The 139,770-nt window shown below is 53.4% G+C and overlaps 5 protein-coding genes across 5 annotated transcripts in view; 3 read left to right on the forward strand and 2 right to left on the reverse strand.

Annotated features, from left to right (window-relative positions):
* Positions 1–2,993: 2,993 nt before the first annotated feature.
* On the reverse strand, positions 2,994–27,039 carry COTL1 (coactosin like F-actin binding protein 1). Its single transcript, XM_049786803.1, has 4 exons — positions 26,787–27,039; positions 26,526–26,608; positions 10,178–10,335; positions 2,994–3,982 (listed from the first exon to the last, which is right to left on the reverse strand). The coding sequence occupies exons 1-4, from the start codon at positions 26,861–26,863 to the stop codon at positions 3,872–3,874; spliced, it is 429 nt and encodes a 142-aa protein (XP_049642760.1). The 5' UTR covers positions 26,864–27,039; the 3' UTR covers positions 2,994–3,871.
* An 8,403-nt stretch (positions 27,040–35,442) lies between these two features.
* On the forward strand, positions 35,443–41,249 carry KLHL36 (kelch like family member 36). Its single transcript, XM_049786755.1, has 5 exons — positions 35,443–35,615; positions 37,090–37,167; positions 37,666–38,739; positions 40,292–40,449; positions 40,573–41,249. Exons 2-5 carry the CDS (start codon positions 37,108–37,110, stop codon positions 41,117–41,119), a joined length of 1,839 nt encoding a protein of 612 aa, XP_049642712.1. The 5' UTR covers positions 35,443–35,615; positions 37,090–37,107; the 3' UTR covers positions 41,120–41,249.
* A 2,934-nt stretch (positions 41,250–44,183) lies between these two features.
* Positions 44,184–69,816, forward strand: USP10 (ubiquitin specific peptidase 10). The gene is made up of 14 exons (XM_049786730.1): positions 44,184–44,297; positions 55,263–55,331; positions 59,070–59,118; positions 60,766–61,758; positions 65,243–65,334; positions 65,465–65,574; positions 65,773–65,828; positions 65,931–66,034; positions 66,837–66,936; positions 67,257–67,434; positions 67,817–67,982; positions 68,333–68,477; positions 68,932–68,997; positions 69,418–69,816. Exons 1-14 carry the CDS (start codon positions 44,277–44,279, stop codon positions 69,603–69,605), a joined length of 2,337 nt encoding a protein of 778 aa, XP_049642687.1. The 5' UTR covers positions 44,184–44,276; the 3' UTR covers positions 69,606–69,816.
* A 26,746-nt stretch (positions 69,817–96,562) lies between these two features.
* CRISPLD2 (cysteine rich secretory protein LCCL domain containing 2) lies at positions 96,563–118,538 on the forward strand. Its single transcript, XM_049786760.1, has 14 exons — positions 96,563–96,802; positions 97,476–97,594; positions 99,685–99,817; positions 100,122–100,237; positions 100,954–101,054; positions 105,846–105,986; positions 107,728–107,788; positions 110,127–110,193; positions 110,505–110,635; positions 111,366–111,409; positions 112,049–112,121; positions 113,157–113,232; positions 116,937–117,070; positions 118,484–118,538. The coding sequence occupies exons 1-14, from the start codon at positions 96,563–96,565 to the stop codon at positions 118,536–118,538; spliced, it is 1,491 nt and encodes a 496-aa protein (XP_049642717.1).
* Positions 118,539–138,453: 19,915 nt separating this feature from the next.
* ZDHHC7 (zinc finger DHHC-type palmitoyltransferase 7) overlaps positions 138,454–139,770 on the reverse strand; it is an 8,102-nt gene continuing 6,785 nt past the window's right edge. Inside the window, exon 8 of the mRNA XM_049786777.1 lies at positions 138,454–139,770. This exon is cut by the window's right edge and continues 220 nt beyond it. The gene's annotated coding sequence lies outside the window, so the exon portion shown is untranslated.

Raw genomic sequence — 139,770 nt, forward strand, 5'->3', positions numbered from 1 at the left:
AAGTGGAGGTAAGCTGTGAAAGCTCCAGCTCAGGGGAGCATAAACCTGCAGGAAGCACTAGGGGAAGAGGCCCTAACTCCACCCCGACCTAGTGCCCCCATTCTAGGGCTGACCACAGGCCCACAGGCTGTGATTGCACCCAGCCCACCACCAGACCAAGCATGGCCCCAGCAAGGCCCACAAGAAACGAAGAGTGCAAGCATGAGAGGCACAAAACCTTGCTCCTGGGATAATGGTGTGAAGTGGGAGGCGAAGCACCAATAATGTGACCATGGGCCCCCCCCCAAGGTGGCGCTAGAGGTAAGGTGTCTGCCTTGCAAGCACTAGCATAGGACAGACCTCGGCTCGATCCCCCGGCATCCCATATGGTCCCCCCAAGCCAGGAGCAATTTCTGAGCGCATAGCCAGGAGTAACCCCTGAGCGTCAAATGGGTGTGGCCCAAAAACCAAAAAATAAATAAATAAATAAATAAAAAATGTGACCATGGGGCAGAGTAAGGTAAATCCTTGTTGCATCTACCACAGTTGCCCCAAAGATGCTAGAAACAGAGAAGCTGGGTCCAGAGCAAGAGCACAGTGGGTAGGAAGTTTGCCTTGCACACAGCTGACCCAAGTTCAATCATCGGCATCCCATAGGGTCCCCTGAGCCTGTCAGGAGTGATTCCTGAGCGCAGTGCCAGGAGTAACCTGTGAACACCAATAGGTGTGGCCCCAAAAGGGGGGAAAATGGCCAGACCCAAATGGCACATTAATTTTTCTGGTGTTACCTAAGAAATCCTTATGATGTGTAGTAAAATGGCCCCTGGACATCCCATTTTGCCGAGGCAGTGGTGTTGGCCTTACTGGGCTGCTCTGCCCTGGGACCATGGGCCACCCAAGATGCCAGGCCCCTGTCTCAATCTCCCTTGAACCTCAGGATCTTCTTCATGGATTTAGATGTAGGATCCTGACCCTCTTTCTCTGCCCCTTTCCATTGCCAGTTGTTTTACTGCCATTGTTCAAAAGATTCCAATGTTTGGGAGGGAAAGCCTGGAACTCAAGCACCCATTTCATCCTGAAATTTGTAATCACTGATTTACAGACATGTCCAAAGCATCAACCTAAGATGGGGACATACAGCAAGCAGCCTTTCCCAGCAAAGACCCCAGACTCATTTTCAGAGACAAATATAACCTTTCATCACACAATACATCCCTTTCAGAGACAAACATCACCTTTCATCACACAATACATCCCAGTGACCTGAATTGACTCAGGGCCCAAAGTACAAAAGATCTTGGGAGTCAGAGCCAGGAAGGAACCATGGCCTGTTGTCTCCATGCAGGTCTGAGGTGGGGTGTCTACACTGAAAGCCAGAGAAGTCCCAAGAGTGAGTATGTCAGAGCATGGAGGCCCCAGAAGCAGTGCTTTCAGACTAGTTGGTGCTCCCAAAATACCAGGGGTGTCGGCTCCCAGTTCAGCGCAATCAGCGGCACCTTACCCCTGTATACCCAGCTGAACAACACCTTGGAGTAGCTACAATGAGCACCTGTGACAGGTCAAGTCTGAAGGACCATACCAAGTGTCAAGAGTCAGAAGCTGCCTCCAAAGATAGGCTTGGAGGTGCCAGGACTCTGGTCACACCGAAGTGGAGAGGTCAGAATTCACCCTCGGCCTCCTCTATTTAGCTTGTTTTACGGCCACACCCAGCGGCATTCAGGGGTTACGCCTGGCTGCGCTCAGAAATCACTCCTGGCAGATTTGAGGGGCCATATAGGATGCCGGGAATCAACCCCGAGTCTGTCCTGGGTCAGCTGCGTGCAAGGCAAACTCCCTACAACTGTGCTATCACTCCGACCCCTACTGAGCTTTGATTTTCTTTTTATTATTTTGTTTGTTTGGGGGCCATATCTAATGATATGATCAGGTGTTAGTCCTGGTAGGCTCGAGGGACCCTATGGGATGCCAGGAATAAACCTGGGTAGGCCATATACATATAAGACAGGTGGGCTGTCCTTGGCTGTCTCCTGATTCTGTTATTGTTGTTGTTTTTGGGCCACACCTGGTGATGCTCAGGGGTTACTCATGGCTATGTGCTCAGAAATCACTCCTGATTGGGGGACCATATGGGATGCCGGGGGATCAAACCGAGGTCCATCCTAGGCTAGCACAAGCAAGGCAAGACATGCTTGTGCCAATGCTCTGGCCCCTATGTCTCCTGATTTTATTTTTTGTTTTGTTTTTGGGCCACACCCGGTGGTGCTCAGGGGTTACTCCTGGCTGTCTGCTCAGAAATAGCTCCTGGCAGGCACGGGGGACCATATGGGACACCGGGATTTGAACCAACCACCTTTGGTCCTGGATCGGCTGCTTGCAAGGCAAACGCCACTGTGCTATCTCTCTGGGCCCTTATTTTTGTGTTTTGTTTTGTCTTATTGGGGGTCAGAGAGACAACATGATGGTAGGGCATGGAGGTTTGCCTTGCATGCAAAAGGACAGTGGTTTGTTTTGGGGGCCACACCTGGAAGTGCTCAGAAATCACTTCTGTCTTGATTAGGGACCCTTTGGAATGTCAGGGATCAAACCTGGGTCAGCCGCATGCAAGGCAAACACCCTCCCCATTGTGCTATTACTTGGGCCCCACAGACAAGATTTCATCCTGCTCCTGAGTCCCCACAAAGGGCAGCCTGGGGGTCCTCAGGCGACAGTGCTTAGTTCTTCTCAATCAGGGGGAACCCACATCCTAGTTTTGGAACATAGCTCCTTCTGCAACTGAGCAGAGCTCAGATCCCCACCCACCCACCTACCTAGAATGCAGGACCTGGCCTAGCACCAGAAACACCAGTTTATATCACACAGAGAATGTGGGGCCCCTCCCAACCTGCCCCCCGGGACATTTGCTTAGTTTAGGAGCCCCACCTGGCTAGCCCCCAGGGCCTGAGCCCATCCTAACGCTCCTCCCAGAAGTCTTGGAAAAAGATTCTGCCAGAACCTCAGACAGCTGCATTCTTTGAAAAAAACAAATGACCATTTATTTCTGTAAACTGAATGCGAATGTTCTTCCGGGCCTGACACAGCTCAGCAGCCCCCCAAACCCCACAAACAAACCGGGGAAGGAGGGAAAGAAAAGGGCCCTGGAAGCTACACAGGAATGAACCCAGGCGTTCCTTCTGGAGAAGGAAAAATAAACCCAGGAGCTGGGGGCGCTCGGGAGGACCAGGGGGCTCCGGGGCTTGCCAAAGCACAGTCTCTGCCCCCAGCTGCTCAACATGGGCCATGTTCTGCGGGAAACCTCATGACACCCTCACCGACCTGGGGACCCTGAAGTCAAGCCTGAAAGGTCCTTTAACTTTGCCCCCATCCTGGCCTGGCTCACATCTCAGGGGGGCCGTGCACTGCCCAGTGATTTTAAGGCAAATTTCTGAGTCAGGCCTGAGCACTGGCAGCTGATCTTACACTGATCAGACATGCAGCTCAGGAAACCAAGTCAGGTAGGACCTTTCTCAGGGAGTCGGCCTGATGAGGGGGTGCAGGCGTGTGTTTGGAGGCAGCCATGCTGGGCACCAGGTGGACAGCAGGTGAGATAGGCCAGAGGGCGGTGCAGGCCCTGAGGCAGTGAGGTCCAGGATAGAGGCGCCAGGCAGCCTATGGTGTCTCAGGGCAAAGCCAGGAAAAGGGAGGTCACCCCAAGACAGCCCCTAGATCTAATGGAGGAGCAGCAGGCCCTTTTCTTGAGGACAAGGATAGGGATTCAGGGAAGGGCTGAAAGCTGAGACAGGCCTATGGGGAATCCTAGGGAGCAGGAGTTGCCCCCAGGGTCTCCTGTCCCAGGCAGGCTGGGCCGTGGCAGGGGGCACAGGCAGATGGCCATGGGGTCCGAGGATGGGTGGGACTACTCTGTCTGGGCATCGTAGTTGGCGCCTCCCGCCTTCTTGAGCTCGTTCTTGATAGCCGTTTCTTCTAGCTCCTTCCGGTCGCTGATCACAAACTCCTTCGCGAAGTTCTGCGGGGACAGAAGGAGATGAAGGTCCCGTCAGAGGCAGCAGAGTCCCTTGAGCAGAGCTCCAAGGAGACAGAATGGTCTGGGCAGGGAGGCGGATGGGGGTGGGATGGACTGGAGGTAGGAATCGTCAAAGGAGGCTGGAACTATCCGGGTGGTCCTGAGAAGCACTCCCAGAGGCAGGCTTGGCCCACTCCCGTGCCTCAGTTTCCCCCTCTGAGAAAAACCATCTAATCAAGGGAATAAGGGCTTGAGGTGCAGAGTCAAGCAGGGAACGTTTAGCATCAGTCTACCCTCCCCCAAAAAATAAAAAGAAAAAAACAGTAAAGTGGGGGAGGCCCGAGCCCCATCTGCCTTGTTTCCCCAGAGCCACTAGCAGACAGGAGGGCAGCCTGACCCAAGGAAGCCCAGGTCGGGGTCACCAGCTGGCAGGGGCGTCTCACACAGACTCCCTGCCTCAAACATCTGCCATGAGACAGAGAACAATGGCACCGAGAGGCTCCCGGCAAACTCTAGAACCGTGGCAGAGAGGTAACCAGGCAGGCACAGAAGGCCCGATTGTGGAGTGGACAGACAAAAGCCCAGAGGATACTGTCCCCTGCCCACAAGTCCCCCAGGGAGGGGTGGGCTCTGGGGCAGTGAGCCCACAAGGCCTCTCTGTGCCCCTGCCCTCCTCAGCCCTCTAGGACAGGCTGCAACTCTGCTCTGGCCCTCACAGTTCAGCTCAGGGAGCCACCCTGGTGACCAGTGAATTTCCCAGAAACCTCACCTTTCCAACATTCTCTTTAGAATTAGCTTCATTCCTTCAATTATACTATTTTCTTCCTTCTTTCCTTCCTTCCTTCCTTCCTTCCTTCCTTCCTTCCTTCCTTCCTTCCTTCCTTCCTTCTTCCTTCCTTTCTCTCTCTCTCCCTCCCTCCCTCCTTCCTCTTTCTTTCTTTCTTTCTTTCTTTCTTTCTTTCTTTCTTTCTTTCTTTCTTTCTTTCTTTCTTTCTTTCTTTCTTTCTCTCTCTCTCTCTCTCTCTCTCTCTCTCTCTCTCTCTCTCTCTCTCTCTCTCTCTCTCTCTCTCTCTCTCTCTCTCTCTCTCTTTCTCATATGGTGCCACAGAGCAGTGGGGAACAGAGATTAGAAAATGATAGGGATGTTCTCAGAGGTGCCTTAGGGGCAGCACCTCTTTGGGTTCTCTGAGACACCCTGAAAAGCACAACCTGGGTGAATCTGGTGGTCTAGAACTCAGATTTTGGGGACCCATACCTAGTAGTGCTCAGGGGTCACTCCTGATGAAGTTCTAGGGACCCTCTGAAATGTTAGAGATCAAACCCCTGATCGACTGACTGTGTGCAAGACAAATGCCCTCCCCTCTGTGCTATAGCTCTGGCCCCTTGATGTTCTGTTTTTGTTTTGTTTTGGAGCCATACCCAGTGGTTCTGTGCTTTGAAATCACTCTTGGCAGGCTCAGAGGACACTATGATGTGATGCCAGGGATAAAACCTGGGTTGGTTGCATGCAAGGCAAACACTCTCCCTGCTGTGTTATCACTCCAGCTGTGAAATTATTTATTTATTTATTTATTTATTTATTTATTTATTTATTTTTGTGGTTTTTGGATCACACCCGGAAGTGCTCAGGGATTATTCCTGGCTCCAGGCTCAGAAATTGCTCCTGGCAGGCACAGTGGACCATGTGGGACACCGGGATTCTAACCGATGACCTCCTGCATGAAAGGCAAACGCCTTACCTCCATGCTATCTCTCCGGCCCCTATTTATTTATTTTTGGTTTCAAGGCCACACCTGGTGGTGCTCAGGGGTTACTCCTGCTCTGCGCTCAGAAATTGCTCCTGGCAGGCTCAGAAGACCATATGGCATACTGGGAATCAAACCTGGGTCTGTCCCAGGTCAACCATGTGCAAGGCAAATACCTTACTGCTGTGCTATTTCTCTGGCCCTCAAAATTTTATTTTTAATTAAAAAAAAAAAAGCAGAAAGGAGAACTGAAAATTCACCTCTTTCTCAACTCTGAGCAGTGACAGGGGAGGGCAGGAAGCAGCACCCAGACCTCGCCCTCGCGGAAGTCCCAGTCCCCTGTACCCATGGCCATATATGGCCACGCTAAGGACTCCAAGTCTCTACTGTCTGTGGCTGGGGCGGGATCCAGACAAGCTGCATGATAAGGCAGGTGTGGCCACTAGAAACAGTACATCCGTGAGTGGATGGAGCCGCCAGCCATGGCCCCACTTGGAAAGAGGGGGCAGCCGCCATGATTTCACAAGGCTAGAGAAAGGCAGCCATGGGAAGGGATGAGCCGAAAGTCACCATAGGGGTAAAAGAGGCTGGGCCAGAATCCGCCTGGACCATGCTCTAGGTAGACAACAGGCCCATGTAGAGACACTCCAAGAAAAGAGACAGATTGAACGGCAGCAGAGAGATGACCATGACAGGGACAGGATAGGGACAGGGTGGCAACGTGAACCCCAGGCAGAAGTCAGTTGCCCCGGGGGCTAGAGCAATAGCACAGCAGTAGGGTGTTTGCCTTACATTCAAATGACCCGGGATGGACCCAGGTTTAATTCCTGGTATCCCATATGGTTCCCTGAGCCTGCCAGGAGCGATTTCTGAGTACAGAGCCTGAGCACCACCAGGTGTGGCCCCAAACCAAAAATAAATAAAGTCAGTTGCCCGACACCCCTTTACATTTCCTACCCATTCAGCTCACAGGACAGTAGAGGGCAAAGCAAAAAGTAGTTTTGGGAAGCAGGCTACAGGCTCCTGAGAAATCAGCCCCTCAATTCTCTCATTGGGCCTTGGAGAGGGCATCCAGAACTTCAACCAAACTGGCCCCCACCTTGGGTTATCTCATTTCTGCCCAATGGCCCTGGCTATACCCCCTCATCCTGAGGTGCCCCCAAAAGCTATTGGTCCTGCCTGCCCCAAAGCTGGGAGAGGGAGTTTTACTGTGAACTCTCTAGAGACCCAACTTTCCCACATGCTGAACATGGGCTCTACCAGGTGAGGTACAAAAGCCAAAACAAAAAGGCAAAAAAAAAAAACAGGGCTAGAGTGAGAGCACAGTGGGAAGGGCATTGGTCTTGCATGTAGCTGATCTGGGTTTGATCCCCGGCATCCCTTATAGTCTCCAGAGCCTGCCATTAGGGATTCCTGGGCACAGAGCTAGAAGTAACCCTGAGTCCCACTGGCGTGGCCAACATAGTACAACCCATTGGGCGCCCAGGACCTGTGAGAACTCTCCATGCAGACAACACCTATTAACAAATATAGGGGCAGAGGGTGAGAGAGCTGAAAGAAAAGTGCCTTTGAGGCCTGGAACTTCCTCATCTGACACAGAAGCAGCAATAGACCCAGAGAAGGAAAGCTACTCTCCTAGGACACAGCACTTTCAGACAAGAGCCTGGGCCAGGCCCTCAGCGTCCCCTATTCACCTCAAGGCTACCTCAAGCACTTCAAAGCAGAATGTGTTCTCTGTGGGGCAGGACCACTTGCTGTTCTAGAAAGATCTGAGAACACTGGTACCAGCCCCCCACAGGAGTTTCGTTTTCTGAGACAAAGGTGAGTCCAGCTCATCCAGTGAACCCCCTGACACCAAGGTCTAGCTCCTCTCAAAATGACACCAGTAGGGCATGAAGGTGTTGCTAGAGCTGTGACCACCACACTCAGGACTCTGGCTGGTAAATTTTGTTCCCTGGGTTTTGAGGTCACACCAGGCAATGCTCAGGGTTGACTCCTGGTTCTGCACTGGGCAATCCTTCCTAGTGGGCTTGGGAGACTAGGCAGTGCTGGATTGGCCATGTCTCGGGCAAGAGCCCTACCCACTGTACTATCTCTCTGGCCCCCTGGGAATCCTGGGTTAACCTTCATGTTCAAGCTTGTCAGGGGAAGTCTCAGGCCTACAGCCACTTCCTGAAACACTCAGGGAAGGTGCAGGAAGTGGATGGTTCTTCTCAAACACCCACCCACACATTCCCTTCTCCACCCCCCCTTTCCTTTTTGTCCTTTAGCGTTTTATTTTTTATTTCAGGACCACACCCAGCAGAGCTCAAGGACTACTCCTATCTCTGTGCTCAGGGGTCATTCCCAGCAGCATTCAGGGGACTATCTATGGGGATTCTTACGTCTGTGGCTTGTGCTCCAACTACCTGCCTACCTGGTAGGTCTTTTCGTGTTTGTTTTTTTGGGCCACACCCAGCGATAATCAGGGGTTACTCCTGGTTCTGTGCTCAGGGATCATTCCTAGTGGTGTTTGGGGGACCGTATGGGATGCCTGGGATCGAACACTGCCCGGAAAGAGCACAGGCCCCCCCATGCTCCTGCACGAGGCACCCAGCAGGCCAGGGTTCGAATGTCAGCTCTTCGCATTTCCAGAGCCTTTAATCCCTCATCCTCTGCCTCAACCCCATCCCTCGCTCCACCATGGGAATCCTCTGGGAGTTCTCTGAGCCCCTAAGAGCAGGAAAGGAGAACCAGGAGGCTCTGAAGGGCCCCTGAGTCCAAGGACGAGGTGTTTGCAGGAAGAAGGCTGCAGGGAAGATGCCTGGGCCTGCCCCTCAGACAGTACCACTACAGAGGCCAGGGGTCAGGGGGACTCAGGGAACTCAACTTTATAATCAGAGCTTCGCTTCCCAAAGGCAGCCTGGCTATGCAGCAACAGCAGGCAGGGCCCCAATCCTTGCCAACAACAGTGCAGGGCATGGTTGTTCATCATTCTGTGTGGGACACAGGGGTGTTGGGAGGCAAGGTTCTTGTGGGCTGCACAATGCAGCCTCCCAAGGAGGCAGGACAGATAATAAAGGCCCAGAAAGCAGAGGAGACCTGGGCAGTCCCAGGCCTGCATTGAGCATCAGGAGGGCCCAACAATGCAGCTAGCAGCCCCCCCACCCGGGACCCCTCACTTGCCCGCCTACACTGTTCCAAAGTGCAGCAAAAAGGCCTTTGAAAAGTCAACTGCCAAAGGTGTCATTTACCCAAAGAAAGCGGTTCTCCTCACTTGCCTGAGTCATGAGAGCAGAGGGGACAGTGGGCAGCGCACGAAGGGGGCGGGCATTGAGGTACAAGGGCAGACGTGGGGGCCCTATGGAATTGTGGAGCTGGTGAGTGGCAAGAAGCTCTAGCCCTAAAGGGCCCAGCATGTGTGTGGCTAGGTTCGACCCCTATACCCCATGGTAGCCCTGATGGTCCCCAACATTGCCTCACCAGGCCTGAGCACTGAACTGTGTGGCCAAGTGGGGGGAGCAGGGTGTTATCCCAGCCCCCAAAACACATTTCTCCAAGGATAGAGATTATCTCTAGAACCAGGAAGATAGCGCAGTAGGGAGAATGCTAGTCTTGCACACAGCTGTCTCGGGTTTGATCCTGGGCACACATTAGGGTCCCCCAAGCATGGGCAAGAATGATTCCTGAGTGCAGAGTCAAAAATAAGCCCTGAGTATTTCTGGGTGCCCCCTAAAAAAACAAAGAGATTATTTCTGTTGTGTATATAAACATTTCCATGGGATTATTATGTTACTGATCCTACCCTGATCTGATTGTGCCCTACCCTAGGGTGGGAGCAGAATGCCAGGTCATACCCTAGGGTAGGGCACTAGAGTGGATATGGCTTGGAATGGGCTCATGTGTGAAGTCCTGAGTTTGATTCCCAGCACTTCAAAAAAAAAATAAATAAATAAAAGATTATGGTCCTTAATTGTGTTGTTTTGGGGTCACACACAGGAGGTGCTCAGGGGTTACTCCTGGCTCTGCTCTCAGGACTCACTCCTGATGAAGCTCAGAAAACCATATGAAATGCTGGGGATCGAACTGGGTTGGCCGTGTGCAAGGCAAATGCCCTGGCTGCTATCCTATTGCTCAGCCCCCTTTGGAATTCCCTGGTTCGGAATTCTTCTTGACCCCAACTTCATTGACTCCAGTGGGGCCCTGCAAATCAATCCGTAAAATCCAGATTTCAGGGCCAGAGAGATAGTACAGTAGATAGGGTTGGTTCCCTGAGCACTGCCAGGAGTGATCCCTGAGTTCAGAGCCAGGAGTAACTCCTGGACAAAATAAAGAATGCTTTTGTCCTTATTTGGGATTATTTCCTTCTAATGCTGGAGAGCAAGAAAACCCTAATTAAAAACCACACACCCAATTAAAAATTATGCACTAATTAAAACCAGGCCTAAATGTTCTTCTCCCTCAGGACTGTTACCTGTACCACTTCCTTCACCAGGCTTTTATCGGTGCCCGTCTTGGCCCGCTGCAGTCCGCTCACGTTCTCGCCAATCCAGGTGATGAGGGCGAACTTGGACCTCTTGCTCATGGCATCCCCCGTGGTGAAGCGTACAAAGGCGTAGAGTCGAATGTCATCTGCGGAAAGAGGGCAGTGCCCAGCACCTTTCTTAGCCACGAGTGCTGAGCCCCTTTGAAAGTTCTCCATCAAAAACAAAATCAGGGTGAGAGGGGGCCTGAGTCACAACATAGTGGGGAGGGTGTTTGCCTTGGACACAACCAAACCAGATTTGATCTCTGGCATCCCATAGGGTCCCTGAGCCCACTGGAAATAATTAATTTCTGAACAGAACCAGGAATAACCCCTGAGTACCTCTGGGTATGGCCCCAAAACAGAAACAAAATAATGAGGGTGAGAGTTGGCCTTACACATGGGCTCTCCTGATTCAGTGGCCTAGGAGTTTCCCCTTTGCTCAGGCTGAGACAGGGGGGCCTCACGCACATGGGGCTGTGCTCTCCCTCTTTGCACTCTCCCAGTCCTTTTCTTTCCTTTTATTGGGGAGAAATCACAGACCACTCCACTTACTCTAGCACAGAAACTCCAGGGCCCTCAGTCAGCACAGGCTGTGTGACACGGCTGTCAAGATTTAGAACTTGGGTCTCCCCACTTCTATTAAAGTCCTGCCCCCCATCAGCTGTGTGGGGTTCTCTAGTCTGGATGATTCCCAGCATGGTCCACAGACCCTGAAGTTCTCATCCATGAGCAGTTTTCAAGACTCAGCCTTGCCGTCATCAGCAACTCCTGCTCCAGGCTGGCTGCTTCACAAGAAGGGAGGGAAGTGCAGTGGGTGGGTCTCTGTGCCCCTCCCTGCACCCCCACACTCCCCACTCACTGCACCCCACTTTGCTGCCCTAAAGGCCAGTTCCAGGGCGGGTGCAACACTGACAGAAAGGGAGGGAGAGGGGTCCGAGTGATAGCACAGCAGTAGGGTATTTGCCTTACATGCAGCCGACCAAGACAGGCCTGGGTCCAATTCCCAGCATCACATATGGTCCCCTAAGTCTGCCAGGAGCAATTTCTGAGGGCAGAGCCAGAATAACCTCTGAGTGCTGCTGGTGTGGCCCAAAAACAAAAACAAGAAAACAGAGGAAAGAGGTTATGTTCTTGGAGGGGGTGTCCAGGAAAATGAAGGAGGAAGCAGCCCACAGACTTTTAAGTTACATTCAGCCTCCACCCTGGGACGGTGCAGCTACCCAGCTCAGCCTGGGGTAGGGACACTGGTCTGTTGCCCTGGCAAAAGAACCACCCTGGTTCCCACCTCCATACTCTGAGCCACAGTGGAATCCCAACCCTCCCTCCCTGACTACTACCAAACCCTCCAGATGGGAGCAGTCCCTGGGGCCCACAAGACTGGGCAGACTCTACTCCATCTGGCCTAATGTTAAGTTCTCCCCTGGCTCAGCTTCCTGGTCACCTCCAAAACCCCTTCACTGCTCCCCTCCTTTGGCCTCCCCACTTTTTTTTTTTTTTTTTTTTTTTTTTTTTTTTTTGTGGGTTTTTATTTTTTATTTTTTATCTTTATTTAAACACCGTGATTACAAACATGATTATAGTTGTATGATTACAGTCATGTAAAGAGCACCCCCCCTTCACCGGTGTAACATTCCCACCACCAATTTCCCAGATCTCCCTCCTCCCCACCCCCCTACACCTGTACTCGAGACAGGCTTTCTACTTCCCTCATTCATTCACATTTTATGATAGTTTTCAGTGTAGTCATCTCTGCAACTGCACTCATCACTCTATGTGATGAGCTGCATGTCCTGAGCTGCACCTACCAGCCCTCATCTCTCTTGTCTCTGAGATATTGTTAAAAATGTCCTTCATTTTTCTTAAAGCCCATAGATGAGTGAAACCATTCTGCGTCTTTCTCTCTCCCTCTGACTTACTTCACTCAGCATAATAGATTCCATGTACATCCATGTATTGGAAAATTTCATGACTTCATCTCTCCTGATGGCTGCATAGTATTCCATTGTGTATATGTACCACAGTTTCTTCAGCCACTCATCTGTTGAAGGGCATCTTGGTTGTTTCCAGAGTCTGGCTATTGTAAATAGCGCTGCAATGAATATAGGAGTAAGGAAGGGTTTTTTGTATTGTATTTTTGTGTTTCTTGGGTATATTCCTAGGAGTGGTATAGCTGGATCGTATGGAAGCTCAATTTCCAGTTTGTGAAGGAATCTCCATATCGCTTTCCATAAAGGTTGTACTAGACGGCATTCCCACCAGCAGTGAAAAAGAGTTCCTTTCTCTCCACATCCCCGCCAGCACTGCTTGTTTTCCTTTCTTGTGATGTGTGCCAATCTCAGTGGCGTGAGGTGGTACCTCATAGTAGTTTTGATTTGCATCTCCCTGACGATTAGTGATGTTGAACATCTTTTCATGTGCCTTTTGGCCATTTGCCTTTCTTCTTTTTCAAAGTGTCTGTTCATTTCTTCTCCCCATTTTTTGATGGGGTTAGTTGTTTTTTTCTTGTATAGTTCTGTCAGTACCTTGTAAATTTTGGATATTAGCCCTTTATCTGATGTGTATTGGGTGAATAATTTCTCCCACTCAGTGGGTGGCCTTTGTATTCTGGGCGCTATTTCCTTTGAGATGCAGAAGCTTTTCAGCTTAATATAGTCCCATCTGTTTATCTCTGCTTCCACTTGCTTGGAAAGTGCTGTCTCCTCCTTAAAGATGCCTTTAGTCTCAATGTCCTGGAGTGTTTCACCTACATGTTGTTCTATATACCTTATAGTTTCAGTTCTGATATCAAGGTCTTTAATCCATTTGGATTTTACCTTTGTAAGCCTCCCCACTTTTAATCTTGGATCCCGCAGCCCCTCTGGCTACTCCTGGGGCCCCACCCAGGATACACACATGGACAGGGCTGGAACCTCAGACCATCAGGGCAGGGCCATGCCTGGGCATCATCTGTTTGGAAGGTGCCATATCTCAGCTCTCCTGCTCACAAACTTCCGCTCGGCACAGGGTGCCCTTGTCTGCACTGCACCAAAATGAGGCCACGTGAGGGGCTGCAGGGGCTATGGGAGCTGTTAGGCTGTGGGGCTGTGGGGCTTGTGAGGTTGTAGGACCTTAGCTTCATCAGCACCTGGGCAGAATGGTCAGGAGCTCAGGCACGGCCAGTTCCGTTGTAGTCATCGTGTCAAGAGTTGTGGTCTGGGGTGCACACACATACGCACGCACGTTGAGTGTCTGTGGATGTTACACTGCACATGTCGACTATACTGTATAGATATATATATATCGCACATGTAAGTGTGGGCTCATGTGTGCATGTATGTAAAGCAACATGTATGAGTTGTGTTGTGCATGTGTTTGGTATGTGTTGCATGTACGTGCTTATTCTGTGTGCATGTGCCACATACGTATATCACATGTTTCATTGTATTGCATGCAATTTGTGTTACATGTGTTGTGTGCATGTCTTGTATGTTGCATCGTGCTGCACACATGTGACTTGTTTCGACACAGCACACACATGTTCACATGTATAGTGGTGCACATGTGTGTTGTGTAGTTGCATTGTATTACATGTGTGTACATGTATTGCCTGTTGTACTTGTGCATGTGTGTCGCTGTGTGTTACATGTATCTGGTAGGTGATGTGCTGCCTCTATTGTTATGCTGCATACCTCGTGTGTGTGGTTGTGTGTGCACAGATGGTACCTGCAGCATGATGACAGAATTACTGGTCACTCCGGCCTTTCTGTGAGCCTCAGGCAAGAGCTGTGGCTGGCCATTGGTTCATCTGCAGGGCAGATGCTATCTCCCTCTCTGGACAGGCAGGATGTAAATTTAAACTGTGGGTGAATCCATTTGTCTTTCAGCCTCCACCTCCGCAGGCACCTTGGCTGTGCTCTGTCAAGTTGGGTTTATGTCAGGCTGGGCTTCCCGTCCCCTCAGCAAGCACTTCCCATGTGGCCACAGTGCTGGGCTCTCACAAAGCTGTGCTTCCTTCACCCTGCTCATCCCAGTGACCAGGGAGAAACTGAGGTTCCAGAGTGAGCCTGGAAGCCAAGTTTTCAAAGGAGGGTCCTGGGGATCCCGGGCTTCTTAAGAAAGTGAATTCAGGGCCCAGAGAGATAGCACAGCGGCGTTTGCCTTGCAAGCAGCCAATCCAGGACCAAAGGTGGTTGGTTCGAATCCCGGTGTCCCATATGGTCCCCCATGCCTGCCAGGAGCGATTTCTGAGCAGACAGCCAGGAGTAACCCCTGAGCACAGCCGGGTGTGACCCAAAAACCAAAAAAAAAAAAAAAAAAAAAAGGTGAATTCAGGGCATCGGAGAGACAGCACAGCGGGCAGGACACTGACTTTGCACATGGTAACTAGGGTTCAATCCCAAACACCCCAAATGTTCTTTTTTTTGAGCACCACCAGGAATGATCCCTGAGTGCAAAGTCAGGAGTAACCCCTGAGTATGGCCAGGAGAGACCCCAAAACAGAAACAGCAGGAGCAATAGTACAGTGGGGAGGGTGCTTGCCTTGCATGTGGCCTAACCAGATTCAATCCCCAGCACCCTAGATTGTTTCCCAAGCCTGTCAGAAAGGAGTAACCCTTGAGCACTACCACGTGGAGCCCCAAAAACATTAAAAAACTTTTTTTACAAGCAAAACGAACCAAATTCTTAGCAATTAGCAGGGCATTGAAGCAGAAAAGAAAGAGGAGCTGTCTGCTGAGCCTGGGGTGGGTGACCCCTGACACTGCTGTGGGGGCAGGGGTGGGGAAGACAGGAGGCAGCTAGTGACTTTCACTTCCTTAAAAGGAAGCAGAGGGACAGCTCTCCCAACCCCCAGGTCAGCAGTTCCTGGGGGGTGGGGGAAAAACTGGGGCAGAGCAAAGCCTGCCCTATTTCTCCATTCCTCAGAGCCCCTGGGTGGGGAACAGACACCACCACCCCTGGTTCCCCTTCCTTATGGCTGCTCTCAGCCCCCAAACTCATCCATGCATGAAATCATTTTACTCTTTTATGGTTGGATCCACACAAACACCCAATGAGGGCTCCCCACTACCAGGATGTTGGGGCCGAAGAGTGAAAGATGTGAGGGAGGGCCCGGAGAGATAGCACAGCGGCGGCGTTTGTCTTGCAAGCAGCCGATCCAGGACCAAAGGTGGTTGGTTCGAATCCCGGTGTCCCATATGGTCCCTCATGCCTGCCAGGAGCTATTTCTGAGCAGACAGCCAGGAGTAACCCCTGAGCAATGCTGGGTGTGGCTCAAAAAACCAAAAAAAAAAAAAAAAAGATGTGAGGGAGGGGCTGGAGAGATAGCACAGCACGATGTTTGCCTTGCAAGCAGCAGATCCAGGACCTAAGGACCTAAGGTGGTTGGTTCGAATCCCAGCATCCCATATGGTCCCTGTTCCTGCCAGGAGCTATTTCTGAGCAGATAGCCAGGAGTAACCCCTGAGCACCGCCGGGTGTGCCCCCCCCCCCAAAAAAAAAAAAAAAAGAAAAAGAAAAGAAAGATGTGAGGGTGTACACTGGAAAAGGTGGGCTAACACCAGTCCCCAGGACTGGAGGAAGACAGGCTGTGGCAGGACTCTGGAGCTGGAAGAGGCTGGGGGAAGGGCTGACGGGGATGGCCAGAAATGCTGACCTAAGAATTAGTCACAGAGGGCTGGAGAGATAGCATGGAGGTAGCGAGGATGCCCTGCATATGCATCCTATATGGTCCCCCGTGCCTGCTGGGAGCGATTTCTGAGTGTAGAGCCAGGAGTAACCCCTGAGCACTCCGGGTATGACCCAAAAATAAAAAAATAAAATAAAAAAAAGAGAATTAGTCACAGAAAGCTCCAGAAGGCCACTCAACAAGAGAATGTTGGCACAGGTCAGGAGACATAGGCAGACAAGAGGATGTTTGTATGTACATTGTACGCAGCTGATCCAGATTCAATCCCCATGCTGGCCCCAGAGCACCACCAGGAGTGATCCCTGAGTTCAGAGCCAATAGGGACCCCGAACATCATCAGGTATAGCCCCCAAAAAGAAAAAATTTAAAAAGAGGGGGCCGGAGGGGCCGTCGAGGTGGCGTTAGAGGTAAGGTGTCTGCCTTGCAAGCGCTAGCCAAGGAAGGACCGAGGTTCGATCCTCCGGTGTCCCATATGGTCCCCCCAAGCCAGGGGCAATTTCTGAGTGCTTAGCCAGGAGTAACCCCTGAGCATCAAACGGGTGTGGCTGAAAAACCAAAAAAAAAAAAAAAGGGAGGGGGCTGGAGAGATAGCATGGAGTTAAGGCATTTGCCTTGTATGCAGAAAGATAGAGCTTTGAATCCCAGCATCCCATATGGTCTCTTGGGCCTGCCAGGAGCGATTTCTGAGCATAGAGCCCGTAGTAACCCTTGAGAACTACCGGGTGTGACCCCAAAACCCAAAAAAAAAATTTTAGAAAGAAAATGTTGGCATAAAGGATCCACTGGGTGAGAAAAATTGGATCCCCCATAGTTCAGCAGAACCCCAGCTCTGAGCTTGCCTATCTCCAATCCTCTCACACCCCTAGAATCCCCCTACTCAAGTCTCACACACACACACACACACCCCATCTCTCCTTCCCACGGGAAAGAGAATCATTCACAGCCCTAACCCAACCCTTATTTCCATTGTACAAGTCACTGATTTCTCAGTACCTTCAGGATGAGCTCCTTTCGTTCCAGAACATTCCCCAGCCTGGAAGAATGCCTGGTGCCCATTAGCTGTCACGCTCTACTCGTCTTACCCCATGGACAGCCTTTAGGGAAGTCCAATCCTGCAGTCAATGCTGGGGCCACCAACTCTGTTCGTCCAGGCCTAAGGTGCAGTCCCCTGCCCCCCCCCCCCACTACTGTTCTGTCCAGTATCTGGCTCTGAGGAGGGAGTGGGGTAAGGGGAAGGTCCCACTCCTGCGCCATTCCTTTCTTCACTGTTGGGACCTGACTTCCTTAGTAATGGCTCCATGTTGGAATCTGGTGACCCAGGGTGGCCAGCAGCCTTTTGAGGTTTCCTGTGCATCTTTGGAGAAACACCTCTTCCCCTCCTGAATGGGGGAGTTTGTCTGTTTGTGGAGGCCACTCCCAGCTCAGATTCTCACCCAGACACCCTGGAGACAAATGGATGAGAGGATGTGATGCTGCTTGTGCCCAGCTCAGGGAGTGAGTGACAAGGGACCTAGCCCTGACCACTGCACCCCTGGCCTCAGAGTCTACCATGAACCAATGACTTTGCCAGGCCCACTCACATACAGGCACACAGAAAAACACATGCACACAGATACAGACAGACACAGAAACACACACAGATACAGACACAGACAGACACAAAAACACACACATTGGGGCCAAAGAGATAGCACAGCGGGAAGGCATTTGCCTTGTATGCGGCTGACCCGGGAGGAACCCGGTTATTTTCCTGGCATTCCATAGGGTCCCCCAGCCTACCAGGGGCAATTTCTGAGTGCAGAGCCAGAAGGACCCCTGAACTCTGCTGGGTGTGGCCCAGAAACCAATCAATTAATGATTCAATCAATCAATAACTAAAGATAAAAAAAAAACACAAGACACACATAAACAGACACAAACACACATATACAAACACACACCCCTCTGTGGAGCCCCTAATTCTTTCATCTATCTCTTCTGCCCTTAGAATCCTATTGCTTTGTGATTGGCTGCTGTCTATCTGTCTGTCTACTGTCCCACTGTACCCCCAACACAGCCACCAGCCCCCATCAGCTCCTACCCTCCGCTTGCCCTGAGCCAGGTCCAGGACCAACTATAAACCTGAGGGGCTCCTTTTCCCACCCTCTATGCCGAGGACTCAGAAGATGCTGCCTCTCACTGGGAGAGACACAGGCCTTCCCTGTGGGCCGGGCCAGGGACACTCCCCAATACCTGCTCAGAGCCCCCACATGGGGGATGGGCAGCTGGCAGAGGCAGCCACTTCCTCTCTGCGAAATGAATAATCCGCCCTTTGCAAGCAGGGGCCCAGTGACAGCCAAAAAAGGGAAAACAGTGCCTTGTAGGTCAGGGGATGATCTTGCAGGCAAGGGGACTGTCCCATCTAGGGTCAGTGTGGCGAGTGGCAGGAGAAATGGCGGGGCACAGGGAATACGAGCAGGTCAGTCACCAGCGGACACTGGGGCACATCTGAGTCTCCCTCTCCTGTCTGTAAGAACAGGCCAGTTGTGGAGGTGCCAGGATCTGTGAGGTGTCAGGGCAGGCCAAGCAGAAACACCCCCAAGGGCATCCTGGTCCTGATCCGTGTAAGGTGCCAGCGGGGCAGAGGGACAACTGTGTCCTTCCAACCTGGTCTTACATTGGGGGTGCAAGTGGATAGAAGGCAAGACATCCCCAAGGTCCCCAAGGTGGGAAAGGGAGGCAGAACCAGAGCCACTGCCATCCTCTGCCCCCTGCAGCTGTAAAGCCAGAAGAAGGCTGACCAGTCAGAGGTGTGGACACTGGGAGGAGTTGGGCTCAGTAAAAGCCCAGGAAACTTCTGCCCCAGAAGCACCTGGCAAAGGCACCAATGAGAAGACAGATTGGGGAGATACCCAGAGGGCTAAGCACAACTCAACTCCCAGGACCACCAGGTATGACCCCAAAACAAAGGTCCCGTTGTGGGTAGGTCAGGGGATGACCCAGAGCAGTGGCTTCACCCCCATGGCACCCAGCCTCAGAATCACTCCTACAGAGCAGAGTGAAAGGCGTGGCCTCCCTGAGTGGCTGGGAAGGGGCCCACACATTTTGGGATCCAGACAATGCCATGGCTTGTGGGGCCACAATGAACCCCACTTAAAGGCTGCTCAGTGAGGGAGGTAGTGACACATACCTAGAAAAAGCTACCAGGACCTGAGGAGGAAATGCCAAGGAAAGAGATACATAATAGCCCCCAATAGGCTCTAATCCCTCCTCAAGGCCCTCCTAAATTCTAGGGCTCAGCCTACACATTGTGGGTCCCCCCAATTTTCCCCATCTGCACCTCATCAGTCTTATGGGGACACTTGCTCTCCAAGTATCCCTGTGTGCATGGGTCTGCCAGAGAGGGACACAGGTGCATTCAGATCACTGGGCAGACAGGGGACCTGAAGAACCATGATTTCAAAAGATTTCAGAGCTGACTCAGAGATTCGCAGCCATTGGGTAGGAAATGAGTATAACATAGGACAGGGCAGGAGGGGTGCAGACACATAACCCAGGTGACTTCACATGCCAATTTCTAGCCAGAGCGTGGCACCCAGGAGCTGTCCCACAAATGTCCCAGAGAAGGTAGAGCCTCGCTCAGGGATGGGGAACACAGCTCCCCATTCCCCAGATACTCACACTACCAGGGCAGAGAAGGGGAATTGAGGAAAGGGGAGGAAAGAAAGTGAGGGTGAGGGGCATAAATGGGGAAGCAGGAGCTGGGGTGAGAGCACAGCAGGGAAGACACTGGCCTTGCACGTTGACCCTAGCTCGGTCGTTGGCATCCCATAGGGCCCCCCAAGCCTGCTAGGAGTCATTTCTGAGCCCTGAGTTCCACTGAGTATTGCCCAAACACAAAAACAAATAAACAAAAAAAGGGGCAATATCCCCCACAGGGAAACAGCAAAGGAAGAGGGCACTGTTCTCAGGCATAGTGCAGGGACTAATGTGGGGTTGTGGCAGGAACAGAGACATGCCTCAGGCCTGGGGAGCGCCAGGGAGCACCAGACTTCGTGGAGGAAAGTGCTAGGGGGGATGCCTGGAGGGATAGGACAGTGGGGAGGGCTCTTGCCTTGCACAGGACCAGCCCCGGGTTCCCTTGGGCTAGCACCATCAGGATTAATCCCTGAGCACAGCTGGCTGTGGGAACAAACAAAACAAAACAAAATCCCATGGGAGTCCCCGTTAATCATTAATCTATACATACACTTCTTTTCCTCAAGAACCACCTACCTCGATCAGTGTCTGGAGGACTGCCCAGAGGGGCTCAACCAGACTCAACTAACCCCTCATCTTTGATCCTGAAGAAACCCACAGGTGAGTATGTGACCAGTGAAAACCCCTCCAGCACCCTCAGTTGTTTTTGTTTGTTTTGGGGGAGCGAGAATTTGAGTCACACCCGGCGGTGTTCAGGGGTTATTCCTGGCTCTGTGCTCAGAAATCACTCCTGGCAGGCATGGGGGACCATATGGGATGCCGGATTCGAATCATCGCCTGTCCTGGATCGTCTGCGTGCAAGGCAAACACCCTACCGCTGTGCTATCTCTCTGGCCCCAGTTGGTTTAGTTTGATTTGGGGGCTACACTCGGCAATGATTAGGAGTTACTGCTGGCTCTGTACTCAGGAATCATGCTCTCTGGGGAACATTTGAAATGCTGGGGATCGAACATGAGTTGGCCACGTGTAAATCAACTGACTTCCCCACTGTCCTATTACTCCAGCCCCACCAACACCCTCGGTTTTGGAAGGGGGAGGTTTCTGGGTTACATCTGGCCATATTCAAGGGTTCCTCCCAGTAGTGCTTAGGGGACTCTGGGGCACTTGCATGGAAAGCATGTGCTCCAGCCCTTTCACCCATCTCCCTAGCCCCTAAAACACCCTTCAGGGACGCCCACCCAGCCGAGCAAAGGGCCTGCTCAGACATGGCTGCTGAAGAGTGGAGTCCCGCAGGGAAGACTCCCACACTTTCCCCAGAGGTTCTATAATCCGGTTCTGTGAGCCGGATCACACCCAGGCAGCTTCTCCTGCCCTGAAGTCCCCACACGAGAGCCCTTAATTCAGCACGATTCTCCGTTCAATAGGTTCCCAGCTGCCAGGGCTGGGCCCGTGGCCAGGTCCCTTTTAGAAGGAAAAGCTGTAGACCTCGCTCAAGCTGCCTGTCAGAACAAGGCACAACGCGAGCATTTGGTCTAGGGAGAAAGAAGGCTGCAGATAGAGCTGGATCCGCATCGTCTGTTCCCTCCCCCAGGCTGGCTCGATCCTTGACTTCTCAGCCGCCAAATTCTCCCTCCACATGGCAGACGAGTCCTGCGCCGTGAGCTCCCGGCTCCACATCCCAGCATCCCAGCCTAAGCTCCAGGGCTCCCAGAACCATTCTGAACAATTTCTCAGACGTGAGTCCGATTGGATCGCCTTGAGTCATGTGGACACAGCATAGATCCAATCGATTCACAGAAAGGCTGGCTTACCCTTGATTGGTCAGGTCTGGGTCATATGCTACCGAGCAAGGCGGGGTCACATCGGCCCCTAAATGAACTCCAAGGTTGAGTCGGATTATGAGAAAGCAAAGAGGTGGACCCTAGGGATGAGGTGCATGGATCCTCCACATCTCTCTGGGGGGGGGGGGGGGTGATGATCCCATGCAACCGTCACATGATCCTCTCTGCACACCCAGAGCATCAACACCCCCACCCAATATCACAGGGGACTACTTCAAACCAAGCCCCATCATGAATGAGCCCACGCAGGTCCCCATCATCTCGAGTACAGGCCAAAATACCCCCAAAATGTGCGCTCTGAACCAGGGACTGCCTGAAGACATGGCTACACCGTTACCAAGAGGGTTATTTGGATCCTTATCATGCCCATCTCAGGAGAAAACAGACAACCCTGGGGGAAGTGCGTGCTCACACAAGGCCCAGACCCCTGGCTCCACCACCTACTCGCTTAAATCAACCCGGCTCAAAAAGCTGCACCAACTGAAAACTGGATTCATTCCAGGGTGCCTGGATTCTTTCCAGAACAATACTCCCAGCAACAACCTCTCTAGGGTGCATCGATAAAGAGGAGGTTAAACAATGTTACAGTTAGGAGAGAGAACACTTTATAGAGTCATTTTATTTAGTTTAATTGATTTGTTCCTATTTCCTCCCCCCCCCCCCCCCCGTCCTTTTTTTTTTTTGGTTGTTGTTGCTGATGTGGTGACTAGGAGTTGCTGCCACAAGCTATGCTTGCAGGGCACCTGCGTCATATGCTTTGATCCCAAAGGACAATGACACCAAGATCATGCTCAGTCCAGATTGATGGAAGGATGATGGATGGAGGGATGCAAGGATGGGAGGATGAAAAGTGGATGGATGGATGGATGGATGGATGGATGGATGGATGGATGGATGGATGGATGGGTGGATGGATGGATGGATGGGTGGATGGATGGATGGATGGATGGATGGATGGATGGATGGATGGATGGATGGATGGATGGATGGATGGATGGATGGATGGATGGATGGATGGGTGGATGGATGGATGGATGGATGGATGGATGGATGGATGGATGGGTGGATGGATGGATGGATGGATGGATGGGTGGGTGGGTGGATGGATGGATGGATGGATGGATGGATGGATGGATGGATGGATGGGTGGATGGATGGATGGATGGATGGATGGATGGATGGATGGATGGATGGATGGATGGATGGATGATGGATGGATGGATGGATGGATGGATGGGTGGGTGGATGGATGGATGGATGGATGGATGGATGGATGGATGGATGGATGGATGGGTGGATGGATGGATGGATGGATGGATGGATGGGAGGATGAATAGTGGATGGATGGATGGATGGATGGATGGATGGATGGGAGGATGAATAGTGGATGGATGGATGGATGGATGGATGGATGGATGGATGGGTGGATGGATGGATGGATGGGTGGATGGATGGATGGATGGATGGGTGGATGGATGGATGGGTGGATGGATGGATGGATGGATGGGTGGATGGATGGATGGATGGATGGATGGATGGATGGATGGATGGATGGATGGATGGGTGGATGGATGGATGGATGGATGGATGGGTGGGTGGATGGATGGATGGATGGATGGATGGATGGATGGATGGATGGATGGATGGATGGATGGGTGGGTGGATGGATGGATGGATGGATGGATGGATGGATGGGAGAATGAATGGATGGATCAAGGAAAAGGAGGATGATGGTGGATATCTGGATGGATGATAACTGGAGGGGTAGTTGAAGGGATGGACAAAAAAATGAATGATGAGCTAACAAATGAATCAAGTCTGATTGGTAAAACTAAATTGATCTCTGATAGGATTTTTTGGAAGGGGTTGTGCAGTTGTTTGGTTTTTGGGCCACACCTGGCAATGCTCAGGGCTTACTCCTGATTCTGCCCTGAGGGATCACTCCTAACAGGGCTTGGATTAAACCCAGACCTGCTACATGCAAAGAATGCGCCCTCCCTGTGCACTATCTCTATGTCCTGTGAACAATGAGTTTATTACCCTCACCTATGGGGACCGAGTCTTGTGATTCGGGGGTCCCAGCTGTAGAGGAAAAGGCAGTACCACTTGTGCAGGGGATGTCGTGCTCCTGGAGGTAGTACCCCAAGGTGCCCAGGATGGGGTGTCCACAGCACCAGGCTGCTTGCATAGATGTGGGGAGCCGTTGGTAGGGCACAGTGACATGCTCTGGAAAAAAAACAGGGGTGCTGAGAAAAAGGCTAAGTGCTAAGAGGAGGAGCCTGGAGGGTGGCCCAGACCCCCACAGGCAAAGCCAGTCCCCTGGAGTCACAGGGCCTTGGACCAGAGAAATAGAACAGCAGGGAGGCACTCGTCTTGCACAAGGCTGACCAGGGCATCCATATGCTGACCCCAGCATCCCATAGGGTCCCGTGATCCCTGAGCACAGGGCCAGGAGTAACACAAACAAAAAACAACAACACAGCAGTCTCCCCTGGCCCTCGCTTGTAAGTGAGGTGCTGGGGGCCCATGTCAACCAGAGTGTGTGTGTGACACAACCTGTTCGGTGAGAAGGGGAAAAGGAGGCAGATAAGGATAAAGAGTGGGGCGAGTTTGGGGGGCGGGGCTTGAGCTCTACTGGGCTGAGACTTTCCACTCAGACTAACCTGCCCTGGGCTTCCCTCAAACCCTTTGCAACTCTCGGGCAAGCCATGAGCCACACACGGGCTGTGGGCAAAGCCAGAGCCGAGGGTGCTGGTACTGCGGGTGCAGAGAGGGCAAAGCTGGGAGAAACAGGAAGAGGCCCCAGTGACCTTCCGGAAAGGACTCTGCAGGACTGGGAGCAAGCAGGAGATAGTACAGACACATGTATCTTTGGGGAAAAAAAAAAAAAAAAGACAAGAGAAGAAGGACTGTGGACAGAGGGGCAAGAGGCAGGAAGGGAAGGAAGGGAAGGAAGGAGAGATGTGAGGTCCCTCCCTGCACCCCGCCTGCACCAGGTCCCAAGTCCGGGCCACACCCCTGGTGAGAGGTTTGGCAAGAAACAAGGTGCCAGGCCAGCTTGGCAACCTTGCAAGGGGGTCCCGGGCCTGTCAGGGAACCCTCACAGCACACTCTGCTCCTTTTCACCCCTAAAACACAGTCTGGCTTCAAAAGAAGAAACCACTTCCTGGAGCATCAGGGGCCAGGGCACTTCCATCCCCACACTTCCTGGCTGTGTGAGCTCCAGCAGGCTGCTAACCCTCTCTGGGCCTCCTTCACTTCCTGGTCCCTGATTTGGGGCAACAAACCAGGAGCAGACTGGGTGTCTGCCAGAGACAGATGGCCAGGAGGGAAGACAGATCTCCAGAGCCTGTTCCCAACCATTCCCAGCTTGTTCCCGCCCCTGAGGAGGGTCAGGGAAGGGAGCACAGCCTGAGTGGAAGGAAGGAAGGAAGGAAACATCTCAGGCAGCATCTGCTGGGGGGCTGAGATCTTTCTCCACGTGGGGGGGAACAATAGCTTCAGAGGCACAGCTGCACTCTGGGCCTGCTGGCAGGAGGAAAGAAAGTTGACCGAGCAGGAAGGAGGGACAGAAGCTGGCCCTAGTTGCAAAGCTTCCCCCAGGGAGCCTACGGGGTGGGGTCAGGGATAAAATCCTGCTGAATCTCCTGGTGGGGTTGGCTAGTTTGCAAGTCTTCCGCTTGCAGGAGTGCAGGCTGCTGGCCAAAAGGCAGAAGTGGGGGTGACATGGATTTCTGGACTCAGTGACCAGGACTGGGGCTGAGCCCACTCCCATCCCCTCCAGGAAGGACTAGGGAGAGGTACTGCCTTGGAGCACTGTCTTTTGAGCACTTTCTGCCTCTGCTCTTTCAAAACCCGAACAAGGACTGAGTGTGCCTAGAGGTCGTTCCGGAAAAGACCTTCTCTCTGGGAGAACGTTTATCACTCAGCACCCCGGAACACACTTAGTAAATATTTTCTGAGCTCAGCTAAGCTCAGCAGGAGCTGAGGAGACAGATCAAAGGGCGAAGGCAACTGCTCTGGAGGTAAAAGGCGCCATTGGATCGTCTTACTACTTCTTATAACCCCTAGCAACCTCCCTGAGTCCTTCCAGCATTGCCATCAGATACAAAAAAAAAAAAAATGTTCTTTTAAAAAGTCACTAAAGGTAATGTTCCCTTTGCTGAAGAAAGCCAGTAGGGAAGGGACCAAGGTCGGCCAGCAGACTTGCTCTGGATTTCACAAATGACCACAAGCTGGTATGGCGGGATCCAGAGCTCCATACAGGGACAGGGAGGAAGTCACAGCCTGAGCACAGAGCCAGGCCTACAGCCGAGGATGTGTGTCTGCCCCCCCACTCCCGGCCTTCTAACCCCCTGGGGCACTGCCTTTGTCTGAATGAATCAAGTTTCCCAGAGAGACCTGGAGGGTCCCAGCTCCAATCTGAGCTTTTCCAAAGGCTGGCTCCAAAGGGCCTCCGAAGAGGGGCTGGTAGTGATCCTCTCTTTTCCCTGTTGTCACCCACCCAGGCCAGTGCCCTCATGTTGAGCATAGCCCCTCCACACCCCATTTACCACATCTGAATCATCAATCATCTCCCAGGTCCTAACAGGGGACTTTTCCACCCTCCCCTCACCAGAAGCCTTCCTAGAGCCATGCCCGGACAGTGCCTACCCATTCACCCACCCTAAGGTCCCGGAGCCGTTGACTTCCCAGTCTGGCCTCTCCTGCAACTTTCTACATACAGGGTTCTCTTTCTGCTCTCCCTTCCAACATAAAATAGAGGAACCAGCATCCTGACCGGTGGGCATAGGGGCAGGGGATGGGGTGGTGGGTTGGAGAGTTGTCCACAGACCCTGATCCATGTCTCCAGCAATAAGCACCAATTTGCTTCCCATTGGCCTCCTGAATCTGGCCACACAGCTCTCTCCACTTGGGAGTTTGGAGCTGCCAGGGCTACTGATTAGAGACCGAAGGAGCCAGGATCAGAGCGGTCACTAGAGATTTCCTCTTAGTCCAAGGACTAAAAGACTTTGCCACTGCTCCAATCTTATTACCCCATGCTCCGCAGTGGATAAGCACCCCAAAGACCAGAAACTGGCCCCCACCAGTCCCTGCAGGCGTCTCCTACCGGTGCACTCTTGGATGAAATCCTGATACTCGGCTCCCTGCGGCCCGGGGACGATGGTGGAACCGTCGTATTTAAAAGTCACCCTTTGGATGGGGGGGAAGAAAAACAAAAACAGAGACATCAGCGTTGCAGGTTGCTGCCTGGACATGCAGAACGAGCGATCGAGATGCTCGGCTGGCCCGGGTTAAGGGCCACACACACGCACGCAGTGAGGACACCGTGGGGGGAGGCCCCCCAAATCCGGGCCCGGGGGTCCCTCACCAGATGACGTCCGAGCCGTCATCGCGCACCAGGTTGTACGCGGTTCTGCAAGCTTCTTTGTCGATCTTGGTGGCCATCGCTGCGAGGCCGCAGCGAGGACAGTGTGTCGAGCAGGGAGCGGAGGCGTCCCGGAGGGTCTCGGGGTTGTCAGGGGGGCTGGAGCGTGACTGAGAGAGATGCGCCCAACCCAACGCGAGCAGCGGCGGCGACTCGGGGACTGAGAGCTCCGGGATGCAGCGCGCGCGGGGACCGACCCCGGCCTGCCGCCACGCCCCCGACACCCTATTGGCTGAGCGTGACTTCGAGCGCCCCGCCCCCGAATCCCATTGATCGGTGGGGCTAGGGGCGGGGCGTTGTCGCTCAGCGGCGGCCAATCCCCTGGCGGGCGGGTTGCGCAATTTGGCCGAAAGGGCTAAAGAAAGGGGCTTTTCTCCTCCTCTCCTCTCGCGTCTCTTTCCTCTTCTCCTTCCTCCTCCTCCTTCTCCTCCAAAGAGCTGCTGCTCTCAGCTTCCTCTCGGCCCCCTAATGGTGCTCCCAGTCTCCTGCCTCCCCCTTCTGCGAGACCTCCTCCTCCTTATTCCCTGCTACCGTTTCTCTCTTCTTCAAGCTCCAAGTTTGGGGCCCAGTGCTATAGCACATCGGGAGGGTGCTTGGCGCTTAGTGCTTTGGCCTAGCACGCAGCCAATTCGGGTTTGATGCCCAACACCCCAGATAGTCTCCTGAGCATCGCCAGAAGCAATTTTCTAGTGCGGAGCCAGGAGTAAGTAACCCCCAGTTTAACCTGTTGTAACCCCCTCGACCCCCCCCCCAAGCAAATTTTTAAAAAAAATCTAAAAACTTTCAAGGCCTGAATGGTGGCGCAAGCGGTAGGGCGTTTGCCTTGCACATGCTGACCTAGAACGGACCGCAATTCGATTCCCCCGTGTCCCATATGGTCCCCCAAGACAGGAGCGATTTCTGAGCGCATAGCCAGAACATCACCGGGTGTGGCCCAAAAACCAAACCAAACCAAAACAAGATTTCTTTCTATTCCCTTCCGCTTTGCTAAATCTTCTTGTTGTGTCTTCCTCTTTCTCTTCTCCCCACCCCATTGCATTACCTACCCCTCTCAGGCAACTCCCTCAGAGCCCCCCAGCTCCTCACAGGGATCCTCCAAGTATGTGTTTTCATGCAATCTTCAATGGGATCATACATACTCACACAGTTCACAAATACCCAGTGTTCTGTCCATGTTCTCTAGGGAGGAGCTTTGGGAAGATGTGAGCATTCTGATGGAGGGCTTTGAAATGGCCCGTTTCCAGTGTGGGTGGTCACTCTTTCTTTTGTATTCTGGTCATTTGCATTCAGGCCTTATCTTCCCCTCTGAGCCCCTGAAAAAGTGAGGCCTATACACAGCTTCCCTCCTTCCCCTTCACCGATCCAAACCCATTCATTTCCTCCTGCTGTCTGTCCACTAAGACATGAGGGAAGGTGAGCAGCTCCGAGCACAGGCTCTTGTGCTTCCTACGCTGCAAGTGTCCAACTACTCTGGCCAACCCTCCCCAAAAACAACTCTCTGAAGTTGTTTTTCTGCATGGAATGATAATAGTACTGACATCCTGGATTTATGGTTCAATAAAAGGTTGTATGTAGGGGTTGGAGTGATAGTACAGTGGGTAGGGTATTTGCCTTGCACATGGCTAAGCTGGGTTCAATCTCCTGCACTTCATATGGTCCCCCATGTTTCTCCAGGAGTGATCCCTCAGCTCAGGAGTAAGCCCTGAGCACCGCTAGGTATGCCCCCCAAACAAAACAAAACAAAAAAGTTAGATGTATAAAAATAACATTAGGGGCCAGAGAGATAGCATGGAGGTAAGGCGTTTGCTTTGCATGCAGAAGGTCATTGGTTCGAATCCCAGCATCCCATATAGTCCCCCGAGCCTGCCAGGAGTGATTTCTGAGCGTGTAGCCAGGAGTAACCCCTGAGCCCTGCCAGGTGTGACCCCCCCAAAAAAAAATTACATTACACAGGCAATAAAGGGTCATCAGATTAAAAAAAAAGTTGATTATTAAAGAATTGAAATCCAGGGCTGAGGGGGCCGGAGAGATAGCATGGAGGTAAGGCCTTTCATGCAGAAAGAAGGTTGGTGGTTCGAATCCCGGCAATCCATATGGTCCCCTGAGCCTGCCAGGAACGATTTCTGAGCATAGAGCCAGGAGTAACCCCTGAGCGCTGCCAGGTGTGACCCAAAAACCAAAAAAAGAAAAAAAAAGAAAAGAAAAGAAATCCAGGGCTGAGGCTGAGCCTCTAGCAGTTTAAACATCTGCCTTGTATACATGAGACCCAGATGCAATTTCTAGCACCACAACGGAAGGATTTATATAAAATCCTAAATAGAAACCCAGACAGAAGGGATTAGTACCCAGTCAATCAGTAATAGTCTCCATGAGAAATTAAAAAAATCAGTTACTGGGTGGGGAGATGGGTGTATGGATGGGACCCAGTTTCCAGAAAAGTAGGAGCCAAAGAAGAAAAAATAAAAAAAAGAAACCTCGGAGACACCCCAGGCCTTCTTCCTTAGAAAGAAAAAAACATGATACCACTGAGGTAGGCAAATTCCTTCAGATCAAAGATCGAAGCGCCCATCTAGGAACCTCCTGGGCATACTAAAGACTTCCTTTCTGCCAAGATACAAAAGGCAGAAGCTAAGCATGGTGGGCAAACACTTGGGCCTGAGAGATTCTATCCCTGGAACCCCATCAGGAGTAAAGCCAAAATGAAGTGGGAGAAAGAGTTGGGGGGAGGATAAATCCCCAAGATAGAGGGGGGAAGAAGAGAATAAATCCCCAAGGTCTCTCATTCGTTGCTGCTGTTGCCCTCTACTGGGCTGGAGAGGTAAAAGGTTGCCTTTAGAAAAAATCTCCAGTAGGAGACCAAAGAGATAGCACAGTGGGGTGTTTACCTTGCATATGGCTGACCGGTTTGATCTTTGACATTCCTATGGTCCCTTAAGCACTGCCAGAAGTGACTCCTGAGTGCAGAGCTAGGACTAAGTCCTATGTACCACCAAGTATGCTCCCCACCCAAAAGAAAGAATCCTGGTCTTGAGCTTGCTCACATATCGTGACCAATTCAGGCAGAAACAAGTACCTGCAAATCAGATATACAAATTATGTCAAAATATGTGCTTGCATCGAGATCAAAATATGGGTATACCAGGGTCAGAGAGAGTACAGTGGGAGGGCACTTGGCTTGTATCTGGCTGACCCAGGTTCAATCTCTGGCATCCCATAAGGTCCCCAAGCCTGTTAGGAGTGATTTCTTTTTTTTTTTTTTTTTTTTTGGTTTTTGGGCCACACCCGGTGACGCTCAGGGGTTATTCCTGGCTATGCGCTCAGAAGTCACTCCTGGCTTGGGGGACCATATGGGACGCCGGGGGATCGAACCGCGGTCCGTCTCCTAGGCTAGCGCAGGTAAGGCAGGCACCTTACCTCGAGCGCCACTGCCCGGCCCCTATGAGTGATTTCTGAGTAGAGAGCCCGGAGTAATCCCTGAGCGTTGCCAAAGACAAACAAAAAGAAATGTGATGCATCAAGATAAAAAAAATATATATATGTATGTATCAGATATTCGGTGATGTCAAAACATTTGCAAAACATTTGCAGATACATTTGTATCTCGAAACATTGAGATACAATGTAAGAATTAAACAGGGGACAGAGTGGTAACACAACAGGTAAGGAATTTGCTTGGCATGCAGTCAACACAGATTCAATCCCCATTATTCCCATACAGTCCCCTAAACTCACCAGGAGTGATTCCTGAGCACAGAGCCAGGAATAACCACACAACCACACACACACACACACACACACACACACACACACACACACGCACGCACGCACGCACTCACGCATGCACACCATCACCACCACCACCACCACCACCCCATACACACATTTCTTTATTTGTTTTTGGTTTTTTTTGGGGGGGGGTTGGGCCACACCCGGCAGTGCTCAGGGGTTACTCCTGGCTGTCTGCTCAGAAATAGCTCCTGGCAGGCTTGGGGGACCATATGGGACACCGGGATTTGAACCAACCACCTTTGGTTCTGGATCGGCTGCTTGCAAGGCAAACGCCGCTGTGCTATCTCTCTGGACCCTCTTTATTTGTTGTTTTTTTTTTTTTAACTACGCCTGGCAATGCTCAGGTCAGAGCTCTGGGACCCCCATGCAGTGCTGGAGATCAAACCAAGGTCACCATGTGCAAGACAAGAAAAAGTGCCTTACCCCAGGATCCATCTCCCTGATCTCAGATACACTTTGTTGGGGTTTGGTGTTGTTGTTGTTGTTTTGGTTTTGGTTTTTGGGTCACCCCCGGCAGGGGTTACTCCTGGCTCTATGCTCAGAAATTGCTCCTGGCAGGCTCAGGGGACCATATGGGATGTCAGGATTCAAACCACCATTGGTCCTGGGTCAGCTGCTTGCAAGGCAAACGCCCTACTGCTGTGCTATCTCTCCGCCCCCCCCCTTTTTTTTGGTTTTTGGGCCACACCCGGCAGCGGTCAGGGGTTACTCCTGGCTATCTGCTCAGAAACAGCTCCTGGCAGGCACAGGGGACCATATGGGACACCGGGATTCGAACCAACCACCTTAGGTCCTGTGTCTGCTGCTTGCAAGGCAAACGCCACTGTGCTATCTCTCCGGCCCCTTTCTCCGGCCCTTTTGTTTTGTTTTGTTTGATTTTTTTTGTTTTGTTTTGTTTTCAGGCCACAGGATCATTGTTGGCAGGCTCGGGGCGGAGGTGGGGGGGAGGGAGAACCATATGGGGTACCAAGGATGGAACCTACCTAGGTCAGTGACATACAAGTTAAGAGCCTTTGTGCTGTAATGTCACCGCCCCCCAGATGCTCTGTTAAACCTGCCAGGCTGCAAACAGAAAAGGATACACGGATGGGGTAAGTAGCCAGACTCCAGGTTGGTTATGCAGTTTTCAAGTCTGGGAAACTCGGGGATGCATCTGGCTGTGGCCAGTTGAGGGCATACCTGGAGCGTGTTTGTCCTGCATCTCCCAACATCCTGACCCGGCCTGGGAAGGACAAGGCAACTGAATCGAATATTCCTGTGACAGGCAAGCGCTACCTTCCTATCCACTCAGCAATCCCACACCAGCTACGCACACAACACCGCACAGGAGTGCAAGAACCCCATCCCAGAGAAGTGAAGCGGGCTTTCCAAGGAGGCACAGCTAGAGCATTGGGATGTCTCACTCTGACCTAGGGTCCCAGGACTTGACCTTGAGCCCAGACCATGGCAGGGTCCCTGCTGTCTGGTTGCAAAATCCATGCAAACCTGGGAAGTCTGTGTCCAGCTTACCATGAACATTGTTGTTCCTGTTTTATTTATTTATTTGTTTGTTTTTTGTTTGTTTATTTTATTTTGGTTTTTGGGTCACACCCGGCAGCACTCAGGGGTTACTCCTGGCTCTATGCTCAGAAATCGCTCCTGACAGGCTTGGGGGAACCATATGGGATGCCGGGATTCGAACCACCAACCTTCTGCGTGCAAGGCAAACGCCTTATCTCCATGCTATCTCTCTGGCCCCTGTTTTATTTTATTTTATATTTTTTTTCTTGAGGCTTCACATTTGGAAGATGAGGAGAAAAATAAATGCACCTCACCTCGTCAGCAGCAAGAGATGAGGATCAACGTCAGCCTGGAATCTGCTATTCTGGCGAGGTGCTCGCTCAGTAAAGCAGGTGCCTTCCAGCGGGTATTTATAGACTCATGCTGCTACACTTACTCCTGGCTGTCACTCACCTGCCTAGACTCCTGGGAATGAGGCTCCCAGGAATGGGAAGGAGAACACGAAGCCCTGTGCTGCAGAGGCACGGGTGAGAGGCTGCTCAGAACTCCACTGAGGGGGTCCAGGAATTGGACAGGAAGATTCCTAGCAGGGAGTAACATGCTGACAAGTTTGCTGCCTGTGAAAAAGAACAAAGAGGACCCACTGTTGTTATTTTAATATAAAAAGACAGTTCACATGTGTTGGTAGGGGGATGGTGAGGCCTTCCTTGGCTCTGCCCGGCTTCTGCAGCCTCTACAGCCTGGAGGGACTGAAGGTTGCAGGGTTAGGGCAGAGAGATTCACAAAGTCAGAGAAAGTTCCAGGAGTCAGCCAGCTTTATTTCACAGTCCTGACTGCCATGTACACCTCCTCACATGGTCTCTAAACTAAGTCTTTTCCTAGCAGCTACTTCTCTGCTCCTTGTCTGGCTCTCTCTGCCTCTGTCTCCCTTTCAGCTGCTCTTCAGGCTTCATTGCTGACTGACTCCCTTTGCTGACTCTAAGTCACCTTCTTACACTATGGGGTTGAAAGGATTCTCTGCTCTGCCCCCTTCCACACACACAGAGCCCCGCCATCACTGTAGGTGCAATTCTGCACTTTTTTTTTTTGGGGGGGGGTTTTGGGTCACACCCGGCAGTACTCAGGGGTTACTCCTGGCTCTGTGCTCAGAAATCGCTCCTGGCAGGCACGGGGGACCATATGGGACACCGGGATTCGAACCAACCACCTTTGGTCCTGGATCGGCTGCTTGCAAGGCAAACGCGGCTGTGCTATCTCTCCAGGCCCAGGGGTTACTCTTGGCTTTGTGCTCAGGGATCACTCCCACCCTACTGAGGGCCAGACTAAAATCCTCTTCTAGGGACTGGAGGGTAGAGCTGACTAGGTGATTTGCAAACACATCTGCATGGGCTTTGAGGACACTGAGACCCAAATGAGGAGGAGTCTGCTGGGACTAGGGAAGAATAGGAGACAGGAAGCATTGAGTGCCTGCTACTTTGAGGCTCTGCCCTGATTTGTACCCAAGATAGTTGCCCCTTAGTCTGACATTTGTGTGTGTGTGTGTGTGTGTGTGTGTGTGTGTGTGTGTGGTTTTTGGGTCACACCCGGCAGTGCTCAGGGGTTTCCTCCTGGCTCCATGCTCAGAAATTGCTCCTGGCAGGCACGGGGGACCATATGGGACACCAGGATTTGAACCGATGACCTTCTGCATAAAAGGCAAACACCTTACCTCCATGCTATCTCTCTGGCCCCTGTCTGACATTTCTTGTCTTGCTCAGCCACACACTCCCACCCAAGAATTCCTTTGTGGACATGCTTGGGGTGGCCCCTGGGACTGTGCAGGGATTTTTGGCTGTTCTAGATTCCTCAGCTGAGGGAGAAGAAGCAGACTAAGAACCAGCCCTGGGTAAGAAGCACTGGGCTCGCTACAGGCCCTCTTCTGAGCACTCAGGCTGGCAGGGCCCTCCTGGGACCTGGGACCATCAGCAGGAGGTTATGAACTGGGCAGCTTCTCCAGGACTGCCCCTCCTCTTGCTTCCCCAGCCACCAGCCATCAGCTGACCCACCAGATTGGTGCAGTGGTAGAGGTTAAGCTCCTTACAAATAGTCACCGAGGGCCTGAGAGATAGCACAGCGGTAAGACATTTGTCTTGCATGCAGAAGGACCGTGGCTCAAATCCCGGCATCCCATATGGTCCCCCAAGCCTGCCAGGGGCGATTTCTGAGCCAGGAGTGGTCCCTGAGCGCTGCCAGGTGTGACCCTCGCCCCCCCCAAAAAAAAACCCAAATAATCACCGAGCCCTTTCTACATGGCAGCCTGGCGCCCAACTAGGAATCAAACCAAGAAACCCTGCCCTGGAAGCCAAATGGAAAGAAAATGTCTTAGAACAGGTACTGGAATAAGAAGCAAGGTGTGGTGGCCAGGCGCTTGAAGGAAAGTGGGGAACGGATTAAAGAAAGAGGCTGTACCCGGGCCCGCTTCCAGTCTTGCAAAAAAAGATAAGCCATGGAGCCAGAGAGGTAGCATGAAGGTAGGGCGTTTGCCTTGCATGCAGAAGGATAGTGGTTCGAATCCCGGCATCCATCCAGGTCAGCCTGCCAGGGGCGATTTCTGAGCGTAGAACCAGGAGGAAACCCTGAGCACTGCCGGGTGTGACCCAAAAACAAACAAACAAAAACAAAAAAAGATGAGCAAGCGTCTCAATGAGTAGCTGATGGCCCGCAGTCAAGTCATCACATAACCCTGTCCACGCAGGCTCAGGCGCCTAGGATGGAGAGAGACAGAGGCAGAGATCGAGGTGCGGTGGCCCATGTGGACTGTCCATGTGGAGAGCGAGTCCAGCTGTCTGGGCACCGAGCACGCCCCTCAACCGTGTCCTCTTCCCTGTGTGCCACTTGCGCCCGCGCTCCCTTAGGCCCAGCCTGGGCTGCTTGCTTGCACGTTTGCCCGGCGAACAGCCCAGGTAAGTGTCTCCTATGGCAGGCCCCGCCCCCGGCACAAGACCACGCCCCCAATTTACAAACCCGCCCCTTAAGACAAGACCACGCCCTATTCCCGAGCAGGACACCGCCTCCCGCGCAAAGCCACGCCCCCTATGCCCAAGAAAGGCCGCACCTCCCGATAAGGCCCGCCTTCCTCCCGAGCACGGCCCCGCTTCCCAGTGTTGCGCCTGCGCTCACTCGCGGTCCCGCCTCCGCGCAGCCTCTATTGGCTGCGCGCCGTCACGCCACACCGCCATTGGCCGAACCCAGCCAAGCCCCGCCCCACTGACACTTCCGGGGCAGTCACGGCCGCTCCCCGCGCGCACCCTGGCGCGCCTGCGCCCCGCCTCCCGGCCCCGCCGCCCAGGGTCTCCCCGCCGCACGCCCGTCACACGCCCTCGCGGGGGTCTCCGGGGCAGCAGGGCGGGGAGGGAGGGAGGGAGGACGGGCCTACCGGGGGACCCTGCGCCGCGGCCCCCTGGCGCGCCCGCAGCTGAGCGGGGCGAGGCCTGCGTTGCCCAGGTAAGAGGCCCCGCTGGCGGGGGCGCGGCGCGAGTGTGCCCGGCGGGGTCCCGGACCTCTCTGCACCCCCTGGGCCGGCGAGTGTGACCCCGGCCCGTCGGCTCGGGCGGAGCCTGCGGGCGCCCGGGAGGGAGGCGACTCCTTGGGGACCCTCTTGCCGACGTGGCCTCGGCTCCGTCGTTGGTTGGCTTCAGACCTTGTACGCAATTGGGGTTCGTCGCGGGCGTGAGTGGCCGCGCCACCTGTCCCCCGAAACCCTCCTTGCAAAAGCGCCGGGGACGAAAGGAGGCGGCGCCCGGGACTCTCGAGCTACGTGGGCCTGGAAGGACACGCACCCGCCCGCCCGCCCGCGTCTGGGTCCAGGCGCTGCCTGTGTGTGACCTTGGGTGGGCCTACGTCGTGGGGATGTCGTGGACATTGGGGAGACGGAGCCATGGGCACCTGCGCTGCAGCCCGCAGACACGGCCAGGCTCCCCCCGCCCCCCGGGCTGCTGCCACCAGTTCCAAAGCCTCCCCCCACACACACACACTTTGTTAGGAGAAACCCGCTCCCTTTCTTCCTCCAAGACCCTGAGAGTTTTGTCCCCACTCTTCCCTTTCCTCTGTTTCTATAGGCTGGTGCCTGGTTCTTGTCGGGGTTCCTGCTCTTAGGGAGCAGTAGGTAACAGTGACCATTCTGAGCATGGATAGCAGGGGGTCCAGTCCTCAAGTCCACACGCAGCCTCTTGGCATTTGGTGGAAGGTGGGAGAAACTTCTATGAGTATTGCGGACAGCAATTTGGATCAGAACCTGAGTTCTGGAGAGGTTCAGTTCCTGAGCACTAGTCCAAGTGTCTCTCTCTCTCTCTCTCTCCCTCCTCCCCAAGCAACCCACCCCTTCGCCCCTCATCTGGGGCTGCATCTAGCTCTGTGCCCCATCTCACTCCCTTCAGTGCCTAGGGAGCCTGCACTCAGCCTCCACAGCTGGGTCTCGGCCCATCCCAGGCCGACCTTATGTGGGGTTGGCATCATGCACCATATGCTTAACTGAAGCTGGCATTTTCTGCCTCTTTGAGGTCCTCCGAAGCAGTGACCTGGATTGGTGGAACTATCAGGAGTACCTAGGCTGGACAGCTCTATTTGGGCTCTAGCTGTTTGGGCTCCACTGCTCCAGAAAGCAGTGCTTAGGCCTGGTCTGTGCCCTCCATTCACCTCCCATGCCCACACCCCATCTGGTTTTCTCTGTGGCAGGACTTGGAGACACTAGGGGGCCTGGGGGGGGGCTCTTCTGAACTGAACTCCTCCTGAACTCTGTTCCTTCCATCCAGCATCAGTAGGTAGATGGCACTGGGCTGGGTAGTAGTGGGATTCAATGGCCCAGACTAGGGTTTGCACGGGAGCTTGTCACAGGTCCTGCTTTGTGACTCCCATCCCCAGGGTTGGTCTGAGGGTGACCCAGGGATCACACTGACTGCCTGTTCTTCATCTGCCCTAGGGTTGGTGCTCGGTGACCATGGAGAAAGACCCACAACCTCGCATTGCTCGGCCCTACAAAATCAGTGAGTCTTCCAAGGTGGGTGAGCCCTGTCCCTATCCAAATCCCCATCCCCTTGTGCCCCCTTTGTACAGGGTACATCAATCCACCTGAGGGGCACAAACCCGAGTCTCATTCCTGTATCTCACTTGGCCCTCGGGAAAAATTCCCTCTTCTCCTTGGAGAGATTGGGAAGGTGGCTTAAAGGCAAATGGGGAGAACAGGAAGGCTGAGAGAAGGAAACAGGAAGGGAAGAGAGGGAGAAAGGAGGGAGACTGAGAGGAAGGGAAAGGGATACGAAGAGGAGAGGGAAGGGGAGAGCTGGGAAGAGAACAACAAGGTCCTTGTCTGCAGGGCAGGGGTTTAGGGGCTGGAAACTGCAGGGGTGTGGGAAACTGAGTGGCATGAGTAAGCATGCCAGACCTTTATGTCTAAAGCAAGAAGGAGGCATCCAGGGACACCCTCAAAGTGATGCCCCCAGTCATTCCCCCCCCACCCCAGTCGCTGCAGTGGTGATGCCCTTCCCTGCTGCCACAGGTGTTCCGTTGGGCTGAGCACTCAAGCACTGTCCTACAGCGGCTCAATGAGCAGCGCCTGCGTGGCCTCCTATGCGATGTGGTGCTGGTGGCAGATGAGCAGCGCGTGCCAGCCCACCGCAGCCTGCTGGCTGTGTGTAGCGACTACTTCCACTCCATGTTCACGCTGGGCATGCGTGAGGCCTCCCAGGAGGAGGTAGAGCTGGTGGGCGCCTCGGCAGTGGGGCTGCAGGCTGTGGTGGACTTCTTGTATGGTGGTGAGCTGGCCCTGGACGGAGCCAACATCGCACTCGTGCTAGAGACAGCACACCTGCTGCAGGTGTGGCCGGCTGTGGACTTCTGTTGTGAGTACTTGGAGCAGGAGGTGAGTGAGGACAACTACCTGTGCCTGCAGCAGCTGGCCTCTCTCTACAGCCTCACAAGGCTGGACGCCTTCATCGATGGCTTCATCCTGGGTCGCTTCGGCACGCTGTCCTTCACGCCTGACTTCCTACAGCGCGTTCCCCTGCAGAAGCTCTGCGCCTACCTGGGCAGCGGCGAGGTGCAGCGTGAGTGCGAGCATGACCTGCTGCAGGCTGCCCTGCAGTGGCTGACACAGCACCCAGAGCGCGAGGCCCATGCCCGCCACGTGCTGGAGCACATTCACTTCCCGCTCATCCCCAAGAATGACCTGCTGCAGCGCGTCAAGCCGGCCGTGAGTGCGCTGCTGCCAAGGGAGGCGGACTGCGAGGACTTTATCGAGGAGGCCCTACGCTACCACAACAGCCTCGCGGCACAGCCTGTGCTGCAGACCCGTCGCACGGCCCTGCGCACCACCCAGGAGCGCCTGCTCTTCGTGGGTGGCGAGGTATCTGAGCGCTGCCTGGAGCTCAGCGACGACACCTGCTACCTGGACACGCAGAGCCAGCAATGGGTGCGGGAAACGCCCATGCCTGCCCGGCGCAGTCACCACTGTGTGGCTGTGCTGGGAGGCTTCATCTTCATTGCTGGGGGCAGTTTCTCACGAGACAATGGTGGCGATGCGGCATCCAACCTTCTCTATAGGTATGACCCCCGCTGTAAACAGTGGATCAAGGTGAGAGTAAAAAGCTGGTTCGTTCTTTTCTTTTCTTTTTTTTTTTTTTTTGTTCTTTTTGGTTTGTTTTTGGGCCATACCTGGCAATGCTCAGGGCTTACTCCTGGCTCTGTGCTCAGGAATCTCTCCTGACCCTTCTGAGATGCTGGGAATCGAACCCAGGTCAGCCTCTTGCAAAGCAAATGCCCTCTAGCTGTGCTATCGCTCTGGCCCCTCTATATTTCTTTTCTGCGTTAACCCCCCTCCTCTGGTGAAGTGATGCCTGTCTTTCCCCTCTAGTCCCCTATGCAGGGCTCATGGGTTTGGGGGGCAGTCACCCAGGGTGCTGTGCTGAGGACTCGCTCGCTCCTCTCTGTCTGTACGTCAGAGCATAGGGCCCCAGTCAGAGCTGGGCCCAGAGTTTTCCCTGAGCTTCTGAGGGTACTCAGGACTGGTGGCTTAAGTTGGCAAGGAAGGTCTGGTCTGGGCACCTGTCCCAGACACTTTCTGCCTATTCCTGTTCGCCCTCTTCAGAGTTCATTTCCCTGTTGACCCTCCCTACCCCCAGCAACACTTAGTCTGGGGGGGAGGTTCTTTTCTTCCTGCCCTCACCCCCAGAACCCCAATATGCATGTTTCAGACCTACATTTGGCCTGGTTAAACCCAGAACTCAGAAGCAATGGACACTAAAGATCTGAAGAGGGCTGTTCAGGTGCTGCCTTTAGGCCCCTGGAATTCATCCCACGGGTGATGGGATTGATGAACTGGGATTGGGCTCTGAGCATTGTGGGGTGCTGGATCTCAGACTAGCTAGGACATGGCTCAGCTGCTGATATGGTGGAGCTGTGGTGTTGGGCCTAAGTCCAGCAGGAGAACCCCAAACTCAAAACCACTGCAGCCTAAATCTGCCTGGTTTGGGGGCCTGGCCCTGCCCAGTACATGCTCCTGTGGGCAGGACCACAGGGGTTAGCTCAGGCCATATCAAAAGGAAGCTGGGTGTGGTGGAGTGCTGTGAGGCAGGGGTGGGGTCAGGGAGAGGACTCTTGCTGGTTTCTCAGGCCTCCCTCACAGTCCCCCTGTACGGCCCTTTGAGCACTGCTTGGGACTGACTCCAAGCTCCAAGGCTGGGTGCAGCTCACAGCCAAGGGTATGACCCCAACACTTGAACATAAGGTGGATAGGGAGGCTCCAGGGCACTGCAGTCCCCTCATGGCCTCCATCTCAATGGGACCAGAGTGGGGGTGCCAAGAGGAAAAGGGCTCATGGATCAGGGAGCCCCTAAAGTTGCACATGTGTCTAAGGCTGAATCTGGAGGATGCTGTTCTCCAACTCCCTTTGGGGGACTTGCTTGTGTCCACGATTCTACTGACAGGGCCATCCTTTCCTTCACATCATCTGCATGGGGTCACGGGCTTAGCCCTGCAGAAAGACACAGCCTCACTCCTGCATGGGGGTTACAGCCTCACCCCTGCACAGAGTCACAGCGTGCTGAGAGGGCCTGCTGGGCAGGGTGGGGGTGTGTGTGCTGCTCATGCCTCCCCATGGGGAAAGTACAGGCCTGTTGCCCCTGCAGGTGGCCTCCATGAACCAGCGCCGTGTGGACTTCTACCTGGCCTCCATTGGGGATGTGCTGGTGGCTGTGGGCGGCCGCAACGAAAATGGGGCGCTGTCTTCCGTCGAAATATACAGCCCCAAAACCGACTCCTGGGCCTACGTGGCGGGCTTGCCCAGGTGACAGGGCCGGTGGGCAGGGTCCGTGGTGATAGGAGGAGAGACGTGGCCCCTGGGTACTAGCTGCTTGGGTATCTGCTATGGCGCCACACTGAGCCCAGACTGCCCCCTTTCTGCCTGCAGGTTCACCTATGGCCACGCAGGCACCATCTACAAGGACTTCGTGTACATCTCAGGGGGCCATGACTACCAGATTGGGCCGTACCGCAAGAACCTACTGTGCTATGATGTGCGCTCAGATGTGTGGGAGGAGCGGCGGCCCATGGGTACGGCCCGTGGCTGGCACAGCATGTGTAGCCTGGATGAGCGCATCTACTGCATCGGTGGCAGCGATGATAGTGTGGAATCCATGGAGCGCTTCGATGTGCTGGGCGTGGAGGCCTATAGCCCACACTGTGACCAGTGGAGCCGTGTGGCGCCCCTGCTGCTAGCCAACAGCGAGTCAGGCGTGGCCGTGTGGCAGGGCCGCATCTACATTTTGGGTGGCTATAGCTGGGAGAACAGTGCCTTTTCCAAGGCAGTGCAGGTCTACGACCATCAGACTGACCGCTGGAGCCGGGGCACCGACCTGCCCAAGGCCATCGCTGGCGTGTCAGCTTGTGTCTGTGCCCTGCGGCCACAGCTAGATGACAAGAAGAAGGGCAAGGGCAGGGGCAAGCGGCACCAGTGATGGCCCCCTACCTTCCTCCTGGGCAGCCCCCGGGACTGTGATGGACCAACAGCTACTTTTTTTTGTACTTTTCTGATTCTTGACATTTCTATGATATTAGTCACTGATTAAAAACTCTTTTATCACTTTACAGATACTGGCCTGAGTGACTCTGAGCCTTGGGACCCCTCCCCTGCACATCCCTGTGAATCATTTCGCCTGTTCCCCCACACCTCCTCAACTGTCCCAGAGTGGTGCAGACACTATTATGGGGGTGCTGATAGTGCATTTAGACAGGTCCAGGTTTCTCCATAGCTGCAAAGCTCAAGCCTCCCTGCCCACGGAAGCTCCCCTGTGCCAGGTTCTGGGCAGGCTAGGACATGCTTCAACTGAGTACATCTGTGATAAAGGGGAGCAGAGTGCAGGCCAGTGAACCAGGACATATCCCAACTGTGGGCCTCCACACTAGGCCACTCCAACATGCCTCTTGCAGGCCCAAACATTGACTTTGTATTGTTCTTTACAGCACAAAGGTAAATGGAGTGTGATTAAAACTTAGGTTGGGGCCGGAGAGACAGCATGGAGACAGCATGGAGGCAAGGCATTTGCCTTACATGCGGAAGGACGGTGGATCGAATCCCAGCATCCCATATGGTCCTCTGAGTCTGCCAGGAGCGATTTCTGAGCGTAGAGCCAGGAGTAAGCCCTGAGCTGAGCGGTGCTGGGTGTGACCCAAAAACCAACAAACAAAAATACTTAGGTCAACAGGAGTCCTTTTGAAATGACTGTTCTCTCCCATGATGGTACTAAAGTCAGTGTCTAAGACTGACTGGTCAACCCAGGTTTGATCTCCAGCATCCTATAGGGTGCCCTGAGTACCACCAGGGGTAAACCTGAGCACCGCCAGGTGCAGCCCAAAATCCAAAAAACAGAAAAGGATTGACGGGGCTGTGGTTGGTGCTACTTGAGCCTCCGTGTTACTATATAGGCTCCCTGAGCTTTGGAGATTCATAGGGAGCATTCCCATTAGGTTTCCTGGGATTCTACTAGACTTACACTAAAATGAAAGTTTGAGGTGTCCTCTTGCAGTTGTGCTATCCAAGATCTATCGATCAGAAACAAATGTGGTTTTGCAGTTTGATAAGGTTAAGGAGCTGGGCTGTTTCTGTAGAAGGTTATCTGTGAGGCACTGGGGTGCTGTGTTTCATGCAAAAAGGGGATTCTGCCTGGGCCCCCTTCTAAGAATGCTGCAGTCTGGTTGACCAAGACCAGACTATCTGGGAAGAGTCGAGGTTTCTGCACCTGAGGGTTGAAGCCTAAATTTATCCATTTCTTTTTTTTTTTTTTTTTTGTGGTTTTTGGGTCACACCCGGCAGTGCTCAGAGATTATTCCTGGCTCCAGGCTCAGAAATTGTTCCTGGCAGGCACGGGGGACCATATGGGACGCCGGGATTCGAACCGATGACCTCCTGCATGAAAGGCAAACGCCTTACCTCCATGCTATCTCTCCGGCCCCAAATTTATCCATTTCTAAGCCGGAGCCATAGCACAGCGGTAAGGTGTTTGCCTTGCATGCAGTCAACACCGGAAGGAACCCGGTTTGATTCCCGGCATCCTATATGGTCCCCTGAGCCTGCCAGGAGCGACTTCTGAGCACAGAGCCAGGAGTAACCCCTGAGTGCCGCCAGGAGTGACCCAAAAATTTAAAAAAAAAAAAAAAAAGTCCATTTCCAAAGAGCTCAGGATTTGCATCTCAAAAGAAAGTAGTCTCAGGGCTGGAGAGGTGGCTAGAGGTAAGGTGTCTGCCTTGCAAGCCCTAGCCAAGGAAGGACCTGCGGTTCAATCCCCTGGCGTCCCATATGGTCCCCCCAAGCCAGAGGCAATTTCTTTTGGTTTTTGGGTCACACCCGGCTGTGCTCAGGGGTTATTCCTGGCTCCATGCTCAGAAATTGCTCCTGGCAGGCACGGGGGACCATATGGGACGCCGGGAGAACTGATGACCTTCTGCATGAAAGGCAAACGCCTTACCTCCATGCTATCTCTCCGGCCCCCAGAGGCAATTTCTGAGCGCTTAGCCAGGAGTAACCCCTGAGCATCAAACGGGTGTGGCCCAAAAAACAAAACAAAACAAAAAGAAAAGGAAGTGGTCTCTAGGTCAGTTGGGATACTTAAGGTGCAAAATTCTTCTCAAGTTTTGTTATTTTTCAAAAAACTCATTAATTACTAGTCCTTTCCCCACCTAGCCTTGTGCAACAGCCCCTACTCCATGACTAGCTTCTGGGAACCCTCCCTTTCTTTAACATCCTTCAGTTAGGGATATAGTACAGCGGGTCAATACAACTGAATTCGGTCCCCATTATCTTCTGTAGGGCCCCCTGAGCTCACCAGGTGTATCCCCTGAGCATCGCCAGATGTGTTCTCCCTTCCCCCAAATCTTGAGCTGCAGGACTGGGGCCTGCAACAGACTTTATGGCTTTATGGGTTCGAAACTCTGGGTTCCAGCCAGCACTGCATGCATTTCCCCACCCCGCCGATGGAGCGGCCCCAGTTCAAGAGCCTAATAACCTCCCCACCATAAAACACTTTAGCATAAAAAATATTCCCCAACTCCTGGCAAAAAAACGTGGCACAAAGACACTCTTGGAGGACGTTTATGGATGGCACAGAGGCGCTGGGGACCCAGCTCTCGAAGATTTCCAGGGCACCATCTCCGAGGACTACTTAGTGGTTGGGGTATCGGGGCTCCCGATGTCTCGAGACTGGCACAGGCCCCAGCCAATGGGAGGCCCGGGTCAGGTCGCCCGGCGTCGGGGCATTAATCCCTCGCCCTGGGCATTGTAGGCAGGGCCCACAGCACAAGAGCGGCCTGGTCATTCCCGCAGCGCGCTCACCTGTCGGCCGTGCAGGCGCAGAGCGCCGGGCCGCCGGCTCCCACTGCACCCGCCCACCTGTCGGTCGCGCAGGCGCGGAACGTGCCGGCCGGCTCCCGCCGCTCACGCCCACCTGTCGGCCGCGCAGGCGCAGAGCGCGCCCGGCCGGCCCGCGCCCCGCGGCGCGCGCTCAGTGCGCAGGCGCGGCGGCCTCGGCGAGCGTGGAGTGCGGGCGGCGAGAAGATGGCGGCAGCGGGGGCAGCAGCGTGAGCAGCCGGGCTGTGCCGGGCTCGCCGCGACGGGCCGCCATGGCCCTCCGCAAGCCGCAGGTAGACGGAGGCTGCCGGGCGGGCAGGGCCAGGGTGGGGGCGCGGGGACACGCCGCCGGGACTAGGCCATGCGCTGCCCGCCCGGCTCCCGCCGCCGCGAGGTCGGCCAGGCGGGGACGGGACGCGGGGAGCCCCTCGGGCCTCTAGGCCGCCATCCAGGCCGGGGGCGCGCCCGCCGGCTCCCGGGTGGGGTCGGTGCTGCTGGGGAGAACCGGGGGGATGGCCTAGAGAGAACTAGGAGACTGGCCTGGAGAGAACTGGGGGGGGGGGCTGCCCTGGAATGAACTAGAGGACTGAGTTGGAGAGATCGAGGGAATCGGCTAGGAGAGAATTGGGGGGACTAGCCTGGGAGAACTGGGGGACTGGCCTAGAGAGAACTGAGGGGGGTACTAAGCTGGAGAGAACTGGGGGGACTGGCCTGGAGAGGACTGAGTTGGAGAGATCGAGGGGATCGGCTAGGAGATAATTGGGGGGACTAGGCTGGAGAGAACTGGGGGAGCTGGCCTGGGAAGATCTAGAGGACTGAGTTGGATAGCATTGGGGGGGGCCTTGCTTAGAGAGAACTGGGGGGGTACTAGGCTGGAGAGAACAAGGGGACTGGCTTGGATAGAATTGGGGGGACTGGCCTGGAGAGAACTGGGGGACTGGTCTAGAGAGAACTGAGGGGGTACTAAGCTGGAGAGAACTGGGGGGACTGGCCTGGAGAGAACTAGAGGACTGGCTTGGTGAGAATGGGAGTGGGGGTGTCTGGCCTGGGAGTAGAGCTGTGCAGGTATTTGGCCTGGGGAGACAAGTTCAGACTCCAGGCACCTTGCTAGGGAGGTAGAGGGCGGAGCCTAGTTGCAGGTTCCTGAGCCCACCCCGGCCTGACACCCTAGCCCAGGTGAGGAGTAAGTACCCCTCCTACCTGCCCCACTGCCGAAATTTGGTGGGAAAAAGTGGAGCTTCTCCTCCCTTCTTGCGCCCGCCCCCAGCCCCACATGAGCTGTTGGTGATCTTTGGAGAATGGGCCTAGTGCTCATCAGGGTGAAGTTGGATTCCCTAACACCTTTTCTTTAATTCTTTCACCTCCTTTCCCTCCCCCCTCATTAGATTTCCCAAGAAGCTGCAGTTCGGTGAAAATCTGTGTCGTATTTGAATTTGCAATAAAAGGTTCCCACTTGAACTTTGGGTTCACTTGTATAACTGCTTTTTCAAGTATTTTGCACGAAAGTGTTCTCCCCTTCTCCCCCTTTAGTATGGTTTACTTGCCGTTTTAGGATATTTTTTCCTTAAGAAATGTGTATTTGCCTTTTTCTCAACTTAAATATTAATGTTTAACAGTCGCTTTGTGCAGGTACAAGGTTCATTGTGAACTAATGTGTAATATAGTGATTTTGAAATGGAGAACACATGTTTAGGCATAATTTGCTGCCGCTATTATTATTATTATTATTATTTATTATTATTTTAAGTGACAGCCACAGTGGAAAATTGAGTGATATGTCAGTGGTGATCCCCAAAGGCAATTGTAATTTCACTTTCGTTCAACCTCCTAGTACTTGATATTATGGTATTACCTAGACACTAAAATAAATTACATAGACATTAAAATATTGGAGTGACAAAAACTAAATACAAATACTAGCTACCTTTTGGGTATAATATTTCATTTTATATTAAAGACATTCATTTAGGTTTTGGAGCCACACCCTGCGATGCTCAGGGGTTACTTCTGGCTCTGCGCTCAGAAATCACTCTGGCAAGCTTGCGGAACCTTTTGAGATTTTAGGAATTGAACCCAGGTCCATCCCAGGTCGGCCATGTGCAAGACAAACCTCTCCCCCCACCCCCGTGCCATGATCATAATATTTTAAAATGTGATTTAAATGCTCTTAAGCTCTAGCCTGGAGATACAAGCAAGGGAAACTTTTTCTTCCCAGATTTGTTTGTTTGTTTTGTTTTTGGGTCACACCCGGCCCTGCTCAAGGGTTACTCCTGGCTCTATGCTCAGAAATCCCTTCCTGGCAGGCTCAGGGACCATATGGGATGCGGGATTCGAACCACCATCCTTCAGCGTCTAAGGCAAATGCCCTACCACTGCACTATCTCTCCAGCCCCAGAGCGACTTCTGAGCATAGAGCCAGGAGTGACTCCTGAGTGCTGCTGGGTTTGACCGAAAACAAACAAACAAACAAAAAAAAACAATAGTAAGAAATATGTGATACTATTTCATGATTGGCCCTGTTGGGGTCCCCACTGAGCATTTCCACAGCTGCTATATTTGGTCCCTCTGTATTTGTTCTGGCTTAGTTCTGGGTCTGAACTTAGGAGTTTTGTTATTTTACTGCAACCATAAGACCATTTCTGTCCTGTCTCCCTTCACCCAGTTGATTGAAGGAGAGCCGAGCCCTGATGCAGGCACATTGTTATGGCTGGTGTTGATGGTTGACACCTACAGCTTAGAAGGTTCTGCTATGAAACTGGCCTATGAGGATTACAGGACTCAACACATGGGGATTCTGGAGATAACTCAGGGATGAGGCATGCACTTTGGGGTCCAGGGGCCCGGGGTCAGGTCTCTGACCACTCTAGGAGATTTTCCCAAGAAAATAGAAAGGTTGGGCCGGGTAGGTGGCGCTGGAGGTAAGGTGTCTGCCTTGCAAGCGCTAGCCAAGGAAGGACCGCGGTTCGATCCCCCGGCGTCCCATATGGTCCCCCCAAGCCAGGGGCGATTTCTGAGCACATAGCCAGGAGTAACCCCTGAGCGTCAAACGGGTGTGGCCCAAAAACCAAAAAAAAAAAAAATAGAAAGGGAACTTCGTGGGGTGCCCTCTGTCTGCGGTTTTGGGAGATATTGATTGGACCATTGCCCTGGAACCAAGGAGGAAAGGCACAGAGCAGCCCTTGCCAGCGGGTCCAGCTTGTGGGCATGGCTGGGTTGCACGATGAACTGACGGGAAACCCTGAAGTTGGAGGGGCTGTGTCTCTGGAGTGTCCATAGGGAGCCCACGTAGAGATGGTGGGGATTTATTCCAGCTGGGCCCTTCATCTGGAACCCCATGGCTTCTCTTCCTGTGCCCAACCTGGGGGTGACTTGTTGCTGGAACCCCCAAAGTGGTGCTCCCAAGTTTGACCCTGAGTGTGGAGTTTTTTTTTTGTTTTGTTTTTGTTTTTGGGCCACACCCGGTAACGCTCAGGGGTTACTCCTGGCTATGCGCTCAGAAGTCGCTCCTGGCTTGGGGGACCATATGGGACACCGGGGGATCGAACCACGGTCCGTCCAAGGCTAGCGCAGGCAAGGCAGGCACCTTACCTTTAGCGCCACCGCCCGGCCCCTTGAGTGTGGATTTTCTGGGATTCCCTTGGTGGCATGCGGCAGGGTTCCTGCTGTGCTGACCTCACGGTTCCTGGATGACAGCTGAGTTAGTGGGCACCCGTGTAGGGGACAGCTGGAGTAAATAAAGGGCTTCCCAGCCCCAGTTTGCCTTTGCAGCTGACTGAAATGGATCCTGTTCCGAAGAGGCTCTGGGGCCCCTCTTGGCTGGACACCTGTGCTGAAGTGACCAAGCCAGGCCAATGCACCCATCCTGAGTCCTTTTGGAGCTGCCAGGACAGACATTGGTGATGAGGCTGATGTTTCAGGAGCCTCACTAGGAAAGCTGGGCAGCAAAATGCTTACAAGGCTTATTTAAGTTTTTGTTTTGTGGTTGGTGGGTCACACCTGATAGAGTTTAGGACTTGTTCTGGCTCTGAGCTTTAGAGTCACTCCTGGTGGGCTTGAAGGAGCATATGGGGTGCTGGGAATTGAACCTGCAAAGATCCAACCTGCTCCAACACAGGGCTTAGCAGGTTTAAAGACAATTCCATGGCAAGCTGAGAGGATCATTCCCAGAGCATTGCTTAAATTGAGATTATAATTTCTACCTAAATGAGTTTCATCAAAGTGGATTTTTTTTGTTTGTTTGTTTGTTTTTGTTTTTGGACCATACACAGCAAGCAGGGTATAAGATCCTGGGAATTAAATCTTGGTCTGTCCCGGGTCAGCCACATGTAAGGCCCTACTGCTGTGCCATCTCTCCTGCCCTTATTTGAGTGGGGGGCCACATCTGGCAGTGTTCAGATGTTACTCGTGGCTCTGTGCTAAGAAATCACTCCAAGCAGGACCATAAGGGATACTGGGGATCAAACCCCTGCCCAGCCTGGCTGTTTTTTCCTTGAAAACAAATTCTGGACTCATAATTTCTTGGGGACTGGATCTGGGTTTTTTTTGGGGGGGGGTGTTTTGTTTTTGGTTTTTGGGTCACACCCAGTGATGCCACGGGGTTACTCCTAGCTCTGCTCAGAAATTGTCCTCTGCTCAGGGACATATGGGATGACAGGATGGAACCTGGATCACCTGCATGCAAGACAAATGCCTCTGCACTGTGCTATCACTTCAGCCCCTGGCATCTGGTTTTTCGATGTTAGGAAGCATTTCACCACTAATCTCTCACAGTCTGAGAAAAATCTGGAAGAGCTTGTTTTTGAGTTGCTGCCTCTGGGCAGGAGTCAGCAGCCATCTGCGGGGACACTGGCCTGGTGGGGGATGCTGCCATTTGTCATTCAGTGCCCCACAGAGCAGATGCTGATCTCCTGAGTCCATGTTTACTGCACTCTTTCTATAGAACGTTCTCTTGAAAGCTCCTGTCAGGTCAGTCTGGGGAGACTAGGAAAAAAGGTCAAAGTATTTGGAGGGTTAGAAACTGCAGGGGAGGCCCGGAGAGATAGCACAGCGGTGTTTGCCTTGCAAGCAGCCAATCCAGGACCAAAGGTGGTTGGTTCGAATCCCGGTGTCCCATATGGTCCCCCGTGCCTGCCAGGGGTGATTTCTGAGCAGACAGCCAGGAGTAACCCCTGAGCACCGCCGGGTGTGTCCCAAAAACAAACAAACAAAAAAAAAAAAAAAGAAACTGCAGGGGAGTTTGTTGTTGTGTTTGTTTATTCATTTTGTGGTTCTCAGGTGACCCCTGGCTCTGTGTTCAGGGATCCTTCCTGGCACTGCTGGGAGGGGGAACCCTATAGGAATCCTGGGATTGAACCCAGGTTGGCTGTTGTCCTATGACTCAATTTCCCTCCCCTCGATGGTTTTTTCTTTTTTCTTTTTTTTTTTTATTTTTCGGGCCACACCCGTTTGATGCTTGGGGATTGCCCCTGGCTTGGGGGGACCATATGGGATGCCGGGGGATCGAACCGTGGTCTTTTCCTTGGCTAGCGCTTGCAAGGCAGACACCTTACCTCTAGCGCCACCTCGTCGGCCCCTCCCCTCAATGTTTTAAGTGATAGTGTTTCTGCTGACTGCCAAGTTTTGCTGGCTGTGGGCTTTCTGGTGGGTATAGATTTGCTCAGGTGCAAGGAACATGGGCAGGCACCTGCAGGGTGGGGGTAGGGCCGTGTCAGAGCCACTTGGATCTCAGTGCTCAGTTTACTATTATCCCCCTTCCATGGGGAGGGATGAGGAAGGTGACCCTGAAGGCTGTGATGTGGCTTTGATGAACCTGGGACTCACCACTAGATCAATGCCTTTTCTGCTTTCTCTGAGAGACTGAAAAGGCAGGTGCTTCCTGCCCTTTTCCTGGACCTGCTTCTCTGTCCCTGGACTGGCTGGGGAGTGGAAGTCAGAGCCATTCTTAGGGCAGAGACCAACCCTCAGGACCCTGGTACTCCACTTGATCATGGGTTCTTGGCTTGGTGTGCCAGGCCTCCATGCTTATGCTCCTCGCTACCCTGAGAGCTCAGTTGTTCACTCAGCCTAGGTGTTTTTATCAGTTCTGTTTATAGGACCACTCCTGGCCATGCCCAGGGGTTACTGCACGGTGGTTCTGCACTCAGGAACCTCTCCTGGTGGACTCAGAGGATGGGCCCTTGGTTAGTACATGCCTGCAGTGAAGTGTCTTACCTGCTGCACACACTCTATCCCCTCAGTCCTAGTTTTGTTTAAGAAATTTTGGGGCCGGAGCGGTGGCGCAAGCGATAGGGTGTTTGCCTTGCACGTGTTAACCTAGGACGGACTGCGGTTTGATTCCCCAGCGTCCCATATGGTCCCCCAAGCCAGAAGCAATTTCTGAGCGCATAGCCAGGAGAAACCCCTGAGCATCATCAGGTGTGGCCCAAAAAGCAAAAATAAATAATTTTGTTTTGGTTTTGGGGCTGGAGCATTAGCATAGCAGTAGGGTGTTTGCCTTGCACATGGCCAGCCTGAGACCAACCTGGGTTCTATCTCTGGCATCTCATGATCCTCCAAGCCTACCAGAAGCGATTTCTTGTTTTTTTTTTTGTTGTTGTTGTTTTTTGTTTTTTGGGCCACACCCGGCATTGCTCAGGGGTTACTCCTGGCTGTCTGCTCAGAAATAGCTCCTGGCAGGCACAGGGGACCATATGGGACACCGGGATTCGAACCAACCACCTTTGGTCCTGCATCGGCTGCTTGCAAGGCAAACACCGCTGTGCTATCTCTCCGGGCCCCCAGAAGCGATTTCTTAGCACAGAGCTAGGAGTAACCCCTGGGTATAGTCCCAAACACCCTGCCCCCCCAATTTTTTTGGCTTTGCTTTTGGCTCACATCTAGTGATGATCAGGGGTTACTCCTGATGGGCTTGGGTGATCCAGTGGGATCCAGTAGATTGAACTTACATTGGTCACATGGAAGGCAAGGCCCTACCCACGGGTACTACATTTCTGGGCCTGCTATTAAATTTTTTTTTTTTTTTTTTTTTTTTTTTGGTTTTTGGGCCACACCCGGTAACGCTCAGGGGTTACTCCTGGCTATATGCTCAGAAGTTGCTCCTGGCTTGGGGAACCATATGGGACACCGGGGGATCGAACTGCGGTCCGTCCAAGGCCAGCGCAGGCAAGGCAGGCACCTTACCTTTAGCGCCACCGCCCGGCCCCTACTAAATTTTTGTTTATATTTGGGCCATACTCAGCAGCACTCAGAGTCACTCCGGGTTCTGCACTCAGAAATTACTCCTGACAGGCTTATCCCTTTGGGGATCAAACCAGATTGGCTGTGTGCAAGGCAATTGCTCTCCCCGCTGTGCTATCATCATTCCGGCCCCTATTAAAATTTCTTATCTTGGGGCCCGGAGAGATAGCACAGCGGCGTTTGCCTTGCAAGCAGCCGATCCAGGACCAAAGGTGGTTGGTTCGAATCCCGGTGTCCCATATGGTCGTCCCCTGTGCCTGCCAGGAGCTGTTTCTGAGCAGACAGCCAGGAGTAACCCCTGAGCGCCGCGGGGTGTGGCCCAAAAACCAAAAAACAAAAAACAACAAAAAAAAAAAAAAAAAACAAGAAATCGCTTCTGGTTTTTGGGCCACACCCGGCGGCGCTCAGGGGTTACTCCTGGCTGTCTGCTCAGAAACAGCTCCTGGCAGGCACAGGGGACGACCATATGGGACACCGGGATTCGAACCAACCACCTTTGGTCCTGGATCGGCTGCTTGCAAGGCAAACGCCGCTGTGCTATCTCTCCGGGCCCAAATTTTTTTTTTTTTTTCTTATCTTAGTTTTTGGGCCAAACCTTTTGCCTCAGATCTGTATGACTGCCGGCATGCAACCACTCTTTAGGCTATTTCTGTGAAACAGCCACTTCTTGTGTTTAGGATTGACTCTCGCTCTGTGTGTGGGATCATTCCTGATGGTGTTCAGGGGTCCTGTATGGTGCCAGTGATTCAGCTGGGTAGACTGCATGCAAGGCAACTACTGTAATTAACCCCTGTGCTGTTGCTTCAGCCCTGATTTTATTATTTTTTTATCTTTGTTTTGGGGCCATACCTGATACTCAAGGCTTACTGCTGACTCTGCATTCAGGGGATGGCTATGTCTATACAGATGCCGAGGATCGAGGTTAGGGAAAAGCCTTTTCTTCGGGGATGGAGGTTGGGGCTTCCATGTGAAAAGCTGGGCTCCCTCCCGTTGTGAAACCACCCACCACCACCACCACCCCACCCCACCCCGTGTGCCCAGGGCTTTCAGATTGGCTCCACCTGCCCCAGAACTCGCTCACCTGAGCGGGATTAGTGCTATCAATTCGCTGACGAGTTGGCTGGCTTTCATACTCAGACAGCTTTGCCCACGGTGGGCAGCTCAGGCTTGGCCCCAGGAGGAACACAGTGCATGTGCTGGTTCTCTGCCTATTTCTGCCCTGTCTCCAGCCCATCACTGTTTGCTGAGTTCTGCTGGGTGCCGACCTGGCTCTGCCATTCTTGCCCCAGGACCCTAAGCTCTGGGGCTCTTCCCAGCTGAGTGGGTGCGGGCGCAGCCAGTGAGTGACTCAGCAGGTCTGGAAGGGAAGGGCTGGCGGCAGTGGGCCAGGGCAACACTGCATGCTGCTGTGGAACCCGTGACTCCAAGTCACCCTGTGGGCCAGCATAGGCGCACGTAGTCTACCCCTACCTCTGTTTTAGGCTGCAACAGGAGTGTCCGTGCATAGAGCATACATTCACCCCGTAAACCACCTCCCAGCCTTCGATATATTTTTGTTTTGAGTTGGAATCAGCATTGCTGATAGCGCCCCTGGGGAGCATTTGTAGCAACCCAGGGTGGGAAGGGCAGTCCTCTGCAGTTGAGAGGTGTTTTGTATTTGTGCAGCGAAAGAAGGCAGATTTGGGGGCCTGGAGCCATAGCACACCACGGGAAGGGCACCAGCATTGAGTATGGCTGGCCGAATTAGATCCTGAGCACTGCCAGGTGTTGCTACCCCCAAAAAAGACAGATTTTTAGGGAGGTGCTGAAAGATTTCTCTCCCCCACTTCCCCTGAAAAGGAGCCTATGGAGTATGAAGATGATGAGTCCAGGCAGTTCTCAGGGCCCATGGCAGTTGGGCAATGTTGGCCAACCTGACCCCCACACATGTCCAGGTGGGGTTCACAGCCTGCTACATGAGACCCTGAAAGCATATGACAACTGTCCCCACAGTGGGGTGCTTTCTCTGGCCTTTCAGTCCAGGCACCTCATTGACACTGTTGACACTTGCTTAGCCACTAGCAGCGTAAGGGGCTTCGGGGTCCACATTCTTTGACCCACCAGTTAGGGGGTCTGTGATTGGAGGCCCAGTGGCCTCTCATTCGTGTTTCCCTCTGGGGGTTTGGTTTAGAAAGGACCCATCTGAAAGGAAAATGGGGCAAGTAGGGTGTTCACCTTGCTTACACCTAGGTTCAGGACTCGGTACCACAGATGGGGCCCTGAGCACAGCCAGGTGCATTCCCCAAACTAAACAAACAAACAAAAGGTTGGTCAGGGGCCAGAGCAATAGCACAGTGGTAGGGTGTTTGCCTTGCACGTTGCCTATCCAAGATGGATGGTGGTTTGAATCCAGGCGTCCCATATGGTCCCTCAAGCCAGGAGCGATTTCTGAGTTCATAGCCAGGGGTAACCCCTGAGTGTCACCAGATGTGGCCCCCCAAAATAAATAAAAGATCAGTCACTTAGCAAAGGGGCATGTTTTTCTGATCTTGTGTCCTCTGTTTTGCCCTTAGTTTCCAGCATTTATCGGGACTTTCCCTAAGCCCCCAGACTCCCTGACTCCCCTCTGGCCCCACCCGGATATGAACAGCTATCTCACCTCCTGACCTGACCTGTTCTCCTTCCTTCCTTCCTATCCTTGCTCAGATCAGTGCCAATGCCACTGTGGTGGGTATAAAACGTGGAGTCTTGAACTTCCCCCAGATAACATGGGCAGAATTTGGCATTTATCAGCTTGGTTCCCTTGATAACAGCTTTTCCGTATAGGCGCTTCCTATCTAATGAACGGAGGCCCTTCTGTGCCTCTATCAAGCATAGCAAGTTAAAGTTTAATGTGCCTGACCTGGAGGCACGAGCTGGGGTGGGGCCCAGTGGAGATGCCCTTGGTCTGCTTGGTTTTGTCTTGTGGGGGTGGGGAGTACGCAGAGGTGCTGAGGTTACTCCTAGAGGTGCTAGGGGGTTGTACCAGTGCCAGGATTGACCTGGGCTCTTCAGGAACGTGTGGCCATCCCCTTAGAAGTCCTTGTCAGTCTGGGCCAGTCAGAATCCAAGACAGGAGCCTGGAGCAGAGGGCTCTGCGGGGTTATCCGTTCCCTGCCCTGGCGTGACTCGCTCAGCGAGTAAAGGAGCCTGTGGCCGAAACACCAGTGTCCCTGGGTCTGTCTGGGTCTATTCGAGTAATCCCTAGGGAGGTGTTCTGAGTCCCCAACAAGTGTCCTGGTGCCTCAGATCACTTCTGACTCTGCTCCTTCTCTGGGCACTGTTCACATGGTTCAAGCATGTTTGTCGTGTTTGTAGGGTGCTCAAGCCCTGAGAGATGGGTGGGTGAGTGCTGGCCCGGCTGGTCCAGTCCCAGAGAGCGCAGGTTCTGCTGGGGAAAATCTCCCCCTGCCCCCCCCCCCCCCATTACTTGGTTAGGACCTGTTGCTTATTCCCTCAGCCCTTAGAGCAAAGGATCCATGACTCTACCTGGGCCGGGAGGCATATTTATGGCCCTGCTCCTACTTGTGGAGGTTTCTGCTGGTGTCTGGGTGCCCTGCAGTGCCTGGATAGGCCCAGGGCCTCCCCCAGCCCTCTGACCTATTTTCCTCCCCTGTCTTTGACCTGGGAGCACCAGGGTTACCTGCACTCTCACACTCATTCTCATGCGGTGCCAGCCACAAACTGATGCTTGAGATTCTGAGGAACAAGGGGGGTCATGGCTAGGCTTTTGCCTGTCAGAGAAGTTTTTTGGATGTTATTCTCAGGCACTTTTCAGAGAATGTCAGCACATTTACAAACCACTCGTGGCATCCTCAGTATTTAGTTCATCTTCTGAATCGCCCACTGCCTCCCCTTGCACCTGCCTATCAGCGGCTTTTCTTGTGTGAAGGCCTGGGAGCTGACACCGGTGCGCTGCTGGAGGCTCCCGGGTCCCTCTGTGCTGTGTTTGCCACTGGCACCTCTCTGTGCTATGTGATGTGACTCTTGTTTCTATTTTCCAGTACATTTTTGGAGATTTTAGCCCAGATGAATTCAATCAGTTCTTTGTGACTCCTCGTTCTTCAGTTGAGGTAAGACCTTCCTTGGGACTGTGTATAGACGTTATTGTTTGTTTCCATTATGGGGGTCTAGATTTGTGTGTTTTTTTTGTGTTTTTTTTTGGTGAATTCTGATTTCCAGAGAAGCAAGGACTTAAGAGAAATTCTGGGGGCCGGGAAGGTGACACTAGGTGTCTGCCTTGCAAGTGCTAGCCAAGGAAGGACCGCAGTTCGATTCCCCCGGCGTCCCATAGGGTCCCCCCAAGCCAGGGGCGATTTCTGAGCGCATAGCCAGGAGTAACCCCTGAGCATCAAATGGATGTGGCCCAAAAACCAAAAAAAAAAAAAAAAAAGAAATTCTGGAGCCCACCAACCAGATGTGACCCAGTATTTATAAATAGCAAAACATTAATTAGCAAGACGCTGGGCATCCCAGTGTATCTCTCCTCCCACCCAGTGTATCTCCCCTCCCACCTCAGGGGCCCAAAGTGTTCTGCTGAGGTGGTGGAGACGGGTAGGGAGCACCTCTTATTGGGGGTGACACTAACAGGTAGAAGGTACATTGTCATGTTACGTGGGGCCTAAAGTGCTGCCCACAGAAATGGATTCATGCTACATTGAAGCTCACAGTTCATTAGTTTATCTGTTCTTAGTTTGTTTTAATTGCTACATAGCATCTATTCATCATACTATACTATTTATTCCCCGTGTTTTAATTGGTTTTCCTTTTTTTGGGGTCCCCTCTTTTGGGGCTGCTTCTGGCTTCTAAGAATTGCCTCCACCTCATGCTGCAGACAGGACATTAGAAACACTTAACTTTGTCTTCTCAGGGCTGGAGCTAAAGTACTGCAGGGAGAATGTTGACCTTGCATGTAGTGGGCCCAGGTTCGAGCCCCAGCATCCTATTAGGTCCCCCAGCCTGTCATGAGTAAAAGAAAAAGGAAACCTTTGTCTCCTACAGTTCTGCAACTGTTCAGGCCTCAGCGCCTCAGGCCAGCTCCTCTATTGTGGCCCCAGGCTCCATACTTGGTGACAAAGTTTCCTGTTGACAATTGATGCACTGAACTGGAGACATGGTAAGGGAGAGTCATGCCTTTTATGGTGCCACAAAGGCTTTGAACTTCCCTCTGGTTACCTGAGTCATGACTGATGCCTGTTTGTGCTCAGAGCACCTGATGTGGAACCCAGGATTAAGCCACCAATGCACATACATGTTCTGTGTGTCCCAGAGCCTGGGTCCAAACCTGGGCTGAGAGTAACTGGAAGCCTCAACCTCACCAATCTGGAATAGAGGGTTGTTGATCCGATGGATACCATCAGTAAATTGTCATTCTAATTTGCAGCTTCCAGATGGAGAGCATGTAGGTTTCTCATGATGGTCCAAAGTGTTTTCTGCTTCCCTGAATTAATCTGATCCATATATCTTGTCCCATTTATTTTTTCCATTTTATTTATTTTTAGGTTTTGGGTCACCACCTGGCAGCGCTCAGGGGTTACTCCTGGCTCTATGCTCAGAAATCGCCCCTGGTAGGCACAGTGGACCATATAGGATGCCGGGATTCGAACCACCATCCTTCAGCATGAAAGACAAATGCCTTACCTCCATGCTATCTCTCCGGCCCCATCCATTTATGTATTTATTTATTTTTGTTTTTTGGGCCACACCTGTTTGATGCTCAGGGGTTACTCCTGGCTAAGCGCTCAGAAATTGCCCCTGGCTTGGGGGTACCCTATGGGACGCCGGGGGGATCAAACCGCGGTCCATCCTTGGCTAGCAATTGCAAGGCAAACACCTTACCTCTAGCACCACCTTGCTGGGGGCCCCCCACTTTTGTGTGTGTGTGTGTGTGTGTGTGTGTGTGTGTGTGTGTGTGTGTGTGTGTGTGTGTGTGTGTGTGTGTGGTTTTTGGGTCACACCCGGCAGTGCTCAGGGGTTATTCCTGGCTCCAGGCTCAGTATTGCTCCTTGCAGGCACGGGGGACCATATGGGACACTGGGATTCGAACCAATGACCTCCTGCATGAAAGACCTTACCTCCACTCTCTGTAGGTCAGTCCTTGTGTGGAGTGCAGGCAGAGCAGCATTGGTCTAATCCGGCCCCTTAACCCCAGACATAGGTCCAGCTGTGCCGCTGAAAATCTCTGTCCACCTCTGCCTCTGTTCTTTCCTGTGAGGAAGGGTCCAGTGAGTACTCAACAAGGGTCTTTGGTGGTTTTTTTTTGTTTTTGGTTTTTGGGCCACACCCGGTGACGCTCAGGGGTTACTCCTGGCTATGAGACACCAGGGGATCGAACCTAGGTCCGTCCTAGGCTAGCGCAGTCAAGGCAGGCACCTTACCTCTAGCGCCACCACGCCGGCCCCTGGGGTCTTTGGTTTTAATTGGTTCTGGGCCAGTACTCCTGGCTCTGCACTCAGGGGACCCTGTCAGATGCCAGAGATTGAACTTGGGTCAGCCGTATGCGGGGCCAATGCCTTCCCTGCTGTTTTCTTGCCCTGTCCATGGATGTTTTTCTTGTAGAAAGTGCTGAGCCTGCTTGTGCACATTTATATTCTTGCTCTTCTCCTTCCTGGCCCTGGACACGCCTTGCGGGGCTTGTGTCACCCAGCAGCTGTGACCTGCATGGGGGCTCACAGTTGCTGCTTAGTGGTCCCAAGGGGGCCTCTGGACTCTCACGCCTCGATACTGCTCGATCCCGTGCTGGTGTTGGGAAATGCTGGGGGTAGGAGTGCTCTTTGTCCTGCTGAGTTGGTGGAGGTTTCTGTTGGAGGAGCAGTGAGGGACTGGAGTCTCCCACATTCTTTTTTCTGCTGGAACTTGATCGAGCACAGGCTGAGGGGCTCATTGGGCCACTGGTATCTCCAGCTGATTCAGCTGGTTCAGTCCCATCCTCAGCAGCTCTGCAGTTCTACCCAGACCTGTTGGGAACATCAGAACAAGTGTGTCAGAGCAAACTGCTCAAGAGACACACCCACAGCCTGAAATAAAGGTGAATCACAGCTGAAATCCACCACTTTGCTATCAAGTCTGCTTGGTCGCCACCAGAGGGCACCCACACTGTACCCAGCCACAGCCATACCATGCGGGCCAGCTGTTGGAAGGCCTGGGGCAGCCTTTGATGGGCCTGTACCTCCTGCCATGACCTAGTTTCGCCTGTGGTTCTGTCTCCCAGTCTAATTGATGTGGGGGGAGCAAGCTTACCTAGCTGTTTGGTGCTGACCTGGTATCTGCTGCTGGAGTTGACCAAGAGAGGGATGAAGAAGAATCAGCTGAGGAAAACAGCCCTTCTAGAATCAGGATGGGCAGAGCCCTGTGGCTGCTGGGTGGTAGGGTAGCCAATTCTCTAGCCCCCACTGATCTCTCCCACCATCGGGAGCGCCTGTCTCAGTCCCAGCGTGACCGATGGCTCTAGTTCTGACGAACTCCCAAGGCCCTCACTTGCCCTTTCAGAGAGGCCAGGTGCTTGGCCTTTTGTTCTTTCTTCAAATCAGTATGAGCTATGAGAGCTGTCACTGGTGGTGCTCTTAAGATCATTTCCAGAGCCTTCCCTGATCATAGGTGCCTGTTGAGAAGCGGCACTGTAGTAAGCTTGGATCTTTGCAGCAATGTGTCCTCTTAGGAGCCTTTGCCAGCCTGCCCTCTGCCCAGGTGGCAGTAATGCTGTGCAAGAAGGGAATTCAGGTCAGGAGTTGAGTCAGGTGTTGCCAGAATGGATGTGTGTCTAGGCCTTGTGGTTTCCCCAAGTAAAGCTTATTTTCTGCCTCCTCCTACAGCTTCCTCCGTTCAATGGGATGGTCCTGACGTCGAATGAACAGCCTGAGGGTGAGCTGGGATTGGGGGCTAGGCTGCATTGGGTGGTGGGGGTGCCACTTACTAAGGCCAGAGCAGCTTGAGGCTGGTCTCAGTAGCCCAAATCCTGGCTTACTTTCCCAGATTGACCTTCTCTGGGTCTGGCGGTTCTGCAGACCTGTCAAGGGCAGGTAGACCTGCAGTGTCAGACTTGCCTCGTTAGCATCATGGAATCCAGGCCTCTGACATGCAGAACATCACCCAGCCCACGGGCCAGAGCTCAGACTAAAGTTGAAGCTGCTGGGGCAACCCTGGTCCCCCCCAGTCCTCTGTGTCCCCTGCATTCCTAACCGCTGTGAATGTTCATGAAAATCTTCCTGGTCCTTCCCAGGAAGCTCCCTCCTAGGACGTTTGCAAGAGAATTGGTCTTCCCATTTAGCTGGCCATTTTGATTTATAGTGTTGGCTTTTTGTTTGTGTTTGTTAGTTTTGGGGCCACATCTGGTGGTACTCAAGGGTTACTCCTGGCTCTATGCTCAGAAATTGCTCCTGACAGGCTCAGGGGACAATCTAGGATACCGGAGATCAAACATGGGTCTGTCCCAGGTCCGCCGTGTGTATGACAAATGCTCTACTGTGGTGCTATCACTCCGGCCCCTGATTTGTAGTGTTGGGATCAAGCCTGGGCATCCTTTGCCCCAGAGATGGCTTGATCTTCCTAGCACCACATGGTCCCTGGCTGCGCCACTGTGCAGATGTGCGTGTGTACATGTTGAAGCGCAGGTGTGAATGTGCAATTGTGTGTGCCTTTTAATTTGGGGGGCTATATGTAGAAGCACCTGTGGATGGGCCACTCCTGACTCACCTGCGTCTTGTTTGGGGGCTCTAGGCTCCCCAGCCTATTGCTCTACTTGAGTCACACCCCAGCCTAACTTCTTTGTTTTAAAAATAAGGTTGCCCAATACTGTCTCTTATCACGGTGTGCGGTGACCTCCTGAGGCCCGTTCAGTTCTTCCCGGGGACTGTACTGTGTTGTGTTGTGTTGTGTTGTGTGGGACTTCGTGTTTTTTACTTCTGGATGCTGATTTGGTGCCAGGAGTTGCCACAGATGGAGTTTCAAGGCCCTTCAGTGCTTGATGCCAGGACAGGGTCTCCCAGCCCCCAAGCTCAATTTTGTGCTCTAGCACCAAGGAGCAGGCTAGTACTATTTTGATTTTATTCTTTTTGTTTTTGTTTTGTTTTGTTTTGTTTTGGGGCCACACTTGGTGGTGCTCAGGGGTTACACCTGGCTCTGCACTGAGAAATCATTCTGGCAGGCTCAGGGGACCATGTGGGATGCCAGGTATCGAACCCGGGTTCATCCCTGGTCGGCCATATGCAAGCAATGCCCTACCGCTTTGCTATCTCTCTAGCCCCTTGATTTGATTCTTTTCCCCTGTAAAATGCTGTCCTTCTGAAAGCCTTGCTCCTGTGAGTGCTGGTAGGCTTTTGCTGTTCAGACCCCCAGTTCCACCTGTACTTGGTGATCCTCTCCCTGAATAAAGCACTCAGCACACATGGAGGTTGCAACCTCATTGATGGGAAAAGGTCTTTGAGGGTTCAGTGTTGAAGATGAGATGTTAGACTGACCGTGAGCACTTTGTTGGGACTAACGGTGTGTCCCCTCCACCTTCTTGCTCAGGCCCAGAGTCCCTGGAGTTCCAGAGAATCGAGTTCGGCGTCACTGAGGTCATGGTCCACAAGGCTACTTCGCCACCAGCCCCAGGCTGCAGTGTCTCAAGTACCCTGAACCCCCGGGCCCCTGAGTTCATTCTGAGTTGCACAAATTCCAGAACAAGCCCCGGTGACGGAGACAGAGACACAAACTCCAGCCCTGTGGACCGCCGGGACCCCGACCCTGATGCAGCCCTGGACAGCACCTGCCCTGGAGAGAACGAAAGCGGGCTGGACCCGAGGGAGCAGAGGAAGAAGCAGCCCCCTGGCTACTACAGCTACTTGAAGGATGGGGCTGAGGGTGCTGCCCTACCAGAAGCACTAGTCAACGGTCACACTGGCCATGCCAGTCCTACCACCCCAGATGGCCTTGGCCCCGATGTTGCTGAGTCAGCGGCAGACTTGACCCCGTCACCAGCCTCCAGGACTTGTAATAGCCCTCAGGACTCTTCAGACTTGGGCAGCAATGCCCAGGGATCAGGTGGCTCTTTGCCTGGAGCCCTGGAGGGCAGGACTGCAAGGCGGCCCGAGGCCTGTCCCGGGATCGCCCTGGAACCCTCCTGCCCCTCCTCAGAAGCTGAGGCCAGTGGCCCAGCTGGGGCTCAGACTGCTGAGAGCCTGGCACTTGCCAATGGACGAATACTTGAATCCCCCAGCATGGGCCTGGCAGCCAATGGCTTGGACCCCCACCCTGTGGGGGCCATGGACGCGGAGCCCGCCAGTGCCTCCTCTGCCGTTGACTTGCTCGGCCCTGTAGCGGGCTCCGTGCCCGGTGGCCCCCCTAAGTCGTGGGCTAGTCTCTTCCACAGCGCCAAGTCCCCCTCTACTGCCCTACCCGGAGCCTCTGTGGACACCCCATGCTCCCTTCCTGCCACACCTTCTGTGGTCTCTGAGAAGCCAGTGGAGGTCAAGGAAGGGCTGGTTCCTGTCTCCGAGGACCCTGTAGCCCTAGAGATGGCAGGTCAGTTCTGGGGCCAGAGGTCATGGTGGCGTGTCTGGGGGGCAAGGGGGCTGCTGCCTTCCCTATGCTCTGTGCACCTCTTCCTACTTCCTTCTCTTCTGGAGGGTTTCTTCGTAATGAGTATTTGGGATTGAGTGAATAGATTATGTTCTGTCTAGACCCCCAAGGTAGGATGTGAAGTGCTTGACCCAGGGCTCGTGTCTGTTTCAGACTTGGCTCCTGGTGGGCTCCATCCTATTTAACTTGGGAACCTAACAGGAGGAAGGGCACGGGAAGTGCAGGTGGCCAGTCTAGGCACGAGGTTTCATGCAACAGTCTTTTTTTTTCTTTCTTTTTTTTTTTTTTATGCAACAGTCTTTCCACTCCTGATCCAATAGCTGAGTTAGAATCAGCTCTTGTCGGCTCGTGATGACTGGTGGCAGGTTCTGGGCACGTACCATGTGGTGTAAGAACCAGTGTTGGGAATGTATTGCATGTGGCAATACAATACCCCAAATTTCATTCAGAGGGCCAAGCCTAGGTTAGTGGAGAGGGCACTTGGCTTGTACATGGCTGACTCCTGTTTGATCCTTGCACTCTGTGGTTCCCAACACCCTCAAGACTCCCAGCGAGTACAAATAGAAACAGTTCTCATGTAAAATGCTCTTTAGAAGTGAGTATTTTAGGGGGCAGGAGAGAGTACTTGCCTTGCACACAACCAATCTGGGTTCAATCCTGGGCATCAAGCACTACCAAAACTGAACTCTGAACAGCTGGATGTAGCCCCCAAAACAAAATTTAAATGAGCAATTTTTCCATTTAGAAGGCACATTTCTGACGCCAGAGAGATAGCATGGAGGTAAGGTGTTTGCCTTCCGTGCAGAAGGTTGCTGGTTCGCATCCTGGCATCCCATATGGACCCCTGAGCACTGCTGGTTGTGACCCTCCAAAAAAGAAGGCACATTTCTTTGACCACTTTTGGTGTCTGAGTCCTCTTTTTTGGGGGGGGGGGTCACACCTGGCAGCGCTCGGGTTACTCCTGGCTCTGCGCTCAGAAATCACAGGCATGGGAGACCATATGGGATGCCAGGATTCGAACCACCGCCCCTCTGGAAGCAAGGCAAATGCCCTACCTCCATGCTATCCTCTGTGCGCCCCCCCCCCCCCAGGTCCTTTTTAACTTGGGCTACAAACAAGAGAGAAAGGCTAAGGTGCTCTCCCTGCAAGGCGGAATGCCACGTCCCATTCTCTGGCACAGCACAGGTACACTGCCTGTTGCCCCAGCCCTGTGGGTAGATTTTAGTTGGTGAGAAAATCTGGAGCACAAGTTATTTAACATCAAATGCTTTGCTCCGGGGATGAGGTTTTGGCTACTTACAACAGCCAACCCGCTCTGGCCTCTGATGTGACTAACAGGATCTGCTTTGGAAATGGAGCTTCCTGTACAGGCTGCTAAGGTTCATCTGAGAGGTATGGGGTGGGCTTCCCCCTTAGGGTGCAGAGGGCACAGAGGCCAGGTAGGGCCCCTCCTGGGTTTGTGAATGGAGAACCAGTCACAGCCTCTGCCCTCCATACTGTGATCAGCGAGCAGCTACTTGGCTCCCCAGTGCCCTGCAGTGCCCAGTCAGGGCCTGCCTGGAACACCCGGGAATACTTTTGAGCAGAAAGACGATGGCATGGTTGGCAGAGAGGGAATGTGATGGTGGCTGTGCCGGCCAGAGCCAAGCCACCTGCCTGGGGTGCCATTGTATTCTCTCATCCCAGATATCATGTGAACTTGCTCATGCCCAGGAGGAGCAGGACTCAGCACCCCCAGCAGTGGAGCTCTGTGGTCCATGTAGCATGTTATTGGGTGCTGGAGACTGGGCTCAGAAGTGGAGCTGCGGTGTTCCTGCCCGCCCATGCTTAGGAAAGGGCTTGACACTGTGCCCTCAGCAGGGGGTGGCCATAGGTATCATCAGCTAGTGAGAGGAGGCTGTGTGCATCTGTGTCTCTATGTGCGTCTGTATCTGTCCTTGAGTGAGCTTGTGCTGTTCCATGCATTGGGACACACGTCACTGTGTCCATTTAGCAGCACCCTAGAGCTGAGCGCACCATCTCCTCCTGCAGAACAAGAAGTAATGGGTGAGATGCCACCCCTCAGCCCACAGCATCCCAGAGCAGCCTGACCTCTCCACAGCTCTGCTCCTTCCTTTAGCCACCCAGCTCAGCCTGGCTATGTGAAGACTCAGCTTGTGTTTGTTTGTTTTGGGTTTGGGACCCATACTGATAGGACAATGTCCTCCTGCTTTGTGCTGAGGAGCGGCCCCTGAATGTGCTCAGGGACCCAAGCAGAGTTTTCTGTGTGCCAGACAAGTGCCTCACTTGAACCCTCTATCCCCAAAGCCTGATGGTGTTTATCCATGTGTATCCTGAGATTAACAAGGGCCTCAGTGGCCTGGAGCATTGACTTGGCGGCCTGCAGGAAGCCTGGCTGGGTTTTATCAATGGAACTGTGTTGTGTTGTGCCTCAAGCTCTGAACTGGGAGTAGTTGTGAGGACTGCACAATGAGACTCAAAGACCAAGCTGAGGGGCCGGAGAGATAGCACAGCAGTAGAGCATTTGCCTTGCACACAGCAGATCCAGGATGGACTGTAGTGTGAATCCCTGCATACCATATGGTCCCTCGAGCCTGCCAGGAGTAATCCCTGACCGCTGTCAAGTGCAACCCAAAACCAAAACAAAAGAAAGAAATGTCATTGAGGGGCTGGAGAGATAGGACAGTGATAGGGTGTTTGCCTTGCAAGCAGCCGATCAAGGACGAATGGTGGTTTGAATCCCAACATCCTATATGGTCCCCAGAGCCTGCCAGGAGTAGCTCCTGAGCATTGCCAGGTGTCACTCAAAAGCAAACAAGTGGGCCCGGAGAGATAGCACAGCGGCGTTTGCCTTGCAAGCAGCTAGCTGATCCAGGACCAAAGGTGGTTGGTTCGAATCCCAGTGTCCCATATGGTCCCCTGGGTGTGTTTCTGGAGCTCCAATAGTGGGTGCATCCTTGGGGGCTAGAGTCGTAGCGCAAGTGGTACGGCATTTTCCTTGCATGTGCTAAACTAGGACAGAGGTTTGATCCCCTGGTGTCCCATAAGGTCCCCCCAGCCAGGAGCGATTTCTAAGCACATAGCCAGGAATAACCCCTAAGCGTCACTGGGTGTGGCCCAAAAAGCAAAAGAAAAATTGTAGGTGTCCCTGGCAGGCCTTGTGTCATGAAGCTGCTCTGATGGCATCTGGGACAGACCTGGAGCCATTTCTGTGCAGCCTCCCCACCCGGCTATGAGCACTGTGGGCAGAGCCATAGCCAAGGCCACACTAGTGTGTCACTTTGGGGCTTCTCCTGCCTCTCTGTCTTGGAGATGGACTGAGGAGCAGGGAGGGACATAGACGTGGACTGGCCATCCTGGCCCTATGCAGGCCCTTGTGCCTCAGACTCGGTCCTTATTCTAATCCCTGCTCGGCCACTCCCTGCAGAGCTGCTGGAGTGCGTGAATCTGGTGCACAAGCCTGTGTCACTGCAGCCGCGTGGCCTCATCAACAGAGGGAACTGGTGCTACATCAACGCCGTATCCTTGGCTGCCCCAGGTTGGGGTCATTAATAACTGACCATCAGGCTGGAGGAGGGTCCTTTGGTGGGGCTTACTCAGGCCAGCAGGCGAGTCTGTTGGTTTCCTTTACGCTTCCCACCGGCCTCAGACGCTACAGGCCCTGGTCGCCTGCCCTCCCATGTACCACTTGATGAAGTCCATCCCGCTCTACTCCAAAGTCCAGCGGCCCTGCACATCCACGCCCATGATCGACAGCTTGTGAGTAGGCCCCCTGGGGCAGGTGGGCAGTTAGGTCCTGCACTTCACTTCTCCACAGAAAGCGAAAGTAGGCTGGGGACTGGTGTCCCGTCTGGTCATGGGATGGACTCTGATCCCAAGCCAGTATTGCCCAGAAGTCCTCTCTGTAACAAGGCTGGGGGCTCTAGAACCCACCAAGTGTTTCTCTCCTGCATCTAGCGTCCGGCTGATGAATGAGTTCACGAATATGCCGGTACCCCCGAAACCCAGGCAGGGTGAGTCCCGAGCAGTCCCAGGGGCTTGGCCTGGTGGGGCTGGGAAGTGGCATCTGCGTCTTGCTCCAGGTGTGACTCTGCACCTTTTTCCTTTTCCCGCAGTTCTCGGGGACAGGGTCATGAGGGAAATCCGCCCTGGAGCCGCCTTCGAGCCTACCTACATCTACCGCCTCCTCACCCTCATTGAGTCCAGCCTGTCGGAAAAGGTGTGGCACAAGTGCCAAGTCTGCCATTCCCCTGCTTCCCTTAGCTCAGAAGGCAGGGCTGGCCCGGCACCTTCCTGCAACAGGCCAGGCCTGGGGACCTGTTCTACCCGAGAGTATTGAGAAAACCCTCTTTGGGCTATAAAGGGGCACAGAGCTCAGTGCTTAGAATGAAGCAGCTGTCGGGGCCGGAGAGATAGCATGGAGGTAAGGGTTTGCCTTTCATGCAGTAGGTCATCAGTTCGAATCTCGGCATCACATATGGTCCCCCATGCCTGCCAGGAGCATTTTCTGAGCATGGAGCCAGGAGTATCCCCTGAGCACTGCCGGGAGTGACCCAAAAACCACAAAAAAAAAAAAAAAAAAGGCAAAACAGAATGAAGCAGCTGTCCAGGACGGCCATGGGCAATTACCAGCATTTATCACCTGCAGAGGTGGCACCGGGAGGTCTGGGACAGAGCGTGCTTGCTGGGTGGTCCAGGCACAGTCTGGCCCTTGGGGCCTGTCAAGGACTTTCCTGGGTACTGCATCGGGCAGGACCACCCCAACCAAATAAGGCCTGTGTTTGGGCACCTCCCTGCAAGGCATACTGGCTACTGGAGGGTGCCGGTGTTTGCAGGCCTAGGCCTGGACAGCTGGAATTGGGGAGACTGCTCCCACATGCCGTCTGCCTCCTCCTTTGCCAGTGGCCCCTTCTCACCAAGGAGAAGGGTGGTGTGTGTGTGTGTGTGTGTGTGTGTGTGTGTGTGTGTGTGTGTGTGTGTGGGCTGGGCTGAGGTAGCTGACATCCCTGTGATTCCTGCAGGGTCGGCAGGAAGATGCTGAGGAATACCTGGGCTTCATCCTCAACGGGCTTCACGAGGAGATGCTGGCACTGAAGGGGCTGCTTACTCCCGACAGCCAAAGTAGGTCAAGAGTGTCAGGGAGGCCTTTTGAGGGCAGGACCCCACAGGGAAACCCTGACCACCCTTCTCAGTGCCCAGTTGACTTAACACCCCTTCCTACCATGTCACTATCTGTGTGTGCACAAACACACAAAGTTCACACTCAATCACTCATACTGCCCCTCCCCCAAATGATCCACATGAAGCCAAAGGGCTGTTCCATTCACCCCTAAATCGGGCCTGAGCAGCTGCTCCAACAATGGCCAATCTTGGGGCGGGTTGCTTGTCTGCTGGTCCCAAAGGTCCATCCCTCAGCTTTGAGCCAACTGTCTGCTTTCCAGAACTCCCTGTTTCCAACGGACCCATGAGTCAAGCGGTGAACAGAGAGGAGTTGGAGGAGCCGGGCGAGGGCAGTGAGGACGAATGGGAGCAAGTGGGGCCCCGAAACAAGACGGCGGTCACCCGGCAGGCGCACTTCGTGCAGACCCCCATCACCGGCATTTTCGGGGGCCATATCAGGTCTCCACTTTTCTGGAGTAATTAGCATTTGCCCCTTTTCAGGCCTTGTTGGGTGCGGCAGGGAGGAGCAGGATCTCAGACATAACATGACACTCCCGGGAAGACAACTGGCAGGGGCCAGGTGGGGTCCACAGATGCCGCCTCGCTGCTTCAGTTCCAGCAGCTCCTCATGCCCTCTCGAGCCCCTAAGCTACTGCAGCACATGTAGAGCTCCTTCGGGCCACCTAAGTGGGCACGGGGCGTCTAGCCTCCCCATCCCTGACAAGAGGCAGGAGCACCGCAAAGAGGAAAGTGGGCTGTGGTGGCAGGGGTGGGTGGGCTGTGTGCCTGTGCATTGAGCACTGCCACCTCATGGCGCCTGATAGCATCCCTGCTTACACAGGTCAGTAGTTTACCAGCAGAGCTCCAAGGACTCAGCCACTCTGCAGCCCTTCTTCACCCTGCAGCTGGACATCCAGTCCGACAAGATCCACACAGTGCAGGACGCACTGGAAAGTCTGGTGGCGAGGGAGTCTGTCCAGGGCTACACCACCAAGAGCAAGCAGGAGGTGAGCACCTACCACTATGTGGCACTGAGGACTCTGAGATCATGGCTGCGGACCTAGTGTGCAGGCTGGTCAGGGCACACGGACGCTTTGGCAGGATGTCGTGGCACCTCCCTCACCTTCATGGCAACTGTCCCTAGTTAGGGGCCACAGGGGATGGAACCGTGGGGCAGGGATGGGCCTGCACTAAGCCCAGGAGGAGAGAACAGCCCACTATGCTTAGCTCTGTCCTTAAGGCTCAGGCTCTGGGGCACTGCCGCCTTAGGAGAAATGCAGCAGCCCCAGCACTGTGGCAGACTAGCAGTGAAGGAATCTTTGGGTACAGGCCAATGAGCTGTGGTGCTGACTTGCAGGTGGAGGTGAGCCGCAGGGTGACTCTTGAGAAGTTGCCCCCAGTCCTGGTGCTGCACCTGAAGCGCTTCGTGTATGAGAAGACAGGAGGCTGTCAGAAGCTCGTGAAGAATATTGACTACCCCGTGGACCTGGAGATCAGCAGGGGTGAGTGAGAGCTGCGGGCACATCTGTTGCTCTTGACATGGTCCACAGTGGTTGGGGCTTTGTCATCCCCTCTCCTCCGGGTGCACTGGGCTACATCTTTGCCAGCCTGGGGGAATCCCGTGTGTGCTCTAGGGCATGTGTCTGCTCAGGCTGCTGCAGGGACACCCCTACAGCATCTTGGTCTGTTGGGGGATCTATATCCCGGTTTTGGCACATTCACCAGAAGCGTCTTGTTGCAGGCACACGGCTTTTCTCACTGCCGTGCCCATGTGGTGGTTCCCCTCGAGTTTGTGTGTTGTCTCTGTAGCGCCCATAATAGGGCTTGATGTTCTGGGGTACCAGCACATCAAAGTCCAGTACAGTTTTGTGTGCTGAAGAGCGCCATGTAGGGTGTACAGCACACTCTCCTTGGCACTGGCTTCTGAGTTTTACTTGTCCACCTTCACTTTTCCAGAACTGCTGTCTCCAGGGGTCAAAAATAAGAACCTCAAAAGCCACCGGACCTACCGGTTGTTTGCAGGTGAGCACCACCTTTCTGGGACTGTTACCTATTTCTGAGACGAGCAGGCTACATACTGGACAGGAAGGGACTCCTGCAGCCTGTCTATCTGTTCTGATTTTGGTGTCTGAAATTTGACCCCCTGTTCCCTTGTGTGAGGTGGGGTGCTGTTAGGTCAGGGTTGTATCTGTTGGTATGGCCAGCCCTTGGAGATGGGGTCTGGCCTGTGCCCAGCTGCAGGGCTCTTACAGAAAGGGTTTGTTGTAATCCTGGGGTTTTTATTTTGTGAACAATTGTTTCCTGTTCAAGCATCATTAGGAGCAAAGGGAGATTTGGGGCTGTAGCTCACCGTGTCCTGGGCAGGACTGGGGTGCGGTTCCGAGCATTTGGACCCACTTCCCCAGGGGCTGCCTGCTCACACTACTGTGGCTTCTATCACAGTGGTCTACCACCATGGCAGCAGCGCCACCGGCGGCCACTACACCACCGACGTCTTCCAGATTGGCCTCAGCGGCTGGCTCCGCATCGATGACCAGACAGTGCGGGTGGTGAGCCAGTGCCAGGTGGTGAAGGCAGCCGCAGGCCGCACCGCCTACCTCCTCTACTACCGCCGTGTGGACCTCCTCTAGGCATTGCGCAGCCACCACAACTTGGCAGCAAATCACTTGATTGAAGCAGACCCGAAGCACCATTTCCAAAAATGATGCTGATTTCCGAGTGCGACGGGGACTCGCAGCGGCACCAGGCTCACTGCTCAAAGGAGAATCCAGCACCAGCAACACTTGTAAATTTGTGAAAAATGAATTTTATCTTTCCTGGAGAATAATTTTTTTTAATCCATTACTTTTTCCACCCTGCCCTTTGGTTTTTGATAAATGATTTAAACAAAACATTTTGAGCCACTTACCAGAGAAGAAATAGATCTTCACAGAACAAACAGAAAAATCCGTTGCTGGTTCCTGTTGGAAAAAGTGCACCTGGGTTTTGTGTGATGAGAAACTGCTTCTGTCCATGGTGCGGCAGATCCCTGGAGCCGTGGGGTTTGCCTGATTGATGGTGATTGAGACGTTATTGGTATTAAAAATATGAAAAAAGAGGTCTGTGCCTCCATGTCTGCACTGAGCCACTGGCCCTGCGACGAGGTGGGTGGCCCGGTGTACATCACAGTGTTGGTCCCGAGTGCAACAGTGTCTCATTTTCAGGTGATACTCCCTAGAGCTGAGACAACTGGGCCAGGCTGGTATGAGCCTCAGTGAACCTCAGGGCGCTGTAGTCTTGTTAGGGGTATGAGTATGGGAGAGTTTGCTCCTCTGAAAGGAACCCCAGGTTGTGGGGACACATTTGGGCACTGTCTGGCCACGTGCCATTGGCACAGTTTCATGGTAGTGAGGGGGCCATGGAAAGGACAGGAAGCAGATCTGTGCACCCCCAGTAAGTACTAACTGCCTCTAGGAGCACCTTTGCCCAGAGTGTGAAAAGGGTCACCTCAAAACACACTTAGCTCATGTGTAAGCACTGCTCAGAGGTATGTCCAGGTTGCTGCCAACACCAGCCACCAACTAACTGCCCCCTGGTTGGGGTCTTAGTGAGGCTGTTCTGTTCTGGATCTATAGAGTCCTGGGACCAGCAAGCTTCCACCCACCCCTGCAACAAAATGATCCCTGAACCCAGCCACATGCCTGGGCAAAGATCAGCAAGCCATGTGCAGGCGTCCAGGTCAGGACCCCTTGGCCCTGCTCTTTTTGTTTTATTTTATTCTGTTTTGGGTCACACCCGGCAGCGCTCAAGGGTTACTCCTGGCTCTATGCTCAGAAATCGCTCCTGGCAGGCTGGGGGGACCATATGGGGTGCCGGGATTCAAACCACCAACCTTCTGCACGAAAGGCAAACACCTCCATGCTATCTCTCTTGCCCCCAGCCTGCTCTTAAGCATTTGTCTTGCTGAGTCTCTGACCCCACTTGACCACTGATGACCCCTGATTGTTGAATTAACCGGGTTCCATCCTATTCAGTATATGCTTGGTCGGAAGCACCTTTGGATGGAAGAAAGGCAGTGGGCCCTGGCCTCTGGGACACTGCTCAGAGTCTTCAGTTCTCCCCTTCACTGTCTGTTTCTGTCCTGCCTGAAGGGAGTCCCTGTCACGTTCAGAACGTGCCATGGGGCCAGAGCGATAGCTCAGTAGTGGGGCGTTTGTCTTGTAAGCAGACGACCTCGGACAGACCTGGGTTCAATTCCCAGCATCCCATATTGCCCCCCCAAGCCTGCCAGTGACGATTTCTGAGTGCAGAGCCAAGAGTAACCCCAGAGCACCACTGTGTGTGGCCCAACCCCCCCACCTACCCAAAAAAGGGTCATGTGCACCAATGTTCTCGTGAAGGGCACTGTACACTCAGTCCAGTTCAAGGAAGCCGTCATGGTGATTATCCACCAGAGGGCCAAGTGACTCACCATCATTGGAGTCTTCTTGGGTCCCTGGGTCCTGGGTCCCTGTTCTGGTACTAGGTGAAGCGGAAGCTTCATGCCCCAAATCCAAGGCGTTAGAGAGCTGTGGGTCTGGAAGCAAATGTCAAAGCAGAAAATAATTCTCACACAGGTAAAGGGATAAAACAGGTTCAGGAACTCCCTTCTACTCTTACTCCTAAGAAGCAGATAGCTCCGTGGTGGAAAACCGAAACCACAAGTGAGGATCTTTATTAGCTAGCACTAGACCACACTCTGGTGGAAAACAGTCTAAGGCACCAATCCAAATGTGCATCAGACCAATGAGTAACAAGCATATCCTGAATAGAATGGAACCCCGTTAATCCAACATCTGATGGCCACCACATTCACTCAGAACAAGGCCCATTCATTGCCTTAGTGTTCAGTTACAGTGGGTCATTTCATTAACACCTAGCGGGCCTTTATTACTTTTCGTTTATTATTCTGGTCTCTGGACACCACCCAGTAGAGCTCAGGGTTTATTCCTGGCAACACTCATAATGGGGTGCTGGGGATTGAACCCAACTGACCACGTATACCTCTCCATCTTGCTTTGAGGCCAACGCAGAGCTGAGGGGTCATTGAGGCTTGCAGGCTCCTCTTCATTGTCTAAACTGCCTCCAGGGAGATGCAGGAACCTCAGGACAGGGTGAAGCTCTTGTGTTTGGGCACAGGATTGGTCCCAAGGGCTTGGAAATAGACTATCTGGCCGGTGAATCATTTAACTATAGCCTTTCAGCACTTGGGTTGAAAGGTGGTGGCTCTGCAGAGGCAAGAGCCTCTCAGCGCCTTACTTCCCTCCACACATAGCCATGGCCCTGTGTGTTGGAGACAGTATGGAACATTTCCTGTCTCCCGGCTCCAACCTAGACCCTGTTCACTGGCACTGGATGGAGTCCAGATTCAATTTGTTTCTGAGCCATGAGGATGGGAGACCCAACAGCTCTGAACTAATCGAGTTCTATCCACCCACCAGCTGACCGGCCTGAGGCCGCTCCTGATTTGATTCCCTGGATGATGCCCTCAAGGAACACAGGCCTCTGGGATCTAGTTCCTCCCTCGCTCTGGATTGCGACTGTCAGGAGGTGTCAGTGATGGTTGCCAACATGCCCTGGCTCATGAACTTGGAAAATATTAGACAGAATCTCTGTGTCTCGCGCATCCCTCAACCCAGTCTGACCCTCGTCCCTCGAATCAGCCCACAGTGGTGATTTTCCCGAGAATGTGGTTAGGGCCTTCTGCACCCCGTCCCCCAGTCCTAAGGATACTTTGATGATGGAATTTGCTCACATTTTTTTTTATTGTTTTGGACTACACCTGGCCCTGTGTTCTGTGCTCAAGAATCACTCATGGGGCCCGGAGAGATAGCACTGCGGCCAATCCAGGACCAAAGGTGTTTGGTTTGAATCCCGGTGTCCCATATGGTCCCCCGTGCCTGCCAGGAGCTATTTCTGAGCAGACAGCCAGGCGTAACCCCTGAACAATGCTGGGTGTGACCCCCCCCCAAAAAAAAAAGAATCACTCATGGCTGGCTCCAGGAATTCTATGGGATACCAGGAATCGAACCCAGGTCATGTAAAACCAACATTCTCCCCATGTGCTATGGCTTGGCCCCAGGGAATTTGCTTTCTTGGAAACACTCCCCACAGCTTCTTTATCTCCAGAGGATTTTTGTTCCTATTTCACATTTCTGTGCCAACCCTAGGTATTCAAGGCTCTGAGCTCTCTGTTCAGGGGGTGGTGCCCAACAGTGCTCAGCCTCTTGCTCACGTCAGCTTCATGCTAAACTGGTGCCCAGCCCTTGGGGCCTGCTGTGTGGCATTTATCTGGGCCCAGGCTTTTCCTTGTGTGTGGCCAAGACCCTCAGTGAGGGCTTTGGTGCCTCTAGGATGTTCTGGTGAAGGGTCAGGGTTCCCCAAGGTCTCAGCTCTGCCTTCAGATCCAGCTTCCCTTGGCTGCCCTCTGCTTGCCCCCACCCTCGTCAGAGGGTACTGGAGCATGTGTCCCCCTGGGTGACAGACTGGCTCTCTTGCCCTCTACGTCTGCAGGCTCCCCGGGGACCCGGCTTCTCACTGGTCCTGGCAGCATGTGTGGGAAAGGAACCAGGGCCCATATCACTCTGAACCAGGCTCTGGTTGGACTTTTTTCTTTTCTTTTTACGATGTCATATGGCATGATGCTCAGGGAACCCCACATTGCTGAGGATAGAACTTGGGTCCCTACATACAGAGTCTGTACTCCGGCATGAACTCTCTGACAGTCCAGTTTCCCTCCTGTCTCGGAGATCTGCCATAGCTTTTCCACCTGACCTCCAGAGCAGGGGATGGCTCAAAGTACTGGTTTCTTTTTTATGGGGGTTAAGTCACACCCAGTCATGCTCAAAGCTCAGGAATCACTCCTGGCTGTGCTCAGGGAACCCTATGGGATGCCAGAGATCAAATCCAGGTCAGCCATGTGCAAAGCTGTGCTATTTTTTTTTTTTTTTTTTTTTTTTTTGGTTTTTGGGCCACACCCTGTGACGCTCAGGGGTTACTCCTGGCTATGCGCTCAGAAGTTGCTCCTGGCTTCTTGGGAGACCATATGGGACGCCGGGGGATTGAACCGCGGTCCGTCCTAGGCTAGCGCAGGCAAGGCAGGAACCTTACCTCCAGCGCCACCGCCCGGCCCCTAAAGCTGTGCTATTGTTCTGGCCCTCAAAGTGCCGATCTTATAAGCAGGAGGCTTGATGCCCTTAGCACAGCAGAGAGTGATCCCCGAACATCACCCACAGCAGCTGTGGGGTATGGAGATGGAGATGGCGCTCTTGGACTGCAGACCCCACACCTGGATTCGAATACAATCTGGCCCTCAGGAAATTCCCTCCCTCCTCCCCGCTACCCAGGGAGCTCCTGCTGAATCTTGGGGAGGCCTCAGCTCCTGGAAGGAGTGGTGTGTTCCCCCCAATATACAGTAGAAGCAACAGAATGGCTGCTGTGGCACCACCCATTTCCCAGAATCTCCACTTGGGCTTCTGTGGAACCAGCCCTGTTCCCAGGAGCCTCCTGGGTGCCACAGCACCTCTGGTGAGCTCATATGGACGCAGAACCCAGAATCTGGTCTTTGTCCTCTGCCCTCATGCTGGTCCTGCTCTGTCATAGGACCACGTCTTTCAGGAACTTTATGACCCCACGGCTGACTTGATGCTGTGACTCAGACCCAGGAAGGTGGCCCTCCAAGGAGGGCCCTGCCACTGTGCCCACTTTCCCGTAGACCTCTTGGCTCATCTCCATTCCCAGGAGGTTGTTGGGCAACAGACATTCAAAATTCCATGGCCGGGGCTGGCCAGGCTGGACATTGTCACCTGGGTTGTGTCAGTCCAGGCCCCACAACACAGGAAGCTCCCATGACCCCATAAGCCCTCATTTCTGGACACTCTTGTTCCCTCTTGCTTTTCCTTCCCTTTTCCCATCACCCTGCTCCTGTCATCCAACACAACTGTCCACAAACCCATCACCAGCACCAGTAAAATCCCCTTGTCACTGCCTGACTCGTCACTGCCTGCCTCAGTCAAGTGTGTCTTTCCTGCCTGTCACTTCCTGTCCTTTCCTGTCCTGTCCTATTCTGTCCAGGGCTGAGCCTATGGGAGATGGTGCTTTTTGATTGTGGGGCTTTTATTTGGCTTTTGAGTCACACCCAGCAATCAGTGCTCAGGGATGACGCCTGGCTTTGCACTCAGGGATCACTTCTACTGGGGCTCAGAGGACCCTATGAGATGCCAGAGAACCAGGGTCAACTGCATGCAAAGCAAGTAACCTACCCACTATGCTACCACTCCAGTCCCTCTGTTTAATTAAAAATTCACCTTCAGGAGCCAGAGTGATAGCACAGCGGTAAGGCATTTGCCTTGCATGTGGCCAACACAAGACGGACCCTGGTTCAAATTCCGGCATCCCACATGGTCCCCTGAGCCTTCCAGGAGTGACTTCTGAGCACAGAACCAGGAGTAATTCCTGAGCACTGCCAGGTGTGACCCAAAAACCGAAGGAAAAAAAAAACCACCCTCAGGGGGCCACAGCAATTGCACAGCAGAAGGGTGTTTGCCTTGCATGCAGCCAGCAGCCAACCCAGGTTTGATCCCTAGCATCTCATAGTGTACTCTGAGCCTTCCAGGAGTGATTCCTGAGAACAAAGACAGGAGTAACTTCTGAGTGCCACTGGGTGTAGTCCAAAAACAAACAAACAAACAAACAAACAAAAAACAAATTAGAAAACCATCTTTTGTCCCAACCCTTACTTCCCCCCATCCTCCCATGTAGGTGCAGCTAATGACATGAAGCTCACCATATAGAATGATAAGCGCAGTTAGAGAAATAACTACACTGAAAACTATCATAACAATGTAAATGAATGAGGGAAAAAGAAAGCCTGTCTCGAGTACAGGTGTGGGTGGGGTGGGGAGTAGGTAGATCTGGGAAATTGGTGGTGGGAATCCTGCACTGGTGAAGGGGGGTGTTCTTTACATGACTGTAATCATACAACTACAATTATATTTGTAATCACGGTGTTTAAATAAAGATAATTAAAAAAAAACATCTTTTATTTTTGTTTGTTTCACACCCGGCGGTGCTCAGGTGTTACTCCTGGCTCTACACTCAGAAATCGCTCCTGTCTGGCTGAAGAGATAGCATGGAGGTAAGGTGTTTGCCTTTCGTGCAGAAGGTTGGTGGATTGAATCCCGGCATCCCATATGGTCCCCCAAGCCTGCCAGGAGCGATTTCTGAGCGAAGAGCCAGGAGTAACCCCTGGCAGGCTCAGGGAACATATGGGATGCCAGGATTCGAACCACTGTCCTTCTGCATGCAAGGCAAATGCCTTACCTTCATGCTATCTCTTTGGCCCCAGAAAACCACCTCTGATACTCAATTTGCTCTGTTGCATGACTGAACTGTTGAATACAGACCCAGGAAGGTAGGGGGCACTGGGATCAGTGGAGATGATCTTTGCTGTGATGGTGGGTGAGTGGGGTACAGATCCATCCTAGACCCTCGGAGACAGCTCCAAACAACTGCATGTTCCCTTCTGCTCACACTGGACACTCACAAACCTGTCTATCTGGATGTGTTCTTGGATCTCAGGGTTTGTGACTGTACCCCCTCTCTGATGTGCTTCAGGGAGAAGGGTTCATGGCTGGGGTGCAAAAGGGCTGGAATTTAGCTTTTGATTTGCACACATACACACACACACACACACACACACACACCACTCCTGCAGGTTGGCATGGTCTTGTTTCAGTGATTGTGGCAAGTAGGGCAAGGTGGGATGAAAAGTGGCCAAGAGCCTTTGGCTGCAGCCCAGAAGGCCCTGAACCCCCACCGGGGGCCAGGACTCTGCAGTTTTGGGGGGATCGGGGGTGCTGGCCATGCAGCTGAAGAAGCCCCGAGGCTGTTGGCTGGGCCGCAGCCCCCTTCCATACCCTCCCCAATACCCTTGGCGGAGCCTGGCTGTGTGCGCCCGCCTGCATCTGGAAAGCGTTACTTGATTGCTAGAAAAATAATCGGGGCGCCCGGGGCGTTTCTGGTAAAGAGACTCAGGGCAGGCGCCTGGGGCCGCTGAGTCAGGCCACGCTGTGTGGTCGGAACCAGCGCCAGTGGCTCTGCTCAGCCCGGCAGCCTCGGGAAACCTGGTCCCTTCCCCCTCCGGCTGCCCTTGTCTACCTCCTGATCGTTCCTCCATCACCAAAGGCATCTGCCCCAGATCTCTGACCTCTAACCTCATCTGCCTTTCATCAGGACCCTGGTGAACACGAGATCCCATGAGCCAGAGTCCCATGTTCAGCGATAGCAAAGTTTGAGCCCACCCCAGGGTTCCAGGACTCTGAGTGTCTCCAGGTCAAAGGACACCCCTGAGTCAAAAGACATCATGGGCCCAAGAGATGGAGGTAGGTTTGTCTTGCATGCAGAAGGTCGGTGGTTCCAGGGGAGATTTCTGAGCATAGAGCCCGGAGTGACCCCTGAGCGCTGCTGGGTGTGACCCAAAAACCAAAACCAAACAAACAAACAAAAAAGACATCATGGGGAGAATGCAATCAGAGTCCCAAGGCCCATGGTACATATGGAGGCCTGGGGAACTCTGTACACACACACACTCAATATCGATGATCATGTCTGGCCTTCAGGGACCCTCAGCGCCCCCAGGCTCCTCATCCGCTGCCTCCGTACCCACCTGTGCATCCTCACTTTGTCCCACCCGTGGGTCTTCTGCCTTCTGTCCCCCATCTGCAGAGTGTGGACACGTTGGAAAAGCAGAGTGGGGCTATGAGTGACAGAAACGATTCTGAAGACAAGAGTTGAGCCCTGGGGCTGGAGCAATAGCACAGGGGTATGGCATTTACCTTGCATGTGGCCAACCCGGGATGGACCCGGGTTCGATCCCCAGCATCCCATATGATCCCCCAAGCCTGCCAGGAGCTACTTCTGAGCGCAGAGCTAGGAGTAAACCCTGAGTGCCCCCCCAAAAAAAGAGTTGAGCCCCAAGTGGCAGGCAGCCCCTCCAGGCCTGGGTCAGGGGCTATCTTCTCTCTTCTCCCTACAGCGACCCAGTCATAGTGACCAGTGCTACTGGCCCAAAGCGGGCCACAATCTAAGCAGGGGTGATGGCCGTTGGTGTGGAGATGTTCAGCACCCACCAGGGGGCGTCCTGTGTGGGAGCAACCCCAGGAGGCTCCGTGTCTTCCAGAAATACCTACCTGTGCAGGAAACCCAGGACCCCTCCTCTTTGGGAAAGTTCTGCTGGAACTTTTCAGGGGAGAAGGGCTGAATTTTCTGGGAAATTCGAGTCGTGGTGAACGTTGCCTCTGGCCCATTTAGTGGTGGAGGGTGAAACCAAGCAGGTCTCAGGTGCACGAATATCCCTTGGACCAGCCCGTGTCCAGGACTGACTGACCACAGACAGCAGGACAAGGAGCACGTCCTGGGTCTGGGATGACCCAGAGCTTCTTTTTCCCCAGGAATGAAGAAGTTTATATGGGATATTCAAATAAGAGAAAATGAAAAACACAAATAATTTCAAACAAATAATATTACCCAATTTTGTTGTTGTTTGTTGTTTTTGGACCACACTAGGTGATGGTCAGGGATTACTCCTGGCTGTGTGCTCAGAAATCGCTCCTGGCTTGGGAGACCATATGGGATGCCAGAAATTGAACCGAGATCCAGACTGGGTCAGCCGCGTGCAAGGCAAACATCCTACCGCTACGCTATCGCTCAGGCCCCAATATTACTCAGTTTTAACATTAAATCTCCACTTAGAGGATTGGAGTGATAGCACAGAAGGGAAGGCCATTTGCCTTGCAGGTGGCTGATCCAGTTTTGATCCCCAACATCCTATATGATCCTCTGAGCCTGCCAGGAGCAGAGCCAGGAGTAACCCAAGTGCTGCTAGGTGTGGCCCCCAAAACAAAATAAATAAATAAATAAATAAATAAATCTCCTGACATGATTAGGTGGACAGATTTGGTGTGGGGGGGTAGGGGGGTTGAACCTGGGTTACTGTGTGCAAGGCAAGTGTCCGCCCTACTGTGTTATCATTCCAGCGCTTAGATCTAACTTAAGCTCTTCTCTTGGCGATACTGTGAATAACAACTGCGCTAACGCCTTCCCCTACCCAGATAGAGGACAAGCAGATGTCCCCTTACAGGAAAGAGATTCTATCTGGGTGATGGGGATGACGCACAGCCCAGACAATCATGGATCCAAGCACCACCACATATGACATCTATTCTCAAGGTCCCTCATGGTCCCAGGGGACTGCTGCTCATCAGCTGTCACCTCTGAATCCCAGGAAGGAAGAAAGAAGAACAAGGAAGGGCAGAGTCCCTGCCTTGAAGAAGAGTCACATACAGTGATTCCACTCACTTCACTTTTCTTTGGCTAAAATGTAGTTTTATAGACAGGTGTGTTACACTGAGGCAGGCTGGGGAAGTCTTTCAGCGGAATAACAAGAAACGCAATTAAAAGTCAGGACTGGGGAGCCAGAGAGATGGCACAGTGGGCAGGGCGCTTTGATCTCCTGCACCCCATAGGGGCCCCTTAGCACAGTGATCCCTGCACACAGAGCTGGGAGTAAGATCTGAGTACTGCTGGGTGTGGCCTTGAAACAAAAACAGGGTGGCGGGCCGGAGAGATAGCATGGAGGTGAGGCATTTGCCTTTCACGCAGAAGGTCATTGGTTAGAATCCCAGTGTCCCATATGGTCCCCTGAACCTGCCAGGAGCGATTTCTGAACCTGGAGCCAGGAGTAAACTCTGAGCTGCCGAGTGTGACCCAAAAACCCAAGATTTAGAAAGGCTACAGAAGTTTTGTTCTACTATTTTCCACCAGAGGCAGGAACCCAGATCAAAAAGTAGTTATTATTTTGCAGAAGCAGAGTAAAAGTTGACTGCAAAAGTATCAAAGGTTAGAATGTGCATACATCATTCTCAAAATAATCAGCTTATTTCATAACTGTGCTGTACACATCACAAAATTTTTTATAAATGTCTCTGAACATAAACATTAGAACCTTTCTGTAGATGCACTATAATACATTGTATTACTATGTAATATTACTGTGTAATGCAGTGTATTACAGAGCACTGTAATAGAAGTCTATAACATTTCTATTCCATAAACCTCTAAACAAAAGCATAAGAACATTTCTGCAGAAATATATACAGTTTGAAAATAAGTTTACTAAAGAAGGAAAAAAAAAAGAAAAGAAAAGAAGTTTACTAAAACATTCTTATAATGAACACTGGAATAAGAGTCTATAGTATTCAAGTTCCTTTTCCATAGACTTCTGTGGACAAAGACATTACAATATTTTTGCAGACAGAATTTGAAAGTAAGTTGCTATATAATATACACAAACAAGCATCACAGCAATTGAGAAACTAGGATAGCTGAAAACCATTACAAATCTAACATGAATTTCCCCAGAACTGTGCAAACTAACATTAAACCACTAAAGTTGGATACAAATTTTTCTGTTTGCAGTGGGGCATAGAACAGTATGCTATTAAAATCTACACAGATAGAACAGACAGTTTAACCAGCAATATAGTGACTGATGCTAATAGGATTGAGAGATTAACCTAGAAGAAAGTTGCAGGAGGTTCTGAAAGCAGCTTCTCCTCCATTGGGCTTCTACTGGGCTTGGATCCTCCATCTTCTCCTCCATCTTCACCTTCTGTAATAGGTTGCTGGGGTCGTCTGGGACAGAAAGGACTTCGGTTCCTGGGCCATAATCTGGATGGTAGGACCTGCTTATTTTCGTGTTGTTGGTCCCCCCCAAACAAGGCTTTCTCTTTGGCTTCTACCCCATCAGTGACCTCAATAAAATGCTGCAGGTTGGGGAGCCAAGGTCCTTACACAAACCACTTTGATAGAAGAAATGTGGTGGGCCTCGGCCACTGGGGTGCTGCTCAAAGTCTTCAGCTGCCAGTTGTAAAATAATTTCACACATTGTGAAATCATTCCCCCACACTATAGTTCTTTTTTGTTTGTTTGTTTTTATTTTTGTTTTTGGGTCACACCTGGCAGTGCTCAGGGCTTACTCCTGGCTCTATGCTCAGAAATCTCTCCTGGTAAGCTCAGGGGACCATATGGGATGCTGGGATTTGAACCACCATCCTTCTGCATGCAAGGCAAACGCTTTAACTCCATGCTATCTCTCTGGTCCCCAAACTATATTTCTAACCCTAGGCAGATGGGTCTGAAGAAGAAAGGTAGCAGCAGAGGATTAATAAACCAAGCCAGTCAGGAAAGAATCAAAGTTTGCTTTTTGCCTCATGGAAAACAAAACTTTTGTAGTTTTTTTTCTCAAGTTTTAATTTTGTTTTGAACAGAATGGGTGGAATTGTAAGGTAACACCCAGCTATTAACCCAAAAAACGAAGGTGTTCCCCCAATTTCCTCTTTCCTTTTCACCTAGATTTTTTTGTTTGTTTTTGTTTTGGGGCCACACCCGGCGGTGCTCAGGGGTTACTCCTGGCTGTCAGCTCAGAAATAGCTCCTGGCAGGCACGGGGGACCATATGGGACACTGGGATTTGAACCAACTACCTTTGGTCCTGGATCGGCTGCTTGCAAGGCAAACGCCGCTGTGCTATCTCTCCGGGCCCTCACCTAGATCTTTGATATGTAAAAGTTCACCTGGATCTTATTCTACCCTTCCCTCCTGGTTGAATGAGCACTGAGAATAAATCAAGGCAGTTTGGCTTGGCTTGCCCAGGGAGCATGACTCTCTCTGGACTAGCTTTTTTTATTAATCCTTTGTGGCTAACCCACTTCTTCAGACTCATCAGCATGAGGGTGAAAATATAGTGTGTGGTGTTATTTCACAAGTTGAGAATTTATTTCTCCCAAACACCATTAGGAGTGATCCCTGAGTGAAGAGCCAGATTAATCTCTGGATTAATGTTGGGTTAACACCAGGTGTGGCCCAAAAACAACAACCACCAATCAGAAATCTGCTGGGTGCAAGGAAGGGACCATATGTTGGAAGGTACCACAAGCACTTGTGCAGCCACTGAGACCCTCCATGGGAAAAGGAACAGAGGCCGTGTGGGCACTGGCACCCTTAGGGCCTCACACAGCCCTGTGCCTGGGGTGAAGACAGGAAGACTGCCTTGGATTCCAGCCAGTTTGGTGAGTGGCACAGCTTCATGACTTACACCCTTCAGGCCATAGTCATTGTCAACAGGCCCAGCCACCGAAAGGTTCCATGTCATCCCAACTTCTTCTTACCCAAGAACTGCCCACAGGACCCACTTCCGACCACCTCATTGCCCCACCGGAAGCCTGAGTACTGCCTGACCCCATAGGAAGAGGAGTGGGAACTTGGGTCCTGGAGTGTGTTTGCGCATGTGCGTGTGTGCAAGTGTGCTTTTGTGAAGAAGGAGGATGAGGACATGCACATCAGAGTTGGGGACCAGAGACAAGGGGAGAGGGGTTCCACCTGGGTTTTCTCTGTGCCCATCTGCACTTGTCTGTGCAGATGAACCTTTACTGTTCCTCTTGGCTTTAGGGGGCTCCTGTGCACAGGATGCAGGGCTGAGATGATGGAGACACACGCGCCCCCCAAGAAGGCACCTCTAAAAATGACCATATCCTCTGGGGCTGGACACTCCCAAACATCTACTACAGCCCCCCATGGACACCCCAGGAGGAGACCCCAGAGTCTCCCTGCATGGGACTCCAACTCTTCCCCTCTTCCTGGCAGTACTTGGCCAGCTCAGCTCCAGGCTTTGCCACCACAGATTTCCCCCCTGAACCCCAGATTCTTGTTCCCAGCCTCCTCTGCCTATAGCCCCTCACTGAGTAGCCTGTGGCTGATGGCAATGGTTTCTGGAAGAATTGCACTGCCTTCAGCACAGAGAACGGCATTGATCATTCATGCTCTTGGGGTCCTTGTCCCCAGTCTTGTCTCGATCTTGGTCTCCCTGATTCATCCTTTTTCCAGGCCGCTCTCTGCAGTGCCAACCAAGAGAACCCAGCGGGCGGGAGCCTGGCATTCATCTCTTTTGGAAACCTTTATTTACATCAGCTGCCGCCTCATTGCCGTGGGACCAGCCGAGTCGGCGCGATGCATCTTCTCGATTGCGTGGAATTGCCGGGCTGCCAGGCCACAGAGTCCCCGGGGTCCCTTGAGTGGGTGGGTGAGGGCGGGCAGGAATGAGTGAGCTCAGGGCCCAGCACCTGATGAGGCTCTGCTGAGGGTTAAGTCAGTTGGCACTTAACAGCTTTTCCTTCCCTGCTTGGTTATAGAATCCACTTTTTCTTTTTTTGATTCTTAGGTCACACCCGGCAGCGCTAAGGGGTTACTCCTGGCTCTCAGCTCAGAAATCGCTCCTGGTAGGCTTGGGGGGACCATATGGGATGTGCCGGGATTCAAACCACCGTCCTTCTGCATGCAAGGCAAATGCCGTACCTCCATGTTATCTCTCCGACCCCTAGAATCCACTTTTATTTACTTATTTATTTATTTTGTTTTTTGGGTCACACCCGGCAGTGCTCAGGGGTTACTCCTGGCTCTATGCTCAGAAATCATTCCTGGTAGGCTCGGGGGGGACCATATGGGATGCCAGGATTCGAACCACCGTCCTTCTGCATGCAAGGCAAACGCCTTACCTCCATGCTATCTCTCCAGTCCCTAGAATCCACTTTATTTTTAAATTTTTTTTAGAATCTACATTTTTATTTATTTTATTTTATTTTTTTAGAATCTACTTTTAAAGATAACTTTTGGGACCAGAGTGATAGCAGCAGGGAGGGTGTTTGATCTGAATTCTATCCCTGGCATTCCCTAAGGTCCCCCTGAACACAGAAAGGAGTGATTCCTGAGTACTGAGCCAGGAGTAACCCTGAGCACCGCCAGATTTGCCCCCACTCCAAAAAATTGATACACTCAGAGGCCAGAGAAATAGCACAGCAGGGATGGTGTTTGCCTTGCATGTAGCTGACTCAGGTTTTATCTCCAGCATCCCACAAGATCCCCTGAAAACAGCTAGAAGTGAATTCCTAAACGCAGAGCCAGGAGAAACCCCTGAGCACTGCTGGGTGTGACTGAAGATACAAGCAACAAAACAAAACAAAGACAAACAAACAAAAATAGACTACGTGTGAGTGAGTTCAAATCCCGGTTCCTCTCCCAGAAATTGGCCTCTGCAATTTCCGGAACAAAGCTTTCCCCCCACCCCAGTACTGCTGGCTGGGGCTCCTGCCTTCCCTGGCCCCCCCTTCCCATCTTGGCTCCTCTGACCCTGAGGGGGTCTGATGCACCCTCTTACATGCCCACATCATTTCACGGTGCTGCAGGGACCCAGAAGGGTTGCTGAGCTTATTCCAGGGTCCACCAGCAGAGCTGGAGTGCTCCCTCATGTCCCTCCCAGCCTCAGTTTCTCCACTTGCTACAGGGCCCTGTGGTCTGCCTGTGCCAAGATTCCTTTCCTCCATGTGATGTTGAAGGACCTAAATGCAGTGCCAGCAAGGGGAAGCAGGGGGGCTCGCTTTTCAGGAGCCTCCGAGGTCAGCTCTGGAATTTGGGGTCTTTTTCTGCCTCTGCGCTCAGAAATCACTCCTGGCAGGCTCAGGGGTACCATATGGGATGCTGGGGATCTGACCCCGGTCTGTTCTGGGCCTGCAGCGTGCAAGGCAAACGCCCTACCGCTGTGCTATCACTTCAGTCTCCCAGTCGGTCGTTTCTATTTTATACAATTTTTGAGCAGCCTTGTGCTCAGTTTTATGCTCTTATCCATTCAGTTCTGCCAACCTTGGACAGGTCTGTGTGTGAGAAGCTAGTGTTTCTGCGGGAAGCGAGTGTCTCTGGATGAAGGGTGTCTCTTGTATTCGTGGCCCCCCGCATGAAGCATGTCTCTTGTATTCGTGGCCCCCAGTTTCCTCCCCAATGTAGATAGACGGCTGGGGTCCCATTTGGCACCGGGCGCCCCTGCACCTCGTCTGTTGACAGCCGCTCGCGATTTCATTCGCAAGCAAGCTCCGAGTTGGCTTGTGGCTTCCCCGTTTTCCAGGGCTCCACGAGGGAGCCTGTCGCTCCCCATTTTCCAACTGAGCCACAGAGCCCTGGATCCGGTCAGGTTTGCAAACCCCTGCGGAAAGCGCTTTGGCCCAGCGCCGGGCTCGAGCGAGGCGCCTCTCCAGGAGAACGAGACTTTTATGGTCAGCCCGAGCAAGCCCTCTTCTCGAGCCAAGCCTCGGGACGCCGGCGCGGGGCCTCCCGGAGCAAGCCGCCCCGACGCCCCGCGAGCGAGCGAGCGCGACTCCCCGGGTCTGCAGCGCTCGGGGCCACGGGGCTGGAGCGGGGCCAGGCCAGACGAAAGGGGCGTGGTCATCCTAATATACGGGCGTGGTCAAATCAATGACGGGGCGTGGCCTAGACGGGGCAGCCCTATCGGCTCCTCTCTCCGCTTCCGGGGGCGTAGCCCACACGCTCCGGGCAGCCTATATAAGGCGCCGCACTGGGCTCGACTCTCAGCACTGGGGTCTCCGGAGCTAACGCTGGTCCAGGACGGTCCCTCTGCAGCCTCTTTGCACCGAGACGCCTAGCAACCTGCGACGGGAGCCCGCCGAGGTAAGTGCGGCTCTCTGCAGCCTCCCGCTGAAGTCACCAGCACCCGTTCCTGGGGGCTGCGCTCGCCACCTGCATCTGAGAACCCGAGGGGGCAACAGCGGGCCACGGAGGCTTAGCCAGGACCAGGTTTGTTGTTCTTGTGGCTTGTTCGATCTCTGTCTGGAAGCGAGAGATCCAATCCAGGGGATGCGCTCGGACCCCGGCGTGCAGCGTGCACCGCGCATCAGTCCTGGGAAGCCCGTGGCTCAGCACGCTGGAGTTTGGCTGTGCGCCCCAGAGCGCGCAGAGCCCAGGGGGTGCTAACGCTAACGCGTGCATCAGACCCCACGTTGACAACAGCCACTTTTAGAACTGTTTCTGGAGACGGACCCTTCCTCTACTCCCAGAGGGGTCCCTGGAAAGACCCAGGGCTCAGAGGCGCGAAAGGAATTTTATGTAAGGCAGAGCTGGGGGGTGGTCGAGGGCATCCACTCCAGAAACGCTCTGCAACGCTCCAGAAAGACTTGTCCACGCAGGGGACTCGCCAGAGTGGGCACAGGTTGGGGAGCTCGACCAGTTAGGAAATCACGGTGGAGATTGTGAGGGGACACGGGGGGGTTGTGTGCGGTGGAATCTCATCTCCGTGGACCCCAGGAGTTCTCCTTCCTGCCTTAGACGGACAGACCCAGAGTCCAGGACCAGGCTGAGCCAGGTGGCCGCATCTGTCCATCACACCCACTAGGAGTCTCACAGCCTGCCTATGAGTAGCTGCTTGGTTGATGCCTCGCTCAGTTTCCAGGCACTTGTGCCCAGCCCCTTGTGGGTCTGGTGATTTTTAACCTGGGGCCCCGTGGGCAGTTAGTCTGGCACAATCAGTGGTCCTACCTTCTGCTTCAGGACCAGAGCAGCTGTGGGACGTAGGTGACCTGTCCATGCTCCCCAGGTGGCTGAGAGCGACCTCCCTGGCATTTTGACAGACAGCAGTGCGCCTGCACCTCATACCTGCTGTGCACGGCTGTAGGTCTCTGTCTCTCTTTCCTCCTTCTCTCTTAAAAAATCTCTTTTTGGGGGTCGGAGAGATAGCATGGAGGTAAGGCGTTTGCCTTTCATGCAGAAGGTTGGTAGTTCGAATCCTGGCATCCCATATGGTCCCCCTGTGCCTGCCAGGAGCGATTTCTGAGCATAGAGCCAGGAGGAACCCCTGAGCGCTGCCGAGTGTGACCCATAAACCAAAAAAAAAAAAAAAAAAAAAAAAAAACCTCTTTTTTTTGGGGGGGTCACACCCGGCAGCGCTCAGGTGTTATTCCTGGCTCTGCACTCAGAAATCGCCCCTGGCAGGCTTGGTGAATCATATGGGATGCCGGAATTCGAACCACCAGTCTTCTGCATGCAAGGCAAATGCCCTACCTCCAAGCTATCTCTCCGGCCCCCAGAAATCTTTTTATAGGAGTGACACCCTCACGTGTTGGGGATCCCCAGGGCAATACCAGCAATGCTCAGGAGGGATTTGACCCCTGACTCAAGTTCCCTCCCTCCTGGTTCCCATTTCACAGAGGAGAAAATTGAGGCTCAGAGCAGTGCTCGCACTGGCATCTCATGTCCCCATCACCCCACCTATGTTACGTCCCTTCCAGCTCCTCAACTGGGCACCCCGACCCCCTTGTTCTTTCTTGCAGGTTTAATGGGGTCAGGGAAATTGGCCTGCACCTTCACCTCATGGTGATCCAGAAAGATAAGGAAGAGAGCGAGTGCTCCTGATTTTAGTGGCCATGTATCTATGTATTTAGGGTCATGCTGGCAGCTGGTGGGGAATGTGGGGTTCAGGTAGGATACCTGCCCAGGACACTCCCCTGAAGGAAGAGGCTATAGGGAGAGCTATGGAGCCTCAGAGCGGAGGGGATCTGAATCCGAGGGGTTAGGGATGAGCCTCGAGAGGGGCTGCCCAGCTGGGGTCAGGCTTGTTTCTGCTCATTCTCTCCAGAAGGAGCCCCCAGCTGGAAGGCTGCTGCCTCCAGATGCAGGAAGGAGAGCCCCCCCTCCCTGAAGATCCCACACGGACACTAAACCCCATCCCATGTTCTACTCCCCATTCTGTGAGAGCAGCCGGCTTTGCTGTCACTGTCTGCTCCAGACCCAGGAGGAGTGGTTGTTAGTTTCTTTCTCTTTTTCTTTTTTTCATACTCTGGTTTTTGATCAGTCCCAGATGTTGAGAGCAGCGCGGCTGAGTGGCTGAATGGGGCTAACGGGTTGTCAGGGAGAGATGTATAACCCAGGCTCCATCCCGTTTCTCTCCGATCTTTCCTTCCTGGACTGAGCAGAAGCTTCTGGTGTGATGGAGCAGTGAGGATCCCTCTGCTGAGTCCTGGGGGCACGATCTTTCACCCATTCCCCCCCTTCCTGCCTTGCAAAAATGTTCTTTATTGTGGTCCAGTGAGCATATGCATAAAATTAGTCATTTCCCTTCCTCATTGTAGAAAGATTCAATTTGGTGGCATTTATGCTTTATTTTGCTTTTTATGCTTTGGCGTCACTCCCTGCCAGGGCTCAATCAGCTCTCACCCCTGGCTGACTCAGGGGAAACCATATGCGAGGCCGGGGTGGGGTGGGGGGTTCGAATCTGAGTCTGCCTCGCTCTGTTCGGTGATATTCAGGGCACTGGAAATGCACAAACATGGTTCCTAAAGTGCCTTCCTTATCTGCAAAGATCTGATTGACCCAGACCTGGAGCTGGCGTGCACGCCACGTACCCCACCCGACCCCAATGCTGAAGCCAGGGCCACGCTCCTGGGAAGCCAGGCTCTGATGTTATGCCAGGCATCAGCCACGCCCCAAATCTATTTTGCATACACGCCCACGCCCACTCAAGACCTCGCCTTCTACCACGCCCCTCAGATGGCAGTCCGCTAGATCATGCCCACAATGCCACGCCCATCAAAGCTATGTGTGCCACGCCCACTCCCGCCCATGCCACGCCCACTCGCCCCCAGCCGCATCCCGTCCCGGGTCAGCGTGTTCTCGACGGTTCCTCCAGCTCCAATTTCACAATGTGCTTTTGCGTCTGCCCTGGCTTCTCGGGGCTTCCGCCAGGCTGAGATCCTTCTTATGCTCGAGGGGCGCTGGCGGCAGTAGGGTGCAGTCTGGGCTGTAGTCAGTCGTTGGGGTGGCTCTGGCTCAACAGGTGGAGGCATCTGGATTCTCTATCCTTGTGGCACTCTTTTGTGCGTGCATATCTGCATGTGCTTGCTTGTGCATGCGTGTGTGCGTGTCCATGTATGGGTGTGTTTGGGGGGAGTCCCACCTGGAGGTGCTCAGAGTCGCTCCTGGTAGTACTTGAGGGGTCCATGCAGGGTTAGGAACTAAATCAGGGCTCCCCCCACATGCCAAGCCAGGACTCAGCCCTTGAGGGCTCTCCCAGCTCCGCCTTGTCTAAGTACTGGCCACCCCTTCCAGCTGTGGCCAGGTGTCACTGGCCAGAAGGACATCCTGATTCTTGGCTCCAGGAATCTGTGAACTTGTCCGCTGCTGCGGCTGGCAGACACCTCGGAATAGGGCGCTGCTTTGTCTTGTCCCCAAGTTGTGCAGCTGTGGTCACACTCCCAGTTCCGGCTGGAGGGACATTTATCTTCTTTGGTTTCTCAAGTGCTGCGTCAGCTATGACAAAACCCCAGGATTTGGGGGGTGGCGGGGGGAGGGTTATGCAAGGCTGAACCATCCCTTCAAAAATATCATAAATTACGAAATCTCACATCTTCAGGCCAGATTTCTGGAGTGAGTCCTGCCGAGAGCAGAAGAGTGGGGCCCGCTGGCAAGTGGGGAGTGGGGTCGGGTCGTGGGGTGAACCCGTCCCTTCGGGGGTAAATTCTGTACCCAGGGATGTCCTGTGGCGTGGGAGGGAGCTGGCATCAGCTTCTGCTGAGACTGGCCAGGACAGCCAGGATTCCAAAGCTGAGGGCAGCAGCTTGTTCTTATCAGGAAAGGTTTGGGGAGTGTGGCCAGGTGCCCAGAGAAGGATTAGGGGTGCATAGATCCAGGGATGGCTGGAGTCTTGGCAGATTTGGGCTAGGCTGGGTCTGCCGTGCTGTGCAGAGTGAGAGCTCAGTGCTGAGGGTGGGCACAGGGAGCCCCTGTGAGGTAGCTACAAAGAGTCTCCTGGGGCCACCATTAGGGGCATCTAACCCTGCTAGCCTCTGCCTGGAGAAAGCTGTGTCTCAGGCAGCGCCCCATGCCCCTCAGCCCTCACTCCCGGTACAGTGAAGGCAGCCGCTCTTTCAACCAAGCATTTGGTGGGCACGTGTGCCCAGCGACCAAACTCAAGCATTCTCCAGGGCCTGTGCTCCAGGGACCATATGGGAAAGGGGATCAAGCAGGGGGTTGGCCACAGGCAAAGAAAGCATCTTCACCCCCAGACACCTTTGCACTCCAGCCTTGGAATGCTACTCGTTAAAAGTAAATTTCTTTGGGGCCAGAGCAATGGTACAGTGAATAGGGCATTTGTCATGCACACAGCTGACCTGAGTTTGATCCTCCGCATCCCATAGGATCCCCTGAGCCTGCCCTGAGTGATTTATTTCTTTCTTTTTGGGGGGGAGGGGTTTTGGGCTACACCCGGCGGCGATTAGGGGTTTCTCCTTGCTCTGCACTCATAAATCGCTCCTGGCAGACTTGGGGGGCCATATGGATTGCCAGGGATCTAACCCGGGTTCGTCCTGGATCAACAGTGTGCAAGGCAAACACCCTACCACTATACTATCATTCCAGACCCACCCTGAGTGATTTCTGAGCACAGAACCAGTAGTAACCCCTGAGTGCGGCTGGTGTGCCCCCAAAAAGTAATTTTCTTTGAATCCCCCAGTCAGATATGTAAATAAAACCAGGAGAAAATCAAATAGTGGGGCCGGAGAAATAGCATGGAGGTAAGGCGCTTGTCTTCCATGCAGAAGGACAGTGGTTTGAATCCCGGCATCCCATATGGTCCCCGGAGCCTGCCAGGAGCGATTTCTGAGGATAGAGTTAGGAGTAACACCTGAGTGCTGCCGGATGTAACGCCCCCCCCCCAAAAAAAAAGAAAAGAAAAAAAAAAGAAGATAAAAAGCAAATGAAGTAGCTCTGCAGGAGAGTAGAGAGGGGTGTTAAGTATTGATGAAGGAAGTGTTGCCAGTCAGGACCAGAAAACATCGGGTGAAGGAGGCTGGAGGAGTGACAAGGCTTTTCTGACTCAGGGCCAGAGAGGTAGTACAGTGGGTAGGGCAGTTACTTGCCTACAATGAAGCCCAACCGGGGTAGGTCCCTGGCACCGTATGTGGCCCCCTGAGCACTGCCAGAAATGAGGACTCCTAAGCAATGAGCCAGGAATGGGGGGCATACCCCCTGAAAATAAACATAAAAAGTTCTATTAAGGGCCGGAGAGATAGCACAGTGGTAGGACGTTTGCCTTGTACGTAGCTGATCCAAGATGGATGGTGGTTCAAATCCCAGCATCCCATATGGTCCCCTGTGCCTGCCAGGAGTGATTTCTGAGCACAGAGCCAGGGGTAACCCCTGAGCGCTGCTGGGTGTGACCCCAAAACAAACAAACAAACAAAAAATTCTATTCAGAGTAACTATTTCAAAACAAGGGTCCAGGGGCTGGAGCAGTGGTGCTAGAGATAAGGTGCCTGCCTTGCAAGCGCTAGCCTAGGATGGATTGTGGTTCGATTCCCCCATGTCTTATATGGTCCCCCCAACCAGAAGCTATTTCTGAGCTCATAGCCAGGAGTAACCCCTGAGTGTCACCGGGTATGGCCAAAAAATCCCCAAAACAACAAAGGGTCCAGACCCATCCCTGCAACTCTCTCAGGCTGGAAGTTCCCTCAAAGGATGGGAGGGAGCACAGGCTTTGCAGGTGGGGACCCCGACATCGCCAGGTGTGACCCAAACCAGCATGGCATGATCAGAAGCTACACAGGCAGGCTGGTGCTTGGAGGTGATCCCTAAAGGTCAGGACTTATAGTCTGTGCAGAGATAGGGTGGGACCTAGGATGCTGCACCAGCTCCCTGGTTCAGGGTTGAAGGAACCAGGAAGAGGCCCAAGACATGAATGCAGAGTTCCCGAGTTCTGTATGCTCCTAAAACTGCTCCATTCCCCGCACCCCAGCCCAGTACACAGGGCTCACAGATATTTTGAGAGAAATATCTACAGGAGATGCTCCCTGGGATGAACAGGCTTAAGTCACAGGCAAACTGTTGAATCTACCCTGCTGGCAGCTGCCCTCGCTCATGTGCAGACCAGAGCTGGACGGCGCCTGTGTCTCTGTGTAAATTCATGCACACATGCCTGCGGGCAGACGCCCCTGCCCAGTCCAGACTACGGCCTCAGATCCCGCCCCTAATCCCTGCCTTCCTGTCAAAGTGTGCAGATGCTTGCAGAATCCCTGAGATAAAGGGGGCAGTAGGGCCTGCAAGGAAGATCCAGGCCGGAAACCTCAGGGCAGGTTCCGGATGGACATCCCTGCCTGGCCTCTGCCCCCTTTGCTGCCACTTTCCCAGCCAGGCTTTCCTCTGCTGCTTTCCTAGTTGTCCTGTGTGGGTTGTCTGTGCTGCCCCCTTCCTAGGACAGCCTGTCCTGTTCTGCTGTGTCTCAGGGGCAAGGATTCGCTGGAGCATCTCAGTGTGAATCATTGCAAAAGTGCTGCAGTTTGATGTTGGGGCGCCTGAGCTTGGTGCTGGAGCCGTCTTGAACTGGTGCTGGAGTGATCTGGGAACTTGGACCAGAACCTGCTCAGCCCCCCTGGCCTTTCTTTCCTGTGAATCATGCTTCGAAGGCTGTGGGCTGGCCCAGGTGCCAGGCTCTACTCAGAGGTGATCTGGGTGCCCCAATGCATGCAGGAAGGGAGGAAAGGGAGTCATTGATTCCAGTCAACCCCAGCCTCTGCCTCAGGCTCTCTGAAGTTTGCAGGTTCTCTGGCAGGGCCTCCCTGTAGCTCTTGAAGATCCTCTGCGCACCCGCAGTAAGGGGAGGAGCTGATGTGCTGCCCCACGTTTCCTGCAAGTTCTCCCCACATTGTGGGGTGTAAAATCACCCCAAGCACCGTATCTCCAAACCCAGGCAAACAAGTCTGAATCAGGGTCGCACAAGAAATAATCCAGACCAGGCTGAGGGTGAAACACGTGTAGTCTGTCAGTCTTCTACCTAGTATGAAGCTCTTGCTGCCTGCCAGAACTACCGTTTTTTATTGAGTACAGGGACCACCCCTGTATTATATTAAAACAACAGTGGGGTTCATTGTTCCAGGAAGCCCCCGATCTGCACAGACCCAAGGGCTTGACCTTGATGCTGACCTGCTGCTCCGTTGGGCCTGTGCGGGAGCCTGTGTTTGAGGCCACCATCTGCTCAGTGGCAGACATGAGGGGCCCCTGTCAGCTCTGCACTCAACGGGTGCCCCTGGACCCTCAGAGGAACCCTTATTGAAGGAACCAGACAGCCAGCAGAGGGTCCCTGTGACGAAGTTGACAGGACATTGGCAGCTAAGGAGCCGCAATTGTGCTGGGGGTGGCCTGGAGAGCTGCCAGATCTTGGACTGCCCCGACATACAGGCTCCTCCCTCGCCTGGCTCCCGTTTCATTCCTGACATTTCTGGGGGTTTGTGGGTCTGACTCAGACCTACCCTTGGACACATTCCCGCCAGGCGTTCTGAGGAAGCGCAGAGCCTGGCGCATCCCTGACCTCAGGGGAAACAGCGAGTCCCCACTGACAGACCCGCTGGCCCTTTGGAGAGGTGTTGCAGGGTGCAGCCTGGGCAGAGAGATGCTGCCACCGCCTGTCTCAGCCTCAGTTTCCTGTTGGCACCTTGTGGGCAGGAAGAGGAAAGAAGGCAGGACCTGGTGTCTTCCCACAGAGGTTGGTCAGTGTTAGCCAGACAGCCCTGAACAGCAGCAGGCAGGAAGGTCGCAGACACACACCCAGTTAAGCACTCAGGTGGGCATTTGGTCCCAGCTTCCATTTCCTGGGTTGTGACTCTCCTTCCTTTGTTGCCAGGTCTTGGTGCCTGGGTCTTGGTGGTCTTGGTACCTGGGTCTGGCACACTCAGTACATGGGCAGAGCTAGGGTCAAACCCACAGCATGTGGGCAGAACTGGGGCCAAATGCATGGCCTCACACCTGTAAGGCAGGCATTTTGTAGCGGAACTGTGTTAACTCGATCCTTCTCTCCACTCTTACTGTTATTGGGACACCTGAGCCGGTCCCGGCTAACTCCGTTTCTTCCAGAAGCTTCCACTATTAGCTCCAGCATCAGCTCTCAGGTGGCCGAATGCCCTTGGTAAGGGAGGATGTGGTGGGCCCACAGACACTGGAAGTCAGTTCAGGCTTCAGGAAAAGACAGTGAAGTTGCAACATACACTGGGCCAGTTCCCCAGCCGTCTCTGAATGCTGGAAGACTTCTCTGTCATTGTCTTTAGTAAGGGTGTCTTCAGACCTATCGTTCTGTGGGTATGTTCAGGGCTGAGCTGTAGGTGTCTGACAAATCCGTGAACGCCCACTTCCTGGATGCAAAATCAGTGCTTGATGCTAGGCCCACAGGGCACTTGCTCACCTTCAGTCACCCCCCAAATATGTACCTGGTGTCACATGGAAAAGTCCCAAAGTGCCTAAGCCTAAGGCAGGGGATGCAGCTGAGGCCAGGAGCGGGAGGACTCCTGGGCAGGGCAAGAGCGCAAGTTGAGCCAGGAACAGTCTGTGCAGAGCAAGGTGGTTGACCCGGACGGATCCAAATGCTTGGCCAGAGCCATCTCCAGCCCTGTGGTCCCTTCCCTTCCTGGCTCTAGGGGAGCCCTCAGGGGCCCAGCCCAGAAGCCCTGTCAGGAGAGGACAAAGCCCTGTCTGTCCTCTCAGAGGATGGAGACCAGGATGCTGGATCCACAGAGGACACTAGTGGCCGGAGCTGCGGCAAAGCTTCATCTGCCCCAGGGTGACCCGAGTACTCCTCAGTGGCCAGGTCACCTTCAGGTCCAGCTCATGGTTCTGCATGCACTTTATCCCATCAGAGGCACTGACTGCTCAGATGTCCCTCACATCAGGTGGCCGGGAGTGGTGCCCCTGTTGTCTCTGCTATCTTCACTGTCTCTGCTGTCCTTTCTCCCTACTGTCCCACTATCCCTGCCATTCTTTCTCCCCGCAGTCCCTGCTATCCCTCTGTTCACATCTGCTCTCCACAGGGCTCAGACATAGGTTTCATGGTGGCTTTGAGGCGGGCTCACAAGTGATGGAGGAGACCGTCATACAAGAGTCCCTGGGAGTACTGGGGACAGAAGTGCCCTCGTGCAGGGCCTCTTCCCCACCCCACCCCACCCCCACAGGACCAGGGATGCAAGCAGGTCAGAGGTTAATGACCGCACACAGCCAGAAACAGAAGGGCACCCTGGTTCTGCTCCTTGTCTTCTGTCCATGTCTAGCCACCCCTGTTCTGTCTTTTTTTTTTTTGGTTTTTGGGCCACACCTGGCAGTGCTAAGGGGTTACTCCTGACTGTCTGCTCAGAATTAGCTCCTGGCAGGCACGGGGGACCATATGGGACACCGGGATTCGAACCAACCACCTTTGGCCCTGGATCGGCTTGCAAGGCAAATGCCGATATGCTATCTCTCCGGGCCCCCCTGTTCTGTCTTTGTGATGCTGGGGAGATTATGGGGAACCCAGCTCTGCCAACACCCACTACCCAGTCACATGGCATCTGCCTGGGTCCACACCACACATGTGCATTGATGTGGACACGTGTGTCTATATGCAAGAACTCACCCTTGGGTATACATGCACCCATCTCACATGCATTCATGTGGATGCCCATTGCATGCACCCACACACCATGTGTACATACGCACACACCGTGTAAACACTCACACTATAACAGATGACCACATCATGCACATATGGCATGTGTGTGCGCACACGTCCACATACCATGCCCACATTTACACATATGACATATCTACAACCATGAATATACCATGTAAACATGCACACATACATGTGAACACATGATCTCGGTTTGGGAACCACACCTGGTAGTACTCAAGGCTGATTCCTGACTGCTTAGGAATCACTCCTGGTGGTGCTCAAGGTGGGGTGTCCTTGGGATCATGGGATCATGCCCATGGGATGTCGGGGATCAAACCTGGGCCAGCCTCATGCAAAAGCAGCACCCTCCCCACAATGTAGTCACTCTGGTCTGAGGTTTTCTGTTTTGAGCTTGCCCTAAATCCCTCATTTTTCTACGTCAACCAGCTGGCATGCCTGAGGGCTATTTCAGCAGCAACCTCAGAGCTGGGAAGACCCCACTGATCCCCCCTATCCGCTTCTGCCCCTGGGGATTCCCTTGAGGAATAGCTCTGCGTTCACTGATTAACTGAACTGTGACCGCCCATGCACAAGTCCAGACAAACCAGTGAGTCACAGACACTTTCACATCGTGCCTTTGGGGGTTGCCCTGTGTCTAGCTACGTAAGTGTAGAGGGGAAGACGGGTCAAGGTGCCTGAGTGGCACTGGGTGACGTCAGCTCACTCTACAGCCGTCTCCGGAGGTCCCTCAACACTGCTGGGTTCCTCTGGGGTCAGGGAGCTCCCAGACCTGTGCAGTCCCAGGGGAGGCCCCTACGGACGAGAGTATTTATATCTGGGGCAGTGCTGTGGAGGACCTGGGGCGTGGCCTTGGCTGTGTGGGAACAGGGTTCTCAGGGCTGCGGTGCCCTCTCTGGCCAGCAGGGGTACCATTGGAACCTTGTCAAGGGAATTATTGCTCTGAGGGTTGTGGGTGGAGTGTTGGATCCGGGAGGACCTCTTAGCCTTTTTGGGGAGATGAATCTCTCCAGGGTGGAGGCTTGCTGGAAGGGGGGGGGTCTTAGAGGTCTAGAGGTAAGGGGCCCCGTGCCTGGTGGGATCCCTCATATATGCCCAAGGGTCTGTGCTGGATAGTCCCCCCTCACCCGCTGCCCTCTGTTTCCTTTCAGAAGCCCCTGCACCACCCATCGCCCCTGCCTGCTGCCGAGGAACCATGCACCCAGTTCCCACGGGCGCCCTGCTGCTGGGCTTGGCGCTGCTGGTCTGCGGGTCCCACGCCTTCTTCCTGCCCAATGGCACGCAGCTAGAGAAGCTTCTAAGCAAGTACCAGCAGGCTGGGCCCCATGCGCGTGTGCGCCGTGCCATCCCGCTCTCAGACCGAGAGGAGATTCTGTTCCTGCACAACAAGATGCGGGGACAAGTGAACCCCCCCGCCTCCAACATGGAGTACATGGTGAGCCCCGAAATCTCAGGTGTACCCCCAACAGGGAGCACATGGAGAGTCCCTGGATCAGTGTCGAGCACTGTGAACTGTGAACGGCCTCAGAACCCTCTGTGGAAGGCCCGGCCCCCACTCAGGCCCTTCACCCCGTTTGGGAACTTGGTCTAAGATCTTGATGAGGAGAAGGTACATGCAGGCTGAGCCCTCTGGCATGAGCCTCAGGCTACAGAGGTGTGAGGAGGAGGAGAAGGAGGGGGAGGAGGGGATCCCATCTGTACTCTCAGAGTTTCTGAACACAGAGCTAGAGTAACCCCTAAGCACTGCCAGGTGTGGCCCAAAACCCAAAAAGAGAGAGAAAAGTCACTCTTGATGTTTGTCGGAATGTCATGATCGTGCCCTTCAGTAAACTCCAGTGATGGTGACACCCTGTCAACCTTATCTAGAAGGGTCCCCATTCAGGGCAGAAATTGCTAAGGCCGGGGAGCAGTGCCTGGCCACTTTTCCAGTTCCAGTGATAGGCAGATAGTGAGGTCTGATGTCAGGGCAGGCTGGATCCAGCAGAGCTCTTGGGCATAGTCATTTCCCTACCCATGGTCCGGACTCCAGAGATGCACCAGCAGCATCCCCATAGTGCTCTTGGAACCTCTGTTGGTCATCTGACTCAGTTTCCCTGGTTCCCCTGCAGACCTGGGACGAGGAGCTGGAGCGGTCGGCAGCTGCCTGGGCACAGGAGTGCCTCTGGGAGCATGGGCCCACCTCACTGATGCCTACCATTGGGCAGAACTTGGCTGTGCACTGGGGCTGGTGAGTGACCTCCCTGGGCCCAAGACACCCTAGAAATATGTCTGGGGGACTCCTCCAAGGGTGGCCTTCAGTCTCCTGGTCGAACCGTAGGGTGGTGCTGACTCCTGGCTGTATGCCTCTGCAGCCTATGTCATGAGGTTCCCAGGTGCCCCCCAGTGAGGCTATCCCCCCAGAAGAAAAGAGGAAGTAGGGGATGATCAGCTCAGTTGTGGGCACTGGGGGGCTCCACTCATGGGGGTCACATGGTTCTTCAGGGGTGGATGCTTATTTGTTGGGAACCTAGTTTGAACCCTGGAGCCATGTGCCCCCTGAACACACTGAATGTGGTCTAGAGACCCCCAACTCTGGGTGGAGGGGAGCCCCACCTCCTCGAGCCTAAGTGCTAATCATGGCCCATCTGGCTAAGTATGGAGTAGCTCCTAGGCCTACATACACCGCTGGAAGTCGAAAAAATAATATAAAAAATAAAGGGGCCAAATGATAGCACAGCATTAGTGTGTTTGCTATGCACGTGGCTGACTCAGGATGAACCCGGGTTTGATTCCCAGCATCCCATATAGTCCCCCAGCCTGCCAGGAGCAATTTCTGAATGCAGAGCTAGGAATAACCCATGAGTGTTGCTAGTGTGGCCTCAACCCCCACCAAACTAAACAAAACAAAAACTAAAACAATATAAAAAGAATCCCCTGCGCCCAGAGCGAGAGCACATCAAAGAAGGTGTCTGCCTATTTCACAGCCAACCTGGGATCGATCTCTGGCATCCCATAGGGTCCCTTGAACACCACCAGGAGTGATTTCTGAGCACAAAGTTAGGAGTCAGCCCTGAGCACCCCTGGGTGTGGCTCCAAAACAAACAACAAAGACAAAAGCAAACTGGCTCCCCCAGTTGGGAGGTTTCATAGATGACCCCTGGATATTACCCCAGGTATCTCGAAGAAGTAAGATAGGACTTAGCTGCTCTGGGTTTGGTGCTTTTGAGGCAATTTTGCCATTTCTCACTGAAAGGAAATGCTTGGGGAAATACCTGTCCCCACTCCTGAGACCCCACAGCATCTGTCAGGGGCCACTATTGGCCCTGGGGCCTTCAGACACGTTTCTCCGACTCCCTTTTCCAAGCTCACCTCTCCCACTGTAGGAATGAAACGTGGGATGGGGAAGGCTGGGACCTGTGATTTCAGGCCTCCTTCCTTCGGAATGCTGTGGGGTGATTTTTTTTTTCCCCTAAAGGGTCTGCTAAATTCTTTTTTGTGGGGAGTTTGGACCACACCCGGTGGCGTTCAGGGGTTACTCCTGACTCTGCTCTCAGAAATCACTCCTGGCAGGCTCAGAGGACCATATAGGATGCTAGGAATCAAACCCAGGTCTGTCCTGGGTTGGCCACATGCAAGGCAAACAAATGCCCTACTGCTGTGCTATAGCTCTGGCTCCTGACTCTGGTAAATTCTTTAGGAAAATCCCAGGAGTAAAACTGATGCAAGTGTCCCTTTAGATTTGGGGCAAAGATCCACCTTCCAGATGGAGTTGGCCAAGAAACTTTCTTTTTTTATTCTCTGTCCTGACCCCGGGACCTGCCAGCTTGGCCTGCAGCTCCACAAAATTCCGGAAAGCAATGGGAATCCTACGACTCTGTAGTTATTAAATCCCTATTAGTCATGGGGGCCCGTGTGTCAGGCTCCCAGCCACTGTTCATGACCTCAGTGTTGGAGTCACCGTCTCCTTTCCATGAAAGCTCCGGTTGGTGCTTCTGGGAGCAGCTTTGGTGGTCCCCAAGCACTGTCTTTCTTTTCGTTTTTTATTTTGGGGGCCACACCCAGCTGTATTCAGAGGTTACTCCTGGCTCTGTGCTCAAAAATCATACCTGGCATTGCTAGGGAGGACCCTATGAGACGCTGGGATTGAACCTGGGTCAGCTTCGTAGAAGGGAAAGACCCTCTACAGCCTGAGATAATGGTCTGGAAATGACAGGCAGAGGTGATGGTTGGAGTTAATAGTTGGAAGTGATGTTGGAGGTGATGAGTAGAGATGACAGACACATTACCAGGTAGTTCAGGAGCAGTGGGCAGGGCCTAATGCAGAGCTGTGCCCTCCAGGTACCGCTCCCCTGGCTCCCAAGTTCAGTCCTGGTATGATGAGGTGAATCACTACACCTACCCAGCCCCGCACGAGTGTAACCCGTGGTGCCCTGAGAGGTGCTCTGGACCCATGTGCACCCACTACACACAGGTAAGGCCCAAGGCTGCCCTGCCCTGCACTGCCCGAGTCTCTGGCCGTGTCACCTTCACACCTCCCTTTGCTCTGAAGGGCTGACTGTTAGTCGGCACTTCTGGTGCGAAGCATGGCACAGGTGCTCGAGAGTTCTATGGCAGAGCCACATCCCTGGTCATGGTGTTTCAGTTTGTTTCCTCGGTTTTTGTTATCCTATGCTGGAAACAAATAACTGGGTGTCTGACTGTCCACAAATCTGGTCCCTGAGCACTGACTCCTGAATCTCCTCCCCCTGCACGCTGAAAATGATGTCATTGCACAGATTGTCTGGGCCACCACCACCAAGATTGGCTGCGCGGTGCACACTTGCCCGTCCATGGAAGTGTGGGGAGAGATGTGGAATAACGCCGTGTTCCTGGTCTGCAACTACTCTCCCAAGTAAGAAAAAAACAGCAGGTAGGGGTGGCAGGCCACAAACCAGGGTTCCCTGTGTAATCCCCACCTGATGTCAGAGAAAAGCCTAAAGTGGACTTCAGGTCTCGAGAGGGCTCAGAAGGGTCCCCAAGGACTCGGTGGCCTGCCCTCTCCCCAGCACTCAGTGTGACTGTACAGATGGGAGAGCTACCATTCCAGCATGGGAAGAGCATGGCAGGGCAGCTCCATCCTTCCAGTGTTCCACCCCTGCACCCTACCCCCCTTTTCTCTCATACCATAGCCCAGGACTGAATCCCTCAGAGGCAGAACCAAGTGGTTTCTACCAATAAAATTGTCCCAAGTGGCTGGCTTCTACTAAATGAAACCACCCCAGTAATTCAGGCCCTGTGTATACCCCCCTTCTCTGTTCCCTGAGTTCCAGCATGTTCTTTTGCTCTGGGCACATGGGTGACTGAGGCCGGCTAGGGGATGACAAGGGCTGGCCACTGGCTGTTCCCCACTGTGCCTCATTCATGCTGCTGAGATAAGTCTGGTGCTTATAGCCCTGGAGGCTCCGTCCTGTGGAGGTCAGGTGGTCCCCATGGTGGGGGCACAAGACATCACGAGAGAAGCCTGTGCCCATCTCCACATGTCCCTTCCAGAATTCTCCACACCCAGCATTCCCTTTCAGGGCTCAGTCCTCTTCAGGGGACCCTCCTGATTTTCTGCTCTGTCCCCAGGGGAAATTGGATCGGAGAAGCCCCCTACAAAACTGGCACCCCCTGCTCGGATTGTCCCTCTGCATATGGAGGCAGCTGCAAGAACAATCTGTGCTACCATGGTAAGTAATGGCAGGTGCGTGCGGCACCCCCACATCAAATCCATCATGTCATGTGCAAGTGTGCCCTGCAGGTCAAGGTGGAAATTGGTCCTACCTTGTGTGTGACGCCCCCTGCAGGTTGGTGGAGACTGATTCCAGTACAGGGCGGCGCCCCCTGCAGGTTGTGAGTCAGAATTAATGTTAGGGCTGGAGTGATAGTACAATAGATATGGGCCCTTGGTAGTCTCCCCAAAACAAAAATTAAATGAATAACAAAAAAATGATTGATTCCAGCACAAAGTGGCGCCCCTGCAGGCTTGGGTGGGAAATGACTCCAGCACAGTGAATTTCTTACCCCAGCTGCAGCCTGGGCCTCATGGACCATGTCCTGATATAGGAAATTGGGCTGAGGAGTCCAGGGACCCCATTTGGGCTTGCCACACCCTTGTTCTCTTCATGCGGGGGGTGGGGGGGAAGGTGTGTTCTAGGCCCCAGGGCTCCCCTGGGCCATCCCACCTGGGGCATCCCACCTAGGGCTAATCAGGCATATACAGAAACTGGCAGATGCTCACCAGCCCCACCTGCATCTAGCGCAGGCCTCAGAGAGCTCCAAAGCCTGAGCACAGAGTTAGATAGATGCTGGAGTCCTAGATTCTATCCCTGGCACCACATGGTCCCCCAGCACCATGCACAACAAAAAAAATTGTTTTGAATAGAAAAGACTGGGGGGCGGGGGACCGGAGAGATAGCACAGCGGTGTTTGCCTTGCAAGCAGCCGATCCAGGACCTAAGGTGGTTGGTTCGAATCCTGGCGTCCCATATGGTCCCCCGTGCCTGCCAGGAGCTATTTCTGAGCAGACAGCCAGGAGTAACCCCTGAGCACCGCCAGGTGTGGCCCAAAAACTAAAAGAAAAAAAAAGAAAAGACTGGGGGGTCAGAGAGATTTGCCAACAAGTAAGGCATTTGTCTTTGCCTTTACCTGGCTGGCCAGGGTTAATTTCCAGCATTTCATAAGGTCTCCTAGGAGTAATTACTGAGAGCAGAGTTAGGAGTAAGCCATGAGTACCACTGGGTGTGGCCCCAAAGCCCTCTAATTTTTTTAAATAAATAAAAATAGGGGCCGGAGAGGCAAGGTGTCTGCCTTGCAAGCGCTAACCAAAGAAGGACTGATTCGATCCCCCGGCGTTCCATATGGTCCCCCCAAGCCAGGGGCAATTTCTGAGTGCTTAGCCAGGAGTAACCCCTGAGCATCAAATGGGTGTGGCCCGAAAAACCAAAAAAATAAAAATAAAAATAAAAATAAATAGGGCCCGGAGAGATAGCACAGCGGCGTTTGCCTTGCTAGCAGCCGATCCAGGACCAAAGGTGGTTGGTTCGAATCCCGGTGTCCCATATGGTCCCCTGTGCCTGCCAGGAGCTATTTCTGAGCAGACAGCCAGGAGTAACCCCTGAGCACCGCTGGGTGTGGGCCAAAAACCAAAAAATAAAATAAAATAAAATAAAATAAATAAAAATAAAAATAGGTAAAAGAAAACTTCGGGGCTGTTATGTGGTCAGCAGTAGGGCTCTTCTCTTGCCTGTATGAGGTTGTGGATTCAATTCCTGGCACTACAGAAGAGAACCTCCCACCCACTCAGCTGCAGCTGGGCTGTCTCTCATCCACTGCTACTACAAATAATGGGGATTGTTCATGCCTAAAGTGTTTCTCATATTTTGGACCCTTTCCTTGCTCGGGCTCCATCCCAATAGTAGCAGAACTGGGCCAAAGTTGCCATAAGAGGAACTCTTGTGGATTTGATGAGGGACCTGAGCACCTTGGAGGGGGAATGGGCTCTTCAGGCAGCCAGCCCCAGAGCTGGGCCTTTCTGTTAGTGGACTGTAGATTCTGGGGTGAAGGGACTGGTGGGGCAAAAGTGCCAGGCCCTCTCATGAATCCTGGCACTGTGCTTCCCAAGCTCTGCTACTGGGGCAGAGGCCATCACCCTCCAGACTCTGGGGACCCAGGGCACTCACCCTGAAGACAGACAGTCTCCAGGGCATTGAGGCCTTCAACCCTGCACCCTGAGTGAGGCTTTCTATGCTGGGTCTGCCAGCAGTGAAGCTGTTTTTGTGATCGTGTGCTGGAAAGCAGGAGATAATGCACAAGCCATCCTGCATAAATTAGTTTGTGTCTGTGTGCATGTACCCTCACACATGAGCAAGCATGTGCATGTAGGTGTGTGCATACACTGTCATGCATGAGCGAGTGCGTGTGTGGATGTGCTTGTGCATGCAAGGTTCAAACCTGACAAGTGGGGCCAGAGAGATAGCACAGCGGTAGGACATTTGCCTTGCAAGCAGCCAACTCAGGACCAATGATGGTTCAAATCCCAGCATTCCATATGGTCCCCCGTGCCTGCCAGGAGCAATTTCTGAGCAGAGAGCCAGGAGAGCCCTGAGCGCTGCCAAGTGTGGCTTTAAAATAAAAACAAAACAAAACAAACAAACAAGAACAAACCTGACAAACGCCCTCATACCGTGACTAACTCCAATAACAGTGGTACATGGGGAGCTTGGAGGGATGATCTGGGCATCGCCTAGTGCAGGGCTGGGACCATTGTGGGGTAGGCTAGAGGAGAGAGATTTGGCCCAGCGTGGAGCAGGCAGCAGTGTCTCTCGTGGGGAAGCAGCTGGTAAGGCAGGACAGGCAGTGAGGTAGTTCAGTTTTCAGCTGGCATGGTGCAAGGTGGTACATTTCTCAGCTGAACAGACCTGGCGCCTGCCCAGTCACTTCTGGAGGTGCTGTGAGCTCTTCCCCCACCCAGCCACAATGGCTTCTCCTCTTAGGCTGGGGCCTCCTTTTCAGCCTTGTCTAGTTCTGTGCACACGTAGGCCGCAGAGCCGAGGAGGGAGGGTGCAGCTAGGCTGTGTTGGGATATGAGGAGCCCATATGTTGGACTCTGCCCTCACTATCTGTGTGCTCAGGCAGACTCTGCCCTTTTCTGAGCCTTGTTTTGCCACCTGCGAGGGAGAACAGACTTCTAGCAGGATATCTGGCAGTCATCCCTGAGAGGCCTTAACACAGCCCTTGTCAGCTGCTGGGAAGGAGCTGGGAACCCCTACCTCCACCTTGACCTGAAGGCCCCCTTGACTGCCTTGGCCCTCATCTATCTCTTAACCTCTGCTGACACATGCGTTCTTTTCTGGTGCCATACCTCCTCCAGCGAGTCCTCCTTGATTCATGCACAGGTTGTGCACCTGCCTTTCTGTCCTGAGGCTTCACCTCAGCTTCACCTGTGTGTCTCCTGGGGGACCACTGGGCCATGGAGCAGAAGATGCACTTGGCATACATGTGCAGACACACGTGTGTGCCAGCACAGAGACACATTTCCCAAGAGCAAACACCCAGAGAGGCACTTTAGCCTCAGCCCAGCCCATCTCTGGGTCTTTATTGCTGGAAAATCCCCAGAGTTCCCCTTGCTTGGCAAAGGAGCAGAAAGTCTCCCCATGCTTGGAGTCTCCCCACAAAGCTGCTTATCTGCATAAGCTACTTAATCAGGGCTGATTGGGGTGTTGGCGGGAGTGAACTGTAAGGGAACTGGGACCAGAGCTGCCCCGAGGGCTCAGCCCCTGACCTTTCTCTGCCAGGATCACTTGGGCTGGAACTTTGGCCTCAGAGTCACCATCTGTTAACTGGGGCTGACCAGACTACCCCGGGGCGTTTGGGAGTTGAACTTGATTCTGGTCACCACAGCCCCTGTGTTGGGACCCCACACCCGAGGCAGGCAGGAGCCCCAGGCTTTGTCTCAGAGCAGCTAGCAGTGCCCCGGGCATGGAATTTTACCAGGATGTGCCCCACTCTGCCCCTTGCATGTGCGGGGGAGGCTGGACTGTCCACCCACCACGTCTGAAATAGCCTTCATACTGCCCGGCCCAAACCACCAGGAGCAAAGAAAACCATGATTTACGGCCTGCAGGTCCCTGAGAAAGCGGGGTTCCCTGAGCCACCAGCCTAAAAGGCCCCTTTGTGGCAGGCTTGTCTTCATCTGAACCCCAGATGGCTCTGCAGCCCAGATGGGGCACTTGGGACTCTGACCTGCAGATCATAAAACTCCTCTCCTAGGGAAAAAAGGAAAAGACAGAATTGGGGGGGGGGTGTGTGTCATATTTCTTTCTGCAATTTCATTGAGCAGCTTTAGGGGTGGGGGCGCCAGTTAGATGGGGCCACATGAGTTCAATGACTTTAGAGGCAGGGACCAGCAGAGAGGAACTTGGGAGGCCAAGGAAGAGCTAAGTGACTTGGTGACCTTTCTGGAGCCTTGAAATGGGGGAAGGACTCTGGGTGGGGGGACAGATGAGCCTTTAGGGGGTACAGAGGCTTCACATAGTGGGATGAGGCACATGAGGAAGATCTAGAGAAATGTGTAATTGGGGGTCCCTGGGCATGAGTGGGCAAGTGGAGATGGGTGAGAAACTGGGGTGCGGCTAGGTTCTCGGAACTGCCTGATCCTGGTTAAGAACCTGGCCTGGGGCCGGGCGGTGGTGCTAAAGGTAAGGTGCCTGCCTTGCCTGCGCTAGCCTTGGACGGACCGCGGTTCGATCCCCCGGTGTCCCATATGGTCCCCCAAGCCAGGAGCAACTTCTGAGCACATAGCCAGGAGTAACCCCTGAGCATTACCGGGTGTGGCCCAAAAAAACAAAAAAAAAAAAAAAAAAAAAAAAAGAACCTGGCCTGACCAGTAGATTTCCGATGGCTACTGAGAGGCAGCTTCATGAGGTGTATTTCCGGTAAGTCCCTCATTGTTTGCTCCCCTCCCTCCTTGTCCTTAAAAGATACAGACCCCGAAAAGCGTGAAGCAGATCGGGCCAACGAGGTGGAGACTGCGTCCAGCCCTGCAGAGGCGCCAGAAGGGGCCAAGCCGCGCACCACCAGGCCCCGGAAGCCCCAGAAAGACACGGCCATGAGCTACATGGGTGAGCACTATGTGGGGAGGGGAGCTCTTTGGGAGGGTGTTACTGTTGCCTTGAGAGACCCTTCATCAGCGTACAGAAAACATGGACAGGGTAGGTACAGCCTGAGAAACAGGCTCAGGACCTTTCCCTAAAACCATTTTTCAAAATCCCTCCCTGGGCCGGAAAGATAGCACAGTGGTAGGGCATTTGCCCAGTACACAACCAACCTAGGAAGGACCTGGGTTCAATTTCCATCATCTCATATGGTTCCTCAAGCTTGCTGGATGATTTCTGAGCAAGAAGCCAGGAGTAACCCCTGATTGCCACCAGCTGTGGCCCAAAAACCAAACCAAACCAAAAACAAAACAAAATCAGAATCAAAATCCTTCCCTCCATGCTCCCACTGTGCCCACCTCTCCTCTCTCAGGCCTCCTGGCCCATCTGTCCATCCATCCATCCTTTTATCTGCCCATCTGTTGATCTATCCATCCACCTACCCATTTATCCATACATTCATCCATCCATCCATCTGCCCATCTGTCAATTTCTTTTTAGGGTGGAAGGTTTGGGCCACATCTGGCAGTGCTCACGGGTTATACTTGGCTCTACACTCCTGGAAGGCTCGAGAAACTATATGGGACGCCAGGGATTGAACCCGGGTCCATCCTGGGTCATCCACGTGCAAGGCAAATGTCCTACCACTGTGCTGTCACTCTGGCCCCCATACATCATTTTTCACTGACCAGGGCCTCAGAGGGTGGACATTGGGCCTCTGAAGTAACATGCGGTTATAATTGAATCTGCCTTCAGGACCCGGAGACACAGTGTAGGAGGGAGGGTGCTCCCCCTCACACGACCAGCTCGGATTTCATCCCCACTCCCCATCAGGTTCCCTAAGTCTCCCCAGGAGTGGTCCCTGTGTGCAGAGCCAGGAGTCAGCCCCAAGCACTGCTGACTGTGAGCCAAAACCCCAAACCAAACCCAAATTAAACAAAACAAAAACATTTGTTTTGGTCTTTGGTTCAACCACAGCCCTTGTCCAGGATTTATAAAATTCCCTGCAAGAACAACAAAATCTGGAAGGGGCCCCGAAAAAGCTCGGTGAGGCTGGGTCCCCCTCACTGAGAGTCCCATGCTGGGACTCTCTGAAGACTCTGGCTGCATATTCCTTTGGGGCCCTGGAAACCAGGGTGCTGCACACACACCCCTCTATTCCTATGCCAGGGGTTTACTGTTCTGCAAGGAGTCAGCCCGTGACCACTGTTATGGACTTTGGAATATTCCAGAAAGTGCTTTACTTTATTTTATTTTATTGGTTTTTGGGTCACACCCAGTGACACTCAGGAGTTACTCCTGGCTATGCACTCAGAAATCACTCCTATCGGGGCCGGAGAGATAGCATGGAGGTAGGGTGTTTGCCTTTCATGCAGGAGGTCATCAGTTCGAATCCCGGCGTCCCATATGGTCCCCCGTGCCTGCCAGGAGCAATTTCTGAGCGTGAAGCCAGGAATAACCCCTGAGCACTGCCGGGTGTGACCCAAAAACCACAAAAAAAAAAAAAGAAATCACTCCTATCTTGGAGAACCATTTGGAACGCTGGGGAATCGAACCGTAGACATTCCTAGGCTAGTATGCATAAGGCAGATGCCCTACTGCTTGCACCACTGCTCCAGCCCCCCTGAAAGTGCTTTAGAGTGTATATGTGGAGGGCCACTCTGTTTGTACACCCCTCCCTGACCTGCCTTTCTGCTTTATTCCCTAGCCCAAGTTGTCAGCTGTGACACCAAATTAAAGGACAAGTGCAAAGGTTCCACATGCAACAGGTAAGGGCCTGTCAGCACCACCCACCACCCCTCAGCCCCCAGGAAACACCCTCCTTTTCATGCCTGAGCTGTACGAGTGGTGCAAGCATGATACTTGACTTCTGGCCCCCCGGGCCGTGTCCTGTGGTGTCGAGTCTCCTTCTGCAATCCTAAGGCTCCACTCCTAGCCATTCTGGGGAGTATCTGGGACCTGGGTGCCCCTTCCCCAGGCACTCCCTTTCCCTGTGGAGAGTCTGTGGCTAAGAGCTGGTCCAGCCCTAGGCTCACAGCCTGCACCATCCTGGCTGTGTCCACTCTGCCCAGCCCTGCTCAGCCTGCCAGCCCACAAGCATCAGCTGTGGACTCTCAGGACACCTTCAGAGCCTCAAATGGATACACGGCCCAACTGGCCTTTGACCAGCACCTTCTGCTTTCTGCCTGTACCTCAATAGAACCACCTAGAGGCCTCAGCTCTGTCTGCAACTGCAGGGACATTAGTCCAGTCTGTGTTTTAGCTGTAGTACCGGGTGACTGAGTCTCAGGGCTGCTGAGGGCCTGGAAGGTTCTGCTGAGGAAAGACCCTACTTAGGCAGTGGACACCTGGAGACGGCTTGGGGCAGGGCTCAGGGTTCGACAAAATAAACACCAACGAACAGAGAAATAGCAAAGCAGAGAGAGAGGGAGAGCATTTGCCTTGCACGCAGCTGACCGGGTTCCATCCCTGGCATCCTATAGGACCTGAGCCTGCCAGGATTCCTGAGTGCAGAGTCAGGAGTAATCCCTGATTACTGGGTGTGGCCCCAAAACAATCAAATAAAAAGCTGAATTGATTCTGAGGCCTTCCCAGACCCCTGGCCCAGGGGTGGTGACCAGGATGAACAGAACACCCCAGGGATTTAGGGATGTCAGCTGGGGTGGAATTTCAGGGTCACTTTTGAAAGTTTCCAGCAGTGGACAGTGACAAGACCCTTCTTGTGTGAGCCAACTTTTGGGGTGTGGAGCTCTGGGCTGGAGTGACCCTGCCCCCACTGCTGCTCCCCCTTGCTAAGGGGTATCTGTGTCTTTATCTCCGGCTGTTTCAGGAGATACTGAAAATGACATTTTATCCATATGGGCTTTGAACTAGGAAAAGTAGAGTCTGAATAGGAAGAAGGGCAGAGTCCTAGGAGGCCCAGAAAGCTGGTGGGGCTTGGGGGAGTTCTGGGGCTCAGGTTACAGTGTAGGATCAGGCAGATCAGGCAGGTCTACTGCTGTGGACAACAGCCCCAGGACAAATAGGGCACAAAAGACTTTGAGGGCAATTTCGTGCAGAGGAAGTAGTGGGTGATCTTACAGGGTGCAGGTGAGTGAGGGGCCCAAGCCAGCCCTCTCTGTCCCCTCTGTTCATGCTGCCCCACCACGATGGTCTATAAGGAGTCCCCAGCCTAGAAGGCACAGGAAGACCCCACTCCTGCAAACGAGGGCTCTACTGTGCATCTCTCCTGGGTGGCTGGGGCTGTGTGAGCCCCAGAAAGAAAAAATCTCGGGCATGACATGTAGAAACAGTTCCTCTTTCATGGATTGGTTTGGGGGGCTCAAGGATTGGACCCACAGTCTCACACTCTAGGAAGGCACCCTGTAGCTCATGTCCCATCCCTTCACACTACCATCTCTTAGGCATGGGACAGTGGGGTTAGGGCAGGAGGTTCCGTTACCAGCTCCCACACCCCAGTTCATGCTGCAGCCTTTGCAGGGACACCCTAGGGCAGGGGTCTCAAACTAGCGGCCCTCCATACAACATTTTGTGGCCCACAGCCGGTCTTCAAATATCGAAGTATTCACGATTATTCGCTTACCGAATAATCGCAATAAAAATCGCATTTGCAGTGGGTGGGGGGGTTAAAAAAAAAAAAAAAGAAAAAAAATCGCATTTGTGGGGCCGGTAAGGTGGCACTATAGGTAAGGTGTCTGCCTTGCAAGCGCTAGCGTAGGACGGACCGCAGTTCGATCCCCCGGTGTCCCATATGGTCCCCCCAAGCCAGGGGCGATTTCTGAGCGCATAGCCAGGAGTAACCCCTGAGCGTCAAAACGGGTGTGGCCCAAAAACCAAAAAAAAAAAAAAAAATCGCATTAGTAAGAAAAAAATTGCATTAAACATTCACATAGCCCAGCAGTTCCGTTTGGGGTATGCAAATGTTTAATGCGATTTTTTTTCTTACTAATGGGATTTCTTATTGCGAATATTCGGTAAGCGAAATCCCTTATGCAGCCCTGCCTCACCCCAATTTTGCCTCCTGCGGCCCCCAGGTAAATTGAGTTTGAGACCCCTGCCCTAGGGAGTCTAGGGAGATACAGCCACCTGATTCTTTCCTGCCCATAGGTACCAGTGTCCAGAAGGCTGTCTGAGCAGCAAGGCCAAGATTTTTGGGACCCTGTTCTATGAGAGTGTATGTGAGGCCGGGGCTCGGGGGTGGGGGTGGGGTGGTTTCCAGAAGAAGGCACAGCCCCCTTCTCACCAGGCCTTAGGCCTGATCAGGCTGGTTCTGGGGTCCCAGCTAATTGGGTGGGTTCAGGACCAGGGGTTCCTTGTGGGGAGCAGTAGCCAGTTGTTCCGTAAGCCAGGAACAAAAGAGCATTGTGAGGTGGAGAGTCACCGCTTTCAGCTCTCTGTGGCTTGAAGACTGAAATCCTGAGTGTTTCTGGGAGGGTCCTGGGTGGGCACCGATTCAGGGGGACTCACAGCTGCCCCTTGCTCCAGTCCTCCAGCATCTGCCGGGCGGCCATCCACTACGGAGTGCTGGACAACAGAGGAGGGCTGGTGGACATCACCAGGAACGGGAAAGTCCCCTTCTTTGTGAAGTCAGGACGGAACGGGGTGGAGTCCTTAAGGTATGGGTGCTGGGATGGGGTGACCCGGACCTCTGAGTACCCCCCCAAAGGACCCACTGCTCGGGAACCCTGGTGGGGGGAGCTCACACATGGAATGAGGGAGCAGCCACTGAGCTGGGTCCCAACAGCTAATGTGGTTCCCCTAAACTTTGAAGTATTGGACAGTTCAAGGAAGTGCTGGGTGGAGGGAGGTTAGATGGTTTGATCCCAAAAGAGGCAACTCCTCCCCTGCTCCTCTCTGTGTGTGTGTCTCCCCCCTCCTCTCTCTCTCTCACCTCACCTCTTTCCCTCTCTCCCTCTGTTTTCTCACCCTCTGCTCTCTCTATCTCCCTCTCCTCCCCTGCCCTATCTCTCTACCTCTCCCTCTCCTAGTCTCTCACTCTTCTTTCCTTCTCCCCTCACCCCTTCTCTCCTGGTCTCCCCCTCCTCCTCCCACTTTCCTGAAGTCTCTGTCCCTGTGCTTTGTGATGATTCCCTCCCTGTCTCAAGGGCTCCTGCTTGTGCCTCCCAAATCCTGGGACCCCTATCCTAGGGTACAGGGCTAGCCCACCCCCATGGGCTCTTCCCTGATGGAATAAATCACTGGGCAGGGTCCTTAGGCCTCAGTAGCCTCCTTGCACCAAGCCCAGTCCCAGTGTTGGGAGGTGGTGGAAGGGTCTGGACTTTGGGAAAGGGGCAGTCGTTTCCAGATCTTTCCATCTTGCTCACCTGGTGCTCTGTTTCCATGTAGCAAATATAAGCCCTCCAGCTCCTTCACAGTGTCCAAGGTGAAAGGTAAGTGCATACATGTGCAGAGGCGTAACAGAGGGTGTGTGTGCCAGGAGGGAAGCAGAGGCTCAGAAAGTGGTGCCTGTCCCTTCTCCCAGACCAATGCTGGTCACTCGATTCCTTGAGACGAGGTACCATGGAGCCCCGTGCAGGTCTTTGATGTTTTCCCGCTGTTTGGAATGTCTCCCTATTTGGGGGCCTCACCTATCCTTCAGCAGCCTTCTTCTGAGAAGAAGGGATGCCCTGTGTGGAAGTGTCAGGAGTCCTCTAAACCCCCATGGAGAGATTCCCCCCCCCCAGGCTGACGGCCACAGAAGGGAGACCAGAAGGGCAGAAACCTCCTGTGTACTCCGAAACCAGCTTTATTGACACTCACACCCCTCCCAGGGCTGAAGTGATTTGGGGAAAAGTAATGACTTTGGAGCATCTGCAACCTGCTGGACTGGTGGTCCAGAGAGGACTGGCTGCCGGCTCAGCCTTCCCAGGCCCCCTGCACCCCAATCGCATTCTGGTCATGGACATGAGCTAATGCTCCAGTCTCTGGGGAGGGAGAGGAGAAACAGACAGTGGTTCCTATGGCCCCTGCCGAGCCCACCCACCCACCCACCAGCTGCCCCACACAAGGTCTGACTCTTGTTCTCACAGTGCAGGATGTGACCTGCTATGACACGGTGGCTCAGCTCTGCCCCTTTAAGAAGCTGGGGACGCATTGCCCACGGTAAGATTTCCTGGTCAGAGGTGGTTCACTTTCCCTGAGGGGGTCCAGGACTTGAACCCAGGGAGGGTCCACTGCCCAGCCACTTCTTGGGCATCTCCTGTTCTCAGTGTGACCTTAGAATATATATCCCCGGTGCCAGAGAGATAGCACAGTTGTAGGGCATTTGCCTTGCATGCAGAAGGGTGTTGGTTCGCATCCCGGCGTATGGTCCCCCGAACCTGCCAGGGGTGATTTCTGAGCATAGAGCCAGGAGTAGACCTTGAGTGTAGCCAGGTGTGACCCACCCCCCAAATAATATACAACCCCAAAACCAGCTGCTTCATGACCCAGATTGGCTGGTGCTGATAGACTGGGGTGCTGACAGCAACACCCCACACGGACACACATAAACATTCACACAACTCACATTCACACCCATTTATGCAGCTCTCACGTTCATACTCAAACATACATTCACACAACAAACGTTCCTTTACATACGTTCATGCAACTGTGTTTACACATGTACATTCATACCCATTCATGCAACTCACATGTTCACCTATGTAGACATATACACTCATATACACTCACACACACACAACTCATGCCTAATCCCCAACCCCCTCTTAGGACCCCAACAGGCCTCTGCCCTTTGCCAGCACAGCCATCCCATTCTGTCCCATCCTGTCCCATCCTGTCTTGTCCTGTCCTAGCTCTGGCCCCTCTAACTTGGTTCCTTGGCCAGCTCGATCCTATGTCCTGATAGACAAAATTCTTCCCAGGAGCTGGGCTGTGCCTCCTCCAAGGTGCTTTCTGGAATGGGTTCTTAGTGCAGCTGTGATCTGACCCCTCCACCTTCGGCTTTGCAGGGGGCACCCTTCTGGGATGCTGTTGACTCAGGGAGGGGAGTCCCTATCTCCTATCCCAAACATGCATGGGCATTCTCAGGGTGCAGCCTTGGTCTAAATGGCTGAGGCTTGGCTGGTGCATGTTTATGGAAGGGGTTTAGGAGAGAGGGCAGTATGGGGTCCCCAAAACGCTCTTGCTTTCCAGTGTCCGCTGCCCGGCGTACTGTGAAAATGAGCCGGCCCACCTGGCTCCGGTGTTTGGAACCAACATCTATGCAGATGTGAGTGTCTGATGTGGGCTTCCTCCCTCCCTTCCCCCTCCATCTCTCCTCCCTCCCTCCCTCCCTCCTCCCTCCCTCTCTTCCTCCCTTCCTGGCTCTGTTCAGGAGTGACCCCAGAAGTGCCTGGGGCTTGTGTGCAGGGAGTTGAACCAGGGTCTTCCCAGGCCAGCTGTGTGCAAGGCCAGGCCTCACCCTGTCCTGTCTCTCTGGACCGCCTGATATTCTTCAGCAAACATTCCAGAACAGTCTGTTCCCTCCCCTTGCTCAGATTTGAGGACAGGGTGACCCTGTAGCCGGTGTGTCTAGCTTGTCCGCACCAGTGCTGGGATCTCTGGCCAAGCTTTGATCTCTTCGTGAGGGGAGGGAGCTGGGGTCCCTGTCCCAGCTGGAGCATCTTGAGGGCAACATTTCCCCATGTGGCCCTAGGCCAGTCTGGGGGGGTCCCAGATAATAATCACACAAACATTATAGAGCCGCAGCGACCATTAAACATCATCATTGGCAGAGCAGGGTCCAGGCTGGAGGGCCCATTGGATGAAGGCTGAAAATATCCCCAGTGGTCACTGTGCATTGGGGTTCTGTTCAACTTCTGCATCCACCTGTTGAATGGTGGATTGAACATCATACTCAAGCTAAAAAAACAGCAAACTGGGCCCGGAGAGATAGCACAGTGTTGTTTGCCTTGCAAGCAGCCGATCCAGGACCAAAGGTGGTTGGTTCGAATCCCGGTGTCCCATGTGGTCCCCCGTGCCTGCCAGGAGCTATTTCTGAGCAGACAGCCAGGAGTAACCCCTGAGCACCGCCGGGTGTGACCCAAAAAACCAAAAAACCAAAAACCAAAAAAAAAAAAAACAGCAAACTGCCTCTGTTTGTCCCCAAGTCCTATACACCCGAGGTCACCAAGTTCTGGGAGACCAAGGTGTCTTCCTGGGTGCAGCATCCCAGGCCCTGCTCTTGCCTTTCCTGTGTAAAGAATCTGTCTCCAAGAATAGGTCGCTCAGACTCAGTTCTGGAGCTGGAGCGATGGCACAGCTGGTAGGATGTTGGCCTTGCACAAAGCCATCCCTGGTTTGACCCCAACGTCCCATATGGTTTTCTAAACCTGCCAAGACTAATTTTTTTTTTTTTTTGGTTTTTTGGTCACACCCAGCAGCACTCAGGGGTTACTCCTGGCTCCATTCTCAGAAATCCCTCCTGGCAGGCTCGGGGACCATATGGGATGCTGGGATTCAAACCAATGACCTTCTGCATGAAAGGCAAACGCCCTGCCTCCATGCTATCTCTCCGGCCCCAAGACTAATTTCTGTGTGCAGAACCAGGAGTAACCCCTGACAGGCCTTGGCTCAGGATCCAACTTGTATCTGTTGAAGGAACAAACCAGTAAAGGAGAGTGTAACCCATAAATGCTGGAAGTGGGGGGAGGAAAGGGGAGGGAGAGGGGAGAGGGGGGAGCAAGAGGAGGGAGGGGGAGCATGTTTTAGACTCCAGGCTCCAGGAGGCTCTGGCTGGGCTCCTGAGGCCTCTAGTTCTGGGAAACGGTGATGCGATGGTGCATTTGGAAACATCTGTTTAGCTGAAGATTTATTTGCAGAGATTCACCCCAGCCTTAGAAGGGCCAGTACCCCATTTCCTCCACAGCTGCCCTGCCTGGAGACCAGCAGGAGGCCAGCCACAGTCCCAGGAACCCCAGGGCAAAGGGCAGGGGGGTTTCCTGGAGCCTCAGCTGTGTTTTTCCCTGTTTGGGGGGGTTAGTCCAGCTTTCCCATGATCAGGGCTAGGGCTCCCATCTTGGAGGGTGTGTGGGTTGGAGAGATGCTAGAGGGCAGAACAGGCCCCAAATCTGTGTTTCTGGCTCCTGATCATTGAGGTCTGGCCCAGGAAAGTCCAGGAGACCCCATGGAACCAGTCTGGGTGTGCTCTGGACTCATCATGTGCTGGGACGGAGAGCAATGGGCAGCAGTAGCCCAGGGCTGGGGGAAGGGCTCCCTGCGTGGCATTGCCTGGAATGTGAAGTGTCATGTTCTCAAATGTTCTGGAAGCAGCTCAGTTATTTCTACAGCCCTACTGACATGACATATTTCTGAGGAGACTGGTTCAGAGATTTGCCTCTTCCTAGCAGGGGTGGGAGAGCTTCAGAGCTGTGAGTGTATGTGTGAGAATATGTGTTTGTGTGTGTGTGTGTGTGTCTGTGTGTGTGTCCGCACATACACAGGAGTGACAGAGAGATAGCATAGCGGGAGGGCATTTGACTTTTAATCAGCCGACCCAGATTTTATCTCTGACATCTCAAAGGGTCTCCCAAGCCTACCAGGAGCGATTACTGAGTGTAGAGCCAGGTGTAAACCCCTGAGCACCGTAGGCTGTAGTCTAAAAACCAACAACAAAAACAAAGCAGTAAGTCCTCAAACTATGGCCCAAGGGCCACATATTGTATTTGTATCTGTTTTGTTTCTTCATTGCAAAATAAGATATATGCAGTGTGCATAAGAATTCGTTCATAAGTTTTGTTTTTACTAGTCAGACCCTCCGATGGTCTGAGGGACAGTGAACTGCCCCCCTGTTTAAAAAGTGATCCTTGTGGGGCCGGAGAGATAGCATGGAGTTAAGCCTTTCATGCAGGAAGTCATCAGTTCGAATCCCAGCGTCCCATATGGTCCCCTGTGCCTGCCAGGAGCAATTTCTGAGCATGGAGCCAGGAATAGCCCCTGAGCACTGCCGGGTATGACCCAAAAACCACACACACACACACACAAAAGTGATCCTTGTAATGAGGGACCCAGCAGACATCTCAGGATCACCCCCTCCCTGGCAAGTCCCTGTGATTCCCAGGTGCTAAGGGGTTGATGGGGTTCTCAAGGCCTGTCTCCTCCGATGACACCTGGTGGTTCCCAGCTAAGTGGACGCCCAAAGGCTTCTGGGTTCTGCTTTCTGCTGCACTGGTCTCTGTGCAACCCCATTCCAGGGTCTGTGGGCACAGAAGTTGCCGCTGACTCACAGGTGTATCCCCCACCATCCCTGACATCCTCACCCCGAAATCTACAGTCTGGAGGTTCAGCTTTGTTCCTTAGGGCATGGTCCTAAGTGAGGGGATCCGGGTGACCAGCCTGTTCTTGAGTCATTCTCCCACCCGAGAGGACCAGGAGTGAGGGGTCATCCTCCTGAATGGGGTCCCCACTTTGAGAAGCAAAGAAACTGGGATGAGGTGGTATCCACACCCCGTGCGATCAGGGCTCATTCCCCTCAGTCCATGTGACTTCAGAGACACACGAAGCTTCATTGCTGTCCTCAGTCCCCTGGGTTTCACCCTCCTGCCCTAGGACCTTTGCGTGACCCCATACACACACACCAGCATGCACCAGCACTGTCTCTGCCCTGTAATCCAGGGATCCTAACCTTTGCGTGACCCCACACACACACCAGCATGCACCAGCACTGTCTCTGCCCTGTGATCCGGGGATCCTAACCTTTGCGTGACCCCCCCCACACACACACACCAGCATGCACCAGCACCGTCTCTGCCCTGTGATCCCGGGATCCTGTTTCTGTCCTACATGCATAGGGACTGGCTTTAGTCTGGAGTTCCCTGCAGGCAGGTCTTCACCTGCTGCTCTGCTTGGTGGGTGGGTGGGTGATGGTCTCTCCAGGCCTCTGGGGGCTGGACACCACATCCATACCATATCCTGCTCCTACCCTGTGTGTTTCAGACCTCGAGCATCTGCAAGACAGCTGTGCACGCAGGGGCCCTGCATGCAGGGAGCGGTGGCTTTGTGGACGTCATGCCTGTAGACAGGAAGAAGGTCTACGTGGACTCATTCAGGAACGGGGTACAGTCAGAAAGGTAGGATTGCTCGCCGACCTAGGCCCTAGTGTCCATCAGCTCAGGGGATTCTGCTGTGAGTTTCGGAGTTTATTACCCCCCAGAGCTCATTTCTGAGGAGAATTTCCTCTGGACAGAATGGGGCAGGAGCAAGGCCAGACTGTGGCAGACTTGAGTGCTGGAGAGCAGCTCCTGGGCTGGGGCAGGTTTTGTCATAACATCCTTGGGAAGAAAGTGTCTGTCCAAGGTGTCTGGTGTCTTTCTGCTGTCCTGCCATTTCTTTATTATTATTATTATTGTTATTATTATTATTTTGGGTTTTTGGGCCACACCCGTTTGATGCTCAGGGGTTACTCCTGGCTAAGTGCTCAGAAATTGCCCCTGGCTTGGGGGGACCATATGGGACACTGGGGGATCGAACCGTGGTCCCTCTGTGGCTAGCGCTTGCAAGGCAGACATCTAACCTCTAGCGCCACCTCACCGACCCCTATTATTATTATTATTATTATTATTATTATTATTATTATTATTATTATTATTTTGTTTATGGCCATATCTAGCAGTGCTCAGGAGTCCCTCCTGGCTCTGCACTCAGGAATTGCTTTTGGCAGGCTTGGGGGACCCTGTAGGGTGCCGGGGATTGAACCAGGGTTGACTACATGCAGGCTAACGCCCTCCCCACTGTGCTATTGCCCTGGTTCCTTGTCCCGCCATTTCCAAGGCAGTGTCTCTGAGGGCTCAGGATGTGTGTGACCCCCAGAAAGGTGTCCCTCTCATTTTCCATGGATGCTGATATGTTTGGATCAGCACAGGTCCACAGGACCTGGGTGTCTCTGGGGCTGGGTTCCCCCAAATTTAGGAAAGCTGAAGCTCTCCCAGTTCCTGATCTGATGAGTTCCATACTGCTGGGGCTCCAGGCTGGGGTTCCTCAGAGCCCCCCAGAAGCTGGGGGGCAAGACCATGGGAAGATGGGGACTGGCATCTGCCCTTTGTTCCAAGACCTTCTCTAGCATGGGGCTCAGATATGTTAGGCTCCCCTGAAGTTTTTTGAACAGCCCAACCCAGATATTTGCTGATCTCTGAGGGGCAGCCATGGACAATGACCCCTTGGGCTTCCTGCCAGGTTCCTGGGGTTCAGAGAGCAAAGCCTTAGCACAGCAGAGAGGGCACTACCCAGGTTCAATCTCTGGCACTCCATAAGGGCCCCTGGGCCCACCAGGAGCGACTCTTGTAGCTGAGGAGATACACACAGTGGGCCCAGAATGTGAAGGCTAGTGTGTGGGCTCAGGGGCGGTTCCTGACTCTCCTGGTGTCTATTCAGCTGCCTGTGCCTATGGGGACACATCCTCTGTTCAGGGACCCTGGGTCACCCAGCACCAGCCCCTCCCAATGCCCCCCCCACTTCCCCTGTAATTTCGCTCTCTTCTTTTGCAGCTTACGGACCCCACAAGATGGAAAGGCCTTCCGGATCTTTGCGGTCAGGCAGTGAGCCCAGCGTGGGGAGAAGGGACAGCCCCAGGGCTTTGGGATTCACTGGTGAGCAGGCTGGCTTCTGGAGGCAGGGCCTGACCCAGTGGACTCAGAGCCTTGACCCTGCGCTGCTGTGGGGCCCACACTTTGGAGAAACGGCCCCCACACCCACCCTGCTGGGGTCTTTCCACCCAGACAGACTCCAAATTCCTGGAGATGATGGGGCAGGAGGCCCTGCTGTGGAGGCTGGGGCTTCTGGACTGGCCTTAGGAGGGGATTATTTAAGAAATCAAAAAACACGGTCCAATTGGAACCACAGAACATGCAGCTTGATGTTTGCTGGTCAGACAAGCTGGGTCAGGTTGGGGGGCCTCTAGGCTGAGCACCTGGGGATGAGCAGCAGATTGGGCACCTCATGGTCGTGCCGGTTCACTTAGGAGTCCACAGCAATGGGAGGGGCCCTCCATATGTCTATCAATCGGCCCCTCCTGGTCCTGCTCACACAAGCCTGTGTGTGGCCCTCAAACCCTCTCTGCAACCCATATCTACTGGCAGGGGCGGGGCCTTTGCTGCCTGCAAACCCTGTGCAGGCCGAGGGCTCAAAACCATGGGAGTAGGGATTGGTTGTCTGGAACATAGTTTGCAGGGTGAGTGGCTTGGGTTCAGGCAGGCAGTGTGTGAGCTCCTTTTGCCACAGGTGCCCTTGCAGGCCCTTGCTGTCTACTCATGGCTCCTGCCCATGTTCCCAAGGCCCCAGGGAGGATGCAGAGCAGCCCAGACCCCAAACTCACACACATTAGATTGTCCTTTCTTCTGCCAGTCGCTTTGCTTTGCAGAAGTCAAGTTCCATCCCTGCGGCCCAGACTGGCCCAGGAAGTGCTCAATGGCCCAAGAGAATAAAAAAAAAAAAAAAATAAATAAATAAATAACAATTGAACCAAACATAATCTAGACCAGACATCTGGAGGAGGGCACTGGAGGGACATGGGGGCGGGAGGCCTGGTTCTTTCTGGAAAAGATGCTGAGGAATGAAATCCATTTCCCGCTTACCAGCATTACACAGCCTACCCGCGTGTCACCTCCAAAAACTGCCCTTTGTGAGTGCCTTAGTCCTCATCCACACCACCCCCCCAGCCCCAGATAGCGTGGCCAAACAATGTGCTGTGGTTGGGCGCCCCCTGCTGGGTGCCCCCTAAAGGCACCTTGCTGTGTGGGGTCTTGGGAGGGAGGGGGCAGAAATGGGACAGCTCGTGTCTCTTTCCTGGCTCTGTGGCCCTCTGAGAAGAACATCCTGATAGAGTTGAGCCGTGTCACCCAGGATACAGAAATGTCCAGGGATGTCACTTGGCGTTTGGAAGAGCAATGCTTGGTCTTGCATGAGCGGAACAGCACCCTGCACTTGGCATTGGGACAATCTCTCAGCTGAGACTAGAAACAATGTGGCACATCCATCTTTGAACACATCTAAGGATGGGGCGGCTGTTCCCAGGGGGGCCCCAAGATGCAAAGTCTCTGCTGGGCTAGTCTGTCCAGGCTGGTCTCTGTTCCGTTTCCAGGCTTCTGCAACTCACGGGTATGCTTTTATTTTTCTATGAAAAATGACAGAAAATCCTCTCCCTTCTGCCCCACCACATGTGAGCCCTGAATGTGCTTGTTGTTTATGGACAGCGCCGGGTCATGGTCATCCCTATAAAACCAGTTTCTTCTATAACCTGGCTCTGCTGTGTGATTTCTGGGCAGATGGGGACAGTGCATAAAATAAAAGCATTTTACAAGCCTATGCCCCCTGGATTCCCAGAGTTTGGGGAGACACTGACAACTCCCCATGCACATACATACACACAGAGGTGAGGTGTCCGCACATCATACTGATGTCAAAATGCACATCCATGGGCAAGAGAGCTTGCACAGTGGTAGGACATCTGCCTTGCATGCAGCCAATCCAGGACGGACAGTGGTTCAAATCCTGGCATCTCATATGGTCCCCTGAGCCTGCCAGGAGTGATTTCTGAGCACAAAGCCAGGATTAATCCCTGAGCGCTGCTGGGTGTGACCCAAATTCCCCCTCACCCCCGCAAAAAAAAAAAAAAAAAACACATCCAGAACCAGTTGCTGTAGACATTAAAACACAAAAATGTGGCTTTTATGTAGTACATGGCTTACATATGGCTGACCCAGGTTTGCTCCCTCCCTGGCATCCCATATGGTCCCCCTTAGAAACCACCAGCATCGATTCCTGAGCACAGAGTCAGGAGTAAGCCCTGAACATCATCAATAAAAGAAAGAAACTAAAGCAAGCCACACAATGTTGAGGGTGGGTGGGGGTCAGGTGTACTGATCTGTCCTCCAGAGGGGGCTTCCCTTTAGATTCCCTTATAGAACTGAGGAGCCTACAGCCTGTCAGCCCCAGTCTCAGGCCTGCCTTTCCCAGTTGGAAGCCCCGGCTGGGTGGGGGCTGGGGACTCAGGAGGGCAAACCTCCTCCTCTCCTATCCACCCCACTCGCTTCCATTCCCCTTGCTAGAGACAGTCTCTGCAGAAGAACAGCTGATCCTGGGGCTGAGCGGGAATATAAGGGTGGGGTGAGGGGTGTGGGGGGACTGGAACACTGTGTCATTCAGGCTTAGTGGAGCTAGAGCAGATGGCCCAAGTCAAAGGTGGCACTGGAGGGGGCCCCGCCCTGCCCATGCCTGGCCCAGATTCCCAGAGAGGGTAGCTACAAACCCGAAGGTCCGTTTTTGAGTCAGGCCTGGAACTTCCCGGGGTCAAGCCTTAATTCCAGATGGTGCCCATGTGTGTTCATGTCTATATTTGTGACACAGATGTACAGGACACGTGGGAGCACCAGAGCTATGGGTGTTGTCAGCACAGCAGGACACACAGCACGTGCAGCCAGAGATGAGTGGTTGGATCAGTAAACAAATGTGGGTGGTTCTGAGCAGGTGCTCAGAGCAGGTCGAAAGCTTCCAGGAGCCAGAATAGCAGCCACAACTCTGCCAAGCCCCCAAGATACTGACTAGTGCCCCACAGAGCAAGCATGGTGGCTGGACCCTGGGGGAATGGAAGGAGGCTCCAAACATGTGTCTGTGTCAAGGAGGGGCCCCAGTGCCACAGGTGAGCAGCATCCTGCAGAGCAATCTGGGGTCCCCAGTAGAGGCCAGAGAGGCCTGCAAGAAGCTAGGCCAGATCAGGATCCCTGACTGAGATCTGGGGGGTCTTTTGTGTCCAGAAGAATAGGTTAGAAGAGACCACAGGAGCCGGGTATTGCATAGGTACCACAAGGAGCCCCAGGCTTAGCCCCCAGAGTCTAGTTATGGCTTCTTCTGGCAAGAGAACATCTGGATGCCCTGGCTGGAAGGGTCCATGCCTGCAGGCTGAGGTGAAGGGGCCCCTAAGCTCAGGAGGGAGCAGGAGATGCCACCTCAGGCTGAGCAGAGCCTGGGCATCTGCGTAAAGGCTTATGTGAAGACCCCACAAAGGTGGATTCTTACTCTGCTCCTGCAACTTGTGTGCATCTGAAATGTCATCCAAGTGCAGTTAGGAACCAAACAGAAACATCTAGAAAACTGAAGCTAAGAGCTGATCTTTAGTTCCAGCTTTTCTGCCTCCTACTGGCCCCCACTAGAGATTGGAACTGGCACAGTTGGGCAGCATTGTGTGCCAGGGCAGGGACAGAGGGAAAAGAGCCAGGTACTCACACAATGACTGAACTGACCAGGTGAGCAGGGACAGCCCCTCACTATACCGCCCAATGCTGACACACAGAATAGCCCGGTGGCTGCTTGTGGGGTGAGTGCAGATTTGTCTACAGGAGGCACAGTGGGGACCCCATGTGCCTCTGGGAGAAAGTGCCAAGCACAGAGCTAGGAGTGACCCCCAAACCAAAACACCCCAAACTGGCATTAACTTCTTTCATCCTCTGAACATCACACTGTTTCATGACAGTTACACAAACATAATTATGTGCACTCATGGAACCCCATGTTTGAACACATATGGAACACAACGATATGTATGTTCATACATACAAACATGATCACATGTTCATAGTAAGTCACACAAGCACACATGTAAAATCACATGCATGCAGCAAACCATCAATGTAGACGCATAATCACATGTGTGTGCATATGCACGATCACACCAAACTAGCTAAATAGTCACATGTGCACAATCATACACACATACAGACATGTGCAAATCACACACACACAGTCACACATGCACACACAGTCCCCATGCTCAGGCCCAGGTGCTACTGGTGCCAGAATTCAGGCCTGGCACATGTCCTGCCATCAGTCTGACCTTGGCAGAAGATCTTTCCTGAATCTATTTCCCCCTGTCCCCTGTGGTTATGGAGGAGGGCCAGACTGGACACAGGGGCTAGGGAGGGGGGAGCGGGGTCCAAGATGCCTCTGGGAAGTGGACAGAGCCGTGAGCTGGGGTGGAGGAAACCCTGTAACTGGGAGAATGAATACCAAGAAAGGTCAGTAAAATGGGCTAGCCCTAGGGATTCCCCAAATGTCCCTAAAACCCATCTCAGGACAGCTTTTCCCTCTTCCCTCCCCTCTTTTCCTGGATCTCTCCTCACTCGGAAGCTCCACCCACCCCTGCTCTTGTTTCACTGAGCAGGGAGCTGAGTATTTCTTCTCTCAGACTCTCTCCATGCCGCCCGCCCGTGGGGGAGAGGGGCTACATGTTGGTCTGTTGGTCAGGGTGGGGGGACAAGGGGCTATGCTTGCCATGGCATGCATAAACTTTTAGGGGAGCTCAGCCCACCAGATGTATTCCCAGATTTTCCTGGTGGGAAGAACTGAAATAACCCCCACGGGTTCCTTGAAAGACTCACTGTGGATGCCTTTTTCCCCTGCATGGATAGTTGAGGAATTCTCAAAGAGATAAATCTATTCTTGGTATTACATTTTCTGTCATTATTTGGCTATCTCACCTTTGTAAAATCTCAGGCAAAATTATGACCTCTATCAAATAATTTGGCTTAGAAATTCCTGGGGAGGGAGAGATAGCATGGAGGTAAGGCGTTTGCCTTTCATGCAGAAGGTCAGCGGTTTGAATCCCGGCATCCAATATGGTCCCTCGAGCCTGCCAGGAGCAATAGAGCTAGGAGTAACCCCTGAGTGCTGCCGGTGTGACCCAAAAACAAAAAAACAAAAAAAAAGAAAGAAATTCCAGCACCAAATATGACTATGAAAACCCCTTTTCTGGATAATATTTAGCACCTAAAAGCAAAGACTATTTTTTTCTCTTTTTCAAATGTCCTTGTAGCTTCAGTTTCTGGTAATCAAGGGCATAGCCAGAATAACAGTGGGGTATTGACTCTTCTCAGAAAAAGGGAGCCACGTCTTAGGGGAATTGGCTCCTTCCTTTACTTGACCTCTAAAACAAGAGAGCCCAGCACAGTGAAGACCATGTTCCTAGCTATTTTCTACTTCCTAATAATCCCTGATTTTGCATTTGAAGTAAGCTTGCAAAGAGCTGTCTAGTGTTATAACCTTCTCTTTTGAAACTCAGAATGCTTATGGCTCACACTCATAGCTCAAGTATTGTTTATTGTTAAACTTTGCTTTGTAAACATTCTTCTCTATACCTATAAATGGCTTTTTCCCCCTTATAACGCCCCCTGCTTAAAGATTAAACTTGTCTCACTCCTGCCAGATGTGTTGACCCCACATACTTATGTGTGGTTTCATTATTTCATATTTTATATTTCGCCGCCCGTGCAACCCACTCTCCCTGAAGTGGATTCATTGAAATCCCATTAATGCTGTAGGACAGAAGTCGCCTCCAGCATATGCTAATGTGTCCCTTACTCACCCACTGAAGGAGGGGCTTCCCTGGGCTTTCTAGAGAGGGTCCCAGTGACTGGCAAGAAGGGATGGGGCAGGGGCTCCTCTGTGACCCTTGGCTCAACTACCCCTTCCCTACTGTTTCTGGGCAATCCCCACCACTCCTCTGCCCAAGTCTGTCTCCCACTCTTTTTTTTTTTGGTTTTTGGGCCTCACCCAGCGGTGCACAGGGGTTACTCCTGGCTGTCTGCTCAGAAATAGCTCCTGGCAGGCACAGGGGACCATATGGGACACCGGGATTCGAACCAACCACCTTTGGTCCTGGATTGGCTGCTTGCAAGGCAACCGCTGCTGTGCTATCTCTCCGGGCCCTCCCCCCCCCACACTCTTTTTTGTTTGTTTTTACCACACCCGCCTGGTAGTGCTCAGGGGTTACTCCCAGCTCTTCGCTCAGGAATCACTCCAGGACCGTGTGAGTGGTAGTTGAACCTGGGTTGGCCGCATGCAAGGCCCATGTCCTCCCTGCTGTGTTGTGCTCCAGCCTGTCCTCTACTCCTAAGTCCCAGCTGGCAGAGCCAAGTTTTTAGTGCAGCACTGAGTTCTGCACATGTCCTCCACCAAGGGACACACAACACAGATGGGTTCAAAGTGGCTTCACCGGGGAAAGGGGGGGGGCTTTTAAAGCAGCAAAACTGCTTCCAGCTTCCAAAGCTGGATAGGGCGAGGGCAGCCCCACCTGGGCTCACTCTGGAACAGGCCGGGGAGGAGCAGCTATTTGGTTCCTGAATCTGGCTGATGTTCTCTCCAGGGTACTCCACATCTGGAGCCTCTTTGAGGCAGGTAGAGTATTCCTGACACTGTAGCTGCCTAGAGGGTCAGGAACCTAGGCACATCCAGGACCAATGTTCCTCCTGGCCAGCTGGCCACTAGGGTGAGAGAACACAGTCCTGGGGGCTGTTTGCCCCCAAACTCAGGGCTTGGAGAGCCCATTCCAGCTCCGGTCTCCCAGAGCTTGGTCAGCAGGTCTGGGGCTGACGGCTGACTGTGAGTCATAAGAGTTGTTTGTTTTTTGGAAAACAAATCTTGATTGTCAAGACATAATTAGGGGTTGGATGGGACGTGAAGAGGGCGTTTGCCTGGCACACAGCAGGCATCCCATTGGGTTCCCCAAGCACCTCCAGGAGTGATCCTTGAGAGCAAGCCAGGAAAAAACCCTGGCTCTTCCCCTCAAAAAAAAGGAAGAGAAATTTGTTTTAATAGCCCACAAAAGATGTTGTTCTCTCACCTCCTCACCTTCTTCCTCATCTCTGCTTAAAAAGAAGTGCCCTATGGCTGAAGTTCAATATAACTCCTCTCCCTCCCAGAGGAAATAGGAAAAGGATAAGGGCAGGGGTCAGATGCGCCTTGCACATGGCAGACCCAGATTCATTTCCTGACTTAGAACATGGACCAAACACTAGTTCTGCCAGAGAGTCCCGAGTACAGAGCCAGGAGTGGGGAGAGAAAAGAGGGGAGATAAGGGGAGCGAGTGGAGAAAGGGGAGCAGTGCTGGACAATGCTGGATAAGTTTGGGCTGTTTTTAGTCCCCCAATAATCCCAGCAGTGCCTTGTATCAGCCCATCCCAGCACACACATGTGCATCTGTGTTCCCACATGTGTACACATGTGCTCACATACACACAATGTGCTCGTACACACATGCATCCTTGCTGACATATATTCATATACACAATGTGTATCCATGAGTATGCACAGTTGTGTGCCATACACACATATAACTGTTGCATTAAATAATTAACGATGGTGGTGGATGGTGAAGGATGGATGGAGGGATCTTTCTTTGCCATCCCAGGCCACGTGGCTCCGAAACCCCATCCAGCTGGCGGGTCCCAGGTTTAGGTGAACTGTGAAATCAGACTCATCCAGAGACAGGCATCAGGAAGCATCAACTTTATTCATGCCCTATTCACCACATGAGTGTGGCCTATATCATAACCTTTCAAGCACAGCCATTCTTACCTAGCCCTGCATCTTAACTCCTTTCAGCCATCTTCCCTTTGACCTCCATGCTGGCCAAAGACCAAAAGGGCCAAAGGCTTTATCTACCTTTTCCAAGACCCCTCCCAGGAATGGGCGGGTTCTTGCAGGTAAGGTCAAGTTACCTAGGGAGAAAGGGTGGGGGATGAGGCTTCAATAACTACATGCACATCCATGTTCACTCACACACATGCATCTGTGTTCACAACATTCGTGTACACCCACTCCCACATATATGTGTATATCCAAGCACACAGGGCCAGAGAGATAGCACAATAGTAGGGTGTTCGCCTTGCACACAGCAGACCTGGGACAGATTTGGGTTCAATTCCCGGGTTCCCATATGGTCCCCTGAGCCTGCCAGAGGTTATTTCTGAGTACAGAGCCAGGAGTAATCTCTGTGAGCCTCCAGGTGTGATCCAAAAAACAAAAAACCCAACACAAACAAACATACAAGCTCACAGAACATACCTGTACATCTGTATTCACACACCTACATGTGCTTCCATGCCTACACACATGCACACTTGCAGCCCTATTTTGCAGACCTGGCTGCTCTTGGTCCCAGAGCTGCCCTGCCTTGGGGCTGCCCCCAGGCTGTTACGTAAGTGTTCCCTGCGGTCTGGAAAGTTCCAGTGGCTCCGCTGTGGGCCTGGACGCTCCTGCCCCGACCCCTCCCCTTGCAGGGACCGACCAGCTGTGGCCACACAGACTCTGGCCCGGCCTCTCCACCAGAGCAGCAATGCTCGGCACTGAATGGTCCTGATGGCCAGTGTCCGGACAGCTGTGAGGACAGTGTGGGGCAGGCACTTGGGTCACAGACCCCAGTCCCATACAAATTACTAGGACAGGGGCTGGAAAGATAGCAGCATAGAGGCAGGGTATTTGCCTTGCATGCAGAAGGATGGTGGTTTGAATCCTGGCATCCCATATGGTCCCCTGAGCCTGCCAGGAGCGATTTCTGAGCATAGAGCCCGGAGTAACCCCTGAACGTTGCTGGATGTGACCCCCCCCCCAAAAAAAAAATACTAGGACAGTTGCTTCTACTACCACTGGGGCCCCCTCAAAAAGCACTCCCACATAATGGGCGTAGACCCTACAATCTTTTCTTGTCCATACCTGGTGGGGCTCAGGTGTCCATATTGGGGCCTCTGGGGTTCTGGGGTTCGATTCAGGGTTGGCCACGTGCAAGCAGGTGTCCTACCTCTCCAGCCCCAACTTACTAATTTTCAACAAATCCTCCCAGGATTTCAGGGACCCCTGACACAACAGTGGTCCACTTCCCCTCTATCCTGCACAGACCCAGGGAGGTTTCTGATTCCTGTCTGCAACATTCTGCCCTAAGCCAGGACATGGCAGATACTGATGGGATACAGAGAGGCAGAGAAACAGAGGCAGGTGAGCTGGGGTGGGGGGGAGGAAGAGAGACAGAGACAGAGAGAGACAGACAGACCAGAGAGATAGGGCTAGGGGGAAAGTCCACCTGGGTTTAATCCCTGACATCCCATAGGGTCCCCCATAGCACTATCAGGAGGAATGCCAGGAGTCAGCCCTGAGAAATTCTTTTTTTGTTTGTTTGTTTGTTTGTTTGTTTTTGGATCACACCTGGCGCCGCTCAGGGGTTACTCCTGATTCTATGTAGAAATCGCTCCTTGCAGGCTCCAGGAACCATATGGGATGCCGGGATTCGAACCACCGTCCTTCTGCATGCAAGGCAAATGCCTTGCCTCCATGCTATCTCTATGGCCCCAACCCTGAGAAATTCTAAGTGTGGTGAAAGAAAAGAAAGAAAAAGAAAAAGAGAGAAAGAAAGAAAGAAAGAAAGAAAGAAAGAAAGAAAGAAAGAAAGAAAGAAAGAAAGAAAGAAAGAAAGAAAGAAAGAGAGAAGGAGGGAGGGAGAGAGAGAAAGAAAGAAGAAAGAAAGAAAGAAAGAAAGAAAGAAAGAAAGAAAGAAAGAAAGAAAGAAGAAGAGAGAGAAAGAAGAAGAAAGAAAGAAGAAAGAAAGAAAGAAGAAAGAAAGAAAGAAAAGAAAGAAAGAAAGAAAGAAAGAAAGAAAGAAAGAAAGAAAGAAAGAAAGAAAGAAAGAAAGAAAGAAAGAAAGAAAGAAAGAAAGAAAGAAAGAAAGGAAGGAAGGAAAGAAAGAAAGAAAGAAAGAAAGAAAGAAAGAAAGAAAGAAAGAAAGAAAGAAAGAAAGAAAGAAAGAAAGAAGGAAGGAAGGAAGGAAGGAAGGAAGGAAGGAAGGAAGGAAGGAAGGAAGGAAGAAAGGAAGGAAGGAAGGAAGGAAGGAAGAAAGAAAGAAAGAAAGAGGGTCCGGAGAGATAGCACAGCGGTGTTTGCCTTGCAAGCAGCAGATCCAGGACCAAAGGTGGTTGGTTCAAATCCCAGTGTCCCATATGGTCCCCCGTGCCTGCCAGGAGCTGTTTCTGAGCAGACAGCCAGGAGTAGCCCTGAGCAACGCCGGGTGTGGCCCAAAAACCAAAAAAAAAAGAAAAAAGAAAGGAAGGAAGGAAGGAAGAAGGAAGGAAGGAAGGAAGGAAGGAAGGAAGGAAGGAAGGAAGGAAGGAAGGAAGGAAGGAAGGAAGGAAGGAAGGAAGGAAGGAAGGAAGGAAGGAAGGAAGGAAGGAAGGAAGGAAGGAAGGAAGAAAGAAAGAAAGAGGGTCCTGGGGGCCGGGCGGTGGCGCTAAAGGTAAGGTGCCTGCCTTGCCTGCGCTAACCTTGGACGGACCGCGGTTCGATCCCCCGGTGTCCCATATGGTCCCCCAAGCCAGGAGCAACTTCTGAGCATATAGCCAGGAGTAACCCCTGAGCGTTACTGGGTGTGGCCCAAAAACCAAAAAAAAAAAAAAAAAAAAAAAAAAAGAAAGAGGGTCCGGAGAGATAGCACAGCGGTGTTTGCCTTGCAAGCAGCAGATCCAGGACCAAAGGTGGTTGGTTCAAATCCCAGTGTCCCATATGGTCCCCCGTGCCTGCCAGGAGCTGTTTCTGAGCAGACAGCCAGGAGTAGCCCTGAGCAACGCCGGGTGTGGCCCAAAAACCAAAAAAAAAGAAAAAAGAAAGGAAGGAAGGAAGGAAGAAGGAAGGAAGGAAGGAAGGAAGGAAGGAAGGAAGGAAGGAAGGAAGGAAGGAAGGAAGGAAGGAAGGAAGGAAGGAAGGAAGGAAGGAAGGAAGGAAGGAAGGAAGAATGGACAGGGAGGGAGGGAAAGAAGGAAGGAAGGAAGCAAGGAAGCAAGAAGAATGGACAGGGAGGGAGGAGGAAGGAAGGAAGGAAGGAAGAATGGACAGGGAGGGAGGGAAGGAAAGAACAACACGATCCTAGTTATCGATAACTAGGATAGCAGAGGGGAATCTTGCCACCACATAGAGGTTAGAAATGGGGTCCCTAGCCAGTGACGGACAGCAGGCATTGGTGGAAATTGTGTGCTGGACTATATCCCTGCAACCCTCCCATGACCCTGTCAGGGTCATACCTCCTGGTGCCTGCAATAAAAGCCAATATAAAAACCCGAGATCCAAAATGCAGACAGGAAGCCAGGGGCTGGCCTCGCGAAGCTCCTTCCTGGGCTCCTGGCCAGGCTCTCTCAGCTTCTGTGCTTTCTTTACCCCGCTGCCAGGCTCTACCCTCCCTTCCATCCACTCAGGTCCTGGAGAAGCATGGGGGTGAGGGGAGCATCTCTCCCACTGTTTGCTGAGTCTCAGAAACTCCCTGTCCAACTCTGACCCAGCTGGGCCAGCCTCAGCCCCTGCCCAGGGCCGAGTGGACCTCTCTCCCCGTCCCTCCCCACACAGGCTCTTCTCCAAGGTGTCCGTTCCTGCGGTGTGACTGGGTGGGATGGTCAGTTCATTGTCTTCTTCGACTTTATTTCTTTCAGGGATACGCCTGGCAGTGATCTGCTGGGTACACCAAGTCCTGGTCTTGGGGGGGGGGCAGTCACTTCCAGCAGTCCTAGGGGGCCTGTGCTCCCAGATGGGACAGTGGTTCTCCTGATTCCTCTCCCTCATCCACCAGGGGCAGGGCTGAGTCTGCAGGACACAGAACCCATCCCCAAGAAGTGACTCAGATCTAAACATGTGTGAGGCATGAGCTGGAGCTAATTTCCCAGAAAGAGCGGGGGCGGAGATGGACTTGGGGTTCCCTCACCTGCCAACCCTCCCTCCAGGGGGCATCTTCCAAGGGGGGTGAGACAGAGACAGAGAGAGACGCAATGTCTCAACTTGTTCTGCCCAAGCACAGACCAAGTACAGCAATGAGAGTTAAGCCTGTCTTGAGAAGAATCTATTGTAAATGCAGATGCCCAGGCTGTCTCCAGGATTTAGCACCTTAAAGGGTGGATAACAGCTTAGGGTGTTTTTATTGGGGGGTGCTCAGGGTTTAGTCCTAGCCTCTAGCTCAGGGATCACCCCTGGCAGTGCTGGCAGGGGAGGGGGACTTCGCAGGATGCCAGGGATCAAATCTTGGGTTGGCCTTGGGCAAGGAATACCTTCTACCTACCCTACCTGCTGTTATCCTTACATTCAGGCCTCCCCTATAGCTTTTGTGTGTGTGTGTGTGTGTGTGTGTGTGTGTGTGTGTGTGTGTGTGGTTTTGGGTCACACCCGGCAGTGCTCAGGGGTTACTCCTGGCTTTACACTCAGAAATCGCTCCTGGCAGGCTTGGGGGACCATATGGGATGCAGGAATTCGAACCACTGTTTTCTGCATACAAGGCAAACACCTTACCTCCATGCTATTTCTACGACCCCATTCCTAAAGCTATTTTTATGGAGAATGGGGAGAGAAATAAAGGCTACCTAAATAACCCCTAAGCCTTCAAGTTTCAGAGGGTCCTCGGCTCATGGTCCCATCCAAGTTGGGGTGTATGGTGAGGCCATGGGCCAGGCCTCGGAGAAGTGAATCTAGCAGCTTGAGTGTGGAGTCTGGTTAAGGTCAGGACCTCAGCAGAGAGGGCTTGTCTGCGGAGCCAGGTTCTGGACACAGTAAATCCTGGGATCTGGGGCTGAGGTTTACTTATCAGCAGAAACATTCCAGGCCCAGAGACAACAGAGGTGCCCTTATCTCCCAGGAACGCCCTGCACTGGGGTTTGTCCAGAAGGCACCACTAGAGTCCTGCCTACACCCAACAGGGAAAAATCCCTGCTTCCTGGAAAAGGGACATCACCAAGGACCCCAGGAATCCATCCAGCTCCCCATGCTCATCCAGTTCCCCACCACACATCGGGCTCAGACAGAACTCCACCCTCCCCACCCTCCCAAACCTCCTCATACCCAAGGGCCTTGGCACAGCGGCTTCCTGGGTCCCCCTGAAACTCTGGGGCCTCTTCTGGGAAGGCACCAGTGCTGAGGCCAGACTAGGGTGAGTCCTTGCCAGGTCCTGCCCTGAGTCCTGTTCATTTGGGAGCTTCTCGCTCCCCACTGGAGGGCAGGGCTGGCATGGAATCTCCTCTGCACTCTGCATCCTGACCTTCCCAGCCCTGCTCCAGTCCAGGTACTCCTCTGAGGTGGTCACACTGTAGATTAGTCTCCACAGACCCTATCATCACCCAAAAAACTCTCGGCCATTTCCTAGAGGAGAAATCAAGTCACAGAGGCCTGGTCGATGTCTCCTTAGCTGTGTCGGAGCTTCAGAGCAGCACTGCTCCTGGTCAGGCACCAGTGGGGCAGGGACAGACCCACTTTCTCTGACCCAGGAGCTGTGCTAGAACTGAGCTGCAGTCTTGCTCCTCCTCATAGTCTCCTGCAGCTCCTGGGGGCCCCGAAGCCAGGCACACGTGCTTCAAAATAAGCTGGGCAGTGTGGGGAGTGGCGCTGTCACCAGTCCACATTCCCACCCCTACTGCAGCGGGGCACTGCCCAGGATGAGTGGGCAGGAAGCGGGTGCACCAGCCTTAGTGGTGCTGCCTCTCAGAGACACATGACCCCAGGGGGAGGAATGGGGGCAGGGAACCAGCTTGGAACATAGCCAAGAGGCCAGGGGGCTGAGGTGCTGGGCCTGGCAGCTGCCAGGGCTCCGCTGATCCTGTCAAGTCTGGGGAACCCTTCCTGTGGAGACACAACGAAAGGGCTGTGAGTCCCTGAAAAGTAGGTCGATGAGTCAGTGTGTGCAGCCTCCATGGGGGCTGGACCGATGAGTCAGGGCTGGGGGACAGCAGAGATAAACTCGGGGACCCAGCTTGTCTAGTCCCGAGAGTGGCCCCTCTGCTGCTCACCTTTGCTCCAGCAGCTGCGGCACCGAGCTCTGTGGTCGGGACTCGGCACCAGTACCCAGCACTTGGCACGTAGTGTTAGGACTCAGCACTCGGCACCCAGCATGCTTTTCTCTGTGCCCTTGAAGTGTGTTGCCCAGCCAAGACCACACTGTGAACAGCATCACAAGCCTGTGGGGGCAAGAATCTGAGTCCTGGGTTCCCCAAATTCTTCAAGGTCATTTTCACCCTGGGCTGCAACTCTGCCTTCCTGTGCCCACTTTCTTGTCACCAGGCCACCTGAGCTCCCTTAACGTTTTCTCATTTCCACTAGCCAGGATGTAGATGTGATGTCAGGAACTACAGCAACCATTTTGAAACCCCTTTGCTGAAGTTAGCAAAACTGCTGCTAATCCTTGGAGTCAAGATGCCAGTGGAGTGCCTGGAATCAAGCGACACTCAGGCCAGAGGGAAGCATCCAAAGATAGAAGTGCTCATGGCTGGTTCCCCTGGGGCTTCTTCTGCCTCCCCAAACCTCAAGTCTGCTGAGCCCGTGGAAAGTACAGGCACCGCCATGACACTGCATCCTGGCTCAGGCGACGGGCTTACTCGGCAGGCAGCTAGGGCGCCACCTGGAGCTCATTAGGCAAGTCCTCCAGCAAGCATGCTTCTCTGAGCTCTGTATCCCCCAAATGACTGGGTCCAAGATGGGCCCCCAAATCTGAGCGTTGTCTTCAGGTGCTCTGGAAGAAAAACAGGAACAGGATATTCTGAACACCGACCCTGATTATTGATGTTTTTCTTTATTTTTTGCATGCAGGGGGACACACCCAGCAGTGCGCAAGGTTTAGTCCTCACTCTGTGCTCAGAGATCAGTCCTAGTGGGGTTTAGGATTGAACCTGGGTCAGCTGCATGCAAGGTAAGCACTTTACCTGCTGCACTATCTCTCCAGCCCCACCTGTTTTCTTAAAAAATTTTGTTTGTGGGGCCAGAGAGATAGCATGGAGGTAAGGTGTTTGCCTTTCATGCAGAAGGTCATCAGTTTGAATCCCGGTGTTCCATATGGTCCCCCCTGCCTGCCAGGAGCAATTTCTGAGCATGGAGCCAGGAGTATCCCCTGAGCACTGCCGGGTGTGACCCAAAAACCACACACAAAAAAAATTGTTTGCATTTTTTTTTTTTTTGGTTTTTGGGATTCGAACTAACCACCTTTGGTCCTGGATCGGCTGCTTGCAAGGCAAACGCCTCTGTGCTATCTCTCCGGGCCCAATTGTTAAAATAAGGGGCCAGGAAGGTGGCGCTAGAGGTAAGGTGTCTGCCTTGTAAGCGCTAGCGTAGGACGGACTCGGGTTCGATCTCCCAGTGTCCCATATGGTCCCCCAAGCCAGGGGCGATTTCTGAGCGCATAGCCAGGAGTAACTTCTGAGCGTCAAATGGGTATGGCCCCCCCCCAAAAAAAACCAAATAAGTAAAATTTTTATTTATCTAAATAAAATAAAATAAAATTTTGGGCGGATTGGGTCATACCCAGCAGCACTCAGGTGTTGCTCCTGGCTCTGCACTCAGAAATTAATCCTGGCAGGCGAGGGGAACCATATGAAATGCTAGGGATTGAATCTGGGTCAGCCCTAGCCACTGTGCTATTGCTACAACCCTAAATTATATTTTTTAACGGAGTCACCTGAGATACACAAAAATGTTCAGTTTGAGTCTCAGTCATACAATGTCCAATACCTTTCCCCAGTGCATATTTCCTGCCACTAATGTGCCCATTTCCCTCCTACTCTTCCACTTAAAAATGTTTCTGGGGCTGGAGAGATAGTATGGAGGTAAGGCATTTGCCTTGCATGCAGAAGGATGGTGGTTCGAATCCCGGCATCCCATATGGTTCCCCAAGCCTGCCAGGAGCCTGCCAGGAGCGATTTCTGAGCCAAGAGTAACCCCTGAGTGCTGCCGGGTATGATCCAAAAACAAAACAAAACAACAAAAAATGTTTCTGGGCTGCACTTGGAGCTATTCCTGGTTCTGTGCTTGGGAGCAATCCCTGACAGTGCTCAGGTGACTACAATGCTGGGGACTTACCCAAGTCAGCTGTGTGCAAGACCAGTGCAGTATCCCTTGTACTGTCGCTCTGGCCCCTGTTGGCATTATTTTCACTTCTGTTATTATTTCCCTTCTGGGGTGGATGAACGTGTGCAGGTTTCTGAAGTCAGCACTGCTCACCCCACAGGCTTCCCACCCCTGCCTCTCTCTGCCTTCACCTGGAGTGAGGCTGCAGGTAGGAGCTGCTCCAGGCAGTGCAAAGGCCCTGGGGTCAGAGTCAGACAGAGCCAACTGACCAGTAGAAAGTGCCTCTCCCCACTGGGGCAATCCCAGCTCTCCTGGTCTCTCTCCCCTTCCCCTGGGCATTCCTACTGAGGCAGCTAAGGGCAGAGCTGGACTGGAAAAGACATTGGTGCCCATGGCTGGGCGTGGACCAGTTGGCGCCAACCTGGGCTTCCTCTGCATGGCCACAGCTGGATGGGTATCCGGGGCAAGCCAGGGCTTCTGGCCCAGACTGCTTTCTCCTCCTCCCAGCTGCAATGGGCCCTGCCAGAGTCTGTCCTGACCTCACCGTCCCTTGGCCTCAGGGGCCCAGATATGTTGATGGATTTAGCAGGGCAGTGGTGGACCCTCCAGGATGCTGCCCTGCAGGCCCCAGGCCAGGGGCTCCTAGTGGACAGTGAGCAGGAGGCCTTGCTGACCCACCCCAGGCAGTTAGGTGCTGGGGCCCCTATTTGGGGGCCCTAGGATAAAGTGAGCAGGAGAGACTGTCCCTGCCCAGCCCAGCTCCATCCCCACATCATGCCAAGGCTCCGCCTCTCCCAGATGGTCTGACCTAACGCCCAGGGGGCCTGTTCCAGAAAACCTGCATCTGTTCCCCTCTTAGGCTAGTGAACTTGCCAGAAGTCCTACCCTGTCCCTAGAGTTCCCCTTCCCCTAGCACCTTCTCTCGGGGTGCCTCAAAAGCAGCTCAGAAACAGCTCAAGCAGGGTGCCAGGCACAGGGCAGGGGCAGGTCCGCAGACACTGGTCTCCACCCCACACTCTCCCTGACTTGGTTCTCAAGTTCCATGGGCCACAGATATGGCAGGTTGGTCCTGTGGCTGTCTGACTAGTGCCTGGCGCTTCACTTTCTGAGGACTTTCTCCCCTAAATAGCCCATGGAAGAGGTTCCCAGAGGTCAAGGAATCAAGCCCAGCACACACAGCTGGACCCCAGCCCAGATCCTGCCTAAGCAAGACTCACGCCCGTCTAGTTTGAAGGTCCCGAAACTAGCACATCCTCTCCAGGTCCATCTCCTGCGGGCTGGGCTTTTCCAAATGGAAAGCAACTGTTGTTATTGTTTCAGATCTGGCTGGATCCTGGTGGGATCCCCCCACAGACACCTCTCAAATGGGGCCGAGGAATGAAAACCTGCACAGTGGCCAGAGCCCTTCTGGGGAGGCTGGAATGGATCCTTCAGGTAATGGTGCTAAACTAGTTCCAGCCAGCTCAGGTGGCCTCTGTCCCTGCTCGCGGTGTCACCCGGGGGTCCTGCTCACATGCACATGGTGGGCTCCTGCCAGGCTGCACAAGGCCCAGCTTGCTCCCTTCCCCTCCCCAAGCAGAGAGCCTGAGGGTCCCAGTGTCCGGTCACTGACAGCGGTCACCAACATGGGGGCAAATCACCCTCAGTGGCCGCTGTCAGTGCCCCAGACTTGAGGTTCCTGTGGGAAGCCCTCCAGACCTCCCTGTCAGGGGTCCCGCCAGACCCCAGCAAACTGCATCTCACGGTCCCCTCCACTGCTGGGCGGGACCCCAGTCTAGCTCATTGCTGCCCCCTAACGGGGCTGGTCGGGGTCCACACACACTAGAGCCCAGCCAAGCACAGCCTGGCTTCCTGCTTGCTTCCCACTGTTCGTCAGATCAGGGTCTACCCTCCCATGCCATCCATGCCTCCCCAGAGGAAAATACTCAGGGGGCTTCTTGTCCCTTCCTAGTCCCCGAGTTCCCAGGGCCTCTCAGAGAACATGGAACAGTGAGCACAAGCACTGAATAAATCTGGGTGGCAGAGGAACAAATGGGGAGTGAAAGAGGGTCTCCCTGAGTCCCAGGCTCCCCACCCAACAGACAGAGCAGATGTGAGAAAAGTGTTTATTCAGGGCCGGCAGCTGGAAGGTGCTCAGGGGACGTGAATCCTAGCAGGTCTGTTATGTGCTTGTTCAGGAACACATGAGAATTGTGCGGGGGGAGGAGGTGGGAGGGGTGTTCCTTGGATGCCCTTAAGGACTTTCAGGGTATGCTGGTGGGAGAGACAGAGGAATGGAGCAAAAGGAGCCACCAGCATGCCCTCAGGCTGGAGCCTACTGGCCCTTTGGGTGACACCACGTTATCTAGGCCCTACCAGAAGTATAAGAGACCTGTCAGGCCTCGTGGGCAGAATGGGAGCTGATGGAAAAGTACCCAGAGTGGAGAGGCCAGACCAGAGCGGGGAGGCCTGCAGGCCTTCTGGTTTACAGAAACGGCCCCACAACCCAGAGAAAGCAATGTCTGTTCGTTGGTTAGCACAAACATACACATGAAGACTAACCCCTCTGGCCATCTTAGCCCAGTGGCTGTCTGTGCCAACCCCCACACCCCAGTGTCCACTCTGTTCAGGACAGAGGGGATGGCGTCTGCCCGGGCCACATAGTGGGACCAACAGCTAGAGGGCTGTGCCCAGGCTTCTTGGGAGCAGCAAACCCAGTCTCAGAGGCTACTGTGGGCATGTGCCTTCAATGCCTACTCCCCAGTTCTCCAGGCTGAGCCTGACAAGCTGACCCTGCAGTCTCTCAGCCATGCGGCTCCACCCTCAACTCTCCCTCAGGACACCCAAGGGTACCATGAAGGGTCACCTAAAAAGAGACAGGGGGAGGGGGCAGGGTGGTGGTGAGGAGCGGTGTCTGTCTTGCACCACGGTTTGATCCCCCAGCACATATGGACCCCCAAGCCAGACTTCTGAGCACATAGCCAGGAGTAACCTGAGCGTCACCAGGTATGGCCAAAAAAAAGGGGGGGGGGAGGGGGAGCGCGTGCATGCCCACCTCCCGAGAGTACCCAGCTGTGGCTCCTGTTGGATTCTTTCCATTAGTGTCTGTCCGGTCTGTGCCCACTGGCAATTGTCATGCTGCCCCCTGGAGGCACATGCCGGGGAGCACAGGGTTTGTGCTTCAGCCCGGCAAGGGCAGTGGCAAAGGGTAAGACATGCATAACTGGGACCACATCTGGCAGGGATCAGGAGTCGTTCCTGGAAGGACTTTGGGTGGTAAAGTGGCACCAGAATTAAAGTGGGGTGGGCTGTGTGCAAGGCAAGTATTTAGCCATACAGCATCAATCTACCCCTGAGCACAAGAATACCTGGGCATGGGCTAAGGAGTAAAGATGGAAAATTTTAGCACAAACAGGACCAATGGGAAATAACACCCACGACATGGTCCCTGAAGGCTCATTGGTTCAATGCTCCATATGGGGAACTCTTGTCTTTTTTTTTTTTTTTGCCATACCCAGTGAATTGCAGGCCCCACTCCTGGCAGCTTGGGGGACCATACGGATGCCAGGAATTGAACTGGGTTCATCCCAGGTCGGAGGCATGCAAGGCAAACACCCTGCTACGGCATTATCACTCCGGCACTGGAACTTTTGTCTTTCACAGTTTGACCCCAGCACCCTATAGGGTCCCCCAGGAGATTCCTGAGTGCAGAGCCAGGAGCATACCTTGTGCACTGCCGGGTGTGGCCCCCAAACCAAATAATAGTAATAAAAAAAACCCACTGGGGTGAAGATGGGGTTCAGAGTTCAGGCTGCAAGGGTAGGTTGCAGTAAAGATGAGGCACTAGGAACCCTAAGAACAGGGCTGCTGGAGAAACTCAACCGGTAACTTTATTTCTTAGAAAAGTACTGTAGATGTGGAGGTGGCAGCCACAGCGAGTGGAGCACGACTGCATGAGTCCCACTGGGCCCCACTGGACATACAGCCCCATCCTCTGCTAGCGCTGGACACACGCCAACCAAGATGTTCGCTGTCCCCGAGCGCCAAGCCTGTGGTGGGCGCCAACCTGCCACTGCCTCCAAGTGTTGCACAGCTCATGTAGGACAATGCTTGCCCCCAGCAGCATTGTGGGTCTGTGGCAGGGTAGGTGAGCCCCTGGCTGTAGCTCACAGCCCAGTGAGCCAGGGAGCAGCTGAGGGGAGGCCACCCCAAACCCTGGGCCAACCAGGCACATTTAAGGCAAGTCCCAGGCAGGGGCTGTTTGAGGAGTCCCCAACTCGGCACCCAGGTCCTGTGCCAGAGACCAGGGCGGAGAAACAAACGTAAATGGGGTGGGGGTGGTGCAGGAGAAAACATCCCCCAAACCCAACACAATAAGCTGCTGCTTATTGGTGCCCTGAAAACTCCAGCCCCAGCCCTACCACTCACCAGAAGCAGCGCCAACCCAGGGCCTGAGGCTGAGTTCAGGCCCAGGCCCGTTGTGGGCGCTTGGCCAATTGACTGGAACAAGAGCCGGTACCCAGGCCCTCACTCCTCTCAGTGGTCTGAGCTCGGGGGGCAGGAGGCAGGAAGGACCCGGTAGCTGCTCTTTGGATCAAGAACCTCCCTGTGCAGATACTCTTGGGACCCCGTGCCCAGCACCCCCTTCCCTGAAACTCCGGGCTCAGGAAACAGCCGGTAACTGACGAAGCAGCAGAACCGATGTTGCCTGAGCATTCAGACACACGCACCTCATGCAGACGGTGGAGTGACTCATGTGCGTGCATGCAAGTACACACGCACATGCACACACAGACCGTCACACACACACACACACACCACACGTAGATTGTGGGGTGACACACTCATGCACACACACGCACACGCAGACTGTGAGGGGGGGCCGAGGTCAGAGGTACACCCCCCACCCCACCCCACCCCCCGCCGCTGCCTGCCCAGTGCTCCTTCCTGCAGATCCGTGCAGTGTTCAGGTTTCTCGAACCCCCAATGTTCTGATGTTCTGGTTGTCACAGTCTCTGCCCTGTGGCCAGACCAGGCCTGTGGAGCGACTCTGTGATGGGGGAGCAGCAGCCCAGGACGCAGAGTCCAGGAGCCAAGAAAGGTGCTTGCAATGGCACAGGACCTCACCCAGAGCTGGGCTGGGCCAGGCAAGGCTCAGCCTCCAGTTCCAGTAGGAGGCCCA

The sequence above is a fragment of the Suncus etruscus genome, chromosome 14 (assembly GCF_024139225.1).
Source record: "Suncus etruscus isolate mSunEtr1 chromosome 14, mSunEtr1.pri.cur, whole genome shotgun sequence".
NCBI lineage: Eukaryota > Metazoa > Chordata > Mammalia > Eulipotyphla > Soricidae > Suncus > Suncus etruscus.

Coding starts and splice junctions, on each gene's coding strand:
- COTL1 (XM_049786803.1), bottom strand. CDS start 26,863: ATGGCCACCAAGATCGACAAAGAAGCTTGCAGAACCGCGTACAACCTG. Junction 26,609..26,786: donor GACGGCTCGGACGTCATCTG/GTGAGGGACCCC, acceptor CCCCATCCAAAG/GGTGACTTTTAAATACGACG. Junction 3,983..10,177: donor TGGTGAAGGAAGTGGTACAG/GTAACAGTCCTG, acceptor CTGTCCCCGCAG/AACTTCGCGAAGGAGTTTGT.
- CRISPLD2 (XM_049786760.1), top strand. CDS start 96,563: ATGCACCCAGTTCCCACGGGCGCCCTGCTGCTGGGCTTGGCGCTGCTG. Junction 110,194..110,504: donor GGACCCTGTTCTATGAGAGT/GTATGTGAGGCC, acceptor CCCTTGCTCCAG/TCCTCCAGCATCTGCCGGGC. Junction 111,410..112,048: donor CACAGTGTCCAAGGTGAAAG/GTAAGTGCATAC, acceptor TTGTTCTCACAG/TGCAGGATGTGACCTGCTAT.
- USP10 (XM_049786730.1), top strand. CDS start 44,277: ATGGCCCTCCGCAAGCCGCAG. Junction 65,575..65,772: donor ACGCCCATGATCGACAGCTT/GTGAGTAGGCCC, acceptor TCCTGCATCTAG/CGTCCGGCTGATGAATGAGT. Junction 68,998..69,417: donor GACCTACCGGTTGTTTGCAG/GTGAGCACCACC, acceptor CTTCTATCACAG/TGGTCTACCACCATGGCAGC.
- KLHL36 (XM_049786755.1), top strand. CDS start 37,108: ATGGAGAAAGACCCACAACCTCGCATTGCTCGGCCCTACAAAATCAGT. Junction 38,740..40,291: donor GCTGTAAACAGTGGATCAAG/GTGAGAGTAAAA, acceptor TTGCCCCTGCAG/GTGGCCTCCATGAACCAGCG. Junction 40,450..40,572: donor TACGTGGCGGGCTTGCCCAG/GTGACAGGGCCG, acceptor TTCTGCCTGCAG/GTTCACCTATGGCCACGCAG.